Source organism: Hypanus sabinus, chromosome 4, assembly GCF_030144855.1.
Source record: "Hypanus sabinus isolate sHypSab1 chromosome 4, sHypSab1.hap1, whole genome shotgun sequence".
In the NCBI taxonomy this organism is placed as follows: domain Eukaryota; kingdom Metazoa; phylum Chordata; class Chondrichthyes; order Myliobatiformes; family Dasyatidae; genus Hypanus; species Hypanus sabinus.
In genome coordinates, this window is record NC_082709.1 from 50,245,171 (window position 1) to 50,389,349 (window position 144,179).

The window sequence follows — 144,179 nt, forward strand, 5'->3', positions numbered from 1 at the left end:
TTTCCTCAAGGGAAAATCTTGCCTGACAAATCAATTGGAATTCTTTGAAGAAATAACAAGTAGGATAGACTAAGGAGAATCAGCTGATGTTGTGTACTTGGATTTTCAAGACCTTTGACAAGGTGCCACACATAAGGCTGCTTAACAAGTTATGAGCCCATGGTATTACAGGAATGATTTTAGCATGGATAAAGCAGTGGCTGATTGGCAGGAGGAAAAAAGTGGGATTAAAAGGAGCCTTTTCTGCTTGGCTGCTGGTGACTAGTGATGCTCCACAGGGGTCAGTGTTGGAACCAATTCTTTTTATGTTGTATGTTAATGATTTGGATGATGGAATTGATGGCTTTGTTGCAAAGTTTGTAGATGTTACGAAGATAGGTGGAGGGGCAGGTAGTTTTGAGGAAGTAGAGAGGCTACAGAAGGACTTCAACAGATTAGGAGAAATGGCAGAGAGTTGCAGATGGAATACAGTATTGAGAAGTATGTGGTCACGCACTTTGGTAGAAGAAATGAAAGGGTTGACTACTTTCTAAATGGAAAGAAAATACAAAAAATAGAGGTGCAAAGGGACTTGAGAGTCCTTGTACATGATTCCCTAAAGGTTAATTTGCAGTTTGTGTTGTTGGTGAGGAAGGCAAATGCGATGTTAGAGTTTGTTTCAAGAAGACTAGAATATAAAAGCAAAGATGTAATGTTGACAATTTATAAAACACTGGTGAGGCCTCACTTGGAGCATTGTGAACAGTTTTGGGCCCCTTAGAAAGAATGTGCTGAAACTGGAGAGGGTTCAAAGGACGTTCACAAAAAAGATTCCAGGATTGAACGGTTTGTCATATGAAGAGTGTTTGAAAGGATACTGGGGAAGAGGTGGGAGATTGGGGCCGAGAGGAAAAATGGATCAGCCATGATGAAATGGTGGAACAGATTTAATGGGCCAAATAACCTAATTCTGCTCCTATATCTTACGATCTTATGATGGGGAAGTGAAAATTGGATAGGAAAAAAATAAAGCCTTTTAATAGGCAATTAGTCTTCAAAAAAAGAAAGTTACTCTCTCCAGATTAGATGCATCCTAGTTTCCCACCACACTCCCCTCCACCAATACTTTATCTTTTCCTGTCAATCACTTTATGTACCAATATTCCTCTATCTTCTATGATGTGCTTGAGTTCCGGTAAGATGAAAGCATATTTGGATGCAGCAGTTTCTATGGGATCAACCAAAGGTGTTATTATCTTTTTTATTTTTTAATGATTGGAAGACCCTGCTCGACATTAAGAACCTGAAGTACTGCAGGTCTACCCATAAGTGAGTTGCTCACTGACAGAGAAACTGAAGGAGCTGGACCTGGTATGGATGGTTATGTGCGACAGAGAGGTGTCTGTCTGCAAAGGAGGTGTGCAATCTAACATCAAGTGATGATCTTAGTCGCTTTTCTTATGATTGCAAGACCATGTTGGACATTGCTGGTGTAGAATGCTACAAATCCAATTCAGTAGTTTATTGGCGAATGGCAGGGTAGGTGGCTGGGGAGCAGCGTGGCTTTGGTGGTATTGAGGACTCGGCCTCAAACTGCAGCGTTGCACCAGAGTGCCAGAGGTGGTGTGGCACGTCCTCCATGCTGGAGTTGGTGCTGGCCCCTCCACTGTTCACTTGGCAGAAGACGAGCTGTATTATGTTCAACTGCAGACTGCTGCAACATTCATCGACTCAGGGAGTTGGACTATATATTTTTGTGTGTGATTGTATTTTACTGCTTATATGTGCCTTATGCTGTGTATGACTTTTGGTACTTGTGTCTTGCAATTTGGCCTGGAGTAATGCTGCTTTGTTTAGTTGTATTCATGCATATTCATGTATGGTTGAATGACAGTTAATCCTGAACCTAGCATCACTTTATGTACATACAACTAGTCTACGTACACAAGCTAATCCTATGTATTTATACTTATTGTGTTTTTATTGTGCTCTTTGTGCTGCATCAGATCTGAAGTAACAATCATTTGGTTCTCTTTTTTGCTTGTGTACTGACAAATGGCAATAAACAATCTTGAATCTTGAATTACTGAGGGTTGGAACTAACAAAGGTTCTGATCCTTCTTAGAGAAGCAGATGATGTCAGAGGTCTAGAGGGTTTAAATTCTTGATAGTAAAATTGTTATTCTGAATGATGACTATCAAGAGACTTCTGACAATTTTACACATTAGAGGAGTGAACAAAATTAAAGCCCGTGAGATTACAGGTACAACGGTACCATATTTGGATAAGGGACAGTAAGCAGAAAATGAGTGAATGAATTGCTTTTTTTTCTCAGTTTAAAAGGAAGTATGCAAAACTGGGATTAGACCCATTTGTCTATTTAGTTTACGCTAACATTTAGCTATACAGTACAGTAATCCAAACCTTTCAGATAATATATACAACCTGGAAATGTAATGAACAATGAGAATAATAACAGCTTGCAAACATGGAAATTGTCCTGTGATCAGGCTAGGATTACACGCTGTATCTCAATAAATTAAAAAAATGTATAAAATAAGACAAGTAGCAGATGAATTAATTGTACACACAATAACCACTGATTCTGACCTTTACTATATTTTTGTTTAATATCTAAAATAACAATATGGTGCATAATTGGGAATATTTTTATTGTGCATGTTATCAAACAATAAAACAAAATATATCAATACATCAGGATTACAATGACAATCATTAGGATTATTCAACAATCATCAAAGCACTTAATTCTGCATGGCAAAGTTCTCCAGAGCAGTAACACTGATAAACTCTTGGACTTGTCAGATTATGGAGACTAAGTTTTCTCTGGAATGGGCCAATATCATTATTAAAGCACTTGCAATGACTTAACCCTATTTTGTTGTATGTCAGTTTAAGGTTACGGTGCTAAACCAATTTATTCACTTTAATTATGCGGATTGATAATTTCTAGAAGAAAGACCAATTTTATAGAAACTTTTTTGATGACAATTTTTGTCATCTGTTTATTCCTTAGTTATAATTGTTCTTGATGAATTATTATTTTGAAGAAAAATTGAAATTTTCTCCATGATTTCAGCAGTTTCTCAATCCTGTTCTGGATTTCCCTGTTAATGTTCATCTCAATTCTAAACTTTTCCTGAACTTCAATTAAATAGTTTTCAGTTGATGGCAAAAGTGCAACTTTCTAAAAATAACAGAATCCATAACAAAAGTTCCACAGATCAGTTCCACACAAGCTTCCATAAATCTAAAATTCTTAACCACTTTGGGCTTGGTTGAGTCAATAAAAAAATACAAAGAGACTGGAATCAGATGCTTGGTGAGAGTTATTCAGTTGTAGCTCTGTCAGTTGCTTCAATGAATGTTCTAATAAGTTTAGGGTTCAGAGGTACTTTAACTGTCTGATGAACAAGTCCTGATTGGGAAAGATATTATTGACCTTGGATAAAAATGTAAGGTACAATGTCAACGTAAAATGTCCATAGTTGTATGCATTTGGTAACACAAATTCTGAAAGGGACTGACTGTATAGGGCTAATTTTAACACATTTTTAGTAGTTAGTATAGAAGATTTATTAAATTCAAGATTATTCTATATGGTTTAATAAATGATCAGCGAAAGGTCATAGACTGATTTAGATAAATTAAACGAATGTGGCAGTATATGGCAGATATTAAGCAAAGCGCAGGAAATTCAAGGCAGTTTCATCTCAGATAATAGTGGCTATTGTAGATAATTTATCAGGAAAGAATCTTGAGTTGATTGTTTGCAAAAGGTGTCCAAACATTACTAAATATCTTCAGGTAAATCAAATGGGATATATAACCATTGTTAGAAATAAGAAAATAAAATAGATCTTAAATTATAATTTTAGCTTATGTTAGTTGGACCATGGTCTGTAAGTTGAAGGCAATATATTTAAGGTCAATATAGTGTACAGAATTTATAGCATGGATCACTGTTTGAATATTGTGAAAGATTTTTCCCTGGAAAAGGGATAATGGTAGCAAAAGTATAACTATATCTCAATGCATGCAAATTGAGGTCACTATCTCATGTAGACCAGGAACTGAGGCTTTAATCTTTCTTTTAGTTCAGATACACAGTGGACAGTGTATTTAGCAATTGGGCTGTGGAAGCAGCTGCCCAATATATAAAATTATAACAAAAGTAGTTTTGAAAATGTGTAATATGCAATACATTTAGGTTTAAAAACATTTACATTTTAATAAGCATCAAAGCTGTCACAACATGGTCAATTGCACATGCATATATTTCATGCAAAAGATATCGATTACTCAAAAGATCAATTGTGTGCAACACTGCATGAAAGAAATAATACAGCTCACAAGCTTTTCTGTACGGTGTATCATTTAGCAAGCTGATTGTTCTGAAAATGAGGATCTTTATGCTCATTCTGGAAACTTGTGAATTTTGAAAGCTGCAGTAGTAGGCACGTCACGTTGATGGCTGTTCTCTTTATGGTTGCATAGACATGACTGGCTTCTGTTCAGTAAACAAATACATAATGTGTAAACATTTATGGAGAACATTAATGAGTATGAAGTACAGGAAAGCTATTCCATCCTAGTTTTTGGCCGTACTATTTGTCTTTCACAAACCTAATAGTCAGGCCACACTTCAAAAACCAGATCTGGTTCAAAATTTTTGTCGTAACTGGGAACACTGAAATTTCTTTCTTAACAAAAATGAGTTAGATTAGCAAGAGCTCTGTGCTTTATCATAGAAAGGAGGGCAAAACTGTAATGGAAACATATAATTAAAAAAAAAACTTTGATACTTTTTTCCACAGCTCAAAATGGATATGTAAAATATTATAAAATGGTAAAAGGTAGGGGTCTGATCCTGACTCTCTTTAATGCTTCCTTATTTTATTAACCTATATTGACAATTCAGAATTGCATTCACTGCAAAATAATAAAAAGCTTTATTAAAAGCTTTTTAAAATGTTTAGTCTTATCAAATCACAAACCTGCTTTCAGAATATTAATTTTTGCAATATCTGTGCCCTAGCTTGCTCAAATACAGGTCTATTTTAAATTACATTTTTTTAAGTTGCAAGGCTTTTATGTTTCACAAACGAGAAAAATCTGCAGACGCTGGAAATCCAAGCAACACACACAAAATGCTGGAGGATCTCAGCAGTTCAGGCAGCATCTATGGAAAAGAAAACAGTCAACGTTTTGGGTTGAGACCCCTTGGCAGGCTTTTATGTTTCCAAGTTTAGCAAGCATAAAGGAATCAAGCACTACCTTCTTTCTGCATTACAAACTTGCACCTTCCTCCTATATAGGCAAATCCTGCTCATCACCCCACATCCTCCAGCCTTTACCTGTCCTCTTCCTTCAGCAGGGACCTCCATTTTACAACTGGTGCTGGTGCCCAGTTAGCCTCCATGAAGAGGCATAGATTGGAATGCAAATAAAGAGCAGAGGCACATTGAAGTAGATTTCACATTGCTATATAAAACCTGAAGCTGAAATGATTCTTCAAATTACATAGAGTACAAATGCAATCTCTGGCAATAAGAAAAAGGATTTTTACCACAGGGAATATTCCCAAATATTCTGTTGAAAAAAAAACACATGCTCAAACAGGATATCCTGATCTCAAAAATATTGCTGCACAAAAAGAGGATCTTAAGTCTGTGTATGTGGCTCTTCACAACAACTGAAGTTTAACTCTGGATTTGAGCAGTTTTGAGGGAACTGAATTCCAGCTCTGGCATAATCTGAGAGTTTAGCAGGACTTGAAACTGGGTTGAGAACCATGCAGTTACATAGTCTTCTGAGAGTTTCAGCTTGAAGGTGGTGCTGACCACAAAAATCTCTAGCAATGTTATATGTAGACCTGTACTTAATTACACCCTCAAGGTAGTCAACAAGATCTTTAACATACCCCAAAAACATGGTCCAGTCTTCTGTTCTTTTTGCTCGGATTCCTTTGAGTAAGTGATCCTTTGTATTGTATGTTTCGCTCACGTGACTCTTTCTTGAAAGCTGCATAAAAGAAATATTATTTGATACAACTCAATACATATGTATATCTCATAGTATCAGAAAGGGTTAATTAGACTGATATTACCTTCTCAAAGGAAGAGAATGCTAAAGAAAAGTAATTTGCTATTTATTTGGATAGAAGGGAAATCAGCAGATGGATTGAAGAAATGTATCTATTTAAGTGTATCTATCTACAACTGTTGTCTTATCTACTGTTAGTGTCAATTTTCAGACACTAATAAAGTCAAATGGGAATTTAGGATTAATTTCTTTATCCAGAGATTAATGGGAATATGGAATTTGTTTTCAAGCACATTAATGGAGACAAAGCACAGTTTAGAAAATACATGTTTAGAAGCAATTACAGTCCAATATCAAAAACGCTGAATGCAGAAGGAAAGGAAAATTAGGAACAGGAAAATCAATAGTTTTGTTGTATGGAGAAAGAAATTAATCTCAGGATTTAACACCTAGAGGAGGTGCGGAATGACAAATGTAAAAGAAGACTGAAGAGAAGAAGCCAGGGAAGCAACAAGGAAAAGAAACTCAAAATTGGTAGGGTGACCTCAAGCAGGAAAAGTCAAATAAAGGACTAGCAACAAATCAGTATTGTATAAGAGAGGGGATAGAATAGGGGAAAGAGAAAGTAGCAGTCTTAAATAAGAAAAAACCATAAGATATAGGAACAGGATGAGGCCATTTGGCCCATCAAGTCAGAATGTGATCACAATGCTATTAGTTTCAAAGTTTTATACAAAAAAGATAGGTCTGGTCCATTGGTTGAGATTTTAAATTGGAGAAAGGCCAATTTTGCTGGTATCAGAAGGGAAGGGATCTGACAAGTGTGGGTTGGGACAGGCTGTTTTCTGGCAAAAGTGTACTTGGTAAGTGGGAGGCCTTCAAGAATGAAAATTTGAGAGTACAAAGCTTGTATGCACCTGTCAGAATAAAAGGTAAAGGTAACAGGTGTAGGGAACCTTGGTTTTCAAAAGATATAGAACCTCTGGTTGAGAAAAAAAGGAGGTATAGAAAGGTAGGAACAAATGGGGAGCTTATGGCGTATAAGAAAGTCAAGAGAATACTTAAGAAAGAAATCACGAGGGCTAAAAGGAGGCATGAAGTTGCCCTAGCAGACAAGGTGAAGGAGAATCCTAAGGGATTTGATAGATATGTTAAGAGCAAAAGGATTGCAAGGGATAAATTTGGTCTTCTGGAAGATCCATGTGTGGAGTCAGAAGAGATGGGGGAGATCTTAAATAATTTTTTTTCATCTGTATTTACTCAGGAGACAGACACAGATTCTAAAGAAGTGAGGGCAAAGCAGCATCAACTTCATGGACAAAGGAGAGGTGTGGCTAATTAGTGTAGATAAATCTCCAGGGTCTGACAAGGTGTTAACCTCAGATCCTGCAGGAGGCAAGTATAGAAATTGCTGGGACACTAGCAGAGATATTTAAATCATCTTTAGCAACAGGTGGGTAGCAGAGGATTAGAGGATAGCCAATGTTGTTTCACTGTTCAAGAAAGGCTCTAAAACAAACCAGGAAACTACAGGCCAGTGAGCCTGACATCAGCAGTGAGAAAATTATTGGAAGGTATACTTAGAGACTGGATATTTAAGTATTTGGATAGACGTGGACTGATTAAGGATAGTCAGCATGGCTTTGTGTGTGGTAGGACATGTCTAATAAATATTATAGAGATTTTTGAGGAAGTTACCAGGAAAGTTAATGAAGACAAGGCAGTGGATGTTATCTACATGGACTTTAGTAAGGCATTTGACAAGGTCCTGCAAGCAAGGCTGATTAAGAAGATTCAGTCGCTGGGCTTTCAAGATGAGTAGTAACTTGGATTAGACTTTGGCTTTGTGGGAGAAGCCAGAGTGGTAATAAATGGCTGCCTCTTTGACTGGAGGCTTGTGACTAATGGAGTGCTGGGTCCATTGTTGTTTGTCATCTATATCAATGATCTGGATGATAATGTGGTTAACTGGATCAGCAAATTTATGGATGGCCTCAAGATTGGGGGTGTAGTGAACAACGAAGAAGGCTATCATGGCTTACAGCGTGATCTGGACCAGCTGGAAAATGGGCTGAAAACGGCAGATGGAATTTAATGTAGCCAAGAGTGAGGTGTTACACTTCGATAGGACCAACCAGGGTAGGTCCTACACAGTGAATGGTAGGGCAATGAGGAGTGTGGTAGAACAAAGGGATCAGGGAATAGAGCTCCTTAATTCATTGAAAGTGGCATCACGGTTAGACTGGATCATCAAAAAGCTCTTGGCACATTGACTTTCATAAATCAACATACTGAGACAAGGGAATAGGATATTATGTTGAAGTTGTGTCATCGGTGAGGCATAATTTGGAATATTGTGCGCAGTTTTGATCACCTGCCTACAAGAAAATTGTAAATAAGGTTGAAAGAGTACAGAGAAAATTTACAAGAATGTTGCCGGGTCTGGAGGACCTGAGTTATAAGGAAAGATTGAACAGGTTAGGACTTTATTCTTTGGAATATATAAGGTTGAGAAATTTGATAGAGCTATATAAAATTATGCAGGGTGTAAATAGGGTAAATGCAAGCAGGCTTTTTTTCACTGAGGTTGGGTGGGACTGCACCAGAGGTCACAGGTTAAGGGTGAAAGGTGAAAAGTTTAAAGGGAACATGAGGGGAATCTTCTTTACTCAGAGGGTTGTTAGAGTGTGGAGCAAGCTGCCAGTACAAGTGGTGCATGCAAGGTTGATTTCAATATTTATGAGAAGTTTGGATCGGTAGGGCTATGTAGAGCTAAGGTCCTGGTGCAGGTCAATGGGAGTTGGCAGTTTAAACGGTTCAGCACGGACGTTTCTGTGCTGTACTTTTCTATAACTCTATGACTGTAAAAAAATGAAAATGCTGGAAACTTATGATACTGTTTGACCTTTTGAGTTTCCAGCATTTTCTTTTTTAATAATACACCTGAAAATGTTCATTTGGTGTTGATATTGAAGACTCATAAAACCAATTAATATTGAAATCAAAATCTTTAGTAATGCACTACGCATGCATATTTCAGTCAAAATCACTACCACTCCTAACTGACTTTTTGATTCCTTTTTTCCATTTGAAATTGTGCCTTTTCTCTGAGGAGGCGTCTGCATCATCATTGCCTGTAAAAGACAAATAGTCTGGTTAAACAGTTGGTTGGTGGATGAATTATCATTCAATCATGTCAATCAAAACAATTTCTGAGCAAATTAGAAGCTCCAAAAGAATGATAAATGTGACCAGTGATTTCTAGAAGCATTCTGTGCCCTTGGGGACCCATGGGATGATCTATCCTTAATGCAAGATTAATTTATGGTTATACTGTATTTAATTTACAGTTCACACCTAATAGACTGATAATGTACATCTTAAGAAAAATAACAGAGAGTGGCAGAGAATTTGACTCTGCGCAAAAATATTCCAGTTCTCCTAGGTAACTCTAGGTTAGGCAAATTTGTAATCAGTTTAGACTTGAACAATATTTTTCTCTTGTTTATAGGCTCCATTATTCTTCCCCTCCCCCAGCAACACTTGAAGACTATGACCTCATCTTACCTGTGCTACCATTCTTTTCATTTTAAACCGAGCCACAATTAAGCCACAATTAGAGCTCATTTTCCAGCAAAAGTCACTATCTGTAGATCAGAACAGACCCACACTAATCATTCCTACTGTAGCACTCAAGTACTAAGCCAGTTGAAACAGTTCTCTGTGCAACAGGGGATCATTACTTAAACCTTTCATATCTCTTGGTGGTTTAGAACTCAACTGAGCAAGTGCTATGGGTCTCTTTTCTAAACAAATTCGCGATATAGTCTTCTTCTAATCATTAGCAACTGAACTTTACATATTGTTGTATATTGTAATTCAGACCACAAATGGATGTGAGATTTATCACCCACAGAAATAATACAACCAATTTTTTAAATTATTATGGTGTCTATCTGAATAGCAGCAACACTTCTATCATGGATATATAATATCTGCAGTTACTTTGAAATGTCATAATTGGTCTTTCTGATGAAACATGCAGAGTATTTCAATAATTTTGTTTTATAAGATTCAATACAATAGGGGAAACTGGTTGACAGTCTTGATGAAGGGTCTCTACCCAAAATATCGACTGTTTTTTTTCTGCACCATAGATGTAACCTGCACTCCTCCAAAGTTTTGTGTGCACTGATCTAGTTAACATATTGTTTTGTTCATTGAATATGGACAATTAAGAGTCAATAATATTAATAGGCCAGGAATTACATGCACACTAGAGTGGTAACAGTGGCTGATTACTTTCCCTAAAAGACAGACTGAACCAGTTGGATTTTTATAGTGCTACAGGTTTATGGTCATGGTTGTTGATATTAGTGTTTTAATCCATATTTATTTAAATTCTCCACTTGCCTCACATCAATAATTACGACTCTAGAAAATAGTTTAGTGATTTAACTATTATTTTCCCTTACACTTTAGTGTGAAAGCAGATTAGGGCACTGGTGCCTTACCTTGTATTTGGAGACTACAATGACTGCAGTTTTCTAAGAATAATTTGGCACATACATATTATACCACTGGCCAAAGCAATGCCTCATGTATTCATAAATATTCAATTATTTTGTGAACAAGTGAATTAAACAATGGTCAACAAATACATTGGATACAGAACAAAGACCACCATTTTAACAATCTGTTTCAGTTTAGTAATAAGTCCTTTACAACTTTTTATCTCCTACTCCATCCTCTCAGTACCCCTTCAAACTCTGGCTGAGAAATACATCCTGAACTGTTTGTCTGCCATGATAATTTTCTCTAATTACAACATTTTGTTTTGAAGTTAGGTACTGGCTCCTATTAGATATCAGTTTTGAAATGACCAGCCTTGGCAAAGAATGCAAACAACCTGCCAGACCGGAAAGGTGTCACTGAGTTCCAGCATTCCCTAAGCTGATATCCATGCACATATTTCATACAGTTGGCTTGAAGGCAGAGACTAATTCTTGATAGCTGGTTTCCCCTCTACATGACCTTTCAACAATTTGTAACTGCCCCAAATGCGACCTGGCCGTGATCAGTTAAATCAGTAAAGGCCAGAAATTGAATCATGACATTGTTGTCACCCTTACTATAACACCTTCAGTTACTAAAGTAGTTGGGAAAACTTCTAGCATTGTTTTGATCAATAGAAACAGACACCTCCAGTTTCCAGACTTCTGTTTGCCCTGTGACTATCAGTGGTGGTGGTCCATTTTCACGTATACACACCTGTCCATCCTGTTTGCTTCTGGGTTTTTCCACAGTTGAGACATTCATCCCAGTAGCGCTCAGAGCTGCTATCCGCTTTTCTAATTCTGAAACCTGCAGTACAAAATTGCACTGACATTTCAAACAGCAATAATATTGAGCTTTCTTGTTTAGCAACACTGTATGCCTTTTTCTTTTTGTTCCCCTGCTGTTACTCATGCACTATACTTTGTTAAACTGACAAACAAATTCTGAGTTACAGCCAAACTTATCGTCACAGCCTCCTTAGATCAACTCGTTACAATGTCATTATGGGGAACAGCCAAGAGAAAAATAAAGACATTATAGAAGGGAGAAAATTGAATCAATACTAAAGTATCCCAAAGCTGGAATCTGGAGCAACAGACAATCTGCTGGAGGAACTCACTGTGGATCCAACAGTATCTGAAGTTTGGGGGGGGGGGGAGTGGTGAGAAATTGTCAATGTTTCAGTTTGAACCCCTGTATCAGGATTGAGGGTTGGAGAGGGAGAGACAGGCAATGTGCAGAGGAGAGGGGGAAGGGTATGACAGGGACCAGAGGGTGATTTTTCAGCGGATTCTTGGTCCACCTATCCACTTATCAGCCCTCCACCTCTTCTCTTTATATCTGCTAACATCCCTCTCCACTTTATATCCTGATGCAAACTCTCAGCCCTAAATATTGACATTTCCTTTTCCCCCACAGATGCTGCTTGACAGTTCCTGTAACAGATAGCATTTTGCTCTAATCAAGATATGTCTGTTAAGGGTATTTATTTATGGAATGCACACAACCACTGAGATACAATGAAAATGCATTCATAGACAAGACTCTCTAGCTGGAGAGATAGAAACCTCAAGCTTGAAATTAAGCAGCCCAGTTCCTTGTTATTAGTAGCAGTACTTGACCTGAAATCGATTTTCCCCAATGTGGTACACAGTTAATAACTATTACTAAGTTGACTTATTAGTTGTGAAATTCAAATGGACGCATTCTGTTGTGAATACCAATAAGACCTGAGAGCTTCTTGATACACAGGATGGACTGGACTGCTGATTCAGTGAAAGCAAAAGGTGGGGGTCTGCGTTTCATGAAAAGCACTTTGTGATACTTGGACGTGTCAGTCTTCTCACACTCTTGTTCTCCCAACCTGAAACGTCTAATGATGAAGTGCCAAGCATTCTGCTTATCAAGGGAGGTCTTCCCCAATGATCCTGACCACAGTTTACATAATGCCAAAGGCCAACATTAAACAGGCACTTGATATATTCAGTGCTGCCATCATCAAACAAGAAATAGCTTACCTCAAAGCCTTTGAAATAATTGTCAGGGACTTCAGTCAGGCTGGTTTAAAGAAATCTTAGCTCAATTATTATCAACATAGCCCCTGCAGGACAAGGGTTCCCAATACTTTCAATACTGCCATACTATGATTAGGATTATCTATCGTTCCATGTATACACTGCATTTCCGGAAATCTTATTTCTTAGCTGTCTTCCTCCTACCTGCATACAGGCAGAGGCTAAAGCGCAAGGCTTCAGAGATAAAGACAACAAAGAGTTGGACACATGAGCTAGGGGAGCAGCTATGGGATTACTTTGAGTCCCACAGACCTCAATGACCTTGTAATTTCAGTCTCTGAGGCCTACCTGAGAGCATCCTTCATAAGGGTGAACCCACGGAAAGGATCCGGGCAAGATCGGGTAACTGGCCGAGTTCTAAAGTCTGTACAGATCAACCGGCTGGAATGTTCACCAATATCTTTAACCTCTTACTTTGGCAATCTGAAATACCCACCTGCTTCAAGCAATCTTCAATTATTCCGGCGCCTAAGAAGAATGTGGTAACTTGCATCAAAGACTATTATCCGGTAGCACTTACATCCACTGTGATAAAGTGCTTTGAGAGGTTGGAGATGAAACGTATCAACTTGGAAGCAATTTGGATCTGTTCCAATTTGCCTGTTGCTACAACAGGTCAATGGCAGATGCTGGACAGTAAAGATGCATACATCAGGATGTTCTTTATAGCTACAGCTCGATATTCAGTACTAACATCCCCTCACACCTAATCAATAAGCATCAAGACCTTGACCTCAAAACTTCCTTGTGCAATTGGATACTTGATTTCCTTACTGGCATACCTTATTCAATTTACATTGGCAACAGCAACTTCTCCACAATCTCCCTCAGCACAGGTGCACCACAAGGCTGTGTGCATAGCCCTCTGCACTGCCTGCTTTATACTTATGACAGTGAGGCCAAGCACAGCTCCAATACCATACTTAAGTTTGCTTATGGTTAGCTGTAATCATTATGGTTAGCTGAATCAAAGATGGTGATGGATCAGCATATAGGAGGGAAATTGAAAATCTGGCTGAGTCATGTCACAACAACTATTTCTCACTCAATGTCAGCAAGGAACTGATAATTGATTTCAAAACCAGGAAACTGGAGGTCCTGAGCCACTCCTCATCAGGGGATCAAAGGTGGAGAAGATTACCAACTTTAAAGTCCTCGGTGTTATAATTTCAGAGGATCTGTCCTGGACCCAGCACATAAGTGCCATTACAAAGATAGCGTGGGGTGCCTCTGCTTCCTTTGAGAAGATTCACCAGGACATCTAAAACTTTGACAAGCTTCTACAGGTTGGATTTTGGAGAGTATATTGACTGGTTGCATCATTTCCTTGTATGGAAACACCGATGCCCTTGAACCTGCCCATCATGGTAAAATCCTCCCCACCATTAAGCCCATCTACATGGAGTGCCATTTCAGGAAAGCAGCATCCATCATCAAGGAACCTCACCACCCAGACAATTCTCTTTTCTCACTGCTGCCATCAGAAAGAAGGTACAGTTGCCTTAGGACCCACACCACCAGGAACGATTATTACCCTTCACCCATCAGGTTATTGAACCGGAGGGGTTAACTTCACTCAACTTCACTTACCCCAACACTGACCTGTTCCCACAAACTATGGACTCACCAAGGATTTTCCATCTCATGTCCACAATATTTACTGTTTTTTTTTCTTATTACTACTTTTATTATTTCTTCTATTTACTTTTTGAATTTGCAAAGTTTGTAGTTTGTTGTCTTTTGCAAATTGTCTGTCTTGTTGGGAGTGTGTTTCTGTTATTTACTGTGAATACTAGCAAGAAAATGAATCTTAGTGTTGTATATGGTGATGTATACATACTTTGATAATAAACTTACTTTGAACGTTGTGCATCAAATGTGAAATCTGTAATAGATATATTTCTGATGACATTATTTTTCCCAACTATTGCTCTTTATGAAGCGTTGCCAGGGATATTAGTGAAGGATTTAGTAATGGCACTCAGTGCTGGAACCTATTTGGGTAAACCACATTACTGATAGCCATGAATTGGGTCTCTCACTTCATTAATTCCCACACTTCTTGTACTTCTGCCCCCTTCACAATTTCTTCAATGGCTTAAGACCCAAAATCCCAGCTCCCTGACCTAAAATTGTCTATCCCTACCCGCACAGCCTATCCCTAACTCCCAGACTCCTTCCAGTTTTCTTAGTCTTAACCCCATTCTATTAGTTCAGAGCCCAGTCTCCTATTCCTAATATGTAGCCAGCCATATATTCCCTCAACAGTCAATCATAGGTTCTGATGTGATATCTGCTTATTCATACTACTGGCACAATCACAATGGCACCAGTAAACCTTGGTAATGTTCTGTGGGCTGTGGACAATACTTCTAATCATGGCTCCAGACCACAGTTTTCTCTCATCCCTGATTCTTGGGCCTACATGCTGCATTTTTCTTTTGGCATCTGTGGCCTGAACCTATATTGTGCATCATGGAATGTTTCTAGGTCAGAACTGTTGTTTTATAGTTTTCAGGAACGTGATGAATTTCCATGTGTTGTCACTCCAAACATTCGACTGCATATTTCTGAGCTATGAATAGTCACAATTGCCATTTAATAGTGACTTTGAAAATGTCAACCAAATTGATGACAGAAGTTTTCAGAAGTTTCTCCAATGAACAGCTCAGTCATATTCAGCTTGATTCTTCAGTCATGACCTTTATGTTTGGGTTGCAGCGGACAGTGAGGTCAGCTGCGAAGATCATCGGGGTCTCTCTTCCCGCCATTACAGAGATTTACACTACATGCTGCATCCAAAAAGCAAATAGCATTATGAAGGACCCCATGCACCCCTTGTACAAACTCTTCTCCTTCCTGATGTCTGGGAAAAGGCACCGAAGCATTCGGGCTCTCATGACCAGACAATGTAACAGTTTCTTCCCCCAGACTCCTCAATACCCAGAACCTGGACTGACACCAACTTACTGCCCTCTACCATGCCTATTGTCTTGTTTATTATTTATTGTAATGCCTGCACTGTCTCCTTTTTACCGTGTACTGTGCCAGCAGTTATGGTCAAAATGACAATAAAAAGTGTCTTGACTTGACAGTGAAGTTTAGTGTAAAGCAAGATTTCTATTTTTAATTCAGTTCTTATTGAGAATTTCCTCACACTCACAGATGATACTTTGGCTGGTAGAAATTACTTTACTAATGTGCAAATATTTAACACTGTGCTGTCAAACTTCCCTGTTCACTGTGGGTAAAGGACATTACTACACTGTACAACTCTTGGCTCTATAAGATAGATAAGCCTCTAGAAAGCCTAATGCTACCGTGTGAAGGGTAATCATGAAGCTGAAATTAACCCTGCATATCACATGCCATCCTGGCTTGGTTATACATCCTATATCATCCCCTAATGACGAGAATTTAAGAACATCCATCATTACAAATGCTACATGCCCAAGGTTTTCCATTAGGTATTTCATGAAAACATTACTCCTCATTTTAAGCACAGGATCATGCCTCCAGAGCAGGCATTGTCCAATAGGAGCTCTGCCATCAAGTTTCCCCCAGTGGAAAAGTAATCCAGAGAAAGCCCCACCACTGCAAAAGCAACAACATCAAGAATACCAACTATTACCACCCCTGTTTATCCTGCAACCTTAATATAACAAAGCCATCCCAAGACACTTCGCAAGAGCATTAAACTAATACGCAGCAAGCCGATCCTGGCACTCGGGGAAAAGTAAATTGTACACAAATAAATGAGTTACTTGCTGAGACAAACTTTAATGAAATTGGTCAACTCCAGGGAATTGTGTAATGTGTAGACTGAAAGCAGAGTAAAACATTTTCTGAAGAAGGTGAGGGTGAAACATCAATGCGTGTTTCGGCTGTGCTCTGCTTCTGTTCAGGGCCACTTCACTGACATAGATTCAAAACGGGATGCACAATGCTATGAAGCAGTTTGCCTTGTCCCTGATGTAGAAACTTTAAGCTTGGGGATAATCTATGACAAAATTAATTGTCACCTAGAAAATAAATGGGGGATGTGAATGACAACCAGCATAGGTTTCTTGAAGAAAATCATGTTTAACCAGCAAAATTAATTAATTTACTGATGTAACTGAAGTATTGCTGTTGATGTGTATATAAGCTTTATAAAAACAATGTATTAAATTTTTGTTAGTAGAATTGGAGTTCATTAAAAGGGACAGTAGGGATAATGATAGTGACAAAGTATAACATGGAGGCACACAACTAAATTACAGGTTGGAAGATTATAGCTAAATAGCCTTTCCTAGCAGCCTACTAATAATTTGATTTCTGCTATAACACATTTTTTGTTGTTTTGTCTTGGCAAGTGTGCAATGTAACATTTTAGTACAGTGATAAATAAGAGAGAATCTGTAGATGCCGGAAATCCAGGCAACACACAAAATGCTGGAGGAACTCAGCAGACCAGGCAGCATCTATGGAAGAAAGTACAGTTGACGTTTCGGGCCGAGATCCGTCGGCAGACCCTCTAGTATGGTGTGCACTTCTAAGGCACTGAGGAGAGCATGCTGATGTTAGTTCACATCCTGGTGATTGATTTACTAATAGTTTGTTAAGATAGAATTGGGAGTACCTCTTCAGTGCTTAGGATAATTCACATCCCAGAAGCAAATAGAAGGGTAAGAATCATTACTGGCCAACAGGGTTTTGTTGAAGTTTGGGTTTTGATTGTTAAACACTATTTTCCTCAGACAGCTAGTGGCTCTGCTGGTGCACTGAATGGGCATTTTGTTGTAGACATCAGTCTTTTTGGAAGCATATTGAGATATTTCCAAGTAAGCAGTATCAGTATCCTTTATTGATACCACAAGCACGTTGGTGACCCAGGCAATATTATTGCTCTATCAAGGACACATAGGAAAGTTATTGACCAATTAAATCCTTTAGGTTAACAGTGTTTGCTCAAGAGGTTTCCTTGGGAAGTGTTACATCTTATGGGAAACTAGAAATGACTTTAAGTGAACAACCTTTTTCTAAAATGCAACTCTGTCAGTGTCAAAAGCCAGAATACTAGCAACTGAACCTGACCTGAAGTTATGATTCCATGGATATATCAATGCCTTGTTGTTGCTTGATTAGAAATCAGCAATTTCAGCACAAGTCCCTGAATATTAAAAAGCATGATTTTGCAGGGAATATGCTTATTGTCATATCTGACTCTGAATTTACATGTTCTGGTTTTTCAATAGTTTTCCAGAATTTAATGACTTGCTAGGCTACTTAATCTGAGTCTGGAGTTATCTGTACATTGGAAAGTGTGACAAGAAAACCAATTGTCTTTCTTGAAATAATAGCATGGCTATTACAGCCATCCAGTAGCTTCATTGATGGTAAAATCTTACTCCAGATCTTTGAAAGTCTGATTTATTCAACTTAATTTCATCAGCCATAGTAGAATTTAAACCCAGTATTGATTGTAAACACATGCTTCTAAATGGTATTCCTAATCTTGTAAACTAACCGCTATGTTATCACATTTACCAGCTTGTACTAAGGTCCACTACTCCATCATCTACAGTGGTGGCTCATGTCTGAACAGGGGTAGCATCAGCAGGGTGCTGAGTCATGTAGAGATTCACACATTAGCCCCATCTTACTTCCATACACTATCTAGGTATTGTTGGTGGTGATGAAGCTCTGAAAATGTGATCATACCCAGGAATATTACTCTGGTTTACTAGCTGAGGTCTGTGTCATGTCTTATCTTGTTAATTCACACCACGCAGAATCATTAGGATTCTGTGATGCTTCTTTGTCCTTGTAATTCTTTGCACTGTTAACATCCAACACCTCTAGTTTATGCTTACTTCTAAGTGAATGAGCTTTACTTCTCCCTCATTTTCAAAACAACCAGACTGTCTGTTGAAGAGAAATATGGGAGAGGCGAGATTGATGTTGAGAAATACGTTATTCATTTCTGATCCAGTTAATAGCTTTTACTCCCTGGTGCGATTTCAATACTGAAATAGATCTGAAGGAAATATTTGTGATGCTTAATATCCTTGTAATGCATTTTACTTAATATCAAAACAGGCAAGAAAATATATTTTGACATAATACATCTATTTGTTCAAATATGTGCTATTGCTGTTTAAGAACAAAAGGAAACTGAGTGAAAAGAGCCATTAAGGAACCAAAATAAGCAGAGATAGAGCTCACATTAATGAGGTGGAGGGTCAACATCTTTTCCCTTTTAATAGTTGGGATAATGGAACACTAATAAAGGCAGCTTTCAGTTGCTGCATCCATTAAGATATGAGCACAAATATCTTAGTGTTACATTAAAAGTGTGCCATCTGACTTGAAGATAAACCAGTTCCAGAAAAAGTGAATATTTCTGGACTATATATGTTAGACTAACTTCTTTGGGTCAGAAACAGGTGCAGTGTTGTTAATGATGTTAACAAGTTTGCTGTGATTGAAAAGGACACAAAGTAAGTGAAAAGTAAACCATGTGAGCAAACATGCAATTGATGCATTGGTCATTTAGACTGAGCCTTATCTTAGTCTCCAGGCTTTTACAAGTACTTATATCCAGTGATTAATTTTTGAGGTCAAGTCACTGATATTGATCAAAGTAAAATAAAATCAAGAGAAAGTTTTGTACCTAATACGTGCATCATCTCAACAGCACGTTATTTGAAGAATGCTCCTTACATCATAAAATGTAAATTAGGAATAGATTTGTAACACACTAACTAAGTCTTATCAGAGTATTCTTCGCTGGGTTTTGCCTTGTTCAATGTGAAAATGCTATGTCTAAACTAAGTAGTCATAAAGGTATCAATTTACTCACAGGTTTGCTCCAAGAATGCACCTTGACCATGTAGAAATGCTGTTTCATGTGGCTGAATTCATGAGTATTCATGTATGATTGAAATGACAATTAAACCTGAATTGAATTGAATTGAACTATGGCAGAATTTTAAGAGTAGATCTTAGCTGTAGAGAGCTGTTCTGACTTGATATAATTATATGATGTGATATAATTAAGTTTTGGAATGATACTCATCTCTCTGGTTTCTCTATTCCTTGAAATGTGTGCCTTTGGCATTCTAGGATTGTCATCTATTTTGTAAATCTTGTATTTCCCCAATTCAGGCACACCATCCCCTGTTTCTATAACAATACTCTGGTAACTTTTAATGTCTTTGAAGGTGTACTTGAGTTGGGAAAGAATATCTACAGCAATGGAATACTACAGTGGTGGGAACCACAGCCTTTTAATATTTTAGTTATTCTAGGTATTAGTGAATTAGCTATTTAAGATATAGTTCTATTCTTGAATAGTGCTCTCTACTTTCCCATTGGCCATCTAGAATGAGTGCTCTTCCTTATGGATTAATTTAACTGGCTACAAAGAAGATAATTGTTGTAGTTTTTGTTAGTATTTTTAACCATATTTTTACTTGCAAATAGCAATTAATTTTCTGTAGACAAAAGTAATTCTGTTGGCCTCAAAGTTTTATGATTTAGTTGAAAACATGCTGGTGGATGAGTGACATAAAAATACAGGTGTGATAACATTCAGCAAAGCTTGTCATCAATTATCAGTAATTCCGCTTGCCAACATTTCCTAGATTTCCCAAGAAGTTTCAGGAATTGAAGATTCTAAGGTAGTACTGTCAAAACCTTGGAGAAAAGTCAAAAAGTATCAAAATGTATAGTTTAATTTTTGTTTATTGGTTGCAACAATGTCAGAGAAAGTTTAAAAATAAGTTTTACTTAACCTGTGACAAACCTCTAGGAAACCTCCATATCAGAAATGGTGGACCCACCAGTGAAGTTTCTGATGTTCTGACATCTTACTTTCATACTCCACCCCCACTCCTGCCTTAATTTTTAATCCATTGTGGTTTATAGTTGCAATAATTTTCATTACTTTCACCCACCATAATTTGTCTGCGACCAGCTAGACCCATGTAAAAGATATTGTGGTTTTAAGCCCAAGTTATAAGACTATAGGACCATAGGACACAGGCAGAATTAGACCAATTAGCCCGTCATGTCTTCTCTGCTATTTGATCATAGCTGATATATTTTCCCTTTCAACCCCATTCTCCTGCCTTCTCCCTGTAACCTTTGATTAATTAAGAATCTATCACCCTCTGGTTTAAGTATACCTAATGACTTGCTCTCCACAATCATCCGTGGCAATGAATTACAAAACTCTCTACCCTCTGGCCAAAGAATCCCTCCTACTGCCCTACAACCCATCTTTGCCTTGGAAGGGCATTTTCTATGAGGTAAACATTTTACTCAGGTATTAAACCAAGAATATTAACACAGACTATTTTTGGATTATGAACGATCTTTGGTTCCACTTGCAAAACTATACTAGATTATCACTCTTAAACCAATGACTTATTTATTGGATAAAATATATAAACAAATTCCAGCCGAAGTTACAAATTATGCAGATGAAGTACATAGTTTCTTGTAAAGTTTTATGTGATGATTGTGCAAATGAATTTGTATGGATTTTTTATTCATTCACAGGATGTAGGGATTGCAGCAGTATCAGAATTTATTGCTCCTCCTAATTGCCTTTGAGGAGTGGGAGGCAAGCCACCCTTTTGAACAATTGGAGTCTTTCAGGTGAAGACACTTTCTCAGTCCTGAGGAAATCGACCAGAAATGCCAACTGTCTTCATAGATGCTGTTTGACCTAAGTTTCTCCAGCAGTTAGTATTTGCACTCCTTTACAAAATTCAAGGTTTCTTGTGTCTCCCTCATTGTTATTGGGTAGGGGTTAAACCCAATGATAATGAATGGCAAAATATTTTCAGATTAAGATGGCTTAAGACTAGGAGGAGAACATGAGATGGTGGTGTTTCCCAGTACTTGTTGCCCTTGTTGTCCTTGGTGCTGGAGTCTGGGTGTGTTTGGGAGGTGCTATGGGAGTAGCCTTGTTGAGGAACTTATGTGAATGGCCCTTTGGGAAATCAGTGCAGTTTGCATCTGACCATTGACTGTGACATAATCTCTCTATTAGCTTCCTCCAGAGAACAGCATTCTGAAGGCAACTGCATGACATTATTTCATTGTCAATATTCACTGTTCCACAGTCCCACTGACTAAGTTTGCCAAATTGCACAAAATTATGGGTTGTGATTTTCTGTGAAGCATTGGTCAGATACTAAATAGAAGGGGTGGGGAGGTGGGTGTGTATGGGGTGTCCAAGGAGAGGTGGTGCTTTTGGTGAAGGAGCTTTTTGTGCCCCTTCCAGGGCAGCTCACTCACCTTTGGTCCCACCAGACACTCGGTTGTCATCTGTGGCTCTACATTGCTGCTTGCATGTGGTAACAGTCACACCCTGGTACACTGCTTTGACAGGTAGACGGAATCAGGTGAGATAGGAACATGTCTGTCCTAGCATGTGAAGTTAGCTCTGATGGACTGGGCCAATGAAATCTACAGTGAGATCCAATGGCCAGGAAGGAGGTACTGCAATGCTCCATGGAGAGCGAAGGCACAGAAGACATCATGGTGATCCACTGCAACCAAGGAAGACCACAGTTTGTGTTGCAGTGCTGAACTTCACATCAAAAAGCTCTTCTGTTACTTCTAGAACAACTATGTTGTGAAAATGATGCAGGCTCTCAGCTTGATGCTATCAGTTACTGAGCCAGTCACCTGTCTTGTTCAAATAACATATGAGGTAACATACAGTAGTTCAAAGGGACTTTAGATTAGGGCTTATATAATTCAAAATTGTTTTTTTTTACCCCATCCCATTTCTTCTCCACATATTTGAAATCCAGAGAACTTTCTTTCTACAGGTTAGTGGACAACAGAAGCTCTCAGAGTGGCATTTCTCATGTAGGTTTTGATTCACTGAGGCATTCAATGGTTAGGAAGCAAATTAACCGAGTCCCAGTATATTCCAGTTTAATATTAATATACACGGTTTATGTCAGTGGCCATCAGCGCAGCTGATTTCCTTCTCTCTTTGCACTGTCCAACTGAGATACTGATGTCAATTGTGACACGTGGATGTCTAGTTGGCTGATATCAGAGAACAAATGATGTCAGAAACTCAACATGTGGCAGTTCTGATCTGCATTGCTTGTAATTGTATCATATACATACTGAGCCAGAAAGAAAAACAATGATAAACAGTCTTCATCACTCTAGCATTGTGTACTTAGACAATTATTTTCATATTATATAAAATATTCACTTCACTTACAGCATAGGTGTCAAACTCAAGGCCCGCGGGCCATATCTGGCCCGGCGTACAATTATATCCAGCCCGCGAGATCATTTTAGATAGATCTATTATTTTAATTATTAATGGCCTGGCGATATGAAGCCAATGATTGTAAGTTAATACCAATCATAAAAATAATGCTTGCTCAGCAGTCTTCTTCATAAGAAACGGAATTTGTGAAGTGAAACACTTTGTAGTTATAGCAGAGACTGAGACACATGAGAACAGGCTGAAAAAATGGAGGCAATGAAAGCTGCGTTCGCACGCGCCCGACTGATCCGGTCCGCATGAAGCTGCATTTTGCCCAATCCGGCCCGTGACCTAAAATGAGTTTGACACCCCTGACTTACAGTATTCCTTTAGTTTTACACTAGACTTCTAATTCTGTTCCTTTTTTTTGGCTTTCTCTTTCCATTGTTACAAAAATAGCGTTTGGCCTGTTTAATAGTGTTATTTTAAATTTTTAGTGTTCCTCAGGTCCATCTTTTGACCAAAATCATTCCAAGATGAGAGTCTGGGCAGTAGTTACATCTCATCTCTCCACTGCATTTGTTCATGGGTGCCTTAGAAAGGGACTCGTATCTGATTTTTCTTCTTACCCTATAGGTTGGTACCTAGCCTTAAAGGGTGCCTTCCTTGACTGGAGATTGCAAAACAGAGACACTGCTCTGAGATGTGAGTGGGATAGAATTCATGTTAAGATAAAATATAATAAAATCCATGAGAGGTGTGCCACTGCGCTGCCTTTTACTGTCCACCTTTTGAATGTTTACTGGTGGCCAGAAGGAGTCAGTGTTTATAACCATTCCTCAGAACTGCTCCAGTATTAAGTCTATTTTAATTTAGAAACACAGATGGTCCATTAAATCACTGCACCATAATATTACAGTCAACAGCTGACAACATTATTTTACTAAGTGAACTAAACTCAAAAGATACAAACACCTCAGGGAATTACTGTGACTTCAACTGAACGTTCATTGGATACATACCTTTATAGTCTTATTTTGGAGGTCTTCACTAGATGAGCTCATTTCTTGTGGAATTTCAGTCTTCATTTTCTGTTCATCTTCAGACGAAGGGCCTCTGTCACTTATATTGCAGGCCAACTCATCCAACTTTTTTTTCAGCTTTTCCTCCTCCAGGTCCACATCTATCAAATCAAGTCCAGAAGCCATAGACCTAGCTGGAGACGACACATGAGGCCTTCCTTTGTTGTCTGGTGACTACAAAATTAATGAAAAATATTTAAAAAGCTAAAGCACAGAAGCAGGCAACTTATTCCAACTACCCTTTTCATAGAACAGAAACAACTCATCCATGCTAATCCCATTTGCCTGCATTAGGCCAATAACCCTCTGCTTCTTTCCAATTCCTGTACTGAACTTGTGAAAATGTCTTTTAAACATTGTAGTTGTACTTCCTTTACCTCTTCCAGATAGGCACCATCCTCTGAGTGAAAACTTTAAATTTCTCCCTTTTATCTTAAACCTATGCCTTGTAGTTTTAGACTTCACCCCCCCCTCCTCTCCCCTCATCCCAAACCTAAGAAAAAGACTCTATCTAACCATGTCCTTCATAATGCTATAAATCGCTATAAGGTCACTCTTCAATGAAGTCACTCTTGAGTTCTATGTTCCAGTGAGAAAAAAACCATCCTATCCAAATTTCTCCTCCATATAAGAGAAGCCCCTCATTTCAGTTATCTCTTTTACACTTTTTCTAATGCTATCACATCCTTCCTGTGGTGTGGCAATAATTCCAAGTAGGGTATTTTGTACAGGTCCAATATGACATTCCAACTCTTATACTCAGCCCTATGAGGGCAAACATGCTAAATGCCTTCTTCACTTCCTTATCTATCTGTGTCATCATTTTCAGGAACTTATGACTCCCAACATTGCTTTGTTGCAGCGTTAGTTCGCAAAGCTGCTGTGGTCCATGCCAATTACCATACATGTCCTGTTAATTTTTGACATCCCTAAATGCATCACTTCATATTTGTCTGGATTAAATTCCATCTGACAGTACTCTGCTCATCTTTCCAACTGATCTACATCCCTCTGTACCTTCTGTCAACCTTCTCCACTATCTACTACTCCACGAATCCTTATGTCATCAGCAAACTTATTAATCAAATCACATCCTTTATAAATGTATCTGGCACTAATCTGAGTGGTACACTCCTTGTTACAGACTTCTATTGTTCATCAGTTTAACAAAGATTCCCTCCACTTAATGTCCAAAACAACCTCTATCTTTCAATTTTCAAAGCTTAATCAATGCAACCCATGGCCTTGACTTAATTTACTTTCTCCAAGTCACTAGACTACCCTAACTAGTTGTCAGGTTGCCACCAGTTTGAAATGTTGGACATTGTCAACATAAGAAGCTGCAGATGCTGGAAACTGGTATAATGAACAATCTATTGGAGATGTTGAGGGGATCAAGCTGCATATGCAGGAGGAAAGGAATAGTCGATGCTTCGGGTTAAAACTCTCAAGACTGTGAGTGGAGAGGTGAGATGGCTAGTATAAAGAGGAGAAGGGGAGAGGCTCCCAAGGTGATTGGTGGATGAAGGAGATGTGCTCAGAATCTTTTCCCTCACACCTTTTCCTCCTTATACTGGAAATCTGGCCTCTCCAATCTCAGACCTGACGAGTGTTTTGATCTGAAGCATCAATAATTTCCCCCCACTAATGCAGTTTGGCTCACTGAGTTCTTCCAGCAGATTGCTTGTTGGACATTATCATTTCAACCAACCACATATTAGAAGTTAATTTAGTTTGAGAAGTCTAATTTTCCGTTTTGCTTTTGCACCACATTCTACTGATGTCAATGGGATTCATTACTAGAGTTGAAAAGCAGCCCAAGTTATGTTAATGTATAGGATATGCTTTACCATTTTTGGAGTGTTGTGAAATGATTTGACCTCCATTTCACATGGAGGCAGTGCAGAAAATGCTAAACAGATGTATGAGAGTGATACTATAGCTGAAGACAAGTTAAAGAGGTTGTGGTTCTTCAAGAAAAAGATAAGTGATCTATTAAAGGAAAATTAGATTAAATTGTTCAATAGGAGTGCTGGAAAAATTATTTTCACTTGCAGAAAATAGTAGGACAAAAGGCCAAAATAATAATATTAGTATATCCAAAAGGCACATCAGAAAAAAAGCTTTATCATGGGATGACTGAATATGAACCTAAAGGGCTACCTCAAAGTATGGATGAGATGGATAATGTTAGTGCTTTTAATGAGAAAGCAGTCAATATGTGAAGGAGATATTAAAAGAGTATGTATTGATAGACTTAAATGATGATATGGGAAAGAGGCTTGTGTTGATCATGGATGTTAGAACAAATCAGATAGCCTGAATGGCTTGTTTCTGTATTGTAAGTACTTGGTGATGTTCATTTGTTGTAAAGTCTAACAGAAAGGGAGGACCTTGTGCCTATCACACATGCTTGCTTTTTAAACGTGCTGTCAAATTTGTCCCACTCATAAATCAGCAGCTCACTTTTCTGTCACTATTTCAAAGAAGTAAGTGCCCTGAACAACCAAAACAAAGAAGAAGGTTTCTTATATCCCAGCATAAAGCTTTCTAGCAGCATTAACACTACTTTATTAGTTTATTTGAAAAATATATCTTTCTTTCTGTCTTAATGAAAATTCAATGTCTGTCAACATTCTCAACACTTTACACTTATGACTGTGAGGCTAAGCAGAGCTCCAATGACATATTTAAGTTTGCTGATGACACGGCAGTTGTTGGCCGAATCAAAGGTGGTGATGAGTCAGCATATATGAAGGCACTTGATAAACTGGCTGAGTGGTGTCACAAGAATTGTGACTTATATGTACTTTGATAATAAATTTACTTTGAACCTTGAACTAAAATGCTGTGAAAGAGAATGATTCAACCCAGTGTGGTGAAGAAAATCTGCAGCAACTAATTGTCACGTTACTCAAATAGCTATTAGCTTTCCAGAAGTTTATTTAAAGGATGCAACTAATTAATTTGATATGGAAATGTGCACGGCATCACATTTTTCACAAGAAGTCTCTTCAGTAAACAACTTGGTGTACAATCAAGGGAGCTGTGTGTGCCATTAAGAAGGACTGCAAAACAGATGTCACGTAATGATTTCCTGGTCATGAGAGCATGTTGCTTTGATCAATTTGCCATTAAGTCATCTTTTTTGCCTTCTGTAAATTTCCTGTTTGATAATGTGGTCTACAGAAAGCAATTGGAACCTACGATCCCCATAAATCACCGTGCAGTTTAAAGGGACCCAGGAGGTAATTCCCTCAGGGCATTAAACATTATCTACACAAACAAATTAGATTCAGCTTTCAAATTTCCATGATCATTTAAAAAAATCTTCTGCAAGACCCTTGGTTGCCAAGGACTAGCAGTGTTGCATTTGCTCTGATTATATCAAGAGACTTTTGAGATGCATCCTCATTCATAATCAACCACCAAATAGAAAAGTGATGAACACTTCTCCTGCAATCACACTTCTTTCCCTCTTAAGCAAATGACAATGTGAAGAACATTCACATCAACAAAAGCAAACTGGGAGATACAAAGTAGAACCCATCTCCCTGGAAATACTGCTGTCTTTGCAATAATAGAGGTACTTTCACTACTCTTGGCATTATTATCTGGGAATATATTGAGAGCCCTTATCTGCATACCACCATTAACTTAATAAAAATGTTTGAACGTGCTCCACAGGAACGTTAATGTGCTAAATAGGTACAGGGGGATGTCAGGTGTAAGTTTTTTTTACACAGACACTGGTGGGTATGTGGAATTCACGGCTGGCGACAGTGATGCAAGTAGATACAATAGGGTCTTTCAGGAGACTCTTAGGTAGGTACATGGAGTTTAGAAAAATACAGGGCTATGCAGTAGGGTGATTCTAGTCAAGTTTTTAGTGTAGGCACAACATGGTCAGCTCAACATTGTGGGCCAAAGGGCCTGTAATGTGCTGTAGTATGTTCTAAAATTGATATTAAGCAGATATCAGCCAAAATGAAGGACACCTTAATGAAGGAGCTTAAAGGAGAGCTTGACCAATTTATAATGGTAGTTCAGAGCTAAGGACCTTGTCAATTGTGGACGCTGTGGTGATATCATGTGCAATGATGTGCCAGTACATGATTGGACAGAGCACTGAGCAGGTGCAGGATTGCTAGAATGGCTTGGTTAAGACATGTTTGTTTATTACTGTAAATAAAAGTTCTCCAATTCTTCCAGAATATGATTCTTCACTGTTAACCCATGGTACATTTAAACAGAAGTAACATTACATGGTGTCAGAAGAGGTTCTGGAAGAATAATATGGGAGAATCGAGAATTGAAGATAATCAGAAAAAAAGAAAAAAAAGTTTGAACTGTAAACAGTAAAATGGAAGGTTTACAACCCCCATCAAAACTTCAGCTGACTGGCAATGTAGCTGAGAATTGGAGGATATTCAAGCAACAGTCTGAACTGTACTTATCGGCAATCAATTATGAAGAAAAATCGGAAAAAACAAAAGCTGTGCTTCTGCTTCATGTAATCAGGAATGACACAGTAGAGGTATATAATAATTTTGTCTTTGAAGATGGAGATAATTTCAATTTAAAGTCAATAATGGACAGATTTGAAGTATTTTGTATACCTAAGTGTAATTTAACGTATGAGTGATATAAATTCTTCATATGTGCACAGACAGCTACTGAAATAATTGATCAGTATGTTACTGAGTTAAGAAAACATAGTAGAACATGTGAGTTTGGATTGCTCACGAACTCTCTCATTAAAGATAGACTTGTTTGTGGCATTCGAGATAATGCTCTGACAGAAAGGTTGTTGAGAGAGCAAGATTTAAATTTTGAAAAAGCTTTGGCGCTTTGCAAAGCTTCTGAGGCTGTGACATTGCAGACTGAAGAGCTTTTTGTCGAAAACTGCAAATTAAACACTGTAATAAAGTGCAAATATATCAAGAAATATAATAATACTTTGACAAAACCGACAGAGAGCAAGACGGCATTTGAAAGAAAAAAGTCATGTGATCGCTGTGCATGGGAACATCATCCAAGTCAGTGTCCCACATGTGGCAAAATTTACAATGGCCGCAGTAAGGTTAATAATTTTTCATGCTGTTATAAAAGTAGAAAGTAGGAAAATAAAATGAAACAAGTAAATGCTGTGCTTGAAGATGAACGTGAGCAATTTTATATTGATGTGCTTTGTGAAAATAAACAAGATAAGAATAACTGGACTATTCCATTGCTAGTGAATTGAAACAATAGTCTCTTTAAACTTGATACTGGAGCGCAAGTAAATGTTCTTGCAGAATCTGAGTTCAGTGCATTAAAGCCAAGACCAAAGTCACATCAGACAAATATAAAAGTGACTGGGTATTCAGGTGCAGACATTCCAGTTAAAGGAACATGCGTGGCAAAGGTATCACACAAAAATATTGTGCATACACTTTCATTTGTGGTCGTGCCAAAAAATGTACAGTCAATTCTGGGTTTATCTGCCTGTGAAAGACTTAATTTGGTGAAAAGAGTTTTAGTCTTGGAAAGTGACACAGAGCTGAAGCGACAGTGTGTTGCATTACAGTCGGCAGAAGGTGATGTAACTCGACTGCAGGTCCAGCTCATGGAGGCAAATGCTGACATAGAGAATATAAAAGCAGTAGCTGCAGCATCTGAGATGACCAAACAGGAGGCAATTGATGATATGAAACAGCAATGGCAGGAGGAGGTTGCTTCAATGCTATCGATAATAAAAGAGACTCTGGGAGAATATGAGATTCAGTTTAATCACCGTCTGGAGCAAGAACGCTCACAGTGGGCACAGTATAAGGAAGAAGTGAAAGCACAAGTGATGGAATTGATAAGTTTTATTGAAATTTCAGCATTAATAAAAGGAGTTTATGCAGTTAATGAATGAATTAGATGAAGAAAAGAAGATTGATATTTCATTACAAATGGAAGTGGAACATGAATTGACTGATCTAAGGAGACATTTGTCTGAAGGACAAGGAGACAAAGTGAGGATACAAGATAAAATGAACACATGGACACAGACTAGATCATACATGGTCCAAACAGAGGAGGGAGCAGTCACAAAGAAGAAATCACAAAGACCTTAAGAAAAAGCCAACTTCAGAGTTTCAGTTATCTGATATAGATGTGTTTTGATTAACATTGTTAATCATTTTTCTTTTTAGGGAAAGGAAGATGTGATATCACGTGCAATGATGTACCAGTACATGATTGGACAGGGCACTGAGCATGCGTAGGATTGCTAGAACGTTCCAGCACGTGGCTGGGTTAAGACGTGTTTATTTATTACTGTAAATAAAAGTTCTTCAATTCCTCTAGAATATGATTCTTCACTGTTAACCCACGGTACATTTAAACGGAAGTAACATGACAGACACAACTATCTGTAATGGAGAAATTTAAATGAGAGATATGTGGGAAGTCTCAATTGGCAGAAAATAGATATTTCAAAGGCTTGCAGGAGGCAGTTGAAGCAGAGAGGGATGAATTCTTGAGCCCAGTCTTGGTGAAGTACTTGCTAGGTGGCACGTTTTGACTTTGAAAACCTGATCTGATGTGCTGAAAGCTGGGACTCAATTATTTAGCCTGTTGGAGTGAAGGGTCATTGGTGTTCCTCATCTGCACCATTCCACTGCACTGTAATGTCTGCATTTAATGTTAGAAGCACCTACTGACAGTTCATGAATTAACATCCTACCAGAATAAGTTGCTTTGTTCATAATGATGAGGTAGTAAATTGCTTTACAGGAGAAGCCTGACTGGTAGTAGCTGGTTGCCTCTCTGACTGAAGGCCTCTGAAAAATGGTATGCCAAAGGGATTGGTGCGGGGTCCTTTGTCATTTAACAGATAAATCAATGATCTGGATGATAATGTAGAAAACTGGATCTGCAAGTTTGTGGATGATACCAAGATTAGAGGTGTAGAGGACAGTGAGGAAGACTATCAAAGCTTACAATGGGATCTGGACCAGCTGGAAAAATAAGCTGATAAATGGCGGGTGGAATTTAATGGAGACAAGTGTGAGGTGTTGCAGTTAGAGGACAAATCAGCATAGGACTTACCCAGTGTGTGGTAAAGCACTGTAGTAGAGAACTTAAGTCCCTTCTACATTTTCAGTGAGTGATTCTGGTAAAAAGGGCAACTGGTGAGGATATTATCTTTTAAGGGGCTTCCTACAGAAACTTAGATCAGTTACTTAAAAATGGTATGATATTTGAAAAAATTATGTTCAAAACATTTCTCCTACTTACAGTACAGCCACAAGCGGTTGTATTTGTCTCCTTAGTTATCTCATAAGGCGTTTTCATAGAGTCTTAGAGACTCTATGAAACAAGCCCTTTGGCCCAACTTGTCCATGCCAACCAACATGCCTTTCCAAGCTAACCCTATTTATCTGCTTTTGACCCATAGCCATCCAAGTCCCTCCTATCAATGTGCCTATCCAATTGTCCTTTAAAAGTTTTATTGTTCCTGCCTCAACCACTTCCTCAGGGAGCTCTTTCTACATAGATATCACCATCTGTATAAAAACAGTTGCCCATCATTAAAGTGTCTTCCCTCAGTACAATGATTTGGAGACTAGTGAAAAGCAAAAACTATGTGTAACTGGGAAAAAAATTAACCTACAACACTATAGAACCTCTACTTTAAAAGTCCAAATTTTAGATATTGTGGTGTTAGATCCCAGCATGTTATGATGCCTGACTTTACTGTTTGGTAGTTACTTTCAGCTCGCTTGGGTACAGCATTTAATCTGAACTATGCACAAGAACAAGGAAAATGAGGATATTTTATAACAATTCTTCCAATCTTACACTTGACAGGTGCACCTGTTAATGATTATTATAAGGATATTTTTTCTTCTTCTCAGACAGTCCCACACTAAACATGACCTGCTTCCTCTCCCATTTACCCCACACCCACTGTTTTTCCCCTCCTTTCCTTTGAAATCACAGATTATACAGGCAACATTAAATAATTCTTCTTCATAACTTTGACCATTTTAAGGATTTAAAAGTGAACAAAGCTCAAACCATTGTTTTGCTACATAGATACTTTGAATAAAACTTTACAAACTTTACCTTGGCCAGTAGTATCATGAAACTAAGAGGGGAGAGATATTAAGAAAGAGTAACAATGCAGGATCGGTTAGGGGCAAACAACTTATTGCTGAACATGCAGATGAGTCCCAGACTTTATCAAGCTTTCTCCTATAATCTTGGTTTATGTATCCTTTGATGAGATTAATTTCTTTTTGATGGCTGGTTGCCGAAGTGAGTCATTTGGTACTTAGGAGGAGTTCATGAAACTGAAATGATCAGAGGCCATTTTCTGTGTAAAACTCCAACAACCAATCAGTATGTACTCCTTTTGCTAGCCCAAAACATCACTTGCCCTGGATTAGCAGAAAACATTTATTGATAATAGGAAAATGCAATTGATGGTTCAGAATTTTTGCCATTTTCCTCGGTGCAGTTAAACATTCCAATGGTTACCTTTAAAAAGCTGGGGGTTATCTTCTTTTCCAGTCTGCTTAGCATTCGCTCAATGGAAGACATGCGCTTGGATAGGTCTGAAATCTGTAGGTAAGGATAGGGTCAAACCACCACCAGCTCACCGCCACCACCATCACCACCACCTCCACCACTAGCAGGGTGAAAGTGTTTTCAAATTCATCCAGCTTAAAGAGGAGACAAAAGAGTCTGCAGATTAAGTAATAAAGAGAAACTCGAAAGGTCAGCCAGCATCTGTGGAGGGAATTAGTCAACATTTCAAGAAAACCCTTTCAGCTGGATTGAAAGAGTAGATGTAGGTAGCAACAGAGAGCAACACATCTACCCATTACCCACATTCTCTCCCACTGGATCTCTTCCCCTTACTGTTCTCATCTGCCCCCACCACCTCCCTTACTTAGTTCCATGCTCCATCTTATTTTCCTCAGATTCCATCATCTGCAGCCCTTGTTTGACACCCTATCACCTCCAGCCTGAGTTGCTATTTCCACTTTTCATCCTTCCACCTGCCAATCATCCATCCTCACATGGATCGGTCTAACAATTGTCACTCTTACCTATCTTTTCCTTCTCATCTCTTCATATTGACCATCTCCCCTCTGCTCTCTCAGTCCAGATGAACTTTCAACCTGAAATGTCGACTGTCTGTTTCCCTTCACAGATGCTCCTTACCCACTGAACTCCAGCAGTCTTTTGTTTTGCTTCAGTTTCAAAGGGAACTTCAGTGTCAAATTAAAAGATGCAAATTGAAGTCCGAATTTGGATGCAGAGAGCAATGTAGACTTTGCATTGTTTTCATCCTCAATTCTAAAGAATTATTGTTATATCATGTATGCATCATTTCTTATCTTTACTGTTATACCAAATATCCCCTTTCAAAGTCATTGTCAGAGGCTGTATTCCATATAGCATAAAGGTGTGATGTGTGAAACTGGAGCTGCAGAAACTAACTAGACAATTCATTTTAAAAAGCAGATAATTGGAGGAAAATCAGAAAAGACAAGTTTGTGACAGGAATGGAGTACATGACCAAAGGTGCCTAATTCTAATTATATAAGTTGCTGAGAGCACACCTAGAGTATTGAGTACCTGTTTGTTTCCCTTATCTACAGAAAGGTATACTTACCACTGGGGGTATGCAATGAAGATCCATCAGCCTGACTCCTAGGCTGATGGATGATGGAATAAACTAGGTCTTTATCTTACAAATATTTTTGAACTTACTAAATTCTCTCAAATCCTAACAGAATGGATGCAAACCTAGCTGATGCATCTGGCACCGGGGGTCACAGTGTCAGAGTAAGGGGTAGATTATTTAAGACCGAGATGAGATAAAATTTCTTTATTCAGAAGACAGTAAAGTATTGGAATTTACTGGCTACCAAATATTGTTGTTATATTGTTCAAAACTGTGGACCATAAAGGCAAAACTATAATGTACAGAATACAGCAAGTTGTGTTTAACACAAAATTGTGCTCATTGCTTGAGTTCTTTGTTTACCTGAATTCCACCAGAGCCAGAATTCTCCGGTGAAGTGCCTCTATTCCGATGCTGTACAAAATGGTAACGATACGTTGGATGTTCAGGAGCCTCATCATTATCAGAACTCTCCATGTCCGTGTAGGACTGGGCCCTGCACCTCTGTTCTGGCAAACACTTCTGCACCTCAGTTTCTTCATTGGAGTTCCAAACTGGAGGAACGGACTGAACGTGGGAGACCCTCTGCTCACAATGCATAAGCTCCTCTGAAAGCAATTTACATGGACACGAAGGACATGGAAAATTAAAGACATTAATGTGAATTTAGAGGACCCATTTACTGCAGAAAAATTAGAAAAGAACCTTGAAGAATTAAAAGGAGGCAGAAAAGAACTTAAACAGGGAATCCAGGGTGTTAAAAAGGGCTGGGAAATATCCAAGGTAAGGAGATCCCCAAGGCATTTTGAGAGAGTGGCCATGAACCTATTGAAGCACTCAAGGCTAAAAGAGGAAAGTTGGCTGAGATACTGAGTACTTCATATCAAGGAAAAGGATAGTGACAAAAGGGAGGGATTGGCTGACTTTCTCAGGCATGTTGGTATCAAGAAGGAGGAGCTGTTGGAGTTCATGAAGAAAATTAAACTGGACAAATTCCCAGGGTCAGATGGGATCTATCCCATGTTATTATAAAAGGCAAGTGTGAAAACTAAGAGATCTTTGGATCCTCTTTAGATACAGGTGTGGTTTTAGAGGACTGGAGAATAGCCATTGTTGTTTCTTTGTTTAAGAAGGGCAGTAGGAATAATCCAACAAATTACAGGCCAAAGAGCCTTAAATTAGTGGTAGGGAATATACTGGATAAGATTGTTCAAGACAAGATTCATTCACATTTAAAAAAGCATGGTCATATTAAGGATAACCAGCATGGATTTGCACACATGAGGTAATTTTCTCTGAACTTGATTTGAGCTTTTTAAAGAGGTGGTAAAGAAGATTCATAAGGGCCAGGCAGCAGATGATGTCCACATGGACTTCAGTAAAACTTTCAACAAGGTCATTTGTGCTAAGCTTATCCAGGAGATTAAGGTGACTTTGCAGTTTGGATCTAAAACGGACTTGGCTACGGTAGGCAGAGGACGGTGGTGGAGACAGTTATGTTGACTGGAGGTCTATCACCAGTGGTGTTCTGTATGGAATAATGCTGGGACCTCTATTGTTTGAGGTCTGTGGCATGATTTGTATGAAGGCTGATTAGTAAATTGTGGATGGTATGACAGTTTTAATCTGGAAAAGTGTGAGGTGTTGCCCTTTGGGAAGTTAAATGTAAGATGAAGGTATACAATTAATTGCAGGGACCTTAGCAGCATTGATCTACAGAAGTATCTTGGCATGTAAGACCATAGCTCACTGAAAGTGGCAAAGCATGAAAACAGGGTGGTAAAGAAGTTTGATACATGCCTTCATGGGTTGTGGAGTTGAGTATAAAAGTAGGGAAGTCATGTTACACCTGTATCAAACTGTGGGTAGGCCACATTCAGAGCATTGAGTATGGTTCTGGTTGTTGCATTGTCAAAGAGTTATGGGGGCTTTGGAAAGGATACACCAGTATTCTGAGGAACAGAGAATACCATAATTTGGATATCAGTCTGATTAGGATGAGTCAGCTCGGGTTTATGCATGGAAGTGCATGCTTGATGAATCTTTTAGAGTTTATTGAAGAGGGAGCCAAAAGCATAGATAAGGCTAGGGCAGTTGAGATTGTCTATTTGGACATTTGCAAGGCCTTTGACAAATTCCCACATTGTAGGCTTGTCTGGAAGGTTAAGATTAGCCATGGATTCTGGGGGGAGTTAGGTACAGTATATGAATTTAAAAAATGGTTCAAAGGTTGGAAATGGATTGTAGGGATGAATGCTGTTTCTTGGAATGAAGGCTATTGACTAATCGTGCGCTGTAAGGTTTGGTGCTGGGACCCTTGTTATTTGCTATTTATATAAATAATTTGGATGCAAATACACAAGGATTGATAAGTAAGTTTGTGGATGACACCGAATTGGGAGATGTTTTTGATAGCGAAGAAGGGTATTGTAGATGACTGGGGATCCTGATCAGTAATGGAAGTGGGCTAAGCAATGCAAATGGATTTCAAAACAGGTTTGTGTGAGGTGATGCATTTTGAAAATCAAATCTGCATAGTACTTATACCATGAAAGTAGGACAATAAGGAGTGAAATGGAACAGAGGGACCTGGGGGTATAAGTGCACATTTTATTGCAAGTGGTGCCCCAGGTAGACAGAGTGGTGAAAAAGGCATTTAGCAAATTGGCCTTCTTCAATCAGGCAACTGAGTGTAGGAGTTGGGACGTTATGTTGCAAGTTATATAAGCTGTTGGCAAGACTACATTTGGAGTACTATATTGCCCCCTCCTTTGTGAGAATCGCAAGATCACTTGTTGGGTTGGGAAAAGAGACGTGCAGGCTGGCTCATTTCTCCGGCAATGTAAAGCTACGGGACATGGCCATTGTCTCCGGAAGACCAAGTTGTGTATTGAGTACTGTACTATTCATTGAAGCCCCTCAGGGGATGACCAGAGTGAGCTGGTTGAGGGATTGCATCATCCCAACCTGACTGACATCTGAGACCCCGTGAGGAAGTATAAAAGAGGGTCTGGGGAACATCCCCTCCAGATGCACCAGAAGAAACGTTAAGTGACCACGTAACAGCAGGAAGTCATCTGAAGGAAGCCACGTGCGTTCGGTTCCGTGGCTGTAATCGGTGGCTGGAACCACGGAAAGCAGCTTTTAGCTAACAACGGGGAAGCCCGCTCCCCTGACTCAACGGATTGGCATCTTAAAAGACCTGGGGCAAGTTTAAACCGCATCACTTTTAAACCCAACAACGCTGCAGCTTGAACGAACTGATAGTGACTTATCTTTCCATCGGACAATACATCGGTTATTATTATACCCGTCCTTAGATTTAGTATTGACGACGTATATTATCTGTATGTTTGCATTAATCTTCTTTTTGTGCTCTTTATCAATAAATACTTTTAAAAATAGTACCATCAGACTTCAACGGACCTCTCTATCTTTGCTGGTAAGTGATCCAGTTACGGGAATTCATAACAATGTACAGTTTTGGTCACCCGGTTGGAGGGAAGATGTGCTTAAAATTAAAATAGTGCAGAAAAGATTTCCAGGATGCTTCCTGAGTACTAGGGAGAGGTTGGACAGGCTAGATTTTTATTCCTTGGAATGTAGAAGAATAAGCGTGCAACCGTATAGAAATGTTTAAAAGATAAGATGGCATGATAACAGTCCTATCCCAATGGCGTGAGAGTCCAAAACTGGGGGCATAAGTTTATAATGAGATGGGAAAGATTTAAAAGGGACCTGAGCGTCAATTTTATTTTTATGCAGAGGGTGATGGGTATAAGGAACGAGCTGTCAGAGAGTGTGGTTAAAGCTGGTATAATGGTGTCATTTAAGAAATATTCAGAGAGCTACATGGAGGAGCAAACATAAGAAATTGGAACAGTTGGATGGGCGTGATGGTCAGCATGAACTGGCTGGGACAAAGGGTCTGTATCCATGCTTTGTTGCTCTGTGACTCTGCGATGTTGCCTGGATTAGAGAGTATTAGCTATTAGGACAAACTTTGATTGTTTTCTCTGGAGCATTAGGGGTAATCTGATAGAAGTATTGTATATAAAAATATGGCAATAGATAGGGCAGATAGTGAGAGTCATTTTCCCAGGGTGGAATTATCAAATATTGGAAGAAATAACTTTTTAGTGAGAGGAGAAAAGTTTAAAGGAGATTTATAAGGCAAGTTTTTTGGCACACAGTAGTAGGTGCCAGTGGAAGTGGTGGAAACAGTTGTGATTGCAATGATTAAGAGGGATTTAGCCAATACATAGAGAGAATGGAAGCATACGGATCACATGCAGGCAGGTAGGATAAGTTTAATTTGCTCTCATGGTCAGCATAGACATCTCGTGCAAAAGGACCTGTTCTTGTGCTATACTGTTCTATGTTCATGTTTATGCCAGCAATATTATCCCAGGACATCTTTTTAGGGATATGAGTTAATCCAATAATGAACTTCAATGTTTGGATAGATATCCTAGCAAGTAAAACTTGATAGTGAATTCTCTTGCAATGAAAAATTAGGTAACAAGAACAAGAAAACAAAGCAGGGCTAGAAATTGGACAAACATTACCTTCTTAAAGACGAGGAATGAATGCCAGGGATTTTGGATATTGAATAATGAGATTTGCACTTAAAGTTGGAATTGATTTAGCTCCCAAAGCTGAGGTGCCAATTATTAGCTCTGTATTTCACCTTGGAATGTATATTCAGTGACCACTTAACTAAGTACACCTGCACACCTGCTTGTTTATGCAAATATCTAATCAATTAATCACGTAGAAGCAAGTCAATGCATAAAAGCATGCAGACATGGTCAAGGGGTTCAGTTGTTCTTTAGATCAAACAACAGAATGGGGAAGAAATGTGAACTAAATATCTTTTGCTGTGGAATGATTGCTAGTGACAGACAGGGTTGTTTGAGTATCTTAGGAACTACCGATCTTCTGGGATTTTCATGAACAATAGTCTCTCGATTTTTACAGAGAGTTGGTGCAAAAAACAAAACAAAAACATCCATTGAGTGTCAGTTCTGTGGGCAAAAACACCTTGTTAATGTGAGAGGTCAGAGGAGAATGGCCAGACTGGTTCAAGCTGACAGGAGGGTGAAATAACTCAAATAACCATGCATTACAACAGTTGTGTTCAAAAGAGCTTCTCTGAACTCACAACACATCGAACCTTGAAGTGGGTGGGCTACAGCAGCAGAAGACCACACTTGGTTTACTACTGTTCTAATAAAATGGCCACTGAGTTTGGTACAAATGAAGTGTATTGCACAGCGTGTGAAATACCTAGTGAAGAAAATGGAAGCGTACCAGGTTTGCAAGATCTGTCCAAGCTTTTCCTTCTTGAATTAATTTCCACTCGGACTTCTGTGCTGAACACTTGATCTGGCATCAAGTTCTGACTTTTGTCCTGCAGGATGCTCCGAAATACGGAGGAAAGCTCTGGGTTGTCAATTAAGGATCCCTTCCTGGAACCCTCTCCCGTTACACCATTGCCAGGAAAAGAAAACTCTGAAAATGACTGAGAAAAATGGAAATGAAGAAAAATAATGGTCTTTGCCAAAGCCCAAATATTGTGCTGATAAAACTATTTTCAAGGAAATTCCCAAGTGGAATTGAAACATCAACCAGGAACTATCACTCCTGAGACTATGAGCCTACTGCTCGCATCTATTAGCGCCCTTGTGAATATCCACGGGATATGAGCTGGAATTCACCAACCTTCTTAAATAGTCACTCACTCCACCACTGGCACACAGTGGATGCAATTTGGAGCATTGACACGGGAAAGCATGGTAGTGTCACAGCCCTAGTGATCACTGATTGGGGTTCAATTCCTGTCCCTGTCTGTAAGGAGTTTGTATGTTCTCCATGTGACTCTGAAGGATTCCTTCGGGTTCTCCAGTTTCTGACCAAATTCCAATGACATATGGTTAGGGTTAGTAAGTTGTGAGCACTCATGTTGGTTCCAAAAGCATGGTGACACTTGCAGGCTCCGCCCAGCACAATACCTGACTGTGTTGGTCATTGACACAAAAGGATGGATTTCAATGCATCTGCCACAAGCGGGACTTCTGATTCCCATTCATGTTCCAACATGTCAGTCCGTGGCTTCCTCTTGTGCGAAGGTGAAGACACCTTTAGGCTGGAGAAGTAGCAGCTTATATTCCATCAGCGTAGCCTCCAACCTGAAGGCGTGAATATCGATTTCTCCTTCTGGTAAATAAACTTCAACCCCCCCCCCCCCCCCCGCTTCCTCTATTCCACACTCTGACCTTTTACCTCTTCTCACCTGCCTATTACCTCCCCCTGGGTCCGCTCCTCCTTCCCTTTCTCCTATTGTCCACTCTCCTCTTCCATCAGATTCATTCTTCTCCAGCCCTTGACCTTTCCCAGCCACCTGGCCTCACCTATCACTTACCAGCTAGCCTCCTTCCACTTGTACAACTTTTTTATTTTGCCAAGTTCCTCCAGTATTTTATGCATGTTGCAATGCATTTCACTGTATGTTTCAACATACTTGTGACAAATAAATCTTAGCTCTAATGAACTGTTCTATTCAGTCAGGCTGTTCTAACAGCAGTTCATATACCCACAATCTCTGTCGCCAAGAAGGACAAGGGAAATAGACAGACAGGAACACTGCCGCCCGCAGTTTCCTTCTAATCCTAAAACACATCTCCAATTTCTCTGTGAGATATTTTTCTCAGGAAAATTGGAGAAGATGACTTATCATCACCTTTTCAAGGGCAATTAGGAATGGACAATAAATTCCAGCCTTGGCAACAACACTGAGATCCCCAAGATGAAAATACAATAAAGTGGTGCAAAATAAAATTCTCCATGACCCTTGCCATAGTCTTACTGCTAATCTACACTGGATCCAACAGCTCCAAAGGCACCGATATCTTCTGTAAACAGCCATTTTGAATGAGTGCTTTCAGGAGGGAGAAAATTGGAACAGGCAGAAAGGACAAGCTTTTTGCTTTGAATAGGTGGAATAACAATATAAGGTGAGTCCCATTGACTGCACAATTTTCTAGAATTTCTATTGGAGCAAATGAAACAACTTTAGCTTTGAAGTTAGCGGAGCCACATTCTGACGTTGTAAACAGCCTTGTTAATTTAGGGCTGAAGGTCTGCTTCTAACCTAGCAAAGTTTCCTCAGTCCTGAGTGTGGTGTGTGGGTTTTAGCGTGGATGGGGATTTCCTGAGGGCTCAGGACCGAAGATACGTAACCTGAAAAAAATCTGTGTTTCAAAAATCCTACAAAATTGACGTTATCATTCTCTAAGGAACTCAGCAGGTCAGTCAGCATCTGTGGAAATGAATAAACAGTCGATGTTTCAGGTCGAGACCTTTCAGCAAGACTGATTCTCTAAAGTGATATTCCTTGCCAAAGGCATGCTGCTGATCGACTGGAGGCCCTATGAATGGGAGGTTTATTTCAGAAGACTCTGGTGTACAAGAATAAGTCAGCAGATGATTAATTCAAGGGGACAGATTTTAAAGGTGATCGGTTCACCTAGGGAGATATAACTGGAGAATATAGGGTTCAGAGGAACAGTGTAGATGTCTACAGAGTAACTTGTTTGGTCTAAAGGAAACGTGCCTGACTCAGGCTAGTGCATAAAGTTATCATCTTAAACCAGCAGCATTATTTGTTTGCTTCCAACCACTGGCCATCCTCCAGGACTGGGTAACTCAGCTCTGTGCTTTAAATTGATAGCTGCAATTATTTAGGTTTTTAACCTGCCTCTCTAACTGATCTGAGTTGCCTATGCTCATGAAAAGTGGACATGGGGATTTTGAGTGGTTTGGGTTGCTGGTTAACTTTGTTGAAATTTAACATCTGTCTTCACCCACCCATATCTGTGGGAGATCATATTGAGCCCTGCATCTGAGAGTGGAGAAATATGTAATTTCCCTGAATTACAATGCATCACGCTGAGAGGCACAAATTTCATCGCAAGAACTTGCGGTCTACAGATGCAATCATTTGTACAGTGTATTAGAATGTTTTCGAAAGCAATGATGTATGCTTTGGGAATAATATTATAATGTTCCATTTTGCTTTGCTGCTTTCATGCATACTAAAAGAGAAACTAATTTCCATAAATCATTCTACTGTTTTACTTCTAACCTCTGATTACTCTCTGGAAAATAGCAATATTTTTCTACACCAACATAAAAATGCAAGACATTTGAAAAATCTAAGGTTAAAGCTGTGCATCCCTGCTTGAATAAGCAAACAGATCGTGTGGTATGATGTTGAAATCACAGATCAAATTTGGGCCTTACTCATGCTCTCAATGTTCTAACTGCTAAGCATGGATAAAATTTGAAAAAAGTCAAGAACAGGAAACTAGCTAGTTTCTGGATGTACAGATTTAATAAAATGACTGAAACAAATAATGGAGATTTTAAAAATTTCAATGCATTGTCAAAGGTTGATGGTAATTGCACCTTCAAACATATTTGGATACTTAATTGAGAAAGGAACACTACATGTGAGTTCAATTTCAATGTTTAACACTTTGGATAGGTACATAGGATGATATGGGTATGGATATGGTCCCTGCGCATCGATGGATCCAAGTAGTTTAAGTGGTTTGCCACAAATTAGGTAGGCCAAATGGCCTGTTTCTGTGCTGTATTTGCCTATGTCTGTATATTTGGTAATAGCAGGCAGTGGAACCAGTTGACAGAGCATTTGGCACAATTCATTTTATGGCGTGACTCTGCCATTCTGGCACACACAGTAAATTGAGAGATCCCAACTGACCTCAGCTAGTTCAGCATCTGTAAGGAATGCTCAGCAAATCCCTGACCAGCAAGGTTCAGGGATCTACTTATGGAATACATATGTGCTACTTATAGTTAGCACAATTTACAGTACAGGCAACCTGAGTTCAATTCCCACCACTGCCTGGAGTTTCTCGTTCTCCTTATGACCCCGTGGGTTTCCTCCAGGTGCTCTGGTTTCCCATATTTGAAAGGTGAAGCGGTTGGTAGGTTAATTGGTCATTGTTAACTGTCCCATGATTAGAACGGATTAAGTTGGGCGTGGCTTGAAGGGCTGGATAGGGCCCATTCCGTGCTGTATTTCAATAAAAGAAAATTGCTTGTGGAGGCATTTGGGAAATGGTGCAGTGCAGCTGGAGAATTGCAGGACTTACCTGGAAGTCATTCTCCTCATAATGCGGTGATGGAACCTGGAGAGAAGGGCGACGGGATTGGGAGGAGTATTCCGAGTCCATATCAAAGTCAAAAGGATGCACTGAAAGCAGACGTTTGCTTCTACGTTGCTATGGATACACAGGGAATAGAAAATCTTTTAGCTACTTTTCATTTCAAGATTTCTTATATATTTGTTTCTTTAAAAAAATATAAATACCTTAGAGTTCTGAAGGAATAACAAATAGAGGCAGCTAATTGAATGCCTTTATCGTAAAAGCCATTGGCTTGAATTATCTCCTTTTCTGTTTAATTCAATAGCTTTTGTGACAATCTAGAATGAGTATAGCATCAAAATGCTCATGGAGTGTGCTTTAGTAAGTGGAATTATTCACTGTTATGCCCCTTGGATTTCAGGGTTAGGGGAGAAAGCTAATGGAAGTACGTCATGTAAAAATTAATAAACTAACAGCCTAAAAAGGGTAATGCATTGCATTTTCATTCAACCAGTAAAGACACAGGTGATGGTCATATGAAATCCATTTGCAGAGGAAGCTATTTATGGTGTCTGACATGTGAAACCTTGCTTGAAATGTTCCCACATCTTAGCCAACGTACACAAATGTACAAACTTTTATCTGTATGATCAGCAACTCACACTTAATTACTATTTCTCAGTTAACCAACATATTGAGGCAGCTTATAGTAAGTCAATGAAAGTCAAGTAAAGTAGTAAGTCAAGTAAAGCTTATAGTTAGCCGGATATTCAGGAGAATTTAAAGGACAGTGTAGCAGACTTAAGGAGACTTTCAAAAGTGGGAAGAGATGGAAGGATGGAGGGGTTCATATGGGGATTTGAAAATTCAAGCACTAGGTGATTTAAATATTTGGTCACTGATGCATGGAGAGTGAGCATGTTTGAGACATGAGAAAACACTTTGAAAGCATTCTCACCCAAATATGTAATTAATAAACAAACCCCATTTTGTTCTGAGTACTGAATGTTTGGAAATCGTATACAACTCAAAGATGAACTTTAAAACTTAATCTTGGCCAATGGGCTACAGGAGTCGCTGGGAAGATGATGAGGATTGAACCAAATATTTTGCTTACATTTTGGTGAGGGTGGAAAAAAGCTTCCTTCAGAATCAGAATTATTTATTATCACTGACAAATGTGAAATGTGAAGAGCAAGACAGAAAAATTCCTATAAGTTAGAATATATAGTGCAAGGAAGGAATAATAAGCTAATATTCAGCTGTTTATGGACTATTCAGAAATCTGATGCCGGAGGAGGAGAATCTGTTCTTAAAACATTTCGTGTGGGTCTTCAGGCCACTGTACTTCCTCCCAGATAGTAGGTATGAGAATGTCCTGAATCGAGAGGGTCCTTAATATGGATTTTGCCTTCATGAGGCACTGCCTTCTAAAGATGCCCTTGATTGTGCAGTGTTGTACCTGTGATAGCTAACCCATTTACACTGAGATGGAGAATGGCAGTAGCTGAAAATCTGCTTCGAGTGGCGTCCAGACACCACTTGATGCAGAACCAGATATTAAATAAAGCTTGATGAGGAACAAGAGATGATAAAGTTTTGAAGCAAACCAAATGTGGAAATTAGGGAGTGCAATTAGTCATCAATACATAGATGAACTAATAGACTGATTAATTCAATCTGTTAGAGACTGGAAAAAAGATGTTGCTTATATAAGGTGGGCAAACAGAACAAGTAATATAAATGAGATACTGATGTTGGTATAAATGAAAAAAAGCTGATAATACAAACAGATATAGAGATATGGAAAAGGAGCTATTTAGAAATACTAAATGTTAATATTAGAACTTTTGTAGTTAATTCCACAAACCAAGTCAAAGGATATTGGGAAAATTGTACCTATACAAAACAGATAAATGAAAGAGAAATAGGATTGTTGTACAGGGCCCTAGTGTGGCCACAGCTAGAACATTTTCTGGGTTGTTTACAAAAAAATATTCTTCTGAAAGAGGGACTGCAAGAAGTGACATTTATTTCCAATATTTGTATCCAATTTATGTTAAAACATCAGTTTACACTCTCTGCCCAAGATGGCTTTGGAGGTTCAGATGTCAAGAATACTTAACAGCTATGATTTTATTGTGCATTGGAGCAATACAATATGACGAGGGGTCAAATGGTGTATTCCTGATTCTATTTCTTATGTTCTTATCTCGCAGTAAAACCAGAAACAGCAAGGGATTTGTAAGAAATATTTTCTATCAGTGTGGAATATAAAACTGCTAATATTCCTTTCAATATGATGCTCTTATAGCTTTTAGTTCATTGTAATCCCAATTCAGCTTAAGTGCATATCAATTTATATCCTTGCCATGATTTTCCTTGGACTATATTTTGCACAAGGTATTTTTACACTTTCCTCAATTAAGGCTCCATCTCCAGCACAGCAACTGGTTTAGCAATATTGCACTTATTTATGCATCTTGTACTTAGAATTGTTGGCCATCATCTCCAATAATAAATGTAAACAGTGTGATTAAAGATGTCAGAATTCAATGTCTAAAGTAAAAGCTTATTGTAGAAATTAGTGACATTTTCAAAAGCAAACAGTGAAAGGGATATTAACTGTACTATAGAGCTGAGCTTCTGAGTTATCTAAGGTATCTTCATCCTCTTCAATGACCTCTACCATCATCTGTGGATCGTATCCACCTACAGGTAAGAAAAACAGCAGAGAAAACCACATCAATAATGCTGCAAATGTATTCTTGCTGTGAAAAGTCAACACCATACAAAGCCGTGTGTTCTGGGATCACGTAGAGTGGTGAACTTCAGAAGAATAATATTGAAGATCAATTTCACTTATGGTTTAATAGCATGGTAGTCTTCCGCTGACACATACACTAAATCAGAGAGTACACACTTGGGCCATTTCACAGGATCCAATTGATGCAGACTGGAAGAAACCAACTCCATGTCTAATTGGTGAACACAATACAATTAAGGCAACTTCTGGTCCTGTTGTGAGCAAAGGTTGGGGGGGGGGGCTTTTAATTGAGCAGAAATATCAATCCATTTTATCTGACTTGGCATATGAATCAGCCACCAACTTGATAGTAGACTGTGGAGAATACGGTGAAACAGGAGCTCTCAGCAGCAAGTCCTTTCTAATTCAGAGAAACACTTTGAAGGATAGTGTCCAGTGTCCTGATGGAAGATGAGAAAGAGATCCACAAGAGACTATGTGTGTGGAGGGGGTGGATGGGGGAGGGGGGTTCAGAGTTTTTAAGAAGTATTTATGCAATACTAAGAGGGGTGAAGTATTTAGGTAAGGAGGGTAGAGTATATTTGAATCTATCAGGAGCCTGCATTTCTTTCATTCACAATTAGGTGAACTGCAAATGAATGAAACCTTGCCATTACTGTTATAGCAAATGGCAACAGGGCAGTAGAGCTAATGATAGCCAGGATTCATTGCGGTTATTCTTGATTTCATGTGGCAGAGTGAAACAGGTGGTAGTGATCTGAACCCAGACGGAGGGTCTCGGTCTAAAACATCGACTGTGTATTCCTTTGCATAGATGCTGCATGACCTGCTGAGTTCCTCCAGCATTTTGTGTTGAGCTTTACAGTGCTGAACATCATCGAAGACGAATCTTAACAAGGATTTTTTTTGGGGGGGTGACAAAAGGAATGCAGTGGATGAAATTCATCTGATTTTCAGAAGCCTTCAATAAGGTTCCCATAAAAACCTAACGAATGAGGTTGAAGAGTGCAGAGACAGGGACAAATAGCAGAACCAGTTGCTTGTGAGCTTCAACTCAGAGAGCAAAGAGTGTGAGTAGAGGGTAGGTATTTACAGTGAAAACGGGTGGGTAGTGTTCCATAAGGATCAGAACTGAATCCACTCCTGTTCACGATCTGAACTCTGTCATCAAAACCACAAGTTCTAAATTTATGGATGATACCAAATTCAGAGGGGATAATCAGTACTGAGGAAGATGCCCACAAATTACTACTTTAATAAACTTGCAGAATTGGCAAATAATTAGCATATAAAGTTTAACGAAGCAAGATAACGTATTTTAGTTGGAAAAGCAGGAAGGCAATAGGAAGGAAAGGAGGTCTAGGTGGGTTAGAGAACAAAGGAGATTCAGGAAGTACAAAAATACCAGTCACTAATATTCATGCCACAGGTTAATAAGGCCAGTAAAATGCAAACTGAGCATGGGGACTTAGTTTTGAAGGGATTGAAATGAAATATTAAATATGCATTGAATCTTTCTTCACACACAAGATGCTGGAGGAACTCAGCAGTTCAAGCAGCAACTATGGCAAAGAGTACAGTCAACGTTTTGGACCGAGACCCTTCACAGGACTGGAGACAAAATGCTGAGGAGTAGATTTAAAAATTGGGGGGAGAGGACAGAGAAACACAAGGTTATAAGTGAAACTTGGAGGAGGAGTAATGAAGTAAAGTGCTGGGAAGTTGATTGGTGAAAGAGATACAGGGCCGGAGAAAAGAGAATTCTGATAGAAGAGGACGGAAGGCCTTGGAAGAAAGAAGGGGGGGGGGGGAGGAGTACCAGAGGGTGGTGATGGGTGGGCAGGGCGATAAAGTGAGAGAGGGAAAAAGGGATAGGGAATGGTGATGGAGGGGGCATTACCGGAGGTTTGAGAAATTGATGTTTGAATCTTGCTTAGAGCTTACTGAGAGAACTGTGTATATTTTTGTTGCCTATATTATAGTAAATATATAAATACACTGGAGAGGATACAGAGAAGATTTACAAGGATAATACCAGAAAGACAAGAGTATAAATATACTCTGATGTTTGCTCGGTAGGAGAACAAGCTGGACCAGGACAACTTGCTGTCAACACGTACAAACAAACTGGAACAACTCAGCAGGTTGGGCAGCATCCATTGAGCAGTCAATGTTTTGGGCCGAGACCCTTCATCAAGACTGGAGGGAGGGGGCAGGGGCCCTATAAAGAAGGTGGGAGGAGGGTGGAAGGTGCCAGGTGAAAAACGAATCAGAGGAAAGATCAAGGGGTGGGGGAGGGGAAGCAGGAAGGGGATAGGCCGAAGAGGTGAAGGAGGAATGTAAGGGGAAAGTACTATGGGTAGTAGAAGAAGGCAGAATCATGAGAGAGGTGATAGGCAGCTAGAAGAGGAGGCAGAGTGAAAGTGGGATGGTGAAAGGGAGAGGGAGGGAATTACCGGAAGTTGGAAAATTTGATGTTCATATCAAGGGGCTGGAGACTACCCAGATGTTATACGAGGTGTTGCTCCTCCAACCCGAGTTTGGCCTCATCATGGCAGTAGAGGAGGCCATGTATGGACATATCTGAATGGGAATGTGAAGCAGAGTTGAAGTGAGTGGCAACCGGGAGATCCTGTCTGTTGTGGCAGATGGGGTGGAGGTGCTCAACGAAGCGGTCCCCCAATCTGCATTGGGTCTCGCCAATGTAGAGGAGGCCGCACCGGGAGCACCAAATGCAATAGATGACCCCAACAGACTCACAAGTGAAGTGTTGTCTCACCTTCCACCCTCCCCCCACCTTCTTTATAGGGACCCTGCCCCCTCCTTCTTCAGTCCTGACGAAGGGTCACGGCCCGAAACGTTGACTGCTCATTTCAACGGATGTTGCCCAACTGCTGAGTTAATCCAGTTTGTTTGTACGTGTTGTCTTGACCACAGCATCTGTGTTTACAACTTACTGTCTGTTTTACAGTCATGCCACTTAGGGACTTGGACTATATTATTTTTTCTTCCTTGCAACTATATGTTTTTCTGAAATCGTAACCATATGTGCCATATGTGTTGTTTGTGTTATGTGTAGTATGCTTTTTGCTATTTGTAATGTGTGTTGCTCCTTGGCCCTGGAGGGATGCCGTTTTGTTTGGCTATATTTAGGTAAGGTTGAATCTCTATCTCTATACATTACTAAAATACTCATTCTGTTTATCTGTTTGTCAGTCTGTCTATTTGTGCCCTCAAATTAGCCCAAATGGTGCATTAAAGCGGGACTTTGTTTGACTACATGGACTTAAAATGCACTAACTTACAGAATGCATGCAAAGGTCAGGGTTACATTCATTTAAAATTGCTCACTCGTCAACAGGCCCTGCTTTCCACACCCGATTCCAACTTTCATGGAAACCATGACGCGACACCACGACGCATGCACACGGCCAGCCTCAGCAGCGCCTCACGATGCTCACAGCAGCGACACCAACCAGAGCAAAAGGGCAGGGCAGCTCTATTTCGAGCGGTCACATTCTGCTAATCACCATTAGCAGGATTGGGACAGATCAAACTGCCACCCATCAAGAAGAGATAATTAAATTTTATTGTAATGACGTACTTCGAGACACCCATCACACCCTTTGCTGCAGTCAAAGGACAGCGGTGACTCTATCATGTCCACTTAGGAGAGCACCAACCACGTCATCAAGAATAATCAGCATCCTGGAGACTTTGGTGTTACTGCTTTGTATCTTCTATCCAGCATTAGGGTAAAAAAATATGTTCAGCCTAATTATGCTGCATGGAAAGAGAAGAGGGACATTATGGTCAAGAGATGATGTCAAATGATGTTGGGAAGCGGCAAGGAGAGGGAGAGAACAAGGATTGGATGAGGCCAAGGCTGCACGACTCCAGGATCAAAGAGTCAGAACAAAAAAGATGAGAGAAGAAGAGACAGAAGAGGAGAGGCATGCACGTCTCCAAAATGAAAAAAACAGGCATAGAAGGTGGAGAGAACAAGAATCGGATGAGGGCCACACAACTCCAGGATCAGAGAGAAAGAACAAATGGTAGAAGAGATGAAGAGACGAAGGATGAAAGGGCTGTGCATCTCCAGAATGACAACAACTGGCGTAGAAGGAGGAGAGAGGAAGAGACAGAGGAGCTGAGAAATGCACGTCTCCAAGATCAGAGACAAAGAACAAATGGCAGAAGGGATGAAGAGATGGGGGATGAAAAGGCTACATGTCTCCAGAATGACAAAAACAGGCACAGAAGGAGGAGAGAGGGAGAGACAGAGGAGAAAAGATTGACTCAAGAATACTCAGCAAAGAGTAATTCTTGCGAGAGTTGCTGAAGATGACAATGCCTGCTTTCGATGACAATACCTCGACAGAGAAAGAGCAAGGCAAAATGCACGACTCACACGCTGTAACATTTCTGCAGATGTTGGTACGATGACCAGAGTATGCCCTCACTGTCACGCCTTCCTATCCACTAGAGAAACTGCAGATTTCTGCTGTATGAAGGGAAAGGTAACAATAGGCAATTTGCAATCTCTACCCAATGAAATCTTCAATTTATACAGCAATGATGAACCTATTGCAAACGAGTTCAGGAAGAACATCAGACAATACAATTGCCTCTTCCAAATGACATCTTTTGTTGCCAAATAAGTCCTTCCAACGAGGAATAGGATGGAATCCTTCTGTGACTATTCAAGGCCAAATCCATCATTACATTGGACATTTAGTGCCAGACTCCGACCAGCAAGCCCGATTCCTTCAAATTTACTTCATGGATCCTCAAGGCAGCGTAGAATTGAGAATGGGGATACTACAGAATGATGGAATTCAACATGAGATTGTTGAATTATTGGAAAGCCTACTATGACAACGAAACCCATACATTGTGTCCTTTCAACTTGCAAAAGAACAAATTTGAGGCATGCCAGAGGCATCCATTGTCAATGATCCTGACCGAAGACCAGCATTTGAACATGAGAGAAGATTTAATGCACAAATTGCCAACAAATTCGCTGTCATTATACCGAACAGCACCAAACCTGAAGCAAGATCACGGCACATTGTGTTGAAAGAACGAGGAGATGATTTGCAAATAATTTCAGAGTCCCATTGCTCATATAACAGCTTTCAGTATGTACTTTTCCTTCCACTTGGAGATTATGGCTGGTATGATCAACCCTGAATGACAAACAAGAAGAAACTGACGGCAATGCGTTATTATGCGTATTGAATAATGAACCACAAGAATGAGTTTAATAAACTTCTCAGAGGAGGATGTCTATTCCAACAATACTTGGTCGATATGGCTGCTAAGATTGAAAGTGAGAGGCTGAGCTACATCCGAATGAATCACGCAACCTTAAGATCAACAACATACAGAGGCCTGACTGAGGCATTGAGTGATGACGATGATTTCAGAAACATCAGAAGGCGCATCACCCTCTCCTCAGCATTTGTCGGTGGACCAAGATACATGATGGAACAAAGTCAGGACACCATGATGTATATACGGAAGTACAGTAATGCTTCATTGTTCATTACAATGACATGCAATCCAAACTGGCCGGAAGTCCAACAGCATCTTTTTTCTGCATTAGCAACCAAACAATCGGCCGGATTTAATCACGTGAGTGTTTAACTTGAAGAGAAAGTTGTTTACAAAGTACTTCAGTGGAATAGATGGTCCCTTTGATTGGTGTATCACTTACATTGTAAGTGTGGAATACCAAAAGCAGGGTCTGCCTCACTTGCACTGTCTGCTGTGGCTCGATGAAGCATCCGTCGAGACCACAAGATTATGATAGATTTGTGCAAGCAGAAGCACCAGACCCAAATGAAGATCCAAAGCTGCATGAATTGGTCTTGAAGCACATGATACATGGTCCACATCGCACCACTAAATCACCATGTTGGTAAAATGGTACATGCAGTAGGAGGTAACTGAAGCCATTTATTGAGCATACAAGGTGTGCGGATGATTTATATCCTGCATATAGGAGACGGTCTGTGGAAATGGAGGATTCAAAGGTCATCTAGTAGGATGACAAAGTCAAACTATAACTTCTAAATGAGTGATCCCCTATGATGCACAACTATTGAAGCTGTTCAATTGTCATCTAAATGTAGAAATATGCTGGTAGAAAAAATGTAGAAATATCAAGTCCATCAAATACATGATCAAGTATACTATGAAGGGGAGTGATCGGGCAATTTTTGGAGCAAATAGAGAAGACAAAATCACACAGTATTTGACAGGCAGATATATTGGGCCCTCTGAAGCTGTTGATTGATACTGGGATTTCCAATTCACGACTTCAAGTGCACCTTCTCCAACAGCATCAAGTTTTCTTTCAAGATAATGCCGCTGTGCAGCTGAACAATGATATGACAAGAACCACTGTAACAGAATTCATGGATCTTTGCACTCGCGATCCATTTGCAAGAACCCTGTACTATGCGGATATTCCCAGATTTCTTACAAATGGAGAGGAGAACTATCAAAGATCCTGATATCATGATCAATGAGAGGCATCATGAACAAGGTCTTCTGTATTTCCAAGAGAAACTTGAAAACTTGGGCAAGACATTTGAATAATATAACTTGCCGACACCAAGTAATGGTACAATTACTCAAAGTGCTGGCAATCTGGAATTACTGCATGAACTGCAATACAACAGAGACGAACAGCAGGAATTTGTTTCACAGAAGCAGCCTCTATTGAATTATGAGCAAAGAGAAGAATATGAATATGTGTGCAACTGCTTGGAAAGGAATCTCTCAATGATTTTCATTGATGTTCCAGGAGGAATGGGCAAGAAGTTTATCATCAACTTGATTGTTGCTAAAGTTAGGGGAGATGGAGGTGATGCTGTTGCTGTAGCGACATCAGGTATTGCAGCAACATTGATGTCTGGTGGTAGGACAGCGCATTCAAAATTCAAGATACCCCTCAAAGTCAATGAGTAACATTGATAAAGACACCAATGCTGCAAATTTACTTCAAAATGTGAGGCTTATTGTCTGGGTTGAGTTCCCCATGATTAGGAGGGAGAGCTTCAAAGCGGTGGACCGTATTCTCCATGGTGTATGTGGCAAGAATAAGGCCTTTGGGGGTATTTTAACCATTTGCTGTGGCGATTTCCATCAGCTTCTAGCACTTGTCACTGCTGATCTGGAGAATTCATGCATTAAAAAAATCCTACTTATGGAGAAGTTTCGTCAAATTTCAATTGAAGAGAAACATGCGATTGAGTGAGGGAGAAGGGTGATATTCTGAGTTCTTTTTGGATGTTGGAGAAGACAAGATTGAGAAAAACGGAAACAATGAAATTGAATTTCCTGAAGATATGATTCTGCCAGCAAAAACTATGGAAGAATGTATTGATTTCATCTACCTGACATGCCACAATCCTGCAGAACTGTTCTCGAGGAATTCTATCTTGGTTCCTCTCAATGAAATGATGCGAAAAATAAACTTCACATGCCTTAGACGCTTCCCTGGAATCATGAAGGAATACTGATCCTTCAATGCCGTAAGTGAAGGAGCTAGCCCCACTAATTTTCCAACAGAATTCCTCGATTCAGTCAAACTCTCTGAATTGCCACCACATAAACTGGAATTGAAGAGGGGATATCACACTATTTCAATGAGGAACTTGGATCCACCAAGGCTTTGCAATGGAACGCAAATGATGGTGGAAGAACTGCACGACAATCTAATTGTAGCAAAGATAAACATTGGTGCGTTCAAAAATGACATTGTCATGATCCCAAGAATTATTCTCAGTTTATCAGAAGGGGAAGATGTCCATCTTCAGTGGAGTCAGTTCTCAATGCAGTCGTGCTTTGCTATGACTATACATAAGGCGCAAGGCCAAACCATGGAGAATGTGTTGAGTTATTTGGAGAAACCAGTATTCCAGCATGGTCAGCTGTATGTGGTTTTAAGCCGGGGAAAAAGAAATGAAAACGTTAGAGTATTCTTGAAGGGTGGCGGATCAACCAGAAATGATGACACCAAAAGTGTCCTTCGTTAAATGAGGAGGAGCTATATTTTCTTGCTACACATCTTTCTTCTTTAATAAATTGAGCTTTTCTTCTTTAATTTCCAAAGCAAAGCAATAGAATTCAGGGAAATTTAATGTTCATTCTGGTCACATCAGACCACACTACCTTTCTCTCAAATGGCTCACCCGGTTGTCTAGTGATCATTAAAGTTGAACTTGAACTTCAACAGATTGAGTTTCATTTCTCTCGGGGAAAAAACTGAGTAGTGACCTAAGATCTTTATAATTAAGAAGGGTTCTGTAAAAAAAAGATGCAGAGAGAACATCTCCATTTGCGCAGAGCAGTATTCGAGACTGTAATGATGTGGCTCAGCAAGAAATCCAAGTGGGAATTCAGGAATAGAAACATATTTATTTAAAAAGTGCTGAGAAAATGAATTTACTGCTGCAGGAAGTGTGTGAAATGAGTATTACAGGATTTTTTTTGAAGGTAGAGTGAGCATGTGGTGGAAAAGGAAACTAGAGAGTTCTGCTTATAGATTTAGGTGGGCTAAGTAGAGGGCACTCATGGAGCATTAACCACAGCGTGGTAAAGTTATACTGAATGGATAATTTCTGTGCTGTATATCCAGTATATCTAGTCTTGTTTAAAGGTTCTTTTCTCAGATCAGTATGGAAAAAATCATTTTTACATCATGCCTCTCATGACTGCATGTCTTCAACATTTAATGTCACACTGGATCTCACCGATATGGACTTTAAGGTAGTCCACAGGTATGTATTTAATTCAGTATTATTGTTTGCCCTTTCTGCCATGAATTATGATCCTAATCAGTGTTAACGGGAGCTGGTCCCGGGAGTCTGGGCTGCACTCAGACGTTGAGGATGCAGTACCTCTGAGTGGTGATGAGGTGGTCAACTCTGGCTACTACCTATTCTGCACTGGGTCCTTTTCATATCACTTAGCAGATGGAACAGCAAACTTGCCAAGGGTTGTTGATGGCAAACAGATAGTTGCTGTATTATAACATCATTGGAAAAACCCAGGAGTCAGACGCTGGTGTCATAGGATTGCTGTAAAGTGGAAAACAAACAAAACATTTTGTTGCTTATTCACCTTGCAAATAACTGTCTGATCCATCGTCAAATTCACCTTCTTCACTTTGTGAATCTGTGAGGGGATAACAAATAAAATTTAATAAAATTTTAACTCTTTTCCTCAACATGATAGTTAATTGTACCACATGATACAATTCCAATGACTGCTTGGCAAAAGCTTTAAAACACTTAAGGGAGCCATATTTCAGGAGGAAATAGGGCCTAGATTCTGCCCAACAAGAAAATCGGAGAGAGTGCTCCAGCTGAAACCAGCTACAAATACCACCTAACATTGTCCAACCCAATCTAGTGAAATTCCAGAAGAATTGCCTCTGGATAATCCGTTGGCACTATTTCAACATATGAGGTAATATTAATATGATTTCCAGGAACATATTACCAGTACCCGGGCCACAACTATTCCTGACCTATATCACCAGTTTGTACAAGTAGACCAAGTATCATTTTTCCAAGTTTACGTGTTTTCTGATGGTACAAAGCTGGGTGGGAAGAGGATACTAAAACACTTCAACAGAATACAGCCAAGCTGAGTGAGAGGATGAGGAAAAGGTGGATGTAACATGACATAGAAAAATGGGGTATCAGTGTAGCACAGCAAATAGTTCAGATGCCTTACAGTTCCTAAAACATGGCTCTGATGCTAACCTTTTGTGCTAGCTGTGTGAAACATGCACATTCCCCCTGAAACCGTGTGGGTTTGGTCTGAGTGATCTGCTCCTTGCCACATCCCAAAGGTGTGTAGGTTGGTAGGTTATTGGCCATTCTAAATAAACTCCAGTGTAGACGGGTGGTAGAATCTGGGAGGGGTGGAGCAGGGGTCTGAATGCTCCATGGGCCCCATCAGTATCCATTTCCCTCCTGCTCCTCTCACACAAGCTATCATTGACTTTGTAGGATCTACAGCCATATCTGCTTCCATGGTACTTTTCCAGTTTGAACACCCTTGCACTCTTGATGAAACCCAGGATGAAGAATGACAACAAGCTCTTTTCAAGTGATTCCTTTTCAGCTGTCTGAACTTCCAAAGTAACATTAATACCACCTCTCCACCACACCCACCTCCACCCACTCCCTCTTCCATCAACTGCCACAATGGAAGCTCAGTACTCATCATAAAATTGCTCCTTTATCTATCCCGCTGCTCTTCTGGAGAGTTTTCCTCCTTTGATCTTCTCACACTGTTCCACTCCCGCAGAGTTCATTTAAATGCCCATCCTCTACCACCTTAGCTAAGGATCATCCAATTTTTCACTGCAATACTTTCACTGCTTTGTATCTTGTTTCCTCTTCCCCCCCCCCACCACTGTATTAAATGATTTAAACCTCCATCATTTTCTATCATCCCTGATCTCACTGCATTCGTATCTACTATATGGAAAGCTCCTGTAGCTCCCCACTTAATGTGGCCTTGCTACTCACTCTGTGTGGGTCACAGACAAGGTTTTCTTTGATAACGTCTTAGTATCAACTTCATTGCCTTTGCAGAGACCAGGCTGAATGACAATAAGAATTACTTAAGTGAAGCCTTCTCATCAACTCAGCCAATATATTCCTCTTTTCTACCATAATTTGTTCTACTGAAGTTTCCAGAAGTGGATAATCAACTCTTCATGTGAAATCACCTATTATTACAGCCCCATTATATGTACAGTTATCTACAATCTCTCTCCATATTTGTTGCCCTAATTCTTCCTGACTATTGGGGTGGGGGGGGGCTCTAATACAATCCCATCAAAGTAATCACACCCTTCTTATTTCTGAGTTACACCATGAAACCTCAGATAACTATTCCTCAGAATATCCCCTCTAAGTACATGATGAATTCTCTAATTAAAAAGGAATTAACCATTCTTTCTTACACCCACCTCAATCATGCCTGTAGCATCTGTACACTAGAACATTAAGCTGCCTACCCTTAACCATATTTCTGTAATAGCTATAATATCCCAGACCCACATACTATACCTTTCAATGCCCTGTTTCACCTGCCTTGCATGTCAGGTTTCTTATATTAAAATAAATGCAATTTAGCCTGGCAACCCCTCTTTCCTCCCCGTCCTTCCTGAGCCTGTCCAGACTGCTGGATTTGTTTGCGTCAACCTCTTAATCAAGGTTGATAAATATGCTGCTCGATCTGCTGAGCATTTCCAGCATTCTCTGGTAGTATTCGCAGTAGACTGGAAGGAATCAGAACTCTGAATGAAAAGGAGCAATATTCAGGTCTCTAAGGAAAGAGCAAAGAACTTGGGATACATTTAGTCGGAGCCTTCACAGATGTTTGGATTTAAATAGACTCCTTCGGTTTAGCAGGGTTCTAAGGAATAGGGAGGTGTGTTTACAAGAGTAAATGGGCCAGGAGAGGTGAAAAGGGTTATGATGATAACTGAAGTTTAGAAGGACATGGGCCATACACAACCAAATGGGACAAGCTTAGATGGGCATCTCAGTCAGTACGCACAAGTTGAGCTGAAGGGCCTTTTTCTGTGTTGTATGATATACGTCTATGATTTGCCTCAATCTGTTACACCAGTACCTGGTGTTCTACACTCTATCCCCTCCACTCAGCAGTTCAGTTTAAGTCAGTATTTCCCAACCTTCTTTAGCCCAATGCCTCCCTAAAGCACTTTCATACTTACCAACATCCCTCTTAGGCACAATATACTTTGCAGCATCCCCATAGTCTAAAGACATGTCTACCATATGCTAACATGGGAAAAATGTTTCTGCTTTAAATTTTTATTTGTCTTTAAACCTAACCTACACAGCGCCTGTGCACTGTACAGCAGCTTCAATATATCAATGTGATCCTTGAGCTTGATGGTTTTTAGCAAGAGTTGAAATATCTGGTTCAAGTTGTGACAGCAAAAGGCTTAAATCCCCACATGTAACAATGTCCAACCAGTTTCTATTTTTTGTGAGTATGTGGTTCACTGCACTGAAGCCTCTTTCAAAAAGGTAGGAGAATGGAAATGCTGTAAAGAGCTGTTTGGCTTTTCTCCAAAGACCAGCTAACTTTGTATGACAGTGTAGCCACATATCACAAAAGCCAACATTTTTGAAAAAAACATTTTTGCTTCTTCATCATTCTGAAGTTCGATAATTTCTTCTTGCAAGCTTCTTCTTGTTCTTTCACCTTGCAAAGAAATGGGTTAATTACCCAGTATGGAAATTTCAGATCATTCAAATCCTTGAATCAGTTCTGAAAATCCTTCTTCATTGACAGCAGGTGTAAGTAGTACTCTTGCAAATCACCGTCTGTGAAAGAGAGTGCCATACTTTCCATGCAGGGAAACTGTGAGAACATTCTTCTCCCAATGTTTTGCTTACATATTTCCAATTTTCTGATAAAAGTGGACTCTACACTTTTTGGCTGGATTAAAGTGAAATTCTCACCCTGCGGTTTTATTTTTAGAATGTTCATTTTTATCATACAGATCAGCTAGGTATGCCATATCTCCACATTGAAGTTCAATCTTGTTTCTCAAGCTCTTGTCAACTTTCAGCAAGAGCTCAACCCTAGTGTCACAAAGATCAAAGGAATGTTTAAAACAGCAGCCTTTTGACAGCCAATGCACTTCAGTGTAAAGAAGCAAGCATTCAAACTCTTCATTGTTATCTGCTACTTAATGGAGGAGCTTTAATGTTGTGGATAGCAGATATTACAAAAGTCATGCTTGAACAAAGTTGCTGGCTGAGGTTTTTGGCTGTGAGATGTTGATGTTGAATTACACAATGGATTGCAAACAGACTTGGAATTTCTTTTTTTCATTAATAGCACTAAACGGGCATGGTGACCTGTCATATATGGTACTCCATCTATTGCACAACAAATCTACCTCCTCCCATAGATACTGTCTGGCCTGCTGAGTTCTGCCAGCATTATGTGTTTTTATTAAATCATGTTCCTAATCGGAATACTTTTATCCTCAATATACATATTAAGCTCACCAGAGATAGATTCTCCTTTTGATATTTGTTTTTAACTTTTTATGAAAGAGAATCTCTTCATAATCTTTTCCATTTTTGACAAACTATGCATATGCATTAGCAATGCCTCATTTTCTCACACAGTTGACTCAACCAGTTGTATCCTAAATTCTGCTTTTTGTAGCTCTGTGCATAGTTGATACACAATGTCTTCGCTCATTTTGTCAATACAACGAGCTACAGGATTACTACTCAGTGGAATTGATTTTAAAATACTGGGATCCATTTTGAAAACAGTAATACAACAGGCATGATTAATCTTTCACCAGTTGTATCAGATTTTCCACATTTAACTATCATATTGGAAATGTTATAAGAAGCAATTAGACCACTATCAAGGTCATTTTTAACTTTCTTGGCAACCCTTTTCGAATGCTTCTTTCTTCTTCTGGAACTGAGTAATACCTCAAGTAGCCTTTTCAGGATATCTTTTATGGACGTGCTCCTGCAATCTTGATGGTTTCATGGCTTCATTAGGCAGTACAGTATTACAAATAAGACACACGGGACGCCACTGATCTGATGGGAACAGAATAAAACCGTACTCCAGATCTGCTATCTCCAATGGGATCCCACAACCAAGCACATCATTTCTTCTCCCCCCCCCCCATATTCTCCGCATTCTGCAGGGATTTCTCCCTCTATATCAGTGAGACCCTACATAGGTTGGGTGACTGCTTCGCCAAGCACCTATACTCTGCCCACCAGAAAAAGCAGGATCTCCCAGTGGCTACCCATTTTAATTTCACTTGCCCTTTCCATTCCGACATGTCAGTCCATGGCCTCCTTGATCACTTTGTGTTTCTTTCTCCCCATCCCCATTTTTTACTCTGATTCCTCATCTTTTTTTCTCCAGTCCTGCTAAAGGGTCTTGGCCCAGAATGTTGACTATACTTTTTTTCCATAGAGGCTGCCTGGCCTGCTGAGTTTCTCCAGCATTTTGTGTGTGTTTCTCCAAATATGTAACATTGTATTGACACACTTTCTGTAGTTTTGGTGTCATAGGATTAGAATTCAAGGCTTCACTGCCTTCAGATTCATAGAGGTCACACTGTACATATTAACCTATCATTAACAGGCTAAATTAAAATAAAAAATTAACACAAACTGGGAATGCCTAGCAGATGTTGACAATGACAGTGAGCTGACACGGTTGGTCAGGTCTCATGCCTCAAGTTAGCCCCCCAAGAATCTTGAATGCCCTCCAATGGCTTCTATTTCCCCTAATATCCCTTTAGGACATGTAACCGCCCCTTTGGAGCAGTACTGTCCCCTTTGGGAATCACTAGCTTGAATCCAGCCAGAATATGAGCCCTCCTACTTCAGTTTGGGTGCAACCTGTCCATTTTGTACACGTCACATCTGCCCTAGAGGAGATCCCTTGGCCGAAGAATCTGAATTTTTCTGTCCTGTTCCAGCTTTTCAGCCGTGCACTCATCTGCCCTGTCTTCCAATTCCTTCCAACACTGGCAGGTGACATCAGGAATAATTCAGAGATTACAACTCTTGAGGTTCCATTTGTTTTTTTACGGTTCTTCCCAACTCCTGAGGACCTTACTTTTTTTCCCTACCCATGTCATTGATACATTCACCTCTGGCTACTCACTCTGGGAATATTCAGTGTCTTGAGTTGGCTGGCTCTATTATGCTATAAAATTACCACTTAGTAAGAAATACTGAAGTTTACCTTGATGGGAGCACTTTAAAATGGATTCCACATCAACTATCTAGTGTACACAATAGCCAGCATTAGAAAATTCAGACCATAATACTTTAACGTATCTCGAATGAATAAATAGACACATCATTGAAAACTTACGATTATTCTACTTCATTTAATGAAAGCCCCTGCTACTTAACATTAGATAGATTGTGATAACCACAGTCAGAAGGAATGAAAACATACTTAGGTACAGTAGGGAATATTTTTCTCCACTTTGAAGCCTTTTATTCAAGGAGTGCATCACCTTGGCACTGCCAAAGTTTTTGAAACGAGACTTCACATGGTTATAAAACCAGTCCAGTGACCCAGTCTTCACAATCCTGAAAAAAGCACAGGGGTGAATTTACAACCAGAAGTTTACTCTTTGACAAAAACCCATGTTTAAATTACTCAGATGCAGCACCGTCAGTTCCACTCTTAATGTGTCTTCAGGATCCGATTGCCAAATTTACTCCTATGGACCCAAATTTAACTTCTCTCCCTTTCATGCATCTCAAGCTGTCTCTTCACTTCCATGAACATATGAACATCAGCGTTGCAAACCTTTTCAGTTGCTCTTTTCTTTCCGCAGTCAACAGACTTTTAAGGTGTCAGATTCTGCATAATTACCTCTTAATTATCTCAAGGAATGAATTTGAGGCTTTATGCACAGGGTCCAGCTGCACTGCAAAACCAGGAGGATTCTTTCTTCCTGACTGTAACCTAACGATTCAAAAAAAATCAGCTGATCCAAAATCTGTCTGGCTCAACATGAGTGTTCTTTAGATAAGAAATCACTATGCAAATTATTCTGTGTGAAGTTATGGAGCATTATAACCCTTAAATTTAATAAGGCATTAAACAGAGCCTGGTTTCAGGAATTGTACATGGTGCTGGTCAACTGGTTTCACTCTAGATACTCGATCGGAATGGTGTGAGGAGTTGAACACATTAATATAGGTTTATCTCTTAGCTCAATATTGTAATATCAGAAGTGCCATTCTGCAGATGAGAACAATTGTTCTCTGCTTCCTCGCCGACCTTCACATCACTACAAGTGAAGATAGAATTTGAGCAGTGATTCTAGATGCACACAGTAACTAAAGTACATTACTCACTTAATATTTGTGGGTGAACGTCAGAACTGTTTTGTGTAGAGCACATCACCAACATTGAGATACTTGGCCATTTATATATATGTATTTTATAGGTGTTGGGTCAGACAGAAAATTGAGGGATCTATCTGCTGCTCTTCAGGTAATTCCACGTAATGTTTAAAGTCAATCAATGTTTTAGACTGGAACAGACCCTCACAGCAATGGCCGTTCTCTTTAACAGCCACTGCCAACACAATTTAGCCCACAGTGACTGTTTGATTTTCCAAAACTCAACATGCTATGCAAAATAAGACACATTCATTGTTCAAAGCATCCAGAATTTTATTAGCTACGGTTCAACATGTTTCAAACTGGGTAACATAAGTAATCAAGATGGGGCTGGAGCATGGCAACTTGGAAGCTGCTCTGTGAAAATCCACTCAGTACCTCTATTATTATTGTTTTATTCTTCATAATCTAAATTCTATGTCAACACTTTATTCTGCATTTTGTTATTGTTTTATTGTTATTCTTAATGTATAATGATTTGGTATGTATTCTGTGACAATAAGAAAGTAATTCCACAATAATCCATTTCTAATACAGAATTCCATTTTATGATTTAACAGGAATTCAGTTTACAACCTAGTTGAAACTAGATTTCAAATGTTTAGAAATGCATTGCTGGTTGGTTTGAAAGCAAATAAATTAATTATAGAGATAGAGCACAATAATGCTGTTAACAGGCGACCCTTGATTTACTATGGGAATATTTTACTCAAACTAAAGAGTAAAAGTGCAAAAGAAAAGCTTCACAAGAGTGTTGCTGGAGCTGGATGGCTTAAGTTAGAAGAGACTTGGGGAGATAGATGTGATCTTAAAGAAGTTTATAAAATCCTGAAGGTTATAGATAAGGGATTCTGCAGATAAGGGATTCACGAGATTCTGCAGTTGCTGGATATCCAGAGTAAAAAATACAAAATGCAGAAGGAACTCAGCAGGTCTGGCAGCAGCTATGGAGAGGAATAAACAGTCGACGTTTCAGGCTGAGACAGTTTGTTGGGACAGTCCAAAATGTTGACTGTTTATTCCTTTCCATAGATATGAGTTCCTCCAGCAGCTTGTGTGTGTTACTATAGATAAAGTGGATGGACACAGTAATGGATGGGTAGGGAGTGCCTAAAACTGGAGGACACTGATTTAAGGTAGGAGTGGAAAAACTTAAAGGGGATTTGATGCTTTTCACACAGAATGGAGGGTATGTGAATTACGTTGCCAGTGGAAGTGTTAGAATTACAATCTCAAAAGAGATTTGCACAGGCTCATGATTAGGAAAGGTTTTAGGAGATAAGGGCCAAATGCAGGCAAATGGTCTAGCACGGAACAGTACAGCAGTTGGGTTGGATGACCTGGACAGAAGGACCTTGTTCCATGTTGTATAAATCTATGACAAAGTTTAATGAGGCAGAGAGAAACTCTTGGTGAAATTTCTTAGATCTCATCTAAGAAATCATAAACTTGGCCCTTTTGAATTAACAGCTTGTAACAGAAAGGTCGCCTGAAAGTGGCACCGAAGTTCAAAGTATTTCACATCCATAAAAGAAGGAGTTCTAAAGAAAGAAAGAAATAAGGAAGTAAGACAACATTCAGGACAAAGTATTTTGAGCTTGGGAGGTAAAGAAAGTTTAGAAGAAGAACAGACAGTTATTATATTGGATTCAAGAAAAATAATGAATATTGAGCAGACTGAAAAATATTAAAAGTCCAATAAAAATTCCATCTGATTAGAAATTAAGATCAGCATGTTGTTTCATTTACAGACAGTCATTCTATCATCCCACCACAAGATGGTGATCAAGCTACAGGATAATTTCTGTGAAGGTGCTGCACAGCACTTTACCTATCCATCAAGGACACATTACAGACTTTGTTTTCAGCTGACCAGACTTTAATTCTCTCTACTGTTTCAAACAAGGCATCTTGCAACCTGGTAACAGTAAGCAAAGTAGGTACTAGTTACTTGTGCCCATAATCCATATGCATTCAATTTTCCTTATTCTGCACCAAATGTATCAAAACTGACTGAAATGATCCCACCCAAATAATTCCACTCCTGGATTAATCTTGTTTCTAAGAGTATAAATTAAAATTTTAATGTTAAATGTAATAGGAAATGTAATCAAATTCCTTTCAATTAACATTTTGCATATGATTTGTACTGATTTACTGAGACCGATATTCTGTCTCCTGTTTCTTCAAATTTGATTTATGGCAATGAGTATGAAGCAATCAAAACATTGAAAGTTTTCATGGTCAGGTATATTCTTCTTCCTCTCTAAGATATTGGAAACCAGTCAATAATTCAAACTAACATCTCAGGTACTTTATTATATAAAAGAAAATAATTTTCACACTCTCACAGAGACAGAGGCTCTCTGGCAAGTCCCACATTAGACAATGTGGAAGGAACAGAGAGCAGTTGGTCACATAACACAATTCTTAAAGTGACATCAGTAATATTAGATATGAAAACATTCCAGGACCCCACTTCGCAGGTTGTCTTTCACCTGTTAAACTCACCAGGCCACGTTCCCTCTGCTTCCTTTAAACTCACCTGCTATTGTTTCCTTTGAACTTACTGGAGCCTCAGTTGCCAAGCTACATTTTAAACTACTTAATCTGCATTTCCTTTGCCCTCTTTAAATCACCAAATATTACTTCCAATGTTTCCCTTAAACTCACCTGAGCTGCACTTCCTGTTCCCCCTTCAAACTCACTGAGGCTGTTTCCTGCACTCCTTTTAAACTCACTAGGGCCCTATTTCTTGTGCTGCCTTTTAAACTCATCAGGTTCATTGATGATTATTGTTCTACACTGTAACAAATATATAAAAAAATCAAAAGTGTGCCGAGAAACCAATATGACACACAAGATGCAGGGGGATCTCAGTAGGTCAGGCAGCATCTATGGAGATGAATAAACAGTCGACGTTTCACACCAAGACCCTTCCTCAGGACTGAAAAGGAAAAGGGAAAAAGCCAGAATAAATAGGTGAGGGTGGGGAAGGAGGCTTGCTGGAAGGTGAAAGCTGAAGTCAGGAGGGTGGAAAATGTGAGAAGGTGATGGAATCTGACAGGAGAGGAGAGTGAACAATAGGAGAAAGGGACAGAGGAGGGGACCCAGGGAGAGAAGTGGTAAAAGGCCAGAGTAGGGAATAGAAGATGAGGGGAGTGGGAGAGAATTTTTTTTACTGTTTGGAGAAATCTACATTTATGCCACCAGGTGGGAAGCTACTCAGATGGAATATAAGGTGTCGCTCCTCCAGCCTGAGGGTTTGCCTCATTTTGGAGCAAGAGGAGCCAAGGACTGGGAATGGGAATTGGAATTAAAATGTTTGGCTGCCACCAATGTAGAGAAGGCCGCATCGGGAGTTCTGGGCACAATAGACGACCTCAGCAGACTGGCAGGTGAAGTGTTGCCTCACCTGGAAGGATTGTTTGGGGCTTTGAATGGAGATGAGGGAGGGGTGAATGGGTAGGCGCAGCACTTTGGCCGCTTGCAGTGTTAAATGCCGGGAGGGAGATCAGTGGGGACAAGGTTGCCAAGGGATTCCAACGCAGAGGAATGTAGGGGTGGGGAGATAAAGGTACTTTTAGTGGTAGGATCCTGTTGGAGATGGCCGCAGTTGCAGAGGATGACGTGTTGGATGTGGAGTCTCATTGGGCAGTAGATAAGGACAAGAGGAACTCTATCACTGTTAAGGCGGCAGGAAGATGGAGTGAGTGTGGATGTTCGGGAAATGGAGGAGATATGAGTGAGGGCAGCATCAATAGCAGAGGAAGGGAAATTCTGTTCGTTGAAGGAAGGAAGGCATCTCAGATGTCCTGAAAAGGAAAGCCACATCCTGACAGCAGATGCGGCAAAGGTGAAGGAACTGAGAAAAGGGAATAGCATTTTTACAGGAAACAGGGTGGGAAGATGTATAGTCAAGATAACTGTGGGAATCAGTAAGTTTATAAAATATGTTGGTTGACAGTTTATCTCCAAAGATGGAGATAGAGAGATTGAGAAAGCGGAGGGAGGTGTCAGAAATGGGCCAAATGAATTTAAGGGCAGGGTGGAAGCTCGGGGCACAGTCAATGACAGCAGCACCAATGCAGTCATCAATGTAGTGGAGGAAGAGTTGGGCAGGGTTACCAGGGAAGGCTTCGAACTTGGACTGTTCTCTGTAGTCAACAAAGAGGCAAGCATAACCGGGGCCTAAGCGAGTGCCCATGGCTATCTCTTGAACCTGCAGGAAGTGGGAGGAGCTGAAGGGATATTTGTTGAGGGTGAGGACCAATTCTGCCAGATGGAGGATGGTGGTGGTGGAGGAGAACTAGTTGGCTCTTTTGTCAAGAAAGAAGTGGAGAGCTTAGAGGCCTTCTTGATTGAGGATAGAAGCAAATGGGGACTTAACACTGATGGTGAAGATGAGGCAGTCAGGGCCAGGGAATTGACGAGATCGAGGACATGAGAAATGTCACATATGTGGGTGTGAAGGGACTGAACCAAGGGGGATAGAACAGAACAAGTTCAGTGAGGTGGGAGCAGGCAGAGACAATGGGCTTACCCGGACAGCCAGGTTTGTTATTCTTGGGTAGGAGGTAGAAGTGAGCAGTGTGGGTAAGGGAACAATGAGTTTGGTGTCAGATTATGGGAGTTCTCCAGAGTTGAGATCAGTGATGGTGTCAGAGACAGATTTCTGATCGTCCAGAGTGGGGTTCTCTTCAAGGGGTAGGGATGAGGAGGTGTCTGAGAGTTGCCACCTGGCCTCAGCAAGGTAGAGGACAGTGCTCCACACTACAACAGCACCCCCTTGACAGCATTGGTATCCAATGATCTGGGGAATCTGCTTGAATGGCACTGGTAAAGTCTCAAGGTTGCTGCGTTATGAGAATTTTACTGTGGTTAGTAATTCAAACTAATAGGAAGGGTACTTTATTGAAAGCAAATCTTACAGAAATATTTTCTGAGGGATGTGATTAGCCCACACTTTGAAAAGTGTGGGCTCTTCAGGGATAGTCAGCATGGCTTTGTCAGTGGGGGATCCTGTCAATTGAATGGAGTTCTTTGAAGAAGTAAATAATAAATGAGAGCAGAGTGACCAGTGAAGTCTTTGCAAAGTCTTAATGGAAGAATAGAGCCCATGGTAACAAAGGCAAGTTGACATAATGGGTTGGTTTTGTGATCGGAGGTGTCCTCGGGGATCAGGCTGGGAACCTTACTGTTTGTCACACAGAACAGCAATTTGGATGTTATCAGTAAACTTACTGATGACATGGAAAATTGGTGTTGTTGATAGTGAGGTTAGTCATAACTTACAGACGATATTGATTAGGTGGTGGGATGGACAAAGCCATGGCAAATGCAACTTCACAGTGATAAATGCAACATGGGTGATCTAATAGGGTAGGGATCTTTGTGTACAAACGTATACATTGCTTCAAGTGGCAGCACAAGAAGACGGGATGGTGAAGAAGGCATACAGTGTGCTCTTCTTCACAAGACATCACAGAATTTTAGAACAGGGAGGTTATTGCAAAAGTTTATAAAAATCTGGCTAGGCCACAGCTCTGATATTGTGTGTGGTTCTGGTCATCACACTGTAGGAGAAAGTGAATGTAATGGAGCGGATTTACCAAGATGTTGCCTGGGGTAGAACATTTCAATTCTGAGAAGGCTTTCTCCATATGGTTATGTCTGAAACCAGAGGGTAAAGGCTGAAGGTGATGAGTTAAGAGGTCAGAAAGTATCTGATAAAAGATTTCTTCTTTCAAAGAGTGATTGTGATATTAAACATAAAGCCTGAGAAGTTGTTAGAGGCAGATACAACCATGACATTTAAAATGTGGATGAGCATTTGAATCGCCAAAGCATTGTAGGCTAAAATGTGAATGTTAGTACATGGGATTGTTATAGGTGGGTACTTGATGATCACATGGAATCCCTGGCTCATTCCACAAATCAAGCAGCTAACACCTCCCTGTATCATAAGTAATAACAAACATTTCATATATTAGCTATACAAAAGTATTAAGCACTGCCAGCTGAGGAAATCCTACTGGCAGACACAGAGGGCAAGTCATCGGCAATGGCAGACATCAAGAGAAAGGTGAGTGAACAACCTTGAGAAACTTTCAACAACACTAATAGAAATCTACCTGGTTCAAATATCACATTCAGATTTTGCACTATTCTCACTTAATCTGTGACAAAATTAACTCTTCATCTGAGGTTTTCAAATTGCCTTGTTCATTATAGCAATCCTCATCTCACTGATGGATGCAATTCTACCCATCCAAATAGTCATTCTAAATATCCTGGCACCTCCCATTCAGAGGAACAGAATAAACATTATAAATAATATATACATTATATAGTCAAGTCACTTTTTATTGTTGTTTTGACCATAACTGTTGGTACAGTAGACAGTAAAACAAGACAACATTTTTCAGGACCATGGTGTTACATGAACAATATAAGAACTACACTGAACTATGTGAAAACAACACAAAAACTACACTAGACTACAGACCTACCCAGAACTGCATAAAGTACACAGAACAGTGCAGGCATTGCAATTAATAATAAACAAGACAACAGGCACACAGAGGTCAGTAGGTTGGTAGTCCGATGGCTTGGGGGAAAGTCTGTTACATAAATAAACAGCTGAATGGCGGTGTCTGGGGATTCTGTCCGTTTCTGTACTCCTGCCGCGTATTTCGTTGCCACAGATGTAGTCCAATTTAATGTCCATCGGAGAGCAGAATGGACGGGAGAGCCGGCCGGCTTGGGCTTGCTTTTTTCCGGGCACGGACTCCTGCCCGCTCGCCTCGCTTCCACTTCCTCACACACCGGTTATGACGTCCCCAGCTCCAGCCACCGGCATCAGGCGACTCCGAGGACTGCAGGCCCGATTCCCTCAGCAAGCCGAGGTCGCATAGGCTAACCAGCAGATTTTCACAAAGGTTTATTTCTGGGCGATCTCTGTGTTGTAGCAGTATCTGGTGATGGGTAGATAGTCGCTCTGTTATCCATTGCCCTAAACCCTAATCGTGCCTTAAAATTAAATTTAAAAACTAAATTAAAGTAGCACCAGATCCGAAAGGCCGCTGCTGCTGTGTGCCATGCTGCCTACTATTTAAAATATATATAACAGTTAAATTAAATAATAGTGCAAAAATAAAAATAAGAAAGGTAGTGAGTAATGCTCATGGATTCAATGTCCATTTAGAAATTGAATAGCAGAGGGGTAGAAGCTGTTCCTGAATGGTTGAGTGTGTCCTTTTAGGCTTTTGTACCTCCTTTCCGATGGTAGCAATAAGATCAAGGCATTACCTGGGTGATAGTGGTCCTTGATGACGAATGCCTCTTTCTTGAGGCATCACTCCCTGAAGATGACCTCGATACTAGAGGCTAATGCCCATGATGCAGCTGACTAAGCTTACAACTCTCTGCGGTTTATTTTGATCCTGTGCAGTGCCCCCTCCCCCAACCACAATACCAGACGGTAACGCAGCCAGTTGGAATGCTCTCCACGGTACATATGCAGAGATTTGCAAGTGTTTATGGTGGCATACCAAATCTCAAAATCCTAATGAAATATAGATGCTGTCTTGCCTTCTTTGCAGGAGCATCAATAGGTTGGGCCCAGGAGAGATCCTCAGAAATATTGACACCCCAGAACTAGAAATTGCTCACTCATTCCATTTCTGATCCTTCTATGAGGACTGGTGTGCTCCCCTGGCTTACCCTTTCTGAAGTCCACAATCAGTTCTTTGGTCTTTTAGAATATCTGGCATAAATGTTGATGTAATTAATACAAAAGCAAATTTGAAGAACAGACTGCTGGATTGGGAACTCCGTGAGGTTTGTCTCATGCTTTACTATTAATTCTCTCCCTTACAAAATATCAAACTCAATTCCCAAACCTCAATCTTACCCCTGATTTTCATCAAGTGCAGGTCCCAATTCTCCCAATCATTCAATTCTCCAAGAAATAAAAAAAAACCAGAAGACATCAACAAGCTTTCATGATAAAAAGATTAACAGATTCTACATGGGTTAATATAGAAAAAAATAAGCTCTGAGTTAGATCAGCCACAATCTTATTCTTTAGAGAAGCAGATGTGGGGGGAGGGGGTGTGAGTCAATTGGCATACACTTGTTTCCATATGAAAGGTACCTGCATTAAAAAGGGTATTGCATGGGAGTGCAGCAAACTTGGGGGTGTCCACGCATTAAGAACAGGGAAACTTTGAACAGGGAGAAAAATACAAGGGGTTCATGTATAAGGATAACCAGTTTTATCTATTTTCTCACCTGACAATCCAACAGGAATCACACACCCAGCCATATTCCTTTTTGTTGTATTTGCTACACCTTTTGCAGGTGTTGAGAGAACAATCCAGACATCGACGTTTGCCATTCACCAAAAATTGAAATGGTTCCAGGCAGAGAATGCAGTGGCCTTCATTAAATTTCACTTGCCTTGTTAGAAACTTCCTTTTAAACCTTTCTTCCTCAATCTTACATTTCAGTTCCCTGGATGACAGGACAGAAGGTAAAAGGACAGGGTGGAGATATAGAGAAAAAGATGAGTGAGTCAAACCAAAAGAAAAATAGATGCACTTATCAGAAAATCTGGCATAGAGTTTGATACAATTCATTCTGTAATCTGATGGTTTTCATAGCAAAGTAAATATTAAACACTGAGTACAAAGTTGTTCCCAAACTGAGGGTATGTAAAATTTGTGTATATGTAGGACTGATAAGGAATTCAGGTGCAAATTCCTTTAGGATTGCCTGAGCTTGCAACCCAAATTCCCAAGGAATTAGTGTGTAAAGTAGCAGTGTATGAACCTTGTTAAAATGAAGGAAAATCCAGCCTTGCATATGAAAGTGCAATGCATATTCTAAGTAGTCTTTAACATTTGTAGAACCAGATACGTTAAGTTTCGTAACTCCAAAGTATTAAACTAATCCAGAGGAAACAAGCAGCTGGGAGTGTGAGTCTATACTGAAAGTAGATCAATACCCTCTGCCCGGAATTGAGGATCTTTTTTCAAAACTTCCATAACGTTTATACTTTAAGCGAGGTGTGCACTTACACTTGGTCGTGTCATGATGTATGCATTACATATAACCCGTAAAGAATTATTTAAACAAATAAAGAAAGCTTAATCAAACAATATACTTAGAATATCACTCAAATTTTACTGAAGTATTAAATACACAACACTCCTCCCTGTTTAGCTATGAACTCAACAGCAAAAGCATCTGAATTATAGACACAGTAGACTTTATAACACAAATACTACACAGACATCCACAGCATAATAAATTTTAAATTATCCCATTCAGGCATGAAGATCTAATCACTGTGGAGGCTTTCTTACTCCTGAGATATTCTTGACCAGGGGATTTACTCTGCTTTGGCGGTTGCGAGTTGTGGCTATGAAACAATTTCACGATCTGGGTTCTCTGCTGTGGTGTTTATAGGAGTCAACTCTGGAACTGCAGGAGGTGGTTCTGACAGATCTGAACACCCTCCTTCAGGATGTGTGGCTCATACTGTGTGAGCACAGTGTCTGACGTCACTATTTCCTTTACCTTTTTGAACACCACCTTGCATGGTTTTGTCCATTGCTATTTCTTCAGTAGTAATGAGTTCAAGGGGTGGAGCACAGTAGCCAAGTTTAGCAGGACCTTGTTCTAGTAACTGACAAATCCTAAAAAGGACTGCAACTGTAACACATCCTTTGGCCTTGGGGCATCCATCACTGCTTGAATTTTTTCAGCACACTTGAGTAATTCTCGTATATTAGTGGTGTGACCACAGAAAATGATGCTTGTTTTCAAGAATTCATACTTGTTGTGTTGTGCTCTGTGCCCATAATCTTCTAATCTTTTTAACACTCTCTTGAGGTTTCGGGATTGTTCCTTGTCATCCCTGCCAGTAACAATGATGTCACCCAAGTACCAGAGTGCTTGGGCAGCCTTGCATCACCTGGTCCATAGCTTTCTGCCAGAGTGCACGTGTAAATTCTACCCCAAAAATACCTATGATGGGAAACACTTTGGACTCTTCCATCTCCATCTGTAGGTAGACTTCAGCTGTCCACTTTGCTGAAGCGTTTCACTCCAGAAAGTTTTGCAAAAATATCCTCTATTCTGGGCAGAGGGTATCGATGTACTTTCAGTACTGTGATGATGTTGACCTTAAAATCACCACAGAGCCTGACAGACCCATTCTTCTTGGCTACTGGGACCACTGGCATTGTCCAGGAGCTCCACTCAACCATGGAAAATATTCCTTCAGCCTCTATGTGATCTAGCTCACTGGCTACTTTATAACTGATTGTATAATGAACTGGACTGGCGTTGTAAAGCTTGGGTAAAGCATTTTCATTTAACAATGTTTTTCCCTTGATATGTTGGAATTTTCCATTGTTATCCTTGAACAAGGCTGTGGCATCATCCTGTACCTTTCTTAATTTGCCTTCAGTTGATGTTGTTACAGGGGATGTGGCATGCAGATGATGCATGCATCTCCAATCAATTTGTAGTTGTCTGAGCCAGTCTTGCCACCACAATGCTGGACCTCCTGATTTTTCCACCTACAAGCCCAATGTGGCTTGTTAGTTGTTGTATTTCACTGTTGCAAATGTTATTCCCACAGGAGTTATATTTTCTCCAGTATGTTTTTAGTTGGATATCTATAGGCTTTAGTTTAAAATCTTTGAAAAACTGTTCAAACTCATTTTGTGAAATGACTGAAATAGCTGAGCTAGTATCCAATTCTACTTTGATTAATTTGTTGTTCACTTCTAGAACAAGCCATCTTGATTGTCAAACCCACTGACTCTCACAGCTACCTAGACTATACGTCCTCTCACCATATTACATGTAAAAATGCCATCCCATTCTCTCAACTTCTCTGTCTCCACCATATCTGCTGTCAGGATGAGGCTTATCATTCTGAAAGAAGATGTTCTCCTTCTTCGAAGAAAGGGGCTTCCCTTCCTACACTATCAACGATGCCCTCAATGCATCTCTTCCAGTTCACCCATGTCTGCCCTCACCCCATCCTTCCGACATTGCTTCAGGGATAGGGTTCCTCTTATCCTCACCTACCACCTCATCAGTCTCTATGTCCAGGACATAATTCTCCTTAAATTCTGCCATCTCCAACAGGATCCCACCACAAAGCACAACTTTCCCTCCTCCTCACTTTCTGCTTTCCACAGGGATCGCTCCTTACGCAACTCCCTTGTCCATTCGTCCCTCCCCACTGATATCCCTCCTGGCACTTATCCTTGCAAATGGAACAAGTGCTACGCCTGCCCCTACACCTTCTCCCTCACTACCATTCAGAGCTTGAAACAGTCCTTCCAGGTGAGGCAACACTTCACCTGTGAGTCTATTGGGGTCATAGACTGTATCTGTTGCTTCCAGTGTGGCCTCCTGTATGTCAGTGAGACCTGAAGTAGACTGGGAGACTACTTCATTGAGCTCCTAAGCTCCATCCACCCGAAAAAGTGGGATCTCCCAGTTGTCATCCATTTTAATCTACTTCCCATTCCCATTCCGATATGTTCATCCATGGCCTCCTCTAAGGCCCACTCAGGTTGGAGGAGCAACACCTTATATTAATTTAGGTAGCCTCCAACTCGATGGCATGAACATCAATTTCTTGAACTTCTGGTAATGCTCCCCACCTCACCTTCACCATTCCCCATTCCCTTTTCCCTCTCTCACGTTATCTCATTACCTGCCCTTCACCCCTCTCTGGTGCTCCTCCCCTTTTCTTTATTCCACGGCCTTCTGTCCTCTCCTATCAGACTCCAGCCCTGTGTCTCTTTCACCAATCAACTTCCCAGCTCTTTACTTCACCCCTCCCCCTCTCAGTTTTACTTATCACCTTGTGTTTCTTCCTCCCCTTCCTCCACCTTTTAACTCTCCCACTCAACATTTTTTTATCCAGTCCTGTTCAAGGGTCTCGGCCCAAAACATCGACTGTTTATTCTTTTCAATAGATACTGCCTGGCCTGCTGAGTTCCTTTGGCATTTTGTGTGTGTTGCTAGGATTTCCAGCATCTGCAGATTTTCTCTTCTTTTTGCTTGTCTATTCTTAATTCTCACATTGTAAATCTCAAGGCTACCTCATCCTGCATCACTCTCATATTAACAAAAATTTTCATTCACAGTGTGCAGATTAGTGCTCTTTTTGAAATTGCTTCTTGACATTTTATCTTTCTGACTTCTCTGTGCAGTCCACTTATTTTTGTCTGCTTGGCATGCTGTTTTTATGTTTTCCTTTGTTGCATTTTCTGCAAGTTTTGCATTTAAATCTGCTGTGGTCTGGTGTAAGTGAGCCCCTGCCTCAATGGTAACGCCATTTGTTCGGCCAGGCCAGTTTCTGTTTCGACATTGCAATTTTGTTCATGTTCACTTTGATTCCTGACTGTAAGTCAACTGCATCTTTGTCTACTGTTTCCATTGACACAGCCTTGTATGGTGCCTTTGGTTCTTGAAAGATACTTCAGGCAAAAATTAGATTTTGTAATAAATTGCAACTAAATTAGTAATCACGATAATAACGTTTGCACGTTCAGTCATTGAATCCTACTCAGGTTTTATCTATTCTGTAACGTTTTCCCCAGAGTTACTTCAGTCACCTGAGACAACTCCATTCCATTTCATTTATAAAAATAGATATGACTGATCAGTCCTCTATGCACAAAATATTGGAGTAAAGATTACAAATAGGTAATTGGAAGTAGGCGCTTGTGCTTTGGCTATCTTTTAAAATTGAAAAAATTCAAGTCCTAAAATCATTAAGAGATGGGAACATCATCTGATCATAACTAGGATCAGTTAGAAAGACATAATAGGTACACGTTTTCTGCAGCATGAAAAACCTGCTTGGAGGGGAAGCAACAGCATGCACCAATTTCTTCAGCAGAATCCTCAAAGTATTTTATTTTTATGTACAGCGCAGCCTATTGGGTCTTGCTGTTGCAACGAATGAGGTGAACCCAATTGCAGGACACAGGCTCGGAGGCTGAGTTAGGATGTAGATCCGGACGTGAGAGTTGAACGGCAAACAGGAGAGAGCGCAGGAAGGCAGGAGACAGGCAGAACTTATCTTGACACAGAGCGTAGAAAGGGAAGTGGCAGACAAAACTTTTCTTAGCATGGAGAGACGGAGTTACACAGGTAAACCTCAGTGCTGAAGTAAACTTAAAAGACATCTTGACACAGACAGACTGAGTTTCACAGGTAAACCTTGGGACTGGAATAGGACCTAGAAAACTTATCTTGACATGAAGAGACTGAGTATCACAGGTAATTCTCGGTACTGAAGCAAAACTTAGATCACACAGTTCTAAGCGGCTGGGAAACGTTAATTACCACACAGGCAAAACCAACGAACTGGCAACTAGTGGTTGCAAAGCCAGGGTTCTTATGCTGCAGGTCTTGATGAAAACCAGGTATGCCGCCATCAAAGGAAATTAGGAGAAAATGGGGAATTAACGGTCAGAACCGTGGCACAATCAAAGGGAATTAGGAGAAAATGAGGAATTAATGGTCGGGACCATGACACTTGCCCACATTTGCACAGAGAGCTTCAATGCATTTCCATAGTGATTTATTACCCCCGCTTATAACTGTCTCATTCACACTTCTGCCTAGTGGTAAATTCACTCCACAAGTAGGAACTTACTTGTTTTTCTGCCAATTTCTTTCATAATATTAAAAAAATCATAATTAGGTCACTTGAAAGACTTCCCTTTGCCAAAGAAATGACATTTTAATTCCATCTTAATAACTGGACTCATTAGTATTGACTTTGTATCTGCTTTATATTCCTTTTTGAAAAATATAAATTCTGAATTTAAATTTCAAGAGATTTTACTTTCTGCCATATTCACTATATGGATGCTGTAGCTGTCAAAGGTAAATATAAAATCAGTTGTCACAGCTGTAAAGGAAAAGTGACTATTTCTGTGATGTCTCCATCTTCTCATATTTGAGATGTTAGTGTTCTACGAAGACTCCATCTCTCTGATCCACTTACATTTGTTACAGTGGTTGAGGTCATCTTTCTGGGAGCTTACTGTTACCAAAAAGCAGTTCCTTCCTAGTAGAATAATATGCAAAGATGATTAAATCTTTGTGAATGATTATTTTTCCTTATCCTGTCCATAGCTAATGTTTTATGCTAGAAAGCCCACTAAGTGATAATCAGGACAGGCAGTCTGGTTGATTTTGCACATGTTTATCCCATTAAATGGCAACTCTTATTACCATGGTAGCTGAGGCTGTCACATACTAGGACCCATCTGATCCGTATGGTACGACTGTACTAAGGTGTCACGTATAGATTATTAAAGGAAATTGGAGAATTTGGTAATGGGAACAATTCATTGGCACAATTTGTGAATTGGTTAATGGAATGAAAACACATTATGGGAACAATGTGCTTGCATTGGAGAAGGTGCACAGGAGATTCACGGGGATGTGCCTGGACATCTCCTCCACAATCTCCATCAGCACAGGTGCGCCACGAGGCTGTGTGCTTAGACCTCTGTTCTACTCACTTTTTTATTATTACTGTGAGGCTAGGTACAGCTCCAACGCCATATTTAAATTTGCTGATGACACCACTGCTGTTGGCTGAATCAAAGGTGGGGATGAATCAGCATATAGGGGCGAGTTGGATAATCTAGTTGGGTGGTGCCACTCCACAACCTCTCACTCAACATCAGCAAAACCAAACAGCTGATTATTGACTTCAGGAGGAAGAAGCTGGGGTCCATGAGCCAGTGCTCATTAGGGTATTAGAGGTGGAATGTGCAAGTAACTTAAAATTCCTGGGCATTATCACATCAGAAAATGAAAGAGCTGACTGTGGATTACAGGAGGAATGCAGACAGGCTCAAGCCGATCAACATCAATAGGACTGCAGTTGAGAGGGTGAGTAGTTTGAAGTTTCTTGGTATACACATCACCGATAATCTGACCTGGACTGTGCACACTGGCCGCATGGCAAAGAAAGCACAACAGCATCTCTTCCACCTTAGGCAACTGCAAAAGCTTAGCATGAGTCCCCAAATCATTAAGATCTTCTAAAGGGGCACCTTTTGAGCATCCTGACTCACTGTATCACTGCCTGGCATGGGAGCTGCACCAACCTTGATCGCTGGGCACTGCAGAGAGTGGTGCGGACAACCCAGTGCATCTGTGGATGTGTACTTCCCTCCATTGAGGACATTTACAGCAGCAGGTGCGTTAAGAAAAAAAAGGCCTGAAAGATCATCAGGGATCACCCCAATCATAAACTGTTTCAGCTGCTTCTGTCTGGCAAATGGTACTGAGCATTAAAGTCAGGGCCAACAGGCTATGGGACAGCTTCTTTCTACAAGCCATTAGACTTTTAAATTCACATGTCTGTACCTTGCAATGGAGTCATAACACAAAGAGTTTTACTCCCTCATGTTTTGGGATGGATGTAGGTTTTCAATAAATTCAAATTCTAATAAGTCAGAGGATCTGTCCTGGGACCAGCATGTAAATACCGTTTCAAAGAAAGCTCTCCACTTTCTTAGAAGTTTGCACATTTTCGTCATCTATAAATGTACAGTGGAGGGTATCCTGACTCTTTGCATCACGGCCTGGTATGGAACCATCAATGCTCAAGAACGGAAAAGCCTACGAAACATGGTGGATATAGCCCATTTCAACACAGGAAAAGCTCTCCCCACCATTAAGTGTATCTAGAAATAGCACTGCCACAAGAAAGCTGCATCCATCAGCCTCCATATCCATGCCAGGCTCTCTTCCTGCTGCTGGCATCAGGAAGGAGTTGCATGAGTCTTAGATTCCGTATCACCAAGTTCAGGAACAGTTATTACCCTTCAACCATCAGGCTCCTAAACTATAGTGGGCAATTCCTCTCACTACAACACTGAACTGAACACTGACCATACCCTATGGACTCACGTTCAATGATTGTCAACCCATGTTCTCAGTATTAATTATTTATTATTTTTTCTTTGTATTTGCACATTGGTTGCTGGTCATTTTTTTTGTGTGTAGTTTTTCATTGATTCCATTGTATTTCTTTGTTCTACTGTGAATAATTGCAAGAAAATGTGTTTCAGGGTAGTACTTGGTGACATATATATGTACTTTGACAATAAATTTACTTTGAATTTTGAACTGTGAACTTTTTATGAGAGACTCGATAGCTGGGTTTGATTTCCTTGGATCAAAGGGGGCTTATTATATTGTGGGAGACATTGACAGGTAGATAGTAATTAACAATTTCCCATGGCAGAGGCATCTGAGACCAGAACACAATGGCTTAAGGGGAGAAGCAAGAGAATCGGAGGGGTTCTGAGAAAGGAATTTTTCATCCAGAGGGTGATTGCAATCTGGAACAAAATGTCTGAGATGGAGGTGGAGGCAGGCACTCTCATAACATATCTGGACAAGCACTTGAAGTGTCAAAGCATTGTAAGATATGGACCAACTGCTAGTAAATGGGTTTAGTGCAGACAAGTACTGATGATCTGCATGGTTGTAGTGGTTGAAGGGCCTGACACACAATAGTTGCAGCTTCTCAACCCTTTTTACTTGCAATTAATTCTTTGACTTTGATGGTGGGACCAAGTGTAATATATCAAAGACAGCTTCAACCTCCTTACATTTGTGCCTGTCCAAAATTCTTCTGCACCTAATAGAGCTGTCACCTTGTCTCTTAATAATGACCTTGTCCATATAAACAGAGAAAAAAAATCTAAATCTGGTCAAGGTGGTACCTGCGTACAATGCTCCTTTAGTTGACATCTTCTGGATAGATAAAGAAACCTTCTATTAGACTTCTTTTATGTCTTTTATGTTTGTTTTTCATCTTGAATGTGATTCTGGAACTGTCAGAGCCAGTGATTTGCAGTTTGGCGATTGTTTGGGTGTTTCAGCACTCTGCAGTCTCCGAGAGGTTTCTGGGAGGCAGGGGCAGTGTGAGTGAATCTCATGGTGGGCAGGCTGAGGGATGGCGCGCAAGCTAATATTCGACTCTATTTCACTGATTAAAGCTTTGAATGTGCGTCAATTAAAGTGACAAGGGAGTTTGTGACATCAAGGCCGGCTACCTGTCTTTTGATCACTCAGTTTGGGTGAGGGGGAGCCTGCTGCTGTGACCAGAAAGTATTGGCCAGGTTTTCTGCTCAGCATGAGGACTTGGACTATAGACATTTTTCAGTCTTATAGTTTTTTTTGTATCCTGTGTTTTTACTCCAGTCTTTCTTCTTTTTGTGTGGGGAGTGGGATTTTGGGGTTGCGATGCTTGTCCCATTTTGTTTGTTTTTTTGTGCACGAGGATGGATTTGGGGGTTGATGTGCCTGTTCTGTTTTTGTTCCTTTTTATTTTGTGCGGGGAAGTGGGATTTGGGGGTTGATGATCCTGCAGCTTTTCTTTTCTTTCTTGGTGTGTGCGTAGGCCTCCATTAGTCTTGGTAGACCATGGATGCCTGGGCAAGGGTGTATGGAAGACCGGCAGAGGCCCATGCTGCAAGTCTCCCCTCTCCATGTCACCGATGTTTTCCAAGCAAAGGGTATTGGGAGCCATACAGCTTAGCACCGGTGTCATCGCAGAGCAATGTGTGGTTAAGTGCCTTGCTCAAGGACACACACGCAGCCTCAGCCAAGGCTCGAACTAGCGATCTTCAGATCACTAGACAAACGCCTTAACTACTTGGCCACACACCAACACCCTTTCTTGGTATTGTGGATTGAAAAAAAGAATTTCAGAGTTGTATACTTTGATAATAAATAAACCTTTGAACCTTTCAATCTAAGTTCTCTGGCATATGAAGAACTATTTTAAATTCTTGATGAAAGTAAAAAGTAACTACTTTTGCCTCTACAAATGCAGGTGGATAGGGAATGTGTGTGCACCAAAATATATTTAATAATTATAATTATATAGTATTCGACTGGCTGAATGTATTAGTTGGTCTTTTCCATTATTGTTCTATCAAGTATATATATTTCATAGGCAACACTGATAGAGCCTTTTTGAACTAGACAAGCATTTAGAAGTTGATTTAGATTCCTACTATTAGTTTTGAATACCTTGAAAGTGATTTATACATTGGTGGGGCACAACAATGGAGGTTCCTTATCAATCACCTGTTCGGTTCTCCATTAATCTTAGTTTCATTAACTAATTGAGTGTATTCTTGAGTGTGCTATTTACTAGTCAAATTCTGCAATCCTGTCTGTTTTACAACCCCAACCACATCTAATCCACCAGACACTTTTTGACATAAATGCAAGAGCACTGTAAGTGATTCAAGGTAACAGAAGTTGCTGCTTAATGAATTATCTAAATGTCCCATCATCTGGTAGTAGCAATCAAATTTTTGCAGACATTAATTTTCTGCTAAAACAAAACAATATCTGAGAGTTTGTCAGCAGGCAAATTGTTGCTAAAGTATCCAGAAATCTTCACATTTAAGAAATATTAAAACATTCCTGTGATGCATTTTAGTCACAATAACAACTCATGCCTATCCCAAATACACAATGAAGGATTTTTATTTGTACAATGGGTGTTTTTGATTTCTGTACATTCAATACTACTGATAAAAGATTTAGTAAACAGTAGGTCGCCTTGCTTATTAAGTCATTCCTTTGTTCACAGTACATTGATCCATATGGGCTTTAAATGCTAAAACAAAGCGATTTGATCTTAAGCAACACACAAATGTGCAGAAGGAACTCAGCAGGCTAGGGAGTATCTATGGAGGGAAATGGCCAGTCAGCGTTCTTCGCCAAGACTCTCATGTGGACTGAAAGATAGAGGGAAAATAACTAGCATAAAAAAAGTGGAAAGGTGAAGGACAAGCCAGTAGGTGACAGGTGAATGATGTGAAAGGAGCTGTGTTGCTAGGCAGTTAGGAGAGTGGAGAGTGGAAGTAGCACCAGAGGATAGCAGGTGATCAGTATAAGTGACAAAAGGCTTTGTCACAAGGATTTGGGTCCATTTTTAGAGTGATAGATCACTACTCACTCATTCATGTGCAGGATAATAATGGGCAGCATAACAGCACCAAAGGGTTGCATTCATATGGCACTTTTAACCAATTGAAATGCCTCAGGTGTAATTGTAAACGTGATATGGCCTTTCATCTTGGTCAACCCTCCCTATTAAGGTGGAAAACTCGCATCTGCTTACCCAAGCCGTTCATCTTCTTTCTTCCGCAGATTCATATCTCGTTGAACAACGTGTAAGACATGTTGGAGTTCCTCTACTGTTAACTGTGAAAGATCTAGCTTCCTGGCCATGCTTGGTATAGTCTTCTTAATTTATTATTCACAAGAAAACCAATGTAGAAATCTGCATAAAAACACATTTCAAATTATTTCATGATAGCAGCAATACATATTGTGGGTTATGCATTTTAAATCACATAATAGATAAATATCTATGGGATCTGGACAAAAATGTTTCAGTCCACCAGGCTGTTTCTACTCTATCCCTTGTCCCTATTCAAAAATGCATTCAATTTTGCTGAAGGGTCTCACACCTGAAATGTTAGAACTTCCTCTCTTTCCTCAAAGGCTGCCTGACCTGCCGGGTGTTTCCAACATTTTTTGCTTTAAAAGGCATCTGAATTGACTTACACTAGAAGAGTAATAACATCTGGATGAAAATTGAGATCTTAATTCTAAATACTGCTTTTGAAACTAGTGAAGCAATTTTCGAGCTATTCATGAGGATTTGGGATCAGTCTGGAACCATATTCTCAACTCTGTTCATTGGTCTATAATTTTAAATTGGACCTGAAGTACTGCAATGGGATGTTCTTAACGATCTGAAAACGTAAAATACATCAAATCCATCTATGGTCTTCTCTTTAAATTTGATGCATGTAATCAAAACCAACTTTGAAACATGCCTTTGAACTTCCCAAGGACAATAATGTTAATAGATGAATAATATTAATGACATTACCAGATGATGGACTGAGGTGATTAAGTGAGTTTTAGGATTCCCTCTAAATCAAGGCTATGTGTGGCTGGGAGAGCAGAGGCCATAAGTTTACTTTTAGTGAATAAAGCTTCTGGCAGTGAACTTCACCCAGTGTGAAGACATGATGGAAACGATTAAACAGTGAGTTTTGGAGAATGCCATCTGGTTACCTGATCTGAGCTAAAGGCAGGCAGGGTCAGTGGAGAGAGGTGTAGGGACAGAGCTGGCAGTTAGAGTGGCCGGGAGGGTGAAGTGCAGTTTTTTTTTTGTTGGAGTGTTGGAGATAAAAAAGGGATGAATTTGATTGAAAGATATCACACCCTTAGTTTCCTTGGTTTTGAATGGTCAAAAATATTTTGATCCCTGGGTATTCTGCCAACGACCATTGTGTGTAGCTGTAAGAGGTACCTTAAACTAATAATAAAGTGTTTCAAAGGCATAAGGTTTTTCTGTCACGTCTTTTTCCCAGGATAGGAGAGTTTAAAGCTTGAGGGTATAGTTTTAATGTGAGAGAGACAAAAATTTAAAAGGGACCTAAAAAATTTTTCCCATAAAGGCTGGTGGGTGCACAGAACTAGCTGCCTGACACAATGACAGAGACAAGTACAATTACAATGTTTGAAAGACATTTAGACAGGTACCTGGAAAGGAAAGATTTGGAGGGGTATGGGCCAAATGCAGGCAGATGGAACTCGTTCAGGGAGGCACCCTGGACAGCATGAATGAGTTGGGTAGAAGGGCCTTTTTTCATGCTGGATAGCTCTGAGACTCTAACATGCAAATGAACTGTAGCATTTACAGCTGAATAATTAGGGGCAAAACCCTGTTTAGGAGATAGTAGAAAGCAAAGTTGAAATATCCAAAGAGCCATATTACTGAAGAAGGAACATTTGTAACAGAATTCTAGACAACTGGCATAAGGACACCATTCAAGGGTTAGCTCAGGGTGTGAAAGAATAAATATAGATTTTGTTTTGGTTTCTGATTTCTACCATCTACACTTTTTTTCTCCAAAATTGTATTGTTTAATCTAAATTTGAAGAACTGGGGCAACAAAAAAAAATCCACTGGAAGAACTCAGAAAATTGAGAATTAATATGTGGGGAAAGGAACTGTTGACATTTTGGATCAAAACCCTGCATCTGACTGAGGGTGGAGAGGCAAGATGGCAAGTATAGGACTGGGATACGATAGCTCAGAAAATTATTAGTAAGACCAAAGAGAAATATTATTTAAAGTATGTAGTAGGAGAAAGAGAGATAATGTGACCTATAGTCAACAAGATGCAGAGATGGAAAGGGACCCATGCCCCAGTGACTTGGAGGATGAGCCTCAAAGGATTTGGGGATTTTGGGGAACAATTTATGACTATCATCTTTATTCAGCAATGCATTGTTCTACTAGATTAATTCTCCTTTGTGTGTCTGTGGTGCTTATGCTCAATATCCTTCAACCCAGTCTGTTCTGGTCACAAACTTGTCTCTTATGTTAGTTTCAATTAAATCATTAAAGTAAAAGAATCTCTTAGAAACTCTAACACAAGTAGTAAAGGAATAAATGGTAAAAGAGGAACTAATGATATAACAGATGCCATCAGCCAAAACACTATATATTTACAACACTTGTGCAAAAAATTTAGAATCAGAATTAATATCCCCGGCATATGTCGTGAAATTCGTTAATTTTATGGCGGCAGTAAAATGAAATACATAATAATTAAATATCGAGAAAAAGCTAAGTTACAGTAAGCATATATATGTCTAATAAGTAGCTAAGTTAAAATAAGTAGTGTGCAGAAAAAACAGAAATAAAAAAAGTAGTGAGGTAGTGTCACACATAAAATGCTGGAGGAACTCAGCAAGCCAGGCAGAAAATAGTACAGTTGATGTTTCAGGCTGAGAGCCTTCCTCAGGACTGGGAAAAAAAGATGAGGAATCAAAGTTAGGAAGTGGTGGGGGTGGGGGTTGGAGGAAGAACCACAAGGTGATAAGTGAAACCAGGAGGAGGTGGAGTTAAGTAAAGAGCCAGGAATTTGATTGATGTAAACGATACAGGGCTTGAGATGGGGGAATCTGACAGGAGAGGACCGAAAGCCATGGTAGAAAGAAAAGAAGGAGGAGGACCAGAGGGTGGTGAGAAGTTGAGAGAGGGAAATGGGAATGGGGAATGGTGAAGGGTATGGATATTACTGGAAGTTTGAGAAACTGAGGTTCATGCCATCAGGCTGGAGGCTACCCAGACAGAATATAAGGCATAAATTTTCCAACCTGAGTTGGCCTCATCACGACAGTGGAGGAGACAATAGACAGACATGTTGGAATGGGAATGGGAAGTGGAATTAAAATGTGTGGCCACTGGGAGATCCTGATTGTTCTGGTGCTCAGTGAAGCAGTCTCTTGATCTGTGTTGGGTCTCACCAATATACAGGAGGCCATTCTGGGTTACCCCAACATACTCACAGCAGAAAGTGGGGGGAAGGGAAAGATGTCACCTGGTGGTGGGATCCCTCGCCCATTTGTCCCTCCCCACTGATCTCTCTCCTGGCACTTATCCTTGCAAGTGGAACAAGTGCTACATCTGCCCCTACACCTCCTCCCTCACCACCATACGGGGCCCAAAACAGTCCTTCCAGGTGAGGCAATACTTCACCTATGAGTCATTTGGGGTCATCTCACATATCTGGCATACAGGTGTCCCCTGCTTTATGAAAGTTCGCTTTACGCCACTTCGCTTTTATGAAAGACCAACATTAGTACCTGTTTTCGCTAACCAAAAGAAATCCGGAGGATTTTCACTTTTACAAAAAAAAGGTGCCTGCTTTAAACTTGTGTTTCCCCTGAGAAAGACTACTGTGACCGTGAAGCATTGCACGGGCAGGTGTGTGCGCATGCGTGTATGTGCCGATTTTTTTCTACAAATTGGCTTTGGCTAAACCTTCCTGATTCTGGTAGGTGAAACTACACTATACATACATTATTTCTACTTTATATAGGCTATGTATTTATCATATAATTCCTGCTTTTACTATATGATAGTGTTGTTTTAGTTTTTATGTGCTATTTGGTATGATTTGGTAGATTATTTTTTGGGTCTGGGAACACTCAAAAATTTTTCCCATATAAATAAATGGTAATTTGTTTCTTTGATTTACGCCATTTTGGCTTACAAAGGTTTCATAAGAACACTCTACTTTCGGATAGCAGGGGAAACCTGTATACAGGTGTGGCCACCTGTATATTGGTGAGACCCATTGCAAGTTAGGAGACTGCTTTGCTGGGCACCTACACTCTGTCCAACAGAATCTGTGGAATCTTACAGTGGTCATTCATTTTAATTCCACTTTGCATCCCCATTCCGACATGTCAGTCCATGGCCTCTTCCACTGTCATGATGAGGCCATGCTCAAGATGGAGGAGCAACACCTTATATTCCATCTGGGTAGCTTCCAACCTGATGGTGTTAAGATCCATTTCTCAAACTTCAGGTAATGCCCCCACCCCGCTTCACCATTCCCATTTCCCTCTCTCACCTTATCACCTCTGTCTAATGCTCCTCCTCCTATTCTTCCTACCATGGCCTTCTATCCTCTCCTATCAGCTTCCCCCTTCTCCACGCCTTTTTCTCTCTCATCAATCAACTTTCCAGCTCTTTACCTCCCCCCTCCCCCTCCCGGTTTCACCTATCACTTTGTGGTTCTTCCTCCCCTCCCCCACTTTCTTAAACTGTCGTACATTTGTAGTAGTTTTCAAGTATTTTAGTTGACAAACCAAATCGTTTTAAACACCTAATGAGATATAGCTGCTGTCTTGCCTTCTTTATATCTGCATCAATATGTTGCGTCCAGGTTAGATACTCAGAGATATTGCCACCTAGGAACTTGAAATTACTCACACTCTCCACTTCCTATCCCTCTATGAGGATTGGCTTGTGTTCCCTCATCTTACACTTCCTGAAGACCACACTCAGCTCTTTGGTCTTGCTGACGTTGAGTGCAAGGTTGTTACTGCGACACCACTCAACTAATATATCTTGCTCCTATACGCCTTCCATCACCATCTGAAATTCTGCCAACAATAACTGTATCACCGACAAATTCATAGATGGCATTTGAGCTGAGCCATTTATTTGACATTTCAGAAATATTTCAAAAAAAACTCTCCACAATACGTCCCGATACACACAAACGTGCACAGACACATTCAGCCATAGGGTTGTGGGGAAGGAATTATGGTGTGGGTGGGAATAGGTCTCTCCAGCTGTGAAAGTTTCTCTGTCAGTGCAGCTAGCTCCGTGAGCTGTGCGGGTGTAAGTGACCTCTGGTCTGTGGGACCACTGCTTGCTGTGCTCTCAGCCTCACAGGAGAGGGCAGTGCAAGGCCATTCCCAGCTCAAGCGATCCACTCCTCCAACAGAATGTCTTTCACAGCTGGAGAGGCCCTGTTCCCCGGCAAGCTGACTGTCAAAGCATTCATTGTCTGGATGTCCTGTCGTTGACTTCCACAAACATTCAAAATTACCTATGACTACAAGATAATAAGACCTTAGACATAGAAACAGAATTAGTCCAGTCAGCTGATCGAGTGTGCTCTACCATTCCATCATGGCTGATATATTTTCCCTCTCATCCCCATTTTCCTGCTTTCTCCCCATAACCTTTAATGCCCTAACTAATCAAGAATCTATCAAACTATGCTTTAAACACTATGATTCTAATACTTGAGAATCCAGACTCAACACCCCAAAAAGTTCATTGCAGTATCGGAAGACCATCAATCTTCGATCAGTTTGTCAAGTGTCCGCCAAGTGAAAATAAAACTCTGGATCTCTTGCATACCAATGTTGAAGATGGATCCAGCTCCACAGCTCTCCCCGCACTTGAAAGATCAGATCACAACCTGGTTCACCTCATGCCTTGTGTCAGCCCAAAGTAGAGCACCAGCTAGTTGCCACCAAGATAGTAAAGAAATGGTGTCCGGACGCCATCAAGGGCTTTAAGGGCACTTTGAGGTTACTGACTACAATGTGCTTTGTGAACCAAATGGGAAGGACATTAATGGACTTACTGATTGCATCGCTGGCTACATCAGCTTGTGTGTGGACACTGTAATGTCATCAAGGACAGTTCACTGCTTCCCTAACAACAAACCATGGGTCACTAGTGACCTAAAGGCTCTTCTCAACCACAGAAAGAGAGCCTTTCGATCAGGAGACAGAGAGGAATTGAAACAAGAGCTGAGGGAGCTAAAGGAGAAGATCAAGGTGGCAAAGAAGAATACAGGAGAGAGATGGAGATCAAACTTGGGCAGAGTAGCACACGGGAGGTGTGGAGAGGCATGAAGCACTGGCTTTAATCAGCCAGGCTGTAGAGCCTCGGAATGCAACTGTGAATGGTCTAATGAGACAACTAGTTCTTCAATAGGTTTGATAATTGCCCTTCTGTTTGCACACCCTCAGCACACCAGTCCAGGTGCACAGGCACCCAATGCTCCTCAGCACTAACGCCTTCCCTCCTCCAGTTCAACACATGGATGAACAACACAGACTACCACTGTCTACGTCCCCTCCTTGCCCTGCACCTACCATCCACACCTCCACATAGCAGCTGCTATCGTCCTGATCTTTACTTCACCCCAGTCCCTGCCTTTCACCAGTCCCCCAGTCATCATGGACTCACCTTCACTACTGAGCAGGTGAGATGATCTCTGAGGAAACTCAGACATGGCAAAGCATTGGGACTGGATGGTGTGAACCTCAGGGTCCTGAAGGAGTGTGCTAAGCAGCTGTGTGGAGTTGTCCAGTGCAGTTTCAATCAGAGTCTCAGTCTGCAAAGGGTCCTGACTGTGTGGAAAACATCATGTGAGGTCCCAGTACCCAAGGTGGCCCAAACAAATGTCTTGAATGACTACTATCTAGTGGCCCTGACCTCGTACATCATGAAGACCCTGAGGGAGGCTAGTCCTGGCTCACTTCTGACCCCTGGTCAGATCAGCCCTCAATCCCCTGCAGTTTGCCTACCAGGAACACATTGGAGTTGACAATGTCACCTACCTGCTGAACACAGCCTACTCCATTCAATGCAGGTTGGCACTTCCCTTGTATCCTGGATTATGGACAATCTGACTGGCAGACCACAATTTGTGTAGATTCAGAGCTGTGTGTCAGACATGGCTATAAACTGCACTGGTGCCCCACAGGGGACTGTATTGGTTCCTTTTCTGTTTACCCTGTATACCTTGGACTTTAGATACAACACTGAATCATGCCATCTGCAGAAATTCTCTGCTAACAGCAATAGTTGGGTGTATAAAGGGAGGACTGGAGGATGACTACAGGGCCCTTGTGGAGGTCTTTGTCAAATGGTGCAAGCTGAATCATCTGCAGCTCAACACCAGTAAGGACAAAGGAGATGTGATTGACTTTAGGGTGACTAAGCCTGCACTGCTCTGTGTTGTTATTGATGGTGAGGACGTGGATGCGGTGAGGAGCTACAAGTTTCTGGGGGTGCACTGGATGACAGATATGAGTGGAGCACCAACACAGAGACTGTGTACAAGAAGAGCCAGAGTCGCTCCTACTTCCTGAGGAGACTGAGCTCCTTTAGTGTGTGCAGGCCTCTCCTTTAGATGTCTGTTGTCATCAGTACGATCTTCTATGTGGTGGTGTGTTGGGGCAAAGATATCAACTCTAGTGATGCCAACAGGCTCAATAAACTGATTAGAAAGGCTGGCTGTGTTATAGGAGTCAAACTGGACACACTGATGCTGTGGTAGAACAAATGATCCTATGGAAAATCCTGGCAGTTCTGGACAATGTTTCTCACCCTCTGCATGCTACCTTGGTTGAACGGATGAGAACATTTAGTAAGGGACTAAGACAACAGTGCTGCTCCAAAGAGCACTATATGAGGTCATTCTTACCCCTGCCCATTAGGCTCAAAAATGAGTCAACCTATAACTGGTGATGTGTTGACCTCCTCTGTTAGACTGTTTATGGTACCTTATTTTTTTATTCTTTTTTATTTCTCTTCTAATATTTATATATTTGTATATCTGTGCTACTGTGACCCTGTAATTTCCTTTGGATCAATAAAGTATCTATCTCTTTAAATATATCCAATAACCTGACCTTAACAGTGTCCGTGGCAATGAATTCCAAAGATTCACCATACTGTGGCTAAATAAATTCCTCCTCATCTCTGTTCTAAATGGACATTCCTCTACTCTGAGGTGGTGTCCCCTGGTCCTAGTCTCACCCCCTATAGGAATCATCCACTCTGTCTAGGCTTTGAATATTTGATAGGCTTCAATGAAATCCCCCTCATTTTTCTAAACTCCAGTGAGTACAGGCCCAGAGCCATCGAACAGTCCATATACATTAATCCTTTCATTCACTGAATAACTCTCGTGAAACTCACCTGGACCCTCTCCTATGTCAGCACATCGTTTCTTAGATAACGGGCCCAAAACTGCTCATAATACTCCAGGTTCAGTCTGACCAATACCTTAAAAAGTCTCATCGTCACATCCTTGCTCTTATATTCTACTCCTCTCGAAATGAATGCTAACATTGCATTTGTCTTCCTTACCACTGACTCAACCTGAAAGTTAACACTTGGAAAATTCTGCATAAGGACTCCCAGGTCCTTTTGCACCTCTGAATTTTGAATTTTCTCCCTTGTTAGAAAATAGTCTATACCTTTATTAAGTGCATAACCATACACTTTCCTACACTGTATTCCATCTGCCACTTCTTTGCCCATTCTCCTAATTTGTCTGTCCTTCTGCAGTCTCCCTGCTTCCTCAACACTATCTGCCCCTCCATCTGTCTTCGTATCATCTGCAAACCTGACCACAAAACCATCAATCCCATCATCCAAATAACTTGAAAAGAAGTGGTCTGAACACCAACCCCTGAAGAACACCACTAGCCACTGGCAGCCAGCCAGAATAGGGAGTAGGCACCTTTTAATTCACTCTTTGCCTCCTGCCAGTCAGCCAATGTTATGTCCATGTTAGTATGTTTCCTGTAATACCCTAGGCTCTTATCTTGTTAAGCAGCCTCAAGTGAGGCACCTTGTCAAATGTCTTATGATAATCCAAATAAACAATATCCACCAACTCTCTTTTGTCCATCCTGCCTGTTATTTCCTCTAGAAATCCTAACAGCTTTGTCAGGCAAGGTTTTCCTTTAAGGAGCCCATGCTGACTTTGGCCTACTTTAATCATGTGCTTCCAAGTACCTTCAAAACCTCGTCCTTAGTAATGAACACCAACATCTTCCCAGCCACTGAATTCAGGCTAACTGGCCCACAACGTGCTTTTTTCTGCCTCGATCAGAGGCTCACAGTGTGTGGAGGCAGACCGGTGGGAGCTTGTGTGTGTGTGTCCACCCTCGCCTGGGTGACAGGCTCACCAATGAAGAACGGTCTGGCCTGGTACAGAGGGGTCACAGTTGGTGACCACAACAGGACAAGAAGACAATGGAAGGTTTGCCTGCAACTGCATCATCTCTCTCTCTCTCTCTCTCTCTCTCTCTCTCTCACTCTCTCCCCCCCCCCCCCAACAGTACAACAGGAACTACCTCGACTTAAACTAAACTGAACTCTGCACCATCATAAAACTATTCATTTACCCCTAGACTTTGATACAGTTTGGTTTCTGATGCCTATTTCCACACTTCTGTATATATCATTGCTAATCTGTTCTACATATTTGCATTTTTATAGTACTGTATTACTTAATTTACTAATAAAGACTTTTAGTTACAGTAATACCAGGCTCTAATGTATTATTCCATTTCTGCTGGTTTGGTTACCCGGTCACGGGGTATGTGACACTTAATTGTTGAGTATGGGTCCTCAAGCTCCTGCTCCATGGTGGTAGCAGTAAGAAGAGGGAACCTCCTTGATGATGAGGATCTTTAATAATAGATTCCACCATCTTGAGGCACCTCCTCTTGAAGATGTCCTCGATGGTGGGGAGAGATGTGCCCATGATGGAGCTTACTGAATCTACAATCCTCTGCAGCCTCTTGTAATCCTGCATATTGGCACCTCCATGCCAGACGTTGATGTAACCAGACAGAATACTCTCCGCCATACATCTATAGAAATGTGTAAGCGACTATGACATACCAAATCTCTCAAACTCCCAATGAAGTAGAGCTGCTGGTGTGCCTTCTTCATGAATGTGTCAATGTATTGGACCCAAGATGGATCCTCTGAGATGTTGATGCCCAGAAACCTTACCCTTCATCTGATGACCATTCAATAAGGACTGGTGTGTGTTCTCCTAATTTCCCCTTCCCGAAGTCCACAATCAGTTAATTGATTTTGCTGACATTGCATGAGGTTGTAATGATACCACTCATCCATCTCACTCCTTGTATGCTCCCTCATCTCTATTTGAGATGGTATTAATAACAGAAATGTTATTGGTGAATTTACAGATGGTATGTGAGCTAGAAGCACATATTCATGAGTGCAGGTAACTTAGAGCAGAGGGCTGAGCTCATCTCCTTGAGGTGGACCTGAGTTGATAGTCAGCGAGGAGATGTTATTACTGATCCTTGCTGATTGAGGTCTCCTAATGAGGATCCAGTTGCAGAGGGAGGTAATAGAGGTCTGTGAAGCCTGGCGATTAACACTGAGGGAAAGATGGTGCTGAACGCCAAGATAAACAGAAGCCTGATATCTGTTTTACTGTTGTCCGGGTGGTCCAGTAATATTGATGTACTGTATTTCCTGACTGCAGCAGAGAAGGTATTATTCTCTATAAGTTGCATCGTTTATAGGTGTCGGAGGTTGTAATAGAGGTGTATGGGACTTCAATGAGGCACTGAACACTGTAATCAGCAGTAACAAAACAGCACACCCTAATGCCTTCCCTAGCATTGCAGGGTATTTCAACCAAGCCAGCTTGAAGAACAACTACCACCAATGCATTTCCTGTCAACCACAGGAGCCAACACACTTGACCACTGTTATACCACCACCAGGAATGCTTACCGTGCCATCTCATGCCCACACTTTGGAAGGTCTGCTCACTTGGCTGTACTTTACTCCTGGCATACAGAGACTAAAGACTATAGCACCAGTGATAAGGATGAAGAAAGGCAAGAGAGGTGGAGAAGCGCTTACAGGACTGCTTTGAGTCAGAGGACTGGACAATATTCAGGGATTCATCTTTGAATCAGAATGGAGATGCCACAGTCGTCACCTGTGTAGCTGAGTGTGTGTCTTTGAGAGCATTATGACCATACTCATCCTGTTTTTGTATATGATTTTCTTGCGCAAAAATAATATCAGCATTAAGTGTTTTTAAATTCTTAAAAATCTTTTTACGCTTAATGGGATGATTGACACCATTCCAATTCCAAGATATTATTTTGATTTAATTAACATCCATGTTTAAAATTGAGTTTAATATTGTATAAAAGAAATGTTATGCAAGTACAGATTAAACCAAAAGGCGCGGATACAACCAGAAGGAGTGACGCATTTACGAAAGAGGAATCCATCAAAAGAACTGCCCAATCAAGAAAAGAACCTACTCTAATAGACCCCTCCCCCTCCCACCACCCAATAGAATGAAATGAAGGAACCGATAGGCTGGTCCCATGCTAACTAATCACCTTAACCCTGTTCTCCATCTTGCAGCTCCGTATAATAAAAAAAAAGCAAAAACCCCACGAAAAATAGCCATAACAAAAGGCACAAACAGAATTCATCTACTATAATGTTATGTCTAACATTAATAAAAACATAATCAACAATGGCCATCTTAGAATCAGCTAAAGTAGCTTAAACACATATTCAAAAAAAGGAATAAATCCGGGCAAATAATGTTATAAACAATATTCTTTCTCTCAAAAAAGAAAAGTAAATGAGTATATATGTAAAACAGACCTAAAACTATAAGTATTCCACCCAACATGTGATAGCTTTTTCAACTTTAATGGCTAGGAGAGCTATTTTGCAACACTGGAAAGAATCTAACCCGCCTACTGTTTTTATTGGCTCGCCTCCATTATGTCATGTCTAAGCTTGGAGAAAATTAGAGCCGGACATGTGATACATCCTTTAATTTAGAACAAGTCTGGTGACTTTTTATTCAAGATTTTCACATGATTTAATTTATTTTTATTTATTTATTTTTTAAAATTCTCTTTGGGGAAAATCCTTATCCATGAAGGTTCGGAGATGATTAGAAGAATGTGTTTTTTTTCTCTCTCTCTCTCTGTTTTTTTTCTAATTTTATCCTCAATTGGACTGCCCAATCTTTCTTTTTCTTTCCTTTTTTTCTCTTTTTTTTGTTGTTTTTTGTTTCAGTTTAGTTAGTGGGTTTTTTTTCCTTATCAATAAAATTTCCAGTTTTTTTTTAATGTTTGCTATAAGGAGTTGTAGTTTTTTGACCATTCTATATATAACAGGATAATATTTTACTTATTTGATTTTGATATTCTATACTTTTTGTTTTTAATATTGCTGTTTATATGTCTTTTATATTATCTACTTGTTAAACTCCTCTTCTGATTTGTATATTCTTTATTTGGAAATCAATAAAAAAGATTGAAAAATGAAATGAACATACTCAAACCTAAAGCCACAAATGGGCAAGAAGATTCATAGAAGAGGGCTAGATCTGTGGCATCCAGAACTATACAAGAAATCCAGGTATGATCCAGGGAAGGCCACTTCTAGAACAAAAAAAAATCCGATTGAAGATGAATGTTTGGGGTTTGCAGGCCATTACTTCCTACAAGGCAAAACCTAACATCATGAATAGTTGTGAGTCTTCAATCCCAGATAAGATCAATGCCTTTTAAGCACATTTTGAAAGAGCGAATAAGACTACGTCCATGTGAATCCCTGCAGCATCTTGTGATCCTGTGACCTCTGTCTCAGAGGCTGACATCATTGCACCTTTCAAGATGGAGAACCTTTGCAAGAATTTAGGTCCTGATGGTGTAACTGGTAGGGCACTGAAAACCGGTGCTAACCAACTGGTGAGAGTGTTCAAAAACATCTTCAATCTCACTGCTGTATTCGGAGGTTACCACCTGTTTCAAAAGGGCAACAATTATACCAGTGCCCAAGAAGAGCAATGTGAGCTGCCTCAATGACTATCATCCAGTTGCACTCTCATCTACTGCAATGAAGTGGTTTGAGAGGTTGGTCATGGTCAGAATCAACTCCTGCCTAATCAAGGACCTGGACCCCCTGCAATTTGCCTATCACCACAATAGGTCTACAGCAGATGCAATCTCACTGGCTTTCCAATTGACCTTGGATCACCTGGACAATAGCAGGCTCAACCTGGACCTCTGTACCTCCAAAGGATCCAATTGGATCCTTGATTTCCTGATTGGGTGATCACAGTCTGTGCAGACCAGAAATAACAACTCCTCCTCACTGACAAACAATACTGGCGAACCTCAAGGACCATAATACATAGGAGCAGAATTAGGCCATTTGGCCCATCATGTCTGTTCTGCCATTCCATCATGACAGATTTACTTTTCCTCTCAACCCTATTCTCCTTTGATGACTTGAATAAGCAAGAACCCATCAACTTCCACCTTAAATAGACCCAATTACTTGGTCTCCACAGTCATCTGTGGTGTGGCAATGAATTCCACAGTTTCACTACCCTCTGGCTAAAGCTAAAGAATTTCACCCTTATCTTTGTTCTAAATAGACGTCCCTCTATTCTGAGGCAGTTTCCTCTGGTCCTGGCGTCCCCCACTATAGGAAACATCCTTTCTATCTCAGCTGTTCAACATTCAATAGGTTTCAATGAAATCCTCCCTCATTCTTCTAAACTCCAGTGAGTACAATCCCAGAGCCATCAAGCACCCCTCAAACATTAACTCTTCCACTCCCAGAATCATTCTTGTGAATCTTCTCTGGACCCTTTCCAATGTCAGCACATCTTTTCTTTGATAAGGGGCCCAAAATTGTTCACAATACTCCAAGTGTGGTTTGAACAATCCCTTATAAAACCTCAACATTACATCCTTGCTTCTAATACTGCATTTGCCTTCCTTACCAAAGACTCAGCTTGCAAGTTAACCATTAAGGAATTTTGCACGAGGTCCTCCAAGTCCCTTTGCACCTCTGATTTTTGATTTCCCCCCTTTATTCCTCTACCAAAGTGCATGACCATACAGTTCCCTACAATATATTCAATCTGCCACTTCTTTGCCCATTCTCCCAATATACCTAAATCCTGCTTCTTTGACACTACCAGTTCGACAACTATTTGTTGTCGACAAACTTGGCCACAAAGCCATCAATTCTAACATTCAAATAATTAACATATAACATGAACAAAAGTAGACCTAACACAGACGCCTGCGAAAATCACTAAAACCTGATCCATAATAATAGACTTCAACATCTTTCCAACCGCTGAAGTCAGGTGAACTGGCCTATAATTTCCTTTTGTCTGCCTCCCTCCCTTCTTAAAGAGTGGAGTGATTTTTGCAATTTTCCAGTCTTCCAAAACCATTCCAGAATCTAATGATTCTTGAAAGATCATTACCAATGCCCCTGCAATCTCTTTTGCTATCTTTTTCAAAACCCTGAAGTGTAGGCCATCTGGTTCTGGTGACTTATCCGCCTTCAGAACTTACAGCTTCCCAAGCATATTTTCCTTGGTAATAGCAGCTACACTCACTCTGCTCCCTGACACTCTCAAATTTCTGACATAATGCTAGTATCTTTCATGGTGAAGACTGACTCAAAATACTTAGAAAGTTTATCCACTATTTCTGTCCCTCATTACTACCTCTGCAGTGTCATTTCCAGAGGTCCAATAATCACTCTCTTTTACTCTTTATATATGTGATGAAAATTTGGTATCCTCTTTTATATTATTGGCTGGGTTACCTTCATATTTCATCTTTTCTGTCCTTATGGGTTTTGTATTTGCCTTCTGTTGGTTTTTAAAAGCTTCCCATTCCACTGATTTTCCCCTAATTTTTGCTATATTATATGCTCTCTCTTTTGCTTTTATGCTGTCATTGACTTTCTTATAAGCTACAATTGAATCATCCTCCCTTTAGAGTTCCTCATCTTTGGGATGAACCTATCCTGCACCTTTCAAATTCTGCCATCATCCTTGCTAGTGTCCTCTTCCAATCAACTTTGGCCAGCTCCTCTCTCATGCCTCTGTAACTCCCTTTACTCCACTGAAATACTGATATATTTGACTTTATTGCAGGGAGAATTCTATCATATTATTGTCACTGCCTCTTGAGAGTTCTCTTACCTTAAGCTCCCTAATCAAATCTGGTTCATTACACAATACTCATTCCAGAATTGCCTTTCCCCTATAGTGGGCTCAATCCTAATCTGCTATATAAAGGCTTCTTGTAGGCATCCTACAAATTCGCTATCTAAGGATCCTGCACTAACCTAATTTTCCCAGCAGATCAGCCCTTTTCCTACCTATGTTGTTGGTACTACAACGTACTATGTCTTCTGGCTGCTCACCTGAATGTAGTGGACCATATATGAAACATTCTTGTCCCTGGCTCATGGCAGGCAAGATACCATCCGTGTGTCTCTTTCATGTCCACAAGATCTTTTGTCTGCTCCTCTATGAAATCCTCTATCACTACTGCACTCCTCCTCTCCCCACTTCCCTTTTGCACCATAGAGCCAGACTTCGGCATAACAGCTTCCCCCACCAATGGCGTCCAAAGTGGTATACTTTGAGGAGAACAGCCACAGGGGTAATCCTCACTAGCTGTCTATTCCCTTTCCCTCTCCTGACAGTCAACCAGGTATCTGCCTCTTGCAGCTCAGGAGTGACTACCTCCCTGTAGGTCCAATCTATCTTCTCCTCATTCTCCCGTATGAGCCAAAGGTCATTAAGCTGAAGCTCCAGTTCCTTAACGTAGTCTCTAAGGAGCTGCGGTCAGAACACTTTGTGCAGATGTAGTAATCAGGAAAACCGGAGATCTTCCAGAGTTTACACATCTCACACAAAGAGCATACCACTAACCTCGGACCCATTCTCACTGCACTAGTTATGTACTTATAGACAAAAAAGGGGAAAAAGCTTACTAGAAACTTATTTAGAGCCTCCACAGGTTCTTTCCCAAGCCTGTTGAGCCAAAGCATGACTACTCTAACACTGTCCATTCCAACAATGGCCACTTTGCTTACAACCGCTTCTTTTAAATGGCCTTTGTTGAATGCCTAAGAGATCATTATGAGTGTAGCCTGCCTAAAAAGTCCCGAGGGCTGCAATCTCTTTTTAAACATCACACCATCTCAGCCAAACACATAATTACTGAAAATGATGCAAGCTTATCCCACTGCTCTACTCTCTCTACACCCATGACTGTGTGGCTAGGCACAGCTCAAGTGGCATGAATAAATTTGCTGATGACACAACTATTGTTGGAAGGATTTCTGATGGTGACAAGGAGGTGTATAGGAGCGAGAAAGGTCAGTTGGCTGAGTGGTGTCACAACAACAACCTTGAACTCTATGTCAGTAAGAGCAAGGAATTGACTGGACTTCAGGAAAGAGAAGTCGAGGGAATACACAGTAGTCCTCACTGAGGAATCAGCAGTGGAAGGGTGAGCAGTTGCAAGTTCCTGGGTGTCAATATCTTTGAAGATCTACATGTTGATACAATTACAAAGAAAGCATGACAGTGGCTGTATTTCATTAGGAGCTTGAGGAGACTTGGCATGTCACCAAAGACTCTCACAAATTTCCACAGATGTACCATGGAGAGTATTCTAACATTCTATTAAGAAAGAGATGACCACATAAATGGGTTTATATTAAAGACCATCTAACAGTCAGTGTGATTTAGAGGAGCAAATTTGTGGTGAGATTGCAGATAGTTGCAGAAAACTCGAAGTTTTGAGAGTAGGTCATTTTAACTTTCCACATATTGACTGGGGCTCTGCTGGATGGGATAGGGATGGTCAAATCTATTCAGGAAATTTTCCTTTATCTATAGAGGTCTCAGTGGTGAAAACTCACTTGGAGTATTGTGAACAGATTTGGGCTGCTTATCTAAAAAGGGATGTGCTGACTTTGGAGAGGGTTTGAAGGAGGTTCACAAAAATCATTCTGGGATTGAAAGGCTCTGGGCCTATACTCACTGGAATTCAGAAGAATGAACATGTTTTCATTGAAACCTATCAAATATTGAAAGGCCTCGATAGAGTAGATGTGGAGACAATGTTTCCTACTGTGGGGGAGTCTAAGACCAGAGGAAACAGCACATCCCTCTGTTCTAAGGGATGTCCATTTAGAATAGAGATGAGGACAGATTTATTTAGCCAGTGAGTAGTGAATCTGTGGAATTCCTTGCTACAGGTGACTGTGGAGGCCAAGTCATTGGGTATATTTAAGATAAATTTTTGATAAGTCAGGGCATGATGGGATACATTGAGAATGCAGGTGATTGGAACTGAGAAGGAAATGGTTCAGCCATGATGAAATGGTGGTGCAGACTTGATGGGCCAAATGGCCTAATTTTACGCCTATATCTTATGGACCTCTGGTCTTATAACAGTTTTAGGGAACCGAGGTTTTCCAGAGATATCGAGGCCCTGATTAAGAAGAACAAGAAGCTGTATTGTGGGTGGAGGTAGGAAAGGACAAATGAGGTACTCGAGTATAAAAAATGCAAGAGACCACTTCAGAAGGAAGTCAGGAGGGCTAAAAGAATGCTCCAGAAGACAAGGTGGAGGAGAATCCCAAGGGGTTTTACAAATATATTAAGAGAAAAAGAATAACAAAGAAGAAAATCAGCCCTGTTGAAGATCAGAGTGATGAGCTATGCGTGGAGCCAAAAGAGATGGGGGAGATCTTCAATGGATTTTTTGCATCTGTATTTACTTGGGAGATGGGCACAGAGTCTTTGGAAGTGAGGAAAAGCAGCTGTGGACTCATAGATCATATATAGTTTACAGAGGAGGAGATGTTCACTGTGTTGAGGTAAGTTAGGGTGGATAAATCCCCAGGGCCTGACAAGGTGTTCCCTTAGATCTTGTGGGAAGCTAGTGCAGAATTTGCAAGGGCTCTAGAAGAGACATTTATAATATCCTTAGCCACAAGTGACATGCTGGAGGTTTGGAAGATAGCTAATACTGTTCCGTTGTTTAAGAAATGTTCTAACTATGAAATTAGAGATGCGTAAGTCTGGCATCAGTATTAGGTATGCTATTGCAAGGTGTCCTAAGATACCAGATAGATAAGTTTTTGGATAGATAAAGACTGATTAAGAATAGTCTACATGGCTTTGGCATGGTAGGTCGTGTCTAACCAAATTTGTAGAGTTGTATGAGGAGTTACCAAGAAAGCTGATGAAGGCCAGACAGTGGATGTTGTTTACATAGACCACAGCAAGGTTTTTGACAAGATCCCACATGGGAAGTTGGTCAAGAAGGTCCAGTCACTTGGCTTTTGGGATGAGGTAATAAACTGGAATCGAAATTTGCTTTGTGGGCAAAGCCAGAGTGTAGTGGTTGATAAAGGCCTGTGACTAGTGGTGTGCCACAGGGATTGGTGCTGACTGTTGTTGTTTGTCATCTATATTAATGAACTGGATGATAATGTGTTTAACTGGATCTGCAAATTTATGGATGACATCAAGATTGGGGATGCCGTGGACAGGAAGGAAGATTATCAAAGTTTGCATGGGAAACATGGGTTGAACTCTTTTCTACAAGTGTACACCTCAGATAAATACTTTGTGGAGATTTGTGATATTTATGATTATATGATTTATATGTACAATGTCTGAAATACATCTTATGGAAATGTTTGTTTGATGATGAACTTCAATAAAAAAAATAAATTACAAAAAAAGAAAAATGGCAGACAAGTGCAAGGTGTTACACTTTGGGAGTACACGAGCTGACAGGCCTGTTTCTGTGTTGTAGTGTTTGTGTGATTCTGTGACTCTTTGACTCATAGAGATGAAAAATTAACCAGGTCTTACCTGCCTTCTTAAACACAAGAAGTTCTACAGATGCTGGAAATTTTGAGGAGCACGTATACAGTGCTGGAGGAATTCAGCAAGTCAGCCAGCATCTATGGAGGGAAATAAACAGTTGTACATTTTGGTCAGAGTCCCTTTATTATGCGCCGATGAAAGTTCTCAGTCCAAAACATCAACAGTTTGTTCCCCTTCATAGACACAGCTTGATAACTGAGTGCCTCCAGTATTTTATGTGTTTCTCAGGTCCACATGTATCAACGCAGAGTCACTATGCCATCTTCACTTGAGACACTAACTGTAAAGGTAATTGTTACTTGAAGGTTGGTGGTTCAACTAAAACTGTGTCACACGGCTTGTAATTGCAACATTGTGATATCATGCCAGCCACTTGAGTTAGGATCTTATACAGAACTCTGTGGGCTGTACCCAGCGAGACAGACAGTGATGATCTTCAACTGTTTCTGGACAATCATCAGCTTGGTGTAAGACACACATTCTTCCTCCACTGTAAGGAAAATGTTTCCATTTCTACTGTAAGGAAAATGTCTTCAGGTGATTGCTCAACTGGTTCTTTCCAAAATCTCGGGCTGCGTCGGAGCATGGCAGCTAATGTAATGTTTTACAGTGGGGTTCAGTTCCTGCGGCTGTCTTCAGTGAGCTTGTGCGCCCTTTCTGGGACGGCGTGCATGTGTTTCTTCTGGATGCTCCACTTCCCTTCCACGTTACAAAGGCGTGCGGGTTTATAAGCATTGGTGAGTTGCAGACGTGCTTTGTTGGCACTGGAATCGTGGCGACACTTGTGGGCTGACCCCGGAACATCCTCCGACTGTGTTGGTTGCTGATGCAAACAATGCACTTCACTGCATTTTTTGAAGTACGTTTGATAAATAAAACCAATCTCATGTAGGATTACACGTTGGGTGATACACTGAAGCTCAGTGCAGCCACTGCATAGACTCTGTATGGTTCAGGATTCTGCTCCGCTGGACACTGAAGCCTTGGACCCATGTCACAGCCTCTTTAATGCACCACAAGTGTGTTTTTAAGGGGGAGACAGAAGTGTTGTTGACACATTGTGTGAGAATGTGCTGAGTTTATGGTACAATAAATATAGAGAAAGTCAATGATTCTTACAGTTATACACCTCCAAAACAGGCTCTTCACACATTATGTTCATGCCAACAATTTTGTCCATCGATAGTAATCTTATTTACCTGTATTAGGTCAATATCATTTCATGTTTTGCCAAATATCCCCTTTAAAACTTATTCTACACAATCTAAAGCTATTCCTTCTTGCGTTTCATGCCCCTACCATGGGAAAACAATTTTGACCATCTACCCTTTCTCTTCTCAGGTCACCCCTGAGCCTCCTTTGTACCAAGGAAAACAAGCCCAGTCTATCGAATCTCTCCCTGTGTCTAAAGTCCAGGCAACATCCCGGTGAATTTCTTCTGCACCCTCTCCACCATGCTATAGTGTGTTCATCAGAACCGCACGCAGTGTTCAAAGTGCGATATAACCAATGGTTTGTAAAGTTGCAACATCATGTCCCAACATTTTTATTCTAGGCCTCTATGTGAACAACAAACAAGCCTTATACCTTCATACACAAAATGCTGGTGGAACACAGCAGGCCAGGCAGCATCTATAAGGAGAAGCACTGTTGACGTTTCTGGCCGAGACCCTTCGTCAGGACAGCAGCCATAATGGAAGAACGGCAGTTGCCCGTGCTGCAAGTCTCCCCTCTCCATGCCACTGATGTTGTCCAAGGGAAGGGCACTAGGCTGATTCAGCTTGGCACCGGTGTCGTCACAGAGCAATGTGTGGTTAAGTGCCTTGCTCAAGGACACAACACGCTGCCTCAGCTAAGGCTCAAACTAGTGACCTTCAGATCACTAGACCGACACCTTATCCACTTGGGCACATGCCACACAGAAGATTACAGAAAGTTGTCAGAATAATAATATTGAAGTAGTAGGCGATCTTACTAATCCTAATGCTGACTAGTACTGCTACAGTGCTAAGTAATTAAATGGGGGGCTGGATTAGTCAAATGCATCCTGGAAAGTTTTCTCAAGCAGTATGTAGGTTGCCTTGCGTGAGAGCGACAACACTCAATCTGCTCTTCGAAAATGAGACTGCGCATATCAGTGGGGGAGCTCTTTAGGAAAAATTACCATAATTCTATTAGTTTTAAATAGTTAACTAATGTGGTAGGACAAGTCCACAAGTTAAATTCCTGAATTGGAGCAAAGCTCATTTTGATGACATTCGAATGGACCTTACAAAGTTTGATTGGGAGAGGCTTTAGCAGGTAAAGTGATACCTGACAAGTGGCAGATGTTTAAAAGTGAGATAGGGAGTGTATAGGGTGAACATATTCATATTAGAGCGAAAGGGAAGGCCGACAGGATTGGAGAACCTTAACCGATGAGAGATATTGAGGCTTGGTCAAGAAAAGGAAGGAGACATATATGTCATATAGGTTGCTGGGATGAGGTAAACCCCATGAGTATAAAGGATGGAGGAGTACACTTGAAAAGAAAATCAGGAAGACAAAAAGAGGACATGAGCTTTCTTTGATAGTTATGGAGAATCACAAGAAATTCTATATAAGGGCAAAAGGGTCACTATGGAGGGAATAGATCCCCTTGAGGATCAGCATGGCTTTCAATGTGTGGAGCCACAGAAGATGGGTATGGACTTAATTGAATATTTATCATTTGTATTTACTACGGAGAACCTCATGGATCCTCAGGGAAAGGAAATGTCCTGAAAGAGATCCACGTTACAAAAGAGAATGTGTTGGCATTCTTGATCTACATAAAGGTGGATAAGTCACAAGGGCCTGACTAAATGTATCTTTGAACCATGAGGAAAGCACAGGGAGAAATTGGTGGCATCCTGGCAGAAGGCAAGGTACCAGAAGACTGGAAAGTGGCTAACGTTGTGCCTCTATTTAAGAAAGACAACAAAGACAAAGCAAGAAACCACAGGTCAGTGAGCCTAATATCAGCCTCCAGTAACTCATCTCAACAAGGATGAGCTAGATACTGGAGGAGATTCTGAGAGACAGGTTTTATTTGCATTTTGAAAGATAGAGACTGACTAAAGTACAGTATGAGAGAAATTGTATCTCATGAATTTGACTGAGATTTTGAAGAGGTTATCAAGAGGATATAATGAGGGCAGGGTGGTAGCTTTTGCCTATATAGACTTTAACAAGACTGGTCTGGAAGGTGAAATCACATGGGATCCGGTGTGAACTAGCCAAAAGAATACAACATTGGTTTAGTGGAATGAGTCAGAAGATGGTAGTGAATGACCACAGATGGATTGAGTTCCTTTCATATGGGCTGCTACATTGTGTGTGACGTGAACTTTGAGTGATGTTGAAATGGAGAATTTTCCACCACATATCTGACTTGACCCTTGTTAGTGGTGGCCAAGCTGGGAGTTAGCAGTTAAGTTGCATGCATAGGATTCCCAGCCTTACAACTGCTACTTTAGCAACATTGTGAATATAGCTACTCCAATTCAGTTTCTGGTTACATCCAGAATGTTGATAGTGGGGGATTCAGTGACAGCAACAATATTGATTGTCAGGGCTGTTAGATGGTTTTTCTTTTGTTTGATACTGCCATTGTTTGTGGAAATATGAATTGCTTGCTACCCATCAGACTAGGCTTGGATTTTGCCTGGAGCTTGCTGCAATTCTGGTGGACTGCCTCATTATCTGAGGAGTCTTCAATCCTCTGATCACCGTGCAATCATCAGTGAACGTTCCTACTTCTGACCTTAGAAATGAAGGAATGTTGTCAATGAAGAAGCTGAAGATGTTTGGATCCAAGACACTATCCTGAGGAACTCCTCCTCCAGAGATGCCCCATAGGTGAGATGATTGACCTCCAACCACCACAACCATCTTCCTCCGTGCTAGTTATGATTCCAACCAGTGGAGGGGATTCCCTCACCAATTCCTAATGAGTCCATTTTTGCCAGGGCTCTTTGATGCCAGACTTGAATAAATGCTGTCTGGATGTGCTGAGTAGATACTCCCATTTTTTGATTTCTTTTTCAGTATTGTTTATAATCCTTCTTTGTTAAAGCTTACAAATTTTTGGGATGCGGACATCATTGGCAATGTAAACTTTATTGTCCTTTCCTAAATGACACTGAAAAGAGGAGGCAGTTAAGAGGCAACCGTATTAATGGTTTTGGAGTCACTAGGCTGGACCAAGTAAGGATAGCAGATTGACTTCACTGAAGGACAGCAGTTTTTACAACAATCCCCAGCAGCATGGCACGATAGCCAAAGTTCAGAAGATCAGGGTTCAATTCCTGCTACTGTCGGTAAGGAGTTTGTATATTCTCCCCATGACAACTTGGATTTCCTTTAAGTGCTCCAGTTTCCTCCCTCATTCCAAAGACATATAAGTTAGTAAGGGTTAGTAAGTTGTGGGCATGCGATGCTGGCACCAGAAACATGGTTACATCTACAGGCTCCCCCCAGCACATCCTCACACCGGTCATTGACGCAAACAATGCATTTCACTGGACATTTTGATGTTTTGATTTACATGTGACAAGTTAATCATTTAGTTACTGAAACCAGACTGTGTGCAGATTCTACATTGCTCTTCATTGAAACTGTAAATATACTCAAGTATAACCTCAATGGTAATGAAGAACTTTTGAGACAACTTCAGATATGGAAGGTGCTGATAAATGTACCCTTACCCTCTTTTGCTCCTAGTCCTGTTGTTGAGGAGTATTCATTTCTAAGCTTGCTAAAACCCAGCACGGTTGTTTTTATTGCTGCACCAAACCAATATACCTCATCGTCTAATAAATCTTCAATCACAGCATACTTCCAATATTCCAAATTTCCCTAAGTAAAGACTTTAACTGACAATACAGAACCATAAAGAGGCCTCTCAATGTATAAACTTTCCATGGAAAATTACTGGATTCCCAAATATCTGAAAAGAATGGTAAACAATTAATTTATTCATGCAGAAGTATAGATTTTTAGATTTTGAAAATGAAAACCATGAGCATGACTACCAGCTGACTTATAAAACTCGTGGATTCTGCCAGGATTTCAATAGCCTGAAGCACTGTTTGAACACAGGGACAAGCTTGCTATCTTCCTTCATAGTTGAGGGGTTTTTTTTATAAAAGGTCTCAACTACTTTTGTCTGTTTTTTACTGCTAGATATGGAGATTTGAGCTGGAAATTAAATGAAAGTGCAGAATGATTTTTATTAAATTCAATAAAAATCAGCCACTTTAGTACAGATGATAGTGAAACAAAAGTAAAGGTTTCTTTCAAAACAATACAGCACACTGTGAGCCCTTTGGCTCATGATGTTTTACCATCATATGTAAACTGATTCCACAATCAATCTAGCCCTTCTCTGCTGCACAGCCCATAGCCCTTTATCTCCATCGAAATTTAATTTGTTAGAAAAAAAACCTTGTGATGCAAAGTGAATGTGGTAATTCCTTTTTAAATATAGGTCCAATTTCTTTTGGCATGTATGATGGGGAGTGTTTTAACTTTTAAACATAATCTATTCCCAGTGTAAACTGCAGGAAGTAATACACCATCTTTATAAAACAATGCCAGAAGGCTCAATAACAGGATTTGCCGTGCTCTTTTACAGATAATTTTGAGGGGGAAAAATGATATAGCCGAATGCTATATCTGTGCCTGGTTTGCCAATACAAGCTTCTCAATCTGGGAATGAATCCTGTACATAGATACTCAATGTGCCCTTCAAGTACACAGTCTCTTTTAGTACTTGGCTTTACTCGCTGAAAATACACATTTACAAAGATAAGTAGAATGGATGTGAAGTTTTGACTGCATGTTCACCTAGTCCTGTACAGAATGTAGAACAGAACAGCACAGCACAACATAGGTCCTTTGGCTCACAATGCATCTGCTGACCTTTTAACCAACTCCAGGGTGAATCTAACCCTTCCTACATTACCTTTCACTTTTCTACCATCCATGTGCCTATCAAAGAGTCTCTTAAGTGTCCCTAAAGTAGCTGATTCTGTTGTCACTCCAAGCACTCAATGTGAAAAAAAAACTACTTCTGACATCCCCCCTATACTTTCTTCCAATCACCTTAAAATTGTGCCCCTCATACTAGTCACTTCCATTTTGGGAAATGGTTGTTGGTTGTCCACTCGACATATGTCTTTTACCATCTTGTACACCTCTATCAAGTCACCTCTCAACCTCCTTCTCTCCAAAGAGAAAAGCCCCAGCTCATTAAACTTATCCTCATAAATCATGCTTTCTAATCCGGGCACCATAATGCTAAATCTCCTCTGTATATTTCACACTGGTTTTTGTCCATCAGTACATTTTGAAATTGTAACTGCAGCTGATCATTCCTGCAACAGGCCTCTGGAATTGGCAACCGTGAGGTCTCAGTGTCTACAGATGAGAATGTGTCATAAATATTTTTTGTGTCTCAGAATCAGTGGGGCATACACTTCTTACTTTTAAAAAGTTCACTTTAAATGGGATGCGACTGATGTCTATATTGCCATCAAACAGACATTGCTGTAAAAGATGGCAACATATTAAGACAGCTCCCCTGACTCTTTGCAGACTTTAAGCTTAATTTTAAAAGCTATGAACTTGTTTGCCATTTCAAACATTGCAAACTCTTCCTTTAATCGAAAGACTGACATGACTGAAGTGGTCAAATTTATCTGCTGGACACAGAAACTTGGTGAGCCCTATTAAATCTTCAACACATCATAGCCAAGTTTATTATCACTGACCTGTTATAACGCTTGTTGTTTTGTGGCAGCAGTACCATGCAAGACATAAAAAATACCACAAGTTAGAGTAAAAAAACAAAAGAAGAATAACAAGGAGTGTTTACAGGTTCAGAAATCTAATGCCAGAGAGAAAGAAGCTGTTCCTAAAACACTGAGCATGGGTCTTCAACTATGTTCCCTCTAAGCTGTCTGCGTGTGTGCGCACACACGTTTTCAACCAGCGCACAAAGGAAATTAATGTGTGCATAAAAGGTTAGTTACCAAAAATAATGTAGTAATTAATAATTATACTTATTGATCATAATCTTTTAGCTAAATGTTTCTGTTGACTAGTTAGTCGGTTTTTCAAATACCACAATGCACATCACTAATTTATGTCACCCCATCATTCCTGTTCTGGTTTGTACCGCTGCATCATGGCGGCAGCCATCTTTGGCAGACAGCTTTCCTATCGTAAAGTTTACAGAGATCTGTTTCAATCCTGTAGATAGCTTACTAAGTTTTTATTGAAAAAAATATTGATTCACTATGTCAAATTCAAGAGCGGTGTGAAATGCAAAAGAATTGCAAATTTGTTTAAAGTTGAATGGCTTAACAAAATAGTAGAAACTGCTACACCGAAAATGACACAGTATATCCGCTGTTGACTTTTATAAATAGTCTTTGTGTTCATCTAGAAGAAAGGTTTCCTGAAGATGAGATACAAAAATGGTCAGCTTTTGATTTCTCTGCAACTGCAGATTGTGACTTCACAATTGGAGATGTACAAGTTAATGCCTTATGTCTAAAATATCATGATTTTTAGATGAAAATACTGTAATAGTTAGACAGTTTAATGATTTCAAATTTTCTGTGCAAAAAAAATTAAATCCAAACTGATTTCAAACTTTGCTCAAATGCTGACATTTGAATTACAAACTGAACAGTTTTGTGACCTTGCACAATTGATGGACATTGGGGGAACCTTTCTTGCATCTAGTGCAGACTGTGAACAAAGTTTTAGCCTAATGAATCAACTCAAAATCAAGCTGAGAAACTGTTTAGGTTAATGTTATTTGGATATGTTAATAAGAATCAAAAACTATCAATTGGATGGAAGTTCTATTAGTCTAGATAGAATTTTCAAAGAATGGGTAAATGCCAAAGACAGGAGAGGGAAAAAAATAATTGAGTGACTTAAATATGTATGCTATTTTTTGTTATTCTGTGCAGCTTTGTGTCAAATAGTTTGTAAACCTACATAAACTATGCCATGTGTGCATTCAGTGCGCACATACTTTTGTCACAGGAAAAAAGAATTGCACAACATAAGATTTTTGTACACACTGACTACTAAAAGTTAGAGGGAACATTGATCTTCAAGCTCCTGTATCTCCTCTCTGATGTAGTAATAAAGGTCATGTCCTTATTGATGGAAGACTCGTTCTTGAGGCATTGCTTTTTGAAGATGTCCTCAACAGTGGGGAGGCATGTGCCCATGATGGAGCTGGCTGAGCCCACAACCCACTGCAGCCTCAGATCCTGTGCACTGGAAACTCCATACCAGACGGTGATGCAATCAGTCAGAACCCTCTCCACGAAACATCTGTGAAGGTTTGCTAGAGTATTTGGTGACATATTAAAACTCTTCAAAGTCCTAATGAGGTGTAGCTGCTGGTATGCCTTCTCTTGGATTAGTCGATCCACACAGACTGCGGTGGTATCCTGATGAGACGGTTAAGAATACAATTGCAGAGGGAAGCTCGGAGGCATTTGAAAGCATTTGAGAGGGAGCTTTGAAAGCATTTTACCAGTGCAGAAAAGCTCCGTCCAGGTCACATTAGAGCAACAATGCTGCAAGAACTAAGGGTACTTATTTCTGAAAGTTTCAATTTTAATCAGTCATGCAAATATGGCTAGGCTCTGCGGATGATTCATTGGCTGTCAATCCCTCTTCATGAATAAAAAACAATGTGTTGTTTGAATACGTGTTGTAACTTCATCACTTTGGCCAATGAACCTAAACATCTGTCTATCATCATCCGTGCACGTTCTAGTGAAGTCATTCCACAGGACTCTGTGCCCTTTGAAGAACCCTTGAAAAAATCCTCAGTGGTAGCCTGGCCCAGAAGGTTAGGACATACGGGTCCAAAGTGTATTGGCCAAAACTGCATCCAAAATTGGTTTGTTGACTGTATGCAGATGGAAATAGAGGAGGGATGTTTTCTAACTGGTCTGTAACCAGTGTTGTACCACAAAATCCTCTATTCTCTGTCATATATAGAAATGACTTGAAGAGTCCTCTTGTATGATAAGGTGGGCAATGGGCTTCACATTGTACTTCATTATGTTCTTGCACTTTATTGGTTCCCTGCACTGCACTTTTTCAGTAGATTTTACACTTTAATCTGCATAAACAGTAAGCAAGACCAGCTTTACACTTGTGTCAATAATAAACCAATACCACTGAGAATGTAGGTGGACTGATAAGTAAGTTTGTTGAAAACACAAAGCATGATGGAATAGTAGATAGCAAAGAAGGTTGTAAAAAGATAGAGGGACATAGATAAGTTGCAGATTGAATTTAATTCAAACAAGTGTGAGATAATGCACCTCAGAATGTCAAATACTAACAAGGCACATACATTTAAACTGAAGGAATATCAGGAGTATTGATATACTGAGGAACCTTGGAGCCAATTGCTCCCTAAAAATATCACTGGTGGATAGGGTAGTGAAGAGGTAGGAGACTGGATTAGTTGGGTTTATTTCCAATAGAACAAAGGAGTCTGATATGTGAACTTTTCAAAGTTATAGGTTAGATATTCCGAGACATTTTCGTAGGGTGAAGGATTCTAAAACTCGAGGGCACTGGTTTAAAGTGAAAGGAGAGATACTCAAAGGTAATCTGAAAAGTTGAGGAATGGTGAAGGGGTGGGGGGGGGTATTATCAGAAGTTCGAGAAATCAATGTTCATGCCATCAGGCCACACTCAGGTTGGAGGAGCAACGCCTTATATTCTGTTTGGTTAGTCTCCAACCCGATGGCATGAACATCGATTTCTTGAACTTCCGGTAATGCCCAGCAACCCCCCCATCATTACCCATCACCTTTTCTCTCTCTCACCTTATCTCCTTGCCAGCCCATCGCCTCCCTCTGATGCTCCTCCCCCTTCCCTTTCCTCCATGGCCTTCTGTCCTGTCCTATTATCTCCCTTCTCCAGTCTTGTTTCTTTTCCACCAATCAACTTTCCAGATCTTAACTTCAGCCCTCCCAGTTTCATCTATCACCTGTGTTTCTCCCTCCCCTCCTCTCACCTTCTAAATCTGACTCCTCATCTTCTTTTCTCCAGGCCTGCTGATGGGTCTCGGCCCGAAACATTGACTGTACTCTTTTCCACAGACGCTTTATAATTTTTACCAGTTCAAAGATTCAAAATTAGTGTCTACTGTCACCATTCTGGCCAGAAATATTAGTTCAGAGATGTGATAAAGAAACAGCAAGGTTTCTGCTAAGTGTTAATTAACTTTAAGCATGAACATGAATTGCAATTTTCCACATTCCACTGGGACAAAGCCATCTTTCTATTCCCATGAGGTTAGGAGAGGAAGTCATGTAGCGTGCTTTTCAAAATAAGTTTTCGAAAAAAAATATAAAATTTTCCACTGGCTCTAGAAGTTTTGGATCAACCAGGACCTATGAAATTGGTTTTGACAGTTACTGCAGGCAATGAGTGGGCATTATGTATCTTCTTTGAGGGCTAAAAACAATCTTTGTTTCAGAAACAGCTTCTTCCCCTTGCCACTGGATTTCAAATAGTCTATAAACACTACCTCATGATTCATTTGTTCTGTTGCACTATTTATTTAGTTTGTAATTTGCCATAATTTTATATCTTTTCAGTGTACTGCTGCTGCAGACACCCAAATTTCATGTGCGAAAGTAAATCTGATTCTGATTCAGAGTATAATGTTAAAAGGTTTAAAACAGAGTGCCATAGCTTTGAACAATCCTCTACAGCAAGAACCGGAAACTGAAAAGGGAGGCAGCAATTTGGAGACAAAAATCATAAATGCTCTATCTTCAATGTTTTTTTATATATCAACTGAGTTACACTCAAGACCAGACATTCTCATAAAACGATGAAGTGGAAAGGTTGAGAGAGGTGGACAAGTACAGCTGTATCTTACTGCACAAGTAGAGGATAAACTCCCATTTAGAAATATCGACAAGGAACAATATTTATATATAGAATCTTGAGGACAATGGAGGTGGTGTACATGACAGTTTGTTGAACTGTTAGTATGAACAGAGCTTTAAAGAGGCAATGACATTTCAACCCCATAGTTGAATCAAAACCCTCTGAGGCACTCCATTGGTCATGGTCATTCATGGAAGTTGCATCCTAGCTACCTACATGACTTGCAAGCCAGTACACAAGCCAGGGCAATACAACATGGAGAGCAAGCTGTTGCCAATGCAACAGGCTCCCCTTCTCCAAAGGAACAGCAGATATTGACACAACTTGGAACCAGTGGCATCGCAGGAGTTGCCAGTCAGCATTGAACTCAATATAGGACTGCCTTAGAGACTCCAGTTCTGGTTTTTTATCGGAGCTTACTCCCAAAGTCTTCCCCATGAGCTGGTGTAGCCACAAGGCACCGGAGGTCTGAGATCAGAGCTTTCCTTCTCCTAGATTAGCTGCCAACCATGGTTGACGAGCCCTATCTGCCCGGAGTGACTGGTTTTAAGGCATCAGTAACTTGCCTTTGTCCCTTCTCCTGTTAGTGGAAACTGTACGGCCGAGCTTAATAGCTCAGCCACACGTGAAAGCCAGGGGCTGGACTTGGTCGTCAAAGGCTGTTTCAGACCACGCCATTGGGAACATTTAATAAGTAGTGGGAGCTTATCCCCACTACAACTTCTCTCACCCTTAAGGAACTAATAAAAAAACCCACTTTGCCTGATAATCTTTGTATTTGGTTAGGAGTGATTCATATTTGAGTTTAACAGTAACTAGACAAAATGCATTCCTGAATATAGGCTCCATTCCACATACCATTTGAATGGCTCACTCTACCTACATGTCGAATTTCCCTGGGAGTAATCAGAAAATACAACATGCTTAGCGTTTGTTTGCAAAGTGTTCATTGGATGAAAATGGATATAATTCACTAGATAAACAAAGCCCACCCTTTAGGAGCACACAAAACAAATTCTTGATAATAGATTAGGTACATTTATGCAGAGGCGTGAGTCACTAAAGTTTGACATCCAGAGTGGTGCTGGATATGTGAACCTGTAATATATCAAGTTTTTTGCTTTCTTATTCCCTCTCTTTCTCTGTCCATGTGCACTTTCACCAATAGTCTCTTTTATGAGATACGCTGCATTGAAAAGCTCCTCACTGACCTAAAGAAAGGTAGTAAAACCGTGATCCAACTATTTCCCTGTGTCACCGGCAATGCTTTGTCCTGCTGCTCATACAGTATTCTTCTTTCAGCCATATTTCGTTCTGAAATCTTCCAATCTGCCATTTTATTTTATGCTAAATTGCCAAGTGCTCACTGTCCCAACAATTTTAGAAACTTGAACAGTTTCCTGAAGTGAAATGAGAAAATCAGAATCAGGTTTAATTTCACCCTTTAACTTAGTGGCAGCAGTGCAAAGCAATATATGATAAAATTAATAAAAATAATTGAATTACATTGTGTGTGTGTGTGTGTGTGTGTGTGTGTGTGTGTGTGTGTGTGTGTGTATATATATATGTAAAACAGAAAAATTTAAAATAGTGCAAAAACAGAAATAAAGTAAGTGTCCATTTAGAAATCGGAAGGCAGAGGAGAAGAAACTGTTCTTGAATCACTGAGTGTGTGCCTTTAGGCTTCTGTACCTCCTTTCTGACAGTAACAATGAGAAGAGGGCATGTCCTAAGTAATGAGGGTCCTTAATAATGGACACTGCCTTCTGAAGCACCACTCCTCAAAGATGTCTAGGATACTACAAAGGCTAGTACCCATGATGGAGCTGACTGATTTTACAACTTTCAGTAGCTTCTTTCAATCCTGTGCAATAGACCCTCCCCACCCCCTTACTAGACAGTGACGCAGCCTGTGAGAATGCTTTCTACAATACATCTGCAGAAGTTTTCACGTGTTTCAGGAGACAAACCAAATCCCCTCAAACTTCTAATGAAACAGGGGCAAATAACACAGCAGTTTGTCACAACCGTCTGCTACAGTAATATGGCCTCCTTAGCTATCTGCAACAAAGAATGCTACAGATTTGCCACCCTCTGGCTAAAGAAATTCCTCTTCATCTCTATTCTGAGGCTGTGCCCTCTGGTCCTAGACTCTCCCATTACAGGAAACATCCTCTCCACACCCACTCTGTCTAGGCCTTTCAACATTCGATAGCTTTCAATGAGATCCCCCCTAATTCTCTGAGCTGTAGTGAGTACAGACCCAGAACCATCAAATGCTTCTCGTACAATAACCTTTTCATTCCTAGGATCATTTTTGTAAAGCTCCTCCCAACACATCCCTTCTTAGATAAGGAACACAAACACTCATGGTACTCCAAATACTCCAAAAGATAACAACACTAATTTCCCATTTCTTTAGTTTCCATTGTTTAATCCACAGTAAAAACTAAAGTGGCACTTTTATTAAAAATCTCTCCTATTTCTTTTGGTTCCACACAAATGGTGACTATAGTCACCACTGCCATAATATTTCAATAGGTTTCAATATGTATAACGTCAGAGAAATGTATACAATATACATCCTGAAATTCCTTTTCTTCACAAACATCCATGAAAACAGAGGAGTGATCAAAAGAATGAATGACAGTTAAAAGTTAGAACCCCAAAGCCCCCCCCAACTTCCCCCTCCCACGCATAAGCAGCAGCAAAGCAACAACCCCCCCACCAGCAAAAAGCAACAGCACCCCTCCCCACCAAGTACTCAAGCGTGCAGCAAATCATCAATAAAGACACAGACTCACAGTACCCCAAAGACTACTCATTCACCTGGTAATTCAACATACCACAGGCTCTCTCTCTCCCTAATAACAGATAAATTTACAAATATATAGAAATGTTAGCATGAAACAGTTTGTATTCCCTCTAATCTGTGAGCCAGAAGTCCAGCGAAACAGTCAGGCCTGGAAAGCAGCGTGTACCTGAAAAGTCCAGGGTTGTCAAAGTTGTAATTCCTAGACAGCCACTTCAGCCGGAAATTCTACAATTGGCATATAGCAAGATTGAGCACACACACAGAGGGTGAAGGTGGGTGGACTGAATTCATTTGATTTCTCATGGTGGCTGGAAATACACCTGAATATTGTTCAGGAATCCCCATGTGGATCACAGGAAATTGTTGTGATACTGGAGAAGTACAATGCACAGCTGAGCAGAATTACCTCTCACTCTGACAATAGAAGTCACTGGCTTTGTAATACGCCATGAATGATTAGAGAACAGGGAGAGCTCCAGTTGTATAGGCATATTTGGAACATATCTCCTCAATACTTTAAACAATACCATTGAGAATTGTGTACCTATGTACTCAAGGATTAACGACCAGTTGCAACTCACTTGGAAATTGTGAAGGAACGACTCTAAATTCCTTTGCTAATAATCCAGGGTTGATCACAGATCATAAAGAAAATAAAGTAAATAATAAATAAAGGAACAAAGATTACAGGCCTGCCACAGCCTCTTGCCACAGGGAATTACATCACATGCTAAGTTGTTTCAACTGGGAGAGAACAGCATTTCTTGAGAAGTTCATAAGGCGCAAACACAACTCTTTAACATGAACCAAAACCATCGCTGGCAGCACACAAATTAAATCAAATGAACTTTTACTCTGTATTCTGCACACTTGTGAGTTGAGTTTTATTGTCCTCAGTAAATGTTGTTGGAATTCATTATTAAAACTGATGTGATATATTTCACCTGAGCCAGATCCATAATTCTAAGGTTTTGAATACTGCCCATTTAGCTTAAGGTTATAGGAAAATGTTGATATAATTAATCCAACATCTCTCTGAGGTTTAAAAATCAAAAACATGAAGAAAGGAAAACTTTGCATTTGTGCTATACATTATCTGGCCTCAGAATTTCCCATTGTCTTTCTCAGCCAATAATGTGTATTGAAACAGTAATCATTACAGTATGGATGTGTAATAAAATTATGCATATAAAACAACCAAAATATCAATGGCTAAGTGTTCACTAACTTTTAATGGCATTGATAAATGTTAAAAATTGCCTTGAGCACTGGTATAAATCTCCTCTCAACTTTGGAAAGTCTGTGAAATTAATACATTCACTTCAGATGATAGATGTGCTTCATTTAATATTTCATGCAAGACAACCTCGTGGCATTGCTAAGTATGGTTAATTAAAATTTTATGCTCTTATTTCTGGGGTGGGCTAACATCTGGATATTTAGACCACGTAATATGATTGTATATACTTAAAGCAAAGGTTGATATGTTCCTGATTATTTAGGCGGTCAAATGTAGCGGGGAGAAGGCAGGGGAATGTGGTTGAGAGGGAAAATAAATCACCCACGATTGAAGGCTGGAGCAGAATCAATGGTCTGAATGGCATAAATCTGCTCTTATGACTTATAGGCTTATCACTAACATGAGACTGACATCTACAGCATGTAGTCCTGATATGCTTAATATGTTTAAACTAACCTAAACAGGTACTTGTGCATCTATTGTAAGTTCTTCCTTTAAAAAGTTAATTGGAATGAGTGACCTTTATTATTGAAGCTTAATGCAAATTCTGGCAAATTTAAAACTCTTTTAGATATGCTTATATCTTTCAATTGCTTCATCTTTTCTTTTGCTCCCAATAGACACCATAAACAGTACAACTCTAGCTCCACCTGTGTAAATGCTCCTCTGAATTTGCTCTCTGATACATATAGTCAAAGAGATACAGTCGAGAAACAGGCACTTCAGTCTACTGAGTCCACGCCCCACCACCTCCCATTCACACATTCTCATCAGTTTTCCCGAACATTACCAGCCACTCATACATTCGGGCCAAGTTACAGAGGCCATTTGATCTACTAACCTGGGATGCAGGAAGAAACTGAAGCACTGGAGTAAGCACACACAGTCACAGGGAGAATGTGCAAACTCCACACTGCTAACAGCCAAGGCCAGGATTGAACCCCAGTTGCCCATGCTATGAGGCTCCAAGTCAGCCAGTAGCATCTTTGGCCTTGATGGCATCTACCCATTGTATAATTGTTGGCAGTCACATACTTATGTCCCTGCTGCCCACAGCCTGCAGTCGCCTACCTTGATTTTATATCATCAATACAGTCCGCTGGGTGAACTCAGTGGGTCAAGCGGCATCTGGGGGAAGAACAGGAGGTGCTGAAACCTTGCATCTGGACTCTTTACATATTCCTATATCCTCTTTCTACATTTCTTCCTAAAATAAACCCATCGTTACATTTTCCCTCCGGCTGAATATTCTGAGCATAGTGCTTATTTATTCCCCATTAAAATGTTGTTGGTTCTGCGTTTTCTTACTTAATATGCTGAAATTAAACTGACAGCCAGCAATTAATGCATAATGGAAAGTGATTGGATTGGACGATTGCCACTTGGAGCATAAGATATAATAACTATTGACATTATCAAATTAAATTTCAGTCCCAGTAAGATAAATAAATATTTATATCTAATTTCTGAAAATTAGGAGAACACAAAATAAGTTTCTGAATGCATTGATTGTGCTTTGGACAGAAAAGCTAAAGAAACACTTATTTTACTCATTTTCCACACCACTTGTGCTGTTCCAATGCATATTATGGAAGATCAACAGGTTAGGTCATGTGTAATTCCACCTCTAAATGTTCCTCTCTTTTCTACTGGGGTTCCACAGTACAAACACTTCCCAAATACTTCAGCACCTTTGGGATGTTCTGAACTGTACCAGAAAAAAAGCACAACTTTCTTTGTGCTTTGTTTAAACAACTGTCTGTCTGCTAAATACTAAGTGAAATTTAAATTCTTTATTATTAGGAAGTTGAGTTTAATATTAGACAGTGCATACATTGAGCTTACAATAGTAAAATCCAATCCCTATAAACTTTAGAAATACAGGGTTGACATATACCTGTTTTATTTTGTATGACACTGTATATTTTTGAATATTTAAGTTCTTGGTAATTTATTTTAAGATTTAAGTTTGCTTGTTAACTCCATGTCACATATGTAAGTTAAATAGGTAAATATTCAAAGCTTGTTTGGAGGTGTTCTGTTGTTACAGAGATTGTCTTTGATGTAATATCTATAAACTGTAACAGACCTATAACAGCCTTAAATACTCTAAAACTAGAACATCTTTCATAACTGTTGTTGCACTCCTTCAAGCAATGGAAAAAGATTTTAACTCCTTGCTAATAGCCATAGGGGCATTCAACATGGAAACAGGCCCTTTGGCCTATTTAGTCTATGCTGATCAAGATGCCCTATCCAAGCTAGTCCATTTGCCGGCATCTGTCCCATAACCTTCTAAAACTTTCCAACTCATGTACTTGCCCAATCTCTCCCTCTAATTCAGTCGCTCAAGTCCTGGCAACAACCCTTGTAAACCTTTACTGCTCCATTTCCTATATCAGGGCAACCAAAACTGAACTCAATACTCTAAGTGCAACCTTAGTAGCATCCTGTACCATCAAATGCATCATAACCTCCTAACTTTTATACTCAGTGCTCTGACTTGTGATAGTCAGTGTGCCAAAAGCCTTCTTCAGCACCCACGACTCCACTTTCAGTCAACTATGTACTTCTCTGTTCTGCAACACTCCCCAGGGCCCTGCTGTTTTCTGTGCAAGTCCTACTCGGATTTGACTTTCCAACATGTAATGCCTATATAATCCACTTTCGAATAGTAATTTTGAATTTTTAATGTAATCCACTTTGACTTGCTGGTAGATTGTATGGTAAGAATTCCCATTGGGATTATACTACAATATTCTAAACAAAGTAGTTGCAAGGTCCACATTACATTTTTCTCCCACATATATATTCATTATTCTCTATAATTTGGCCACTGTAAATTGTCCCTAGTCTGTCAGTGAGTGAGTAATGGAATCCAGTTGGATGGGGGATAGGAAATGTGGGCAGGAAATTGGTTAAAGTAAGGATAGTTTAACCATGGGCATGGGGCAAAAGTGGCCTGTTTCCAAGACGTATCTCTCCGAAAGGCATTAAAGACCCAAATTCACGAGGAGCACTTTAAAAACCGTCATTATCACTCATTTTAACATTAGGTAAATATTGAAATTTGTAATGTACCAATTGCAACTGGATCTTTGACTTCCTAACCAGAAGATCACGATCTGTGCAGATTGGAAATAACATCTCCACCTCACTGGCAATCAGCAATGGTGCACCACAGTATGTGTGCTTAGCCCACTGCTCTACTCTCTCTAGACCCATGACTGTGTGGCTATGCATAGTTCAAATGCCATCCATAAATTTGTTTATGATTCAACTATTGTTGGCAGAATTTCAGATAGTGACAAAAGAGGGTAAAGGAGCGAGATAAACCAGTTAGTTGAGTGGCATAGTAGCAACAACCTTGCACTCAATGTCAAGATCAAAGTGCAATTTGTGGACTTCAGAAAAGTAAGGGGAAGGAATACAAACCAATTCTCATCGAGGGATCAGAAATTGTAGTAAGCAATCTCAAGTTCCAGGGTATTGCTTCTCTGAGGACCTAACCTGGACGCAAAGTATTGATGCAGCTATAAAGGCGGCAAGATTGTGGCTGTATTTCATTAGGAGTTTGAGGGGATTTGGTTTGTCAACCAAAACATTCGAAAACTTTTACAAATGTACCCTGAAAAGAGTATTCTGACTGGCTGCATCACTGGTATGGGGGGATGGGGGCGGGTGGTGAATACTACACAAGATCGAAATTTGTAGAATTCGCCAGATTCATCATGGGTACTTGCCTCGGTGGTATCGCTGATAGCAGAGCCTCAGGAAGACGGCTTCCATCATTAAGGATCCCCACCACCCAGGACGTGCCCTCTTCACATCGTCACCATCGGGAAGGAGGTATACAAGCCTGAAGGCACACACTCAGTGATTCGGTGACAGCTTTCCCCCGTCTGCCATCAGATTTCTAAATGGACATTGAACCCGTGAACTACCTTACAACATTTTTATTTCTGTTTTTGCACTCCTTGTTTTAACTTGACCATTTAATACACTTATAGAGATACTTAATGTAACTCAGGTTTTTCTCTATATTTACTTGTCATAGATCTCATTGTAGAGCTGCCATAAAGTTAAACAAATTTCACGACAATACGCCAGTGATATGAAATCTGATTCTGATATCACATCAGGGAAACCATCCTCCCCTCTGGTGTTCTACTCCGTACCTCAGTAAAGCAGCCAGCGTAACCGAAGATCCCACCCACCCCAGACATTCTCATTTACCCCCCTCCCATGGGGCAGAAGATACACAACTTTTAAAACGCTTACCACCAGCTTAAGGACGGCTTATCCTCCTGTTGTAAGACTACTGCTATAAAATGGATTCTTCCTTCCTCATGACATTGCACCTAGTTGTATCCTTGAACAGCAAGTACTCTGCAACTGTTACACTTTATTCTGCACTATTAAAATTTTACTTTATGCTTCCTCAAAGTACTGTAAAATGAAGAGAATGCGGCAAGACAAGTTCATCCACTGTTCGTCGATACGTGTAACAATTAAACCAGCTTGCCAATTGGTTAGGAATACTCGGGAAGCCACGCAGTAACATAACTGTGAGCTAAAGATTCTACAGTGCATTAAGATTTTGTTTGAATTAATTCCTCGCTTATCACCGCGCACTTCAGGTTCATTTTAAAGCCAAGCACTGGTGGGGCTAGTATTTAGTGACTCCAACATCCTGTATCATTCAGACGAAGTTTAACAGTGCAGAGCCATACATTACCAACATCAGAGGCTGAACTCAATCAGGTGCGAAATCGGAGTTTCCTTTCACAATGGGATGAAGTGTACTTCGGCGCAGGAGGTCTCCGTCTATTGTCCAAGTGCGGTCCAACTCCCGGAACACTTCACCCGTACAGAACGGTCACATGTCACGGATGAATTGAGATCTTTGTCTTTCTCGATCAGCTGGTTCACCGCCTCTGCAGACGCCGGGAAAAATAATTATCACATGGGACTGAAGGAACGGTCACATGATGTTGAAAGAGCTGATTGTGGGCGCAGAGTAAATGAGTGAGCAATCGATCTTCGCAGGTTCGGGAACAGCTGCTTCTTCAGGACACACCGAATAAATTCAGAGCGACACAGAGTACAGAGACCAACTCATAACGAACACGCAGGATAACAAGCGTTATTCCACCACGTCTGTAATGTCTTTCACTTGTCAGACTTTCTGATATCCCACAGTAAATGATCAAAAACTATCCACGAACAGTTTGGAAAAAGGGAATCCATTGCTTTCCGCCTCTCCGTCATTAACTGCTCCTCGAGCCGCCAACACTCTCTTCATTCATGGGAACACGTACAAAATGCTGGAGGAACTCAGCAGGTCAAGCAGCATCAATGGAGAGGAGTAAACTGACGACATTTTGAGCGGAGACCCCTTCATCCTGAGAGTCGTGATGATGGGTCTCGGCCTGAAGCGTTCATTCTCCTCCAAAGATGGTGCCTGACCTGCTGAGTTCCTCCAGCATTTCCTGCGTGTTACTCTGGATTTCCAGCGGCTACAGAATCTGTTGTGCTCATTCGTGGGCTTTTGATGTCCTGGGACGACTCACTTCTATTAGCAGCCCATTATTAACAATAAGCTGAACCACTGTATCCCCCTGGCATAAAAGTGCCCAGTAGGGTAGGGAGTTCAGTCACCTGATTTTAATGCCACGCGGTTTGGAGACGAACCCACAAGTGATGTTACTCCCTTTCTTATTCTCCATCAGTCGGGAACTGAGCCAGACCGCCTACAACCACAGAAGCTGTCTTGAAGTCGTCTACAGGTCTGGTTGCACATCACAATCATCACGAAGGCAACCTATTTCCAAATCTGTAAGATTGCCTCATTCCAGTCCTGCCTTGACCCAAACATCGCTGAATGTCCAATTCATGCTTACACTCACTCATGGGGAACCAAGCTCCTATTTCAACAAACCTTAGATCAATCAACACACTGGTGCCTGTGATTCAGACCAGATCCTCTGAGCAAAGATATCCCTTTCAATTCATTCCACATACATAATCTCCTCCAGTCACACACATAACCTTCCAGGATCTCTTTGCTACCTCATTCTGACCTCCAGCTCATCCCAAAATTTAATCACTCCAGCACTGTGGCAGATGCATTCAGCTGGAATACAAAATTAATACCATTTTGCAACCATATCTTTATTCATTGAGGAATTTCCTAAAATTTATGAGTTTCATAACAAGGGGAGTTGTTTCATAACAAGGGGGAACTCCTTCTGCAGTTGTACAGGGCCCTGGTGAGACCACACCTGGAGTGTTGTGTTCAGTTTTGGTCTCCAAATTTGAAGAAGGACATTCTTGCTATTGAGGGAGTGCAGCATAGATTCATGAGGTTAATTCCCAGGATGGTGGGACTTTCGTATGTTGAAAGATTGGAGTGATTGGGCTTGTATACACCAGAATTTAGAAGGATGAGAGGGGATCTGATTGAAACATGTAAGATTATTAAGGGATTGGACACGCTAGAGGCAGGAAACATGTTCCTGATCAAGACGTACAAAAAAGCTGGATGAACTCAGCAGGTCGGGCAGCATCCATTGAAAGAAGCAGTCAATGTTTTGGGTCGAGACCCTTTGTCAGGACTAAAGAAGGTGGGGGCGGAGCCCTATAAAGAAGGTGGGGGGAGGGTGGAAAACCAGTCAGGGGAAAGATCAACGGGTGGGAGAGGGGAAGCAGGGAGGGGATAGGCAGGAAAGGTGAAGAAGGAATCTAAGGGGAAAGCACTATGTGTAGTAGAAGAAGGCAGAGTCATTAGAGGTGATAGGCAGCTAGAAGAGGAGACAGAGTGATGGTGGGATGGGGGAAGGAAGAGGGAGGGAATTACCAGAAGTTGGAGAATTTGATGTTCATGGTTCCCGTGTTCCCGATGTTGGGGGAGTCCAGAACCAGAGGCCGCAGTTTAAGAATCAGGGGTAGGCCATTTGGAACGGACTTGAGGAAAAACCTTTTCACCCAGAGAGTTGTGGATCTATGGAATGCTCTGCCTCAGAAGGCAGTGGAGGCCAATTCTCTGAATGCTTTCAAGAAAGAGTTAGACAAAGCTCTTAAAGATAGCAGAGTCAAGGGATATGGGGAGAAGGCAGGAACGGGGACTAATTGTGGATGATCAGCCATGATCATAGTGAATGGTGGTGCTGGCTCGAAGGGCTGAATGGCCTACTCTTCCACCTATTGTCTATATCTATATAAAATCTATCCACCCGAGAGTGCCTTAATACCTTAATATCTTCTTCAAGAGCATAGAATGACTCCTTGCTTGGTAAAGCATTTGCATAGACTCCTCCTTTTTTCCTTTCTCCCATGGTCCAGTTTCCTCTCCTATCAGATCACTTCTTCTCTAGCCATATGGCTATTACAGTACTTTGTTTCCAGTCCTGAAGAAGGGGCTTGACCCAAAATGTCAACGGTTTATTCATTTCCATGGATGCTACCTGTTCTGCAGAGTTCCTTCAGCACTTTGTATGTATTAGCCTTGTGATGCCTTGATGTATTAATATGATATTATGCTAATATTATAGAGGCAAGTGTGCTATGAGCTCTTCGGGCTTGGGTGGCAAGCCAGGCAGTGTAGGGCTCTGAGGTTTTTAGAGCAACTGAATTGTTTAATTGTTCTTTAATGAGAGTTGCTAAGTGTTTAGAGTTCTTGTGTTCTTTCTCATGTGACTCACTGTTTGTAACGTGGTCTCCTGGTCCCTTCTGTTTAAACTTGTTAAGATTATTTTGATAGATTCAGGGATTCCATGTTGTTTATTTAAAAGGATGCCTGATTAGCACTAATCATGGGATCCTAGTTTTGAGCATGTTATGTCTTGCAGTGTTACTTCGCCAAGCCATTAACATTCTGTTGGAATTCATATGAATAAACACTGGTTGCCTTCTCTACATCAGAGTCTGTCTTTCCTCTACATTTGGGTTCCAACATTGCCAGCACACATCATGACAACGAGTGTCCCTCGTCAGTGTTCCAAGTATCTCAAGTCCACATTCTGAACTTTTCTTGCCTATGTTCTGAGAGTCTCACATCCATATTCTGAGTCCAAGATCCAAGCTTCTCCAGTTTATGCTTTAGGTCTTTTCCAGGTCTCAAGGTTTTTTCTGGGTCTACCTCTCCCAGGCCCAAGCATCTCCAGTCTACACATCTCCGGTCTATGCATCCCTGGTCTAAGCGTCCCTTGTCTATGTGTCCTTGGTTCTCAAGGTTCTCAAAGTTGCCAAGGTTTTCAAGGTCATCAAGGTTCTTAGATTCTCAAGCTCATCCAGGCTTCCCTTGGCCCTCCTGCTTTCCGAGGCCTTCAGGGTTTCTAAGGTTCAATGTTTCCAATGTTTATTCAATATTTCTAAGGTTTATTCAATTTTTGTGAGGTTTTCCAAGTCTCTCCTGAGGTTTTCCCAGTATCTCGAGGTTCCCAAGGCTCTCACAGTTTCCCCAGGATCCTCTCCAGTTCCCTAAGTTTCTATCAAGTCATCCCGTGATCTTGAATTTTTAGGTCACCTTGGGCCGCCAGGTGCTGGCCATAGGGAGAAGGGGTACTGTAATGAGCTCTTTAGGCTTGTGTGGGGAGGTGGAGCCCCCGTTTTTAAGAGCACCTGAATTGTTTAATTGTTTAATGAGAATCATTAATCCTTGAGTTTTTTCTCCAACAACTCAGTCTTTGTAATGTGGTCTCCTGGTACTTTCTGTTTAACTTGTTAAGTTTATTTTGATAGGCTCAGGGATTCTGTGTTGTATTATTTAAGCAGGTTCCTGCATAGAACTAATTGTGGGGTCCTAGTTTTGAGAATGTTACTTCTCACAGTCTTGCTCAGCTGAGCCTCCAATGTTCTGTTGGAGTTCTAATGAAAAAACACGGGTCACTGTCTTAACGTTGTAGTCTCTATTTCGTCTCCACTTGGGTTCCAACATTGCCAGTGCACATGATGACACAGGTGTAACAGTTGAGTTGGGAATGTGATGTACAAAGGTGAATGAGCAACCGGAGATTGTTATAGATAGGGTAAATGAGAGGAGGGAATCTGATGTACGCATGAAAAATAAGGTGTGTGGTTCAAATTAGAAGTCAGAGTTGGAAATTTGATGTAACAGCAACAGAGCGTAGAAGGTCATGAGATCATAAGATATAGGAGTAGAATTAGGCCTTTTGGTCCATCGAGTCTACTCCGCCATTTCATCATGGCTGATCCATTTTCCCTCTCAGTCCCAAACTCCTGCCTTCTTACCATATCCCTTCATGCCCTGACTAATCAAGAACCTATCAAATTTTCCTTAAATATACCCAAATTGACTTTGTTGTAATGGAGCGTAGGGAGCGGACCCAAGTGCAGGACACAGGCACGGAGACTTGATACGGAGATGGACTTGGACATGACTAGGATTCAGAGCCAAGATTTGGACTCGACTGGGACTCGGAGCCTTGACTTGGACTGGGACTGGGACTGGGACTCGACAAAACAAAACGACAGACCACTGGCATCATGGCTCGGAGCAACGGCAAACGGCCAGCAATACTCAGCTGGACAGAAGATGACAAAAACAAACAGGAGGGATCTTGACATGGAGAAGCTCATGAAGATGGTCCCTTATTCTTGGCGGCTCGGAAGGAGCATACCCGCACTGCTGAGGTGACGAACCAGCAGCGAGTAGATGTAAGCCGGAATTTTTATCCTGCCGGTTCGAATAGGGATCAGGTGCCCTAATCAAGGGAACCCCTAGAACACGGGGAAAAGGAAGTTAAACTGAAATGAGTAGTCAACGGACTGGACCATGACAGACTTGACCTCCACAGCCACCTGTGGCAACGAATTCTGCAGAATCACCACTCTCTGGCTAAAGAAATCTCTTCCCATCTCCATTCTATAAGGACACCCTTCTATTCTGTGGCTGTGTCCTCTGGTCTTAGACTACCCCCACTACTGGAAGCATCTTCTCCACATCTACTCTATTGAGGCTTTTCAACATTCGATAGGTTTCAATCAGGTCATTCTTCTGAATTCCAGTGTTTACAGGCCCAGAACCATCAAACACTCCTCATATGACAAGCCTTTCAATGCCAGAATCATTTTTGTAAACCTCTTTTAAACCCTCTCCAATGTCAACACATCCTTTCTTAGATAAGTGGCCCAAAACTGCTCACCCAAGTGAGGCCTCACCAGTGTTTTATGAAGTCTCAACATTACATCCTTGCTTTTGTATTCGAGTCCTCTCTAAATGAATGCTAACATTGTATTTGCCTTCCTCACCACCAACTCAACCTGAAACTTAACCTTTAGGGACTCCTACACAAGGACTCCCAAGTCCATTTGCAACTCAGATTTTTGAATTTTCCCTCCATTCAGAAAATAGTCTACCGTTTTATTTCTTCTACCATAGTGCATGACCATACACTTCCCAACACTGTATTGTATCTGCCAGTTCTCTGCCCATTCTCCTAATCTGTATAAGTCCTTCTGTAGCCTCTCTACTTGCTCAAAACTACTTGCCCCTCCGAACAAAGATCTTAAGCCTTGTCCAATATAGATAGCTGTGTGGACCCTCATTAAGGGGAGATTATACTGTAGTCACATACCTTTTAAAGGCTAGGTCCCTGTTTATCCTCCATGCAAATTCAGCTGCCAATACCCAGTATCTGAACAGCAAGGTCCCCTTCCCTACTAAGGAGGAGTTACTTCCAACTAACAATGTAACTTTACACACTGCTCATTTATTTTTAGTGACACGTTTAAATTTAGTTAAAATTCATAAAATATATTTAAAATTCACTCTTATAAAAGATTTTCAAAATATAGACAATTTCCAAAAGACAAAAGATTTCCAAAGCACAGGTACAATTCCTATAAGCTAAAAGCACATACCATCAAGTTGCAGGTGAATGAGTCATCCATCACAAAAATCAAAGGTAGAGGAATGGATCGAGTCACCCCATCTTTCTGTCATTCTTTACATCATTCATTGACCATTCCTAACAAGCCTGACTGCTCACTATCATTCATATTGCTTTTTGCTACGTGGTGACTTCACACCCATGTGGGACTTTCTGTATCACATTTGTCAGGCCAGGTAAATGCATTTTTTAAGTTGTGTAGTTAAACCAAAGTGGATCCCTTTGTTTTCTCTTAATTAAGAGGACCTTATTCTTTACTTGTTTATGAAAAGAGGCTGAGCAGGAAATATTGATTGGAAGTTTAACTTACTCAAAAACAACTCTCAGACCCTTGCAAGTGTCAACTGCTGTGTTAGAAAGCCGAGCTTGGCAAGAATGTCTCTACCTCACTCAAGCCCTACACAGTAGATATTCATCACACTAAGAGGTGAAAATTTGAAGTAAAGAGGGTAAACGAGAGACACAAGAGGCTGCAGATGCTGAAATCTGGAGGAGATAAAATGAGCTGCTGGAGGAACTCAGGCAGCATCTGTGAGGGGAAATAGGTTTTCGATGTTTTGGGTTGAGTCCGTTTATCTGGACAGAAAGAGAAGAGGTGTAAAGCTGGGAGCAGTGGGACAGGGGCTTGCAAGCAGCAGGTGGATATATGCAAAGAGAAGTTGACTGGTAGACGGAGTTGGGTGGGGGTAGAAGCTCGGAGGTGGTAAGCGGAGACAAAAGGGGCTGCGGATTAAAGAATTTGACAAGAAAAGAAAGTGGATCATTGAACCAGTGGGGTGAAGTTATACAGAACACAGTGGGAGGACTGTATGGTTGATGGGCAGATGAAGTAAGTGGAGGAGGGTAAAGAAACTGTGTTCCGGGGGCACATGGGATGAGGGTTGTTTGCAAAGAAAGGCACATGTGAGAGGACTGGGGTGGATCAGAAGGAAAGAGAAAAGGGACAGAAGGGGAGCAGGTTATTGGAAATTGGAAAATTCAGTCTTCCAGCCACTCAGGTGAAATACAAGGTGCTGTTAGGCCTTGCTCTGGAAGAGGAGGAGGCTGAGCACAGACGGGTTGTTGTGAGTATGTGAACGGGGAATTAAAATGGTTTCAACTGGGAGCACAAGATCTGAAAACATCAATAGGGTCTCTTTCTCACCCCGATTTTATAGGCGCTGCATGCATAGTGCCTCCAGCATTCTCAAAGACCCCTCCCATTCTTTGATCTCCTGCCATCAGGAACGTGAACTAGAACTGTCCAGCTATTAGACTTTGTAACATCCAGCACACATGTATACTCTATCTGAAAGCCCTACGAACCACATCCCACCTCCTCAACTCACACATGCACTCTCATCCTGCACGTTATTTTTCACCTTTTATTGCTGCTGTTTTACATATTTAAACTACTGTTCATTTTATTATAGCAGTGTGAGTGACATTATACTGTCTTATATAAATATGCACCTCCTACTTTATGTCAACCTGTGCTAATTTTATTTTGTAACTGTATGTGCTGATCCTAACTCCAGGTGCAGCGTGTGACTATATGTACTGTGTTTTGCACCTTGGCCTGGGAAACAAAGTTTTATTTAATGGCGTATATGTGTATGGTTGATTGTCAATAAACTTGAACTTGAATTTGAAGATGCCCACTTTGGAAAGAGGGGAAGGTGCACCAGATAGTGTTGTCTAGTCTGCACTTGGCCTCTCTGATACAGAGGAGACCAAGTCAAGAGCACTGAATGCAATGAGCAAGGTTGAATGAGGTGCATGTGAATCTCTGTCACACCTGGAAGGGTTCTTCAGGTCCCCTGGATAGAGGTGAGGGAGGAGCTGTAGAGACAGACATTATATCTCCTACAGTTGTAGGAAACAGTGGCTGGGGAGCAGGAAGGATGAGCAAACCAGAGAGTCACTGACAGGTACTCCCTGTGGGTATTGGTGCGTGGCCAAGTGGTTAACGCATTCGTCTAGTTATCTGAAGGTCACTAGTTCAAGTCTTGGGTGAGGCTTGCGTGTATGTCCTTGAGCAAGGCACTTAATCACACATTGCTCTGCTACGACACCGGTGCCAAGCTGTATGGGTCTTAATGCCCTTCCCTTGGACAACGTCAGTGGCGTGGAGAGGGGAGACTTACAGCATGGGCAACTGCCAGTCTCCCGTAAAAAAACCTTGCCCAGGCCTGCACCCTGGAAACTTTCCGAGGTGGAAATCCATGGACTCTCGAGACTAACGGAGGCCTGTGGTAAGTGAGGAAGGTGTGGGGTGAGGAAGATGTGCCAAGGAATCTGATCGTGCTTCATCTGGCAAAAATGTCAAAGAACCAAGGGTCAAGGATCAAATTTATTCACTGTATACATTTACATGTATTAGGAACTTGCTGAGGTTATGTTGCCACAACATGCAACAAAAAAAAACAAAATTCAACAATTATAATGAATAAAGAATTACATAAAAATAAAGTTAAAGGTTGACATATGGATATGAAATAAATGTGAATGCTGGTGCTATGAAAGGAAAGGACCAAGATGTTGCATATTTAATATTTCAGTAATATTGTAAATATATTGTTTGATTAAGCATTCTTTTTTGTTCACATAAGTCATTATGGGTTATATGTAATAGTACGGGAATGGCATATGTCATCACACCACCACATCATTTCAGCGCACATTACTTAGTGTAAAAATAAAACTAAGACCCTTTCTCATGGGCTCCCATCTTTATCTTGCAATTCATTTTCTGTTTTGGAGCTACAAAATGTAACAGTGGTGATAAGGAAGTTTTAAATGAACCTGAGACAACTACCTACCCGTTGAAGAGCAACGAGACATTCAAGTTAAAAAGACAGTGACTGCACGTGTTCTTTGGAAGGAACAGACACAATCAAGTTTAAAAAATTGCAGAAAATGGACATTGTTCATGGGTTCATGAACAATAAGTATCAGGTAATAATAATCATAAATTTATGAAAAGAGCAGGAATAGTTGGCTACGACAGGCAGATTGCTGTCTTTGATTGCACAAAAGATAAATGGATTTTAGATGGATTCAAGATGAAGCCACACTCAGGTTGGAGGAACAACACCTTATATACTGGCTGGGTAGTCTCCAACCTGATGGCATGAACATTGACTTCTCTAACTTAAGTTAAAGCCCCTCCTCCCCTTCTTACCCCATCACTGACATATTTAATTGTTTTTTTCTCTCTCTCTGCCCATCACTCTGCCTGTTCTCCATCTCCCTCTGGTGCTCCCCTCCCCCTTTCTTTCTCCCTAGGCCTCCCGTCCCATGATCCTTTCCCTTCTCCAGCTCTGTATCACTTTTGCCAAAAAATCACCTTTCCTGCTCTTAGCTTCATCCCACCCCCTCCGGTCTTCTCCTATCATTTCACATTTCCCCCTCCCCCTCCTACTTTCAAATCTCTTAGCATCTTTCCTTCCAGTTAGTCCTGACGAAGGGCCTCGGGCATCTATAAGTGCTTCTCCTTATAGATGCTGCCTGGCCTGCTGTGTTCCACCAGCATTTTGAGTGTGTTGAATGGATTTTATATACTGAGAGTATATGAGCAGTATTTTGAATGAACAAGATAGCCAATGAGAAATGAGTGCCAATTTTGCTGTGCATATTAGAGTGAAAGTAATATAGTTTGCTTCGAAGTTTAACTACTCCAACCAAACCAGCCAAAATAAGCATTGCTGCTATTGTGAAAGTAATGCAGGAACACTTGGAACAGAAACCATTGTTGATTGCAGAACACTTTGGATTTCATAAGCAGAATTGAAAGAAAGGGGAGTGTATTTCAGCATGAGATTGTCAGAATATTGTCAGTTAAGTAATGGGCTTAATGATGCACTGAGAGATTGGTCTGTTGAATCTTGAAAGAAAGGATTCAAAATTGGCTTCTAACTGAAGCACAACTCAAAAGACCAGTTGAAATTGCTGTATCAATGGAAACAGCATATAGTGATGCAATTGAGTTGTAGTCAGGAAAGAAAGTGAGTGTGAACAAAATTGCAATGTCTGAACAGAAACCAGTCTGGCCGAACAAATTGTGTTACTGTTGTGTCAGGGGTCACATACACAAGACCAATGCTGATGTAAAGGCAAAATTTGCAGAAAATGCAACAAAGTGGAACACATCTAAAGAGCACGTTGAGCAGACAAAAATAAATGGACTGCAAAGGGAAGAGAAAAAGATAAAAAGCCGAGTTGAAGTTTTGAAAAGAGCACTAATCTGCATACTGTTGATGAAAAATCTGATCATGATGAGAATGACACAAGACTGCGTAGCCTTGAGGTTTATAATATGGACACTAACAATAGAAAAGCAATATGGCTTACACCAAAAGTGAACAGTAAATTAATTACAATGGAATTGGACACTGGCTTTGCTATTTCAATCAATCCACAGAAAGAGTTTGAACAGCAATTCCAAGATACTGAATTGAAGTCTGCAGATATCCAACTAAGAATTTAGAATAGAGAAAAAATAACTTCTGTGTGAATGACATTTGTTACAGTGAAGTACAACAACGAACAAGCCACATTAGGCTTGTATGCGGTAAAAACAAGAGGGACAGCATTGTGGGAACCTGAGTGGCTTAGAGAACTACATTTTGATTGGAGATCCATCCACAATTTGCATATCACATTGGCTGCAATAGAGTCAACTGAAAGTGAATTAAGGAAAGTACTGGATGAAGCCACCATAGAGTTCAAGGATGGCATTGAAAAACAGAAGCATATCAAGGGTAACATACCAAGGCCACAAATTCTGCAAAGCCCGTCCGGTTTCTTATACCATCTGTGATAAAGTAGCCAGTGAGCTAGATCTCATGGAGACTGAAGGAATTCATTCCACCTTTGAGTGGAGCCCACGGTCAATGCCAGTGGTCCTAGTAGCCGAGATCAGTGGTACTGTCAGTGTCTGTGTGAGGTCACCATCAACCCAGTGATGAAGGAGGGTATCATTTTAAACCACTCTGGAGAAAAATATTTCAGCAAAGTGGACTTAGCTGTGACCTACCTACAAGTTGAAATAGTCCCAACTGTTTCACAACATAAAAAGTCACAAAGGGCTTTATCACTATAATAGGCTTATTTTTGGAGTCCCATCTGCATGTGCACTCTGTTAGAAAGCTATGAACTAGATGCTGCAAGGCTGTCCAGGGACTAAGTGTTATCTGGATGACATCGTTGTTATTGGTGAGGATGACAAGGAACGTCTTCAAAATCTCAAGACAGTGTTAAAGAGATTAGAAGGTTATGGATTTAGAATACGATATAACAAGTGTGAATTATTTAATCCAAGAATCACTTATTGTGGCCACCCCGTTGTGGCACAAGATTTTCATAAGTGTGCTGAGAAAATTCAAGCAGTGGTGGATGCCCTAAGGGCAAAGGTCATGTCACAATTGAGGTCCTCTTTAGAACTTGTCGATTACTATAACAGATTTCTGCCAAACCTCACTAATGTGCTCCAGTTCTTGAATACATTAGTACAGGTTGGGTAGAAATGGCAGTGGACAAAGCAGTGTGAGGTGGTGTTCAAAACAGTTAGGGAAATGGTGAAGCAGACACTGTACTCACACATTATGATCCACACATCCAAAAGAAAGGTATTCTTCTTCTGTAATTGGGCAATCAACATCAGACGTGTGTGAAAGAGCTACTTTTTAGTCAGAGTGGCAATCGTGATTTTGAAGGCAGTTTCACAGAAGTTTTACTGAGTTGAGGAGTGACCAATCAGCACATGGCAGAGTGTAAAAAGAGCTATCTTTGAGTCAAGCCCATGTTCAAGATTTGAAAAATCAAAGCTTCAAACCAGTTTTCTCTGAGTTGGACAATCCACATCAGGGGTGCCTGAAAAGAGCTTAGTTTGAATCAGAGCAATGATTGAGATTTTGAAGGCAGAGCTTTGTGGCCGTTTTCTGAGTAGAGGAGCAAACAATCAACAAGAAGGATTCGTTAGAAAGGGCTAATATAAATAATACAGGTGCAAGCAGAGCGGCCATTGTTGGAGCAGTCATTCTATTGCGTGTGCCAGTGTTTAAAGTGGCTTTGGCTCATCAGCCTTAGGCGAGATCAGGTTTGGGTGAGGTACATTGTCATGTGAGTTACTCTCTCTCTATCCTTACTTGTTCATTCCTCATCGATTAGGGCATTGTAGTGGAGTGAGAATGGCTCCAAAGGCAGTGTTTTGTACTCTGTGTGGGATGTGGGAAGTCTGGGAGACCTTCAGACTCCCTGATAAATACATCTGCTCCAGGTGGACTGAGCTGCAGCTCCTGAGAGAACGTATTAAGGAACTGGAACTGCAGCTCGACGATCTTTGACTCATACTGGAGAATGAGGAGGTTATAAGACAGGATCTACAGGGATTTACTCACCCTTAGGTTGCAGGAGACAGGTAACTGAATGACTGTCAGGAGAAGGAGGGGAAATGCACAGCCAGTGCAGAGTACACCTGTGGCCATTTCCCTCAATAGTAATGTACTGTAGAACTTTAGATGCTGTTGAGGGGGAGACGGTGACCAGGTCTCAGGTACCGAGTCTGCTGCTGTGTGGCTCAGAAGAGCAGAGAGGTGAAGACGATTGCAGTGTTGATAGGAGATTCCTTAGCCAGAGGAATGGAGATGAGGTTCTGTGGGAGAGATAGAGACATTCAGATGGTACTCTATGTTGCCTTTCTGGTGCCAGGATCAGGGATGTCTCAGATTGGATCCATGGCATTCTCAGGGGCAAGGCTGAGCAGCCAAAGGTCCTGGTGCATATTAGCACCGAAGACATAGGTAGACAAGGTGAGGTGGTCCTGAAGATAGATTTTAGGGAGCTAAGAAGCAGGACCTCCAGGGTGGTAATCTCTGGATTGCTGCCTGTGCCACATGCCAGTGAAGGTAAGAATAGAATGATTTGTCATGACTGAGAAACTAGTGCAGGGGGCAACAGTTCACATTTATGGATCATTGGGATCTCTTCAGGGGAAGGTATGACCTTTACAAAAGGGATCGGTTACACCTGAACCTGAGTGGGTCCAATGTCCTTGTGGGCAGGTTGGCTTGTGCTGTTCAGGTGTGTTAAGAAGGGGGATAAGAACTGGAATAATAGTGCTGAAGATGAGGTAGTTCATTTACAAACAGGCAATAAGTAGTGAGACTTATTGCAGTCAACTTGATGAGTTGTAACGTGAAAGGTGGACAAAATCGAAAGGGTGTATATAGGACCATAGGTCTTATATTTAAATATATGCAGCATACAGAATAAGGTAGCTGAATTTGTAGCACAGTTACAGACTGGCAAATATGATGTTGTAGGCATCATTGAATCATGGCTGAAAAAAAGATTATATCTTGGAGCTTCATGTCTAAGGATACACATTGTATTGAAAGGACAGGCAGGGAGGCAAAGGGGTTGGCATTGCTCTCTTGGTAAAAAAATGAAGTAAAATCATTAGAAAGAGGTGATATATGGTCAGAAGTTTGAATCATTGTGGATAGAGCTAAGGAACTGCAAGCGTAAAAAGACACTAACGTGAGTTACATACAGACCCACTAATGTAGTAAGAATGTGATCTACAAATTACAACAGAAGATAGAAAATACATATCAAAAGGGCAAAGTTACAATAGGTATGAGGACTTCAATATGTAGGTATATTTGGAAAATTAGGTTGGTGTGGGATTCCAAAGGATGGAATTTCTAGAATGCCTACAAGATGGCTTTCTAGAGCAGCTCATGGCTGAGCCTGCTATGGAATCAACTATTCTGGACTGGGTGTTGTACCATGAACCAGAATTGATTAGAAAGCTTATGGTTGTCAGCATGGTTTTCTCAAAGAAAAATCTTGCTTGACAAATCTGTTGGAATTCTTTGAAGAAATAACAAACAGGATAGACAAAGGAGAATTGGTTGCTGCTGTATATTTGGATTTTCAGAAAGCCTTTGACAAGGTGACACACATGAAGCTGCTTAACAATATATGAGCCCACTGTATTACAGGAAAGATTCAAGCATGAATAAAGCAGTGGCTGATTGGCAGGAAGCAAAGAGTGGGAAAGAAGGAAGACTTTTCTGGTTGGCTACCGGTGACTAGTGGTGCTTCACAGTGGTTTATGTTGGGACTAATTCTTTTTATGTCATGTCAATGATTTGGATGATGGAATTGATGGCTTTGTTGCAAAGTATGCCAATGATATGAAGATCGGTTGAAAGGTAGGTAGTTTTGAGGAAGGAGAGAGGCTACAGAAGGACCTAGACAGATTAGGAGAATGAGCAAAGAACTGGCAGATGCAACACAGTGTTGGGAAGTGTTTGGTCATGCACTTTGGTGGAAGAAATGAAAGGATTAACTATTTTCTAAATGGTGAGAAAACACAAAAAGGCAAAAAGGGACTTGGGAGTGCTTATACAGGATTCCCTAAAGGTTAACTTGCAGGTTGAGTCTGTCGTGAAGAAGGCAAATGCAATGATAGCTTCATTTCAAAAGGACTTTGATTACTCTGGGCCTGTATTCACTAGAATTTATAAAGAATGAAGGGTGACCTCATTGAAACCTATCGAATGGGTAAAAGCCTTGATAGAGTGAATGTGTTTTCTATAGTAGGAGAATCTAAGACCAGAGGACACAGCCTCAGAATAGAGGGGTATCCTTTTAGAAAGGAAATGAGGAGGAATTTCTTTAGACAGAGGGAAGCGAATCTACGGAACATTACCATAGGCAGCTGTGGAGGTCAAGTCTTTATGTATATTTAAAGCAGAGATGGACGGCTTCTTGAATGGTCAGGGCATGAAGGGATACAGGGAGAAAGCAGGAGATGGGGACAGAGAGGGAAGTTTGATTAACCATGTTGAAATGGCAGAGCAGACTATGGGCCAAATGGCCTAATTCTGCTCCTATGTCTTATGGTATTCAGAGCTGTCAAAACCACTTTCTGCAGTCCCAAAGTCAACTCCTACAACCACCATGGAGGAGGCCCCAGAAACTCAAATTGTTTCACAGGCCCCAGAGCCTGAGATTATTTCACAGGCACAAGTCTCACTGCCAAAGAGAGCGATCCTCCTTTGCAGGAAAGATGTTATTCTACAAGAGTAAGAATATAAGTTGAGATGCATTCTATATTGAGTTGAAGTTTATAGCTATGCAGGTAGGAGTTTTGTGGATTTAATATTTCTAATATTTGAGTGAAATTGTAAATATATTGTTTGATTAAGCACTCTTTGTTTAAATAATTCATTACGGATTATATGTAATAGTATCTGATTGGCATACATCATCATGTTCCATTCTGAGGCCCCAGAACTGATCACAATACTCCTAGTGCAGTCTGACCAATGCCTTTTAAATCCATGCTTTTATATTCTAGTCCTCTAGAAATGAATTCTAACATTGCATTTCACTTCCTTACCAGAGACTCAACCTGCAAGTTAATCTTTATGGAATCCTGCAGAAAGACTCCCAAGTATCTTCACTCCTTGATGCACCATCAATAACTCTCTGAGACATGAGGCGAGATATCGGCTTTTATTGGCTGAAAGAAAGAACAAGCAGCAATTGACCAGCACAATGCATCCTGGAGACTGAGGCCGGGGCGGAGACCCCAAACGCCTTTATACCGGGGTCAGTGGGAGGAGACACAGGAGCAGTCAGCGGGGGGGGGGGGGGGGGAGGGGGGCGGGGGTGTCCAGACAGTTATATGTGGTTCACCACACTCCTCAGTGTTTTGAATTTTCTTCCTGCTCAGAAAATAGTCTATGTCTTTATTCGTTCTATGAAAGTGCATGACCATACATTTCACCACATTATTTTCCATTTGCCACTTCTTTGTCCATACTTTTAATCTGTCTAAGTTTGTCTGCAGACTTCCTGCTCCCTCAGCACTAAATGCCCTTCCTGAAAATGAATGAAATAAGACATTTAATATCTGCCATGTACAACCCAGCTACAAATGGCTTGGTGGATAGGTCTGTCCAGAGACTAAAGTACTCGCTGTGAGGTCTGTCAGCAGAATACACTACATTTCCATAACAGTGTGTGAGGTTGTATTGGAGGCTATTGGGAACATTTCTGACCACCTTGTAGTTGCATCCACTCCTACCAGGTAATTTGTGCCCATGAGTGGTCTGGCAAAATCCACATGGATCCTCTGCCAGGGCAATGCAGACCATTCCCAGGGTTGGGGACACACTGCTCTTAGCATCTTCTGGATGTGCTGTCAAGCTGCTCGGTCTACTGATCTATCCCAGGCCACCAGACAAAGCTTCGAGCCAACACTTTCATTTTGACCACGCCTCAGTGACCGGCATGTAGCTGCTCCAACACCTTAGCGCTCAGCGTGGATGATACAACAACTCTCAATCCCCACAGAAGGCAACTGTGGTCAATGGCAGGTTCATCTCTGCCCTGGTAAAAATGGGGGAACTGGAATTTCTGCTGCACATTCCAGACATTCGGGTTGCAATGTAGACCTTAGACAGTGTGGGGTATTTTCTAGTTTATTTTTCATCTCTGTCACAATATGGAGATCTCAAATTTGTATTAGGGAGAACACTGTTGTAAAATTTGTTTACTTTGTGGCAGCAGTAGAATGCAATACATAATAATAGAAAATAACAAATCTGTGAATTACAGTAAATATATATGTAGTAATTAAATTAAATAAGTAGTGCAAAAATAGAAATTAAAAGAAAATAGTGAGGTAGTGTTCAATATCCATTCAGAAATTGGATGGCAGAGGGGAAGAAGCTATTCCTGAATCATTGAGTGTGTGCTTTCAGGCTTCTGTACCTGCTACCTGATGGTAGCAATGAGAAGAGGGCGTGCCGTGGGTAATGGTGGTCTTTAATGATTAATTGAGGCATTGCTCTTTGAAGAAGTCCTGGATACTATGGAGGTTAGTGCCCGTGATGGAGCTGACTGAGTTTACAGCACTTACTTTGATCCTCTGCAGTAGCCATGGCCCACCCCCATACCAGATAGCTGTGCAGCTATTTAGAATGCTCTCCACAGTACATCCATAGAAATTTGCAAGTGTTTTCAGTGACATAGCAACTCCTCAAACTCCTAATAAAGTATAGCCGCTGCCTTGCCTTCTTATAGCCGCATCAATATATTGTATCCAGGTTAGGTCCTCAAAGATATTAATATCCAGGAACTTGAAATTGCTCACTCTTTCCACTTGTGATCCCTCTGAGAACTGGCTTGTGTTTGCTTGACTTACCCTTTCTGAAGTCCACAATCAGTTCCTTGACCTCACTGACACTGAGAGATAGGTTTTTGCTGACACCACTCAACTAACTTGAATGTTCTGCTTCTGCATGCCTTCTTGTCATTCTGCCAACAATAGTTGTATTGTTAGCAAATTTATAAATGGCATTTGAGCCGTGTCCAGCAACATAATCATGGGTGCAGAGAGATTAGAGCAGTGGGCTGAACACACGTCGGTGAGGTGTGCCTGTGTTGATTGCCAGTGAGGTGGAGATGTTTTTTCTAATCTGCACAGACTGAGATATTTTGGTTAGGAAGTTAAGGATCCAGTTGCAGAGGCCCATGTTCAATCAGAACTGTAGGAATAATTGTGTTAAACGATGAGCTGTACTCAACATGCAGCATCCTAACATCAAATCAAGTTTAATTATCATTCAAACCATATATAGATACAGCTGAACGAGACAAAGTACAAACCATTCAAAATAATGAGTAACATAATTCAAAATGGTGAGCAAAGGTGCATATTCACTCAGGATGCAAAAATATATATATAGTCCAAGGCACTGAACGCCAATGTCCAGGAATTGATGACATAGGTTTCCCGCAGCCCAGCCTATTATTTTGCCTCTTGAACACGGGAGGGTAGCAGAAACGGGAGAGGCCAGGTCCCAGCCGAGGGCATACAAGTCTTTCACATGGTCTGCAGCAGCAGGCAAGCCCAGGGCTTGAGACCTAGTCCTTGCTACAACCATGGCTACACAGTTCTTATGTCATCTATCCTGCCAACAGATAAGGGTAACACGCTTGCAGCAATTTACAGTATCACTGTCCAACAGAGTCTTGCAATCGTAAGTGAAATATCTGAGACAATTGCCCACGGTTACGCTGCACCAACTTCTGAGTAGCGGGCAGCAACACGGTCTGTACCCAAACTGGCTCCTCTGACACCTTGGCAGGCTCCTGTGATATCCCGACTGTCTTCTTTTCCAACATCCTGGTAGGCCCCTTCAATACCTCAGCTGGCTCCTTCTCCAGCATCATGGCCGGTCCCTTTGACACTTTGGCCAGCTTCGCTGCCGACACCAGTCCAGATACTCTGATCAATGAACATTGGTGGACCAGTTACTGGTTACAAATTCCAAAGAGAAACAAGGAATGACACGACATTGTCAAAAGTCTATGAAATCACTTGTTCATGTAACCCTATGTTTCTGGAGTTCTGAGCAAGACAAGGCCAATTTGTTGGTATGCCAAAGAACAAGATGAAGAGTCTCGCCCAGAACTACGAATAGTGGCTGGGAATAGATAAACACATTGAAGACTTGGCCAAAAGCTGTCCGAGATGTCAAAAATTTTGAAAATCTCCCCCACAGGTACTGTTTCACCCATGGGATGATTGTGTTCACCATGGCAAAGAGTACACATTGACTTTGCTGGGCCATACGATAGATTCCATGTTTCTGATTACCGTGGATGCTTTTTCAAAATGGCCAGAGATTATACCAATGAAGTCAACCACCTCAGCAAAGGCTGTCTCCGCTCTGAGGACTATCTTCACCAGAAATGGCTTACCAGAACAAATTGTGAGTGACAATGGATCACAATACATGTCAAAAGAAATCCAATTGTTTATGAAGAAAAATGGCATTGGACATTACAAGTCAGCTCCTCACCACCCAGCAATGAATGGGTTTGCTGAAATGTTCATCTAAACCATCAAGAAGTCCATTAAAGCAGTGGACAAAGAGGATATTTCTCTTCAGCACCAGGTGGACTACTTGCTTTTTGTTTATCGGGACTCTGTTCAAGCAATGACAAATCAAACACCCTCAATGCTGTTAATGAGCAGGAATCTAAGGTCTCGCATAGACCTCCTGAAACAAGATCTATGGAGGGAAGTACAGGATAAACAGTTCAGTCAGTTGCCAAATGAGCCAGCAAAAAACATCAAAATTGGACAGGAAGTTCTAGTGCATGATTAATGAAAAGACAGGTGGACACCCAGTAGGATAGCCACAAGAACTGGACCACTGATGTACACAGTGAACGTTGGAGATCAGACACGGAGACATCGTGTGCACCAGATACTGGATGCTCAACCGAAGATAACACCTGAGTTGAATGCAGCCAACAAGATGGACACATTATAGTCACCATACTTACCTCTCAGTGATGATCATGTCACCGACAGCAATGTGACACTAAAAACCAAGAATGTTGTCTTAGTCAAGACACCTACCAAACCTGATGCCACTCCACAGATCCAGAAGAGTGATGAGAATGATATCGTTGACAAGGCAACTGCCAAACCTGATTCCTTTCAACAGGTCCAGAGGTGCTATCCTGAAAGAAATAGAGTGCTGTAGCGATGTGCTACACACAGCGCTAAAATAACGACCCGCAGTCGGTAAGTCGTTTGGAGACTAGTTTATTCAAACTTCGTGCTGCTGGCATTTAAATCCCTAGCGCCTGCCCTCTCCGGGCGGAAATGACGTCGGAGGTGCTTTACCAAAGTCTCCCCCCGCGCGCTGGCTATTTGTGAGCCGGTTCGCCTATACAGAAAGTGTATCGCCGGTTCGGGGTGGGGGTGGGGGTCGCCACATAACCCCCCCCCCCCCCCCGAACCGGCGATACACCTCCCAATGTCCACAGTCTGGATCAGCCTCTGTTTGGGAGGTCTGCCTCTGCGCCGCGGTGTCTGAACCTTGACCGGCTGCGCCAAGTCTACATGGGCTGATTTGAGTCGGTCCACCGTGAAAACCTCCTCTCTCCCCCCAATGTCCAGAATGATCATCTTGAACGACCCCTCGTACGGCCGCTGTAGCGGTGCCCGGTGTCTGCCCCTTCGTACAAACACAAACTTACAGTTCTGCAGGTCTTTGGGTACATGGGTTGGGGTCCGTTTGTGCTGTGAAGTTGGTACGGGGGCCAGGTTGCTGAGCCTTTCGCGTAGCCTGTCCAGGACTGCTGTGGGTTCTTCCTCTTGCCCCCTTGGGGCTGGTATGAACTCTCCCGGGACGGCCAGGGGTGCACCATACACCAACTTGGCTGACGAGGCATGCAGATCCTCTTCAGGCGCTGTACGAATTCCAAGCAGGACCCAGGGAAGCTCGTCCACCCAGTTAGGTCCTCTCAGCCGGGCCATGAGAGCCGACGTCAAGTGTCGGTGGAAGCGTTCCACTAGTCCGTTTGACTGTGGGTGGTAGGCAGTTGTGTGGTGCAGCTGCATTCCCAACAGGCTGGCCACAGCCAACCACAGGCTGGAGGTGAACTGGGCACCTCTGTTGAGGTAATGTGGGCCGGTACCCTGAAATGTGCTACCCAGGTTGCGGTCAGTGCTCGGGTGCAGGAATCGGCAGATGTATCGGTGAGCAGGACCGCCTCTGGCTACCTCGTGAACCGGTCTAACATAGTTAGGAGGTACCGGGCTCCTCGGGACACTGGTAGGGGGCCCACGATATCCACATGAATGTGGTCGAACCTCCAGTGGGTGGGTTTGAACTGCTGCGGTGGGGCTTTAGTGTGCTGCTGCACCTTGGCTGTTTGGCACTGCGCACACGTTCTGGCCCATTCACTGACCTGCTTGCGAAGTCTGTGCCACGCGAACTTGCTGGAGACCAGCCTGACAGTTGTCCTGATAGATGGGTGCGCCAAACCATGTACGGAGTCGAAAACTCGCCGCCTCCAGGCTGCCGGGACGATGGGGCGAGGTTGGTCGGTAGCCACGTCACACAGGAGGGTCCTATCACCTGGGCCTACGAGGAAGTCCTGCAGCTGCAAACCTGAGACTGCGGTCCTGTAGCTGAGCATCTCGTCATCTGCCTGCTGTGCCTCCGCCAGTGCTGCATAGTCCACCCCCAGGGACAGGGCCTGGACAGCTGGTCTGGAGCGTGCGTCCACCATGACGTTGTCCTTTCCCGAGACATGCTGGATGTCCGTCGAGTACTTGGAGATGTAGGACAGATGTCGCTGCTGGCGAGCCGACCAGGGATCGGACACCTTCGTGAACGCGAAGGTCAATGGTTTGTGGTCCGTGAACGCGGCAAATGGCTTGCCTTCTAAGAAGTACCTGAAATGCCGAATTGCCAGGTACATTGCCAACAGCTCCCGGTCGAAAGCACTGTACTTGAGTTCGGGTGGTCGTAGGTGCTTGCTGAAGAACGCCTGCTCCAGCACCCCACCGACTGCTGTGTCATATGCGTCCACCGTGAGGGCAGTTGGAACGTCCGTTCTGGGGTGCACCAGCATCGTGGCATCTGCCAAGGCTTCCTTGGCTTTAACAAAGGCGGCCACAGCCTCCTCGTCGCAAGTAATGTCCTTGCCTTTACCCGACATCAAGGTGTACAAAGGGCGCATGATACGAGCTGCTGAGGGAAGGAAACGGTGGTAGAAGTTCACCATACCAATGAACTCCTGCCGGCCTTTGACCATGTTGGGCCGGACAAAGTGGCAGATCGCATCTACCTTGGCGGGCAGAGGTGTTGCCCCGTCTTTGGTAATCCTGTGGCCCAGGAAGTCAATGGTATCGAGACCGAACAGGCATTTGGACAGGTTGATTGTGAGGCTGAAGTCACTCAGGCGGGAGAAGAGCTGGTGGAGGTGGGACAGATGCTCCTGACGACAACTGCTGGCTATAAGGATGTTGTCCAAATAGATGAACGCAAAGTCCAGGTCGCATCCCACTGCGTCCATTAGCCGCTGGAATGTCTGTGCGGCATTCTTCAGGCCGAACGGCATTTGGAGGAACTTGAACAGGCCAAATAGGGTGATGAGTGCTGTTTTGGGGATGTCTTCAGGGTGCACCGGGATTTGATGGTATCCCCAGACGAGGTCTACTTTGGAAAAGATTCTTGCCCCGTGCAGGTTTGCTGCAATGTCCTGTATGTGCGGCATGGGGTAGCGATCTGGAGTGGTAGCCTCATTCAGTCTGCGGTAGTTGCCGCATGGTCTCCAACCCCCGGCTGCTTTGGACACCATGTGCAGGGGGGAGGCCCATGGGCTGTCGGACCTCCGTACGATCCCCAATTCCTCCATCCTCTTGAACTCCTTCTTTGCCAGCCGGAGCTTTTCCGGGGGGAGCCTTCGTGCGCGGGCGTGGAGGGGTGGTCCCTGGGTCGGAATGTGGTGCTGTACCCCATGTCTGGGCATGGCCGTCATGAACTGTGGTGCCAGAATCGATGGAAAGTCCGCCAGGATTCTGGTGAATTCGTTGTCCGACAGCGTGATGGAGTCCAGGTGTGGGGCCCGCAACTTGGCTTCACCAAGGGAAAATGTCTGGAAAGTCTCGGCATGTACTAGTCTTTTCCCTTGCAAGTCGACCAGCAGGCTGTGAGCTCACAAGAAGTCTGTCCTCAGGAGTGGTTGGGCCACCACGGCCAGTGTGAAGTTCCACATGAACCGTCTGGCGCCGAGCTGCAGCTGCACTGTGCGGGTGCCATAGGTCTGTATCGTGCTGCCGTTTGTGTCCTCTTGAAATGAATGCTATTATTGCATTTGCCTTCCTCAGCACAGACTAAACCTGCAATTAACCATTAGAGAATCCTGCACGTACTCCCAAGTCCCTTTGTCCCACTTTTTTTTGTATTTTTTCTCCATTGAGAAAATAGTCAACACTTTCATTTCTTCCACCAAGTTGCATGACCTCATATTTCCTGACACTATATTCCATCTGCCACTTCTCTGTCATTCTCCTAATCTAGGTCCACCTGTACCCTCCCTATTTCCTCAAAAAATCCTCCACCTAGATTTGTATTGTCTGCAAACTTTGCAACAAAGCCATCAATTCCATCATCCAAATCATTGACATACAACTTAAAAAGAATCAGTCTCAACTCAGACTCCTGTGGAACACCACTGGTCACCGGCAACCAGAAAAGGCTCCCTTTATTCCCACATTTTGCCTCCTGCCAATCTGCTGCTGCTTTATCCATTCTAGAGTTTTTCTGTAATACCATGGGCTCATAGCTTGTTAAATAGCCTCAACTGTGGCACCTTGTCAGAGGCTTTCTGAAAATCCAGTAAACAACATTAACTGATTTTCCTTTGTCTATCCTGCTTGTTATTTCTTCAAAGAATTCCAACAGATATGCCAGGGAAGATTTTCCCTGGAAGAACCATGCTGACTACATGTGTCTCTAAGTACCTCAAAACCACATCCTTAATAATTGACTCCAACATCTTCCCTACCACTGAGGTCAGACTAACTGGCCTATCTCCCTTCCTGATGAGTGGAGTGAAATTGTAATTTTCCATTCTTTGGGAACCATTCTTGATCCTTGAAAGATCGTTGGTAATGCCTCCATAACTCTTCAGCCACCTCTTTCAGAACCTGGGGTGTACACCATCTGGTCCAAGTGGCTTATCTACCTCCAGACCTTTCAGATTCCCAAGCACCGTTTCTCTAGTAATAGTAAGTTCATGTACTTCATGAGCCCTGATACCTGGAACTTCCATCATACTGCTTGTGCCTTACACAGTGAAGGCTGATACTGTCATAAGGTGGGCGCTGAGAGTGGACCCAAATGCAAGACACAGACACCGAAGTACTAGGAACTGGACTGGACTAGGCTCAGGGATGGGACAGGACACAGACTAGGAGCTGGGACAGGAACACAGACTTGGGCTAGGATTTGGCTAGGAAAGTGGGACCAGGACAAGGAAATGGGAACTAGGAGCCTGGGCTTGGACTCTGAGCCAGAGTCAAGGACAAGGACCGAAGCTGGGTCTTCAGTCAGGCTCGGACCCCAGAACTAGGCGAGGACATGACGAGGCTTGGGTATGGACCCCAAGCCAGAGACTGGACAAGGACCCAGAACCTGGGTCTTCAGTCAGGCTCGGACCCCAGAACTAGGCGAGGACATGACGAGGCTTGGGTATGGACCCCAAGCCAGAGACTGGGCAAGGACCCAGAACCTGGGTCTTCAGTCAGGCTCGGACCCCAGAACTAGGCGAGGACATGACGAGGCTTGGGTATGGACCCCAAGCCAGAGACTGGGCAAGGACCCAGAACCTGGGTCTTCAGTCAGGCTCGGACCCCAGAACTAGGCGAGGACATGACGAGGCTTGGGTATGGACCCCAAGCCAGAGACTGGGCAAGGACCCAGAACCTGGGTCTTCAGTCAGGCTCAGACCCCAGAACTAGGCGAGGACATGACGAGGCTTGGGTATGGACCCCAAGCCAGAGACTGGGCAAGGACCCAGAACCTGGGTCTTGACTCGGGCTTGGACTCTGGAGCTAGGCAAAGACATGACATGGTCTTGGGAGACAGGAACCTCGGAGCCTTGGACTAGAGTATGGGAACACGCAGCCTTGGACTTGAGAGACAGGAACATGGAACACAGAGCTGGGACCCATCCTTGGGAACAGGACATAGGGCCGGGACTCACACAGAACACAGAATGGGGACCCCTCCTTGGAACAGGATGTAGGGCCG

At 41.1% G+C, this 144,179-nt stretch overlaps 1 protein-coding gene across 4 annotated transcripts; it reads right to left on the reverse strand.

Moving 5' to 3' along the window:
* Positions 1 to 2,465: 2,465 nt before the first annotated feature.
* On the reverse strand, positions 2,466 to 119,565 carry mlphb (melanophilin b). 4 transcript variants are annotated; one of them, XM_059967057.1, is made up of 17 exons: positions 119,376 to 119,565; positions 115,709 to 115,765; positions 80,819 to 80,980; positions 69,892 to 70,113; positions 61,061 to 61,153; positions 60,635 to 60,771; positions 54,740 to 54,793; positions 45,464 to 45,549; positions 42,844 to 42,972; positions 38,975 to 39,185; positions 34,025 to 34,269; positions 32,506 to 32,589; positions 23,932 to 24,165; positions 11,318 to 11,410; positions 9,114 to 9,180; positions 5,925 to 6,025; positions 2,466 to 4,511 (listed from the first exon to the last, which is right to left on the reverse strand). In XM_059967057.1, exons 3-17 carry the CDS (start codon positions 80,926 to 80,928, stop codon positions 4,485 to 4,487), a joined length of 1,893 nt encoding a protein of 630 aa, XP_059823040.1. In that variant the 5' UTR covers positions 80,929 to 80,980; positions 115,709 to 115,765; positions 119,376 to 119,565; the 3' UTR covers positions 2,466 to 4,484. The 4 variants fall into 4 exon arrangements, with proteins under 4 accessions (XP_059823040.1, XP_059823039.1, XP_059823041.1 ...); XM_059967056.1 differs by lacking the exon at positions 115,709 to 115,765 and having other exon boundaries at positions 2,467 to 4,511; XM_059967058.1 differs by lacking the exons at positions 61,061 to 61,153; positions 115,709 to 115,765 and having other exon boundaries at positions 2,468 to 4,511.
* Between the last annotated feature and the right edge of the window lie 24,614 nt (positions 119,566 to 144,179).

What these genes read in the sequence shown, in the direction of transcription:
- mlphb (XM_059967057.1), bottom strand. Translation starts at nt 80,928, where the DNA reads ATGGCCAGGAAGCTAGATCTTTCACAGTTAACAGTAGAGGAACTCCAA. An exon ending in ATCAGACAGTTATTTGCAAG is followed by an intron (nt 45,550 to 54,739) that starts GTGAATAAGCAA and finishes TCTTACCTGTAG; the next exon opens with GTGGATACGATCCACAGATG. An exon ending in AAGCTCAGCTCTATAGTACA is followed by an intron (nt 42,973 to 45,463) that starts GTTAATATCCCT and finishes GTGTATCCATAG; the next exon opens with CAACGTAGAAGCAAACGTCT.